The 144,179-nt window shown below is 40.6% G+C and overlaps 1 protein-coding gene and 1 non-coding gene across 3 annotated transcripts; both read left to right on the forward strand.

Moving 5' to 3' along the window:
• Positions 1 to 17,756: 17,756 nt before the first annotated feature.
• LOC122655901 (protein NLP9-like) lies at positions 17,757 to 51,125 on the forward strand. Of its 2 annotated transcripts, XM_043850282.1 has the most exons (5): positions 17,757 to 19,075; positions 20,995 to 21,039; positions 21,173 to 21,916; positions 44,715 to 44,835; positions 49,875 to 51,125. In XM_043850282.1, the coding sequence occupies exons 1-5, from the start codon at positions 18,125 to 18,127 to the stop codon at positions 51,011 to 51,013; spliced, it is 3,000 nt and encodes a 999-aa protein (XP_043706217.1). In that variant the 5' UTR covers positions 17,757 to 18,124; the 3' UTR covers positions 51,014 to 51,125. The 2 variants fall into 2 exon arrangements, with proteins under 2 accessions (XP_043706217.1, XP_043706218.1); XM_043850283.1 differs by lacking the exon at positions 20,995 to 21,039.
• Positions 51,126 to 105,336: 54,211 nt separating this feature from the next.
• LOC122657187 lies at positions 105,337 to 105,443 on the forward strand. Its single transcript, XR_006332256.1, has one exon. It is a non-coding gene; the product is annotated as a small nucleolar RNA R71 (small nucleolar RNA).
• The last annotated feature ends 38,736 nt before the right edge of the window (positions 105,444 to 144,179 follow it).

Genomic DNA, 144,179 nt, shown 5'->3' on the forward strand with positions numbered 1-144,179 from the left:
GCTTTGGCCTTTCTGGTAGACTCTTGCCCCGGTCCTCCAAGTATGGTGAGGATGGGGGCTCCCTTGGTGCCACTTAGCTCTGCTACATCTCTTCTCTTGTCAGTGCGGTCTCTTTCTCTATCTTGGTCCGCTCTCCTTTCTTCCCTCCTTGGTTTACTTTCTCGGTCACGTCCTCGATCTCCTTGGCCCGAACGGCCATCACGTCTCCCCTTCACGTACTTGTTCAGACTCCCTTCTCTCACAAGGTTTTTTATCTCTCTCTTAAGTTGATAGCATTCCTCTATGTCATGCCCATAGTCCTTGTGGAAGAGGCAGTACTTGTTAGGGTTGCGCTTCTCAGGTCCTACCAGCATGGGTCGTGGCCATTTGACTAGGTCACGGTCTTGGATTTGCATGAGGATCTGTGACCTGGTAGTGTTGAGGGGTGTGAACTTTGGGCTGCTTGCCCTCTCACCTCTCTTTGATTGATGATCACTTCTTCCCGATGGGCGATCGCCCTTCTCCTATCGTCGCTCAGTCCTTGATCTTTTATTCTCCTTGTAGTCAACTGGTGCTGACCTCTTGTTGTCTTGGGTCTTGCCTTCAATTGCCTTCGTCTGTGACTATACTATCTCAGCCATGTTGGCGAACTCATTACATCGCTCCAGGAGCTCTTTCATGGCCTTGGTCTCATGATGTGCCAAGTCCTTGATTAGTTCCATGTCTCTGATGCCTCCTGCTAGGGCGGCATGTTGGGTTTGGTCATCCAAGTCTCTGACTTCCAAGGATTCCTTGGTAAACCTGCTGACATACTCCCTGAGGGACTCCCCAAGGTTTTGGATCACATTTAGTAGGTTGACCGTGGTCTTCTTCTACTTAACACTGCTCTAGAAGCGGGTCACAAACTGTTCGCATAGCTCTGCAAACGATCCAATCAACCGTGGTCGTAGTCGGGAGAACCATGAAGTTGCTGCACCCTTGAGGGACTGAGGGACTGCTCGACAGGATGCCACGTCCGATCCACCATATAAAGTCATCATGCCATTAAAGTAGTTGATATGGTCATTAGGGTCGATGGTACCACTGTAGAGTTCAAAGGTAGGTAACCTAAACCTAGACGGTAGTGCAGTGGACATGATCTCTTCTGAGAAGGGGTGCTGTCCAGGTACCGAGTATGTATCTCCCTTGGTTTGCTTCTTCAACCCTTCCAATTTCTCATCCAGCGGGTCTTTCATCCCGACCCCGTTCGCACCCTCTCCTGGAAGTCCCTTCCTGTCTCGACTGTTGGTGAGATGGGAAGGAATCACATCATGATGAATCTTGTCATGAATGCGAGGGACTCTCTTCACGGTAAGTCCGGCTTTGCTCTGGTGCATGTCTTCTGCCAAGTCGTCCATCGAACACCGATCTTCGGATGGACCCTTCAGGGTTGGGCACCACGAATCGGTGCGATGGTGTTCTCCCTCGATCCAACCGTGCTGGGCGGTCCGACGTTCTCCTTGGATGTTGGGAGGGTTCTCCCTGCTGCCTAGTGTGCCTCTCGGACCTGTCACCCCTGGGAGGCGACCTCTTAGGGTTCTGCTACCGTCTACGACTATAGGTCACCGCCTTCTGCCTGAGGTATTCGTGGAAAAATCGTTGATCCTCAAGGATCTGTCATTCCAAGTCTTTGATCTGACCCACCATCGCTGGTGCACGGGGATCAGGTACTGGTTCCACGATGTCTTCTATGGCTGCTTCAGGGTTGAGGTTGGCTGTGTCAACCTGTTGGTTCTCTGGGATCTCCTCCTCATGAGAGAAATGGTCATTGACCCTGCGACGTGAACTCTCTGGAGGAGGTGATCCGTTCCCCTCCCTCGGGGCATTGTTGGTGGAGGGAACGGTCTTCCTACGTGCCATGATTGATCAGTGATGGAAACAAGCTAGTAAAGGTGATGGCTAGCGTCGTTCCCACAGATGGAGCCAATCTGTTGCATCAAGAAATCGCTCAGCGGTCCTTCGAGTGTCGTAACCTGCAAAAGACCCTGGGGTGATAAAGGAGAACTGGTGTGGTTCCGACCTAGGACTCTCTGATGCCTAAGTTAGATCTCTCTGAGCAAATAGATGAATAGTAGTATTCAATATGAGTTCAGATGTCCCCTGATGGGGTTGTGTACCTTGCCTTTTATAGTAGTGTATGGCGGGGTGGAGAGTCCCAGTTGATGTAGAATGTTTACCGTGGGTGATAGAGTCCCTGAGTAGCAGGGCTCCTCCTTAATAGGTTGTCTTCCCGTGAGATGTGGTGTCACGGTAGACCTGGTAGTTGTCTTCCTGTAAGAAGTAGTGTACTTGATAGACTTGGCATCCTTGGTGGATAGACCTCATCTACATGGTAGATGAGGTTCCTAGTAAATGAGTCTGTTCAGACTACGTGACTCGATAGGCGGTGGCCTAGAGTCCTTGGTGATGCGATCCGTGTCTGGTTGATGGCGGTGATGACTGCCGTGTTGGAGGGAGACTGTGCCCCAGGGATGACGTGTTCGGAGAAGGGATCCGCACCCAAGGGGGTTGGCGCCCAAGGGTGGCCGCGCCCATGAGTGTTGGTGGATGGTGCTTCACTGACTCTGTCTTGGCCCACTTTTCTGTGTTGTGCCACATGGCGATCTCTGATTGGTTGGGGTGATTTTGGGTTTATCAGAAGCCAACAGCCTCCTTGGGGAAGAGAAGGGAATAGAAGGAGCAGGAAGAGAAGGTACCTGCAACTATGGCCAAGAAGGTAACCATGATCTCATCTCGCTCTTGCTCTCTATCCCTCACTGTCTCTCTCGCTTCCTCTCTTTGTCTCTCTCCCTCTCACTCTCTCTCTCTCAATCTCTCCGTCTAGCTCTCTCTGTCTCGCTCTCTCCCTCTCACTCTCTCTGTCTCGCTCGCTCTCTCTCTATTAGGAATTTTTTTGGTATGATTTGGGAATTTTGTATGATCTGTAATTTTAGGGATTTTTTTTGTATGATTTGAGATTATGGAATATGAATTTTGAAGAAGCTGTGTGCTTGTCTGCCATGTGAATTCAGGAGGAGATCGCACCGAAGCTTCGTTGATTATTATGAGAAAATCAAACATAATCTCCTATTGCACAATTACAGTGATTCTTAACCAACCACTTTATTGTCCACACGTCTTTCTTCTTACACGTATTCCCATCTTCCTTCCTACCTTCTGTTCTCTCTTTTCAATGTTTCTCTGCTTCTTTATTTCTTCACATCTTCAAAGTTTTTTTTTGTTCCCTCTTTCCATTCTTTTGGGTTTTCTCAGCCTTCTTTGAATCTTTTGAGACTCAACCAGTTTCATAGCTCAAAGAGTTATCAAAACCCACTTCTCTGTCTATTCTGCTTTACTCGAAGTCTCTTTTTTCCCCTTTCTGCTCTATGTGTGTGTTTGAAAGATTATTGAAAATAGTCTATCTGGGTAGCTCCAAGAACTCTTCTACAGATTTTAAGAGTTGAGAAATAGAAGAAAAAATTATCAGAAAAAAAAAAAGAAGACTAGAAGGAAGAGGATGAAAATCCAATGTGATGTGTGTGAGAAGGCACCGGCAACTTTGATATGGTGTGTTGATGAAGCAGCTCTGTGTGCGAAGTGCGACATTGAAGTTCATGAAGCAAACAAGCTTGCAAGCGAACATCAGAGGCTTCTTCTTCAGTGCCTCTCCAACAAGCTCCCTAAATGTGATATCTGCCAAGTAAATATTGCTTTACCTCCATATTTTTTATTTTCTCTAATTTTCCTCACCATTTTTGTTGTTTCCATGTATTGTTTGATTTGGTTCATTTGATATTTTTTTTCTCCCTTCTTTTGATTAACTTGCTTTGGGTATTGAAGTTAATATTCTGAAGATGGTGTTAGGCAACTAGGAACTACTTTCTAATCGTTTGAAGTGTTATTTATACCACTTTTATTCACCAAATGATAGAGATCAGAATGCTTTAAGGTACTCTGTATCAGAGCTGTAAGGCAGAAAATGACAACTTTAGTAGTTCATTAGCTTCGCATCTGTATAGTTTCTGATCGATGGAGATGTTGGTTGTATTTACATTATTCTGTGAGTAGTTTATGATGTAATTGGTATTAAAAAAAAAAAAAAAAGGAAGGGGGAAAAAGAGAAGAGAGAGAGAGAGAGAGAGAGAGACAGAGAGGGAAGAATGAATCAGGATTAGATATCAGAATTATATATGGTAAAAGGAATAATAATGAGCCAATGAAGCACAGTTTGCTATGTTATTCTCTCTGTGGGAGTAGGGATGGGTTTCATCTAAGCACTTTGTGCATTGAAATATTAAAAATGTTTTTAAGGATTGATGGTCACATATCACATGAATAAATGAAAAGAACTGATTTCTAATCTGCAATTGTGCATGCTTATTTTTTCTCTTTATGGTTCATATGGATGGCCTCATTAATGTGAAATATTAAAAATGTTATCATTCAGCACTCTGAGATTAATCATTGACTTATATGGTATTTCTAAAAAAGTTGATGATGCTTTGAAGGTCTTCCATGATGTTGAACTTGTTTGTAGTGCAGTGTCAAAATTGAATCTAATGCTTTTGTATTCGTCACTTCTGTGGACATTGGTCCAGTGTAGGAGAGGCTTGGATGCTATTGACATACTTGAAGAGATGATATTATCAGGGATTCTACCTGATATCCAGACATATTGTGGGTTGATGCAACAATTTGCTCTTGAAGGAGATTTGAGAATGGTACAGAGGCTGTTTGGAGATAAATGGTGTTCTTCCAGTTGCATTACCAGGTCATGCATGGACTATGAGCTCTGCTGATTTGACAGAAGTTTACAATATTTATTCCAGTTGTTTTATGATGCGTGGTGTTTAAGAGTTATTACAATGACAAGTCAAGTGAAGCACTTAAAAGTGGTAAGTTTCCATTTCAATACAAATTGCTGTTGATACTATTCGGTGGCCATTCTTGCCCTGTTTCCTTTTAACCTTATTCTTCTGCCATGTGTATGTGCATATGCACACACAAATTTGCTGGATCAGGAATGAGTCTGGAGATGTTTGTGCCGGTGTATGGGACTGTAAATTATGATCTCTCTAGTTTAATTTTTCTTCTTGTTTTGATTAGGTTCAGTTCCATTTGGGTGTAGATATACTGGCCTTGAATGGCGCTCTTGATTTGATTCGAGATAAATTACATCAAGGTGACAGTTATTGAGTTCATGAGTGAACAGTATTGGCATTGGTGACTTACTTTTAACACAGGAAATTTAAATTTTTTTTTTTTGGTAAAACACAGTAAATTAATTAAGAATACTTTATCCTATGTCCCCTAATCAATGAGTACTTGATGGGTCTTTAGCTCATTGGTAGAGCACTTGGAACATGAGCATGTTCCAAGGGGATGGTGGTTCGAATCCACCAAGGCCCAATTTTTATTCAACTGTTCATAGCATAGTCAGTTATGACATTATTCCACACAAGAACCCAATTTTAATGGCATTTTATAATTTCTTTGGTTATGTTAATGACATATTTTAATTTTATGCTAAGGTTGTTAAGAGAAAAAAGGGTTTTACAAGTATTTTTTGGTGTAATGTAGAAGGAAATGGTAGTATTGTAATTAACATCAAATAGGGAAGAACAGGTTTTACCAAACACCATTATCGTTCTGAACGGCGTTCTTGAGACCGCTACCAAATAGTCATTTTTGGTCTTAGAACGCCGTTCTAGACCAAGAACGCCAAAGAATGTTTCTAGTCAAGAATGGGCGTTCTTTGTTCAGACATTTATCAAACATAGCCTTAGAGTCTTAGACAAAATGGGAAATTTTATAAAGCCCTCTCTACTTTGTCTCATGCGGCCGTTTCTTCTTAACATTTAGATTAAAAAATGAGAAAGTATAAGAAATTTAATTGAGACCGTCGTGTCAATCGGTCCGGTTCTGTTGTGGTTTATATTTTGATAGGGTGAAATCAAAATCAAACTGGATAGAAATCAATCAATTTCAAAATCACTTTGCATTTAGTTCGGTTTTATTGATTTTTATTTGGTTCATTATCCAGTATGGTTTATAGTGTCGGTTTCCGTTTTGGGGGAACCATGATAAAGGTAATCCCAGCTTTTCAAATCCTATATATTTCAATGTTTCTCTATTCTCTCCCTGTCTCCCTCACTCTTCCTGTTTCCCACGCCTAAGTGATAAAGAAAAAAAAAAAAAAACATCCCATTTTCATGCGTCCTTCTTTTTCTTTCCTATTCTTTGTTTTCTTATTTTTTTTTCTTCTCCACTCTTACATGATAAATCAACTCTTTCTTCTAATAGCAAGTATGGTTTTGTGTCTCCCTCACTCTTCCTGTTTACCACGCCTATGTGATAAAGAAAAAAAAAAAAACATTCCATTTTCATGCGTCCTTCTTTTTCTTTCCTATTCTTTGTTTTCTTATTTTTTTTTCTTCTCCACTCTTACATGATAAATCAACTCTTTCTTCTAATAGCAAGTACGGTTTTGTGAATAACATTTTAACATGACCCATCATTTTCAATCCGTACTTGAACATATTTATTATATAGTTAGTCAAATTATGACTTTGTGAATATATTTTAACATGACCCATCATTTTCAATCCGTACTTGAACTATATATATATATATATATATATATATATATATATATATATATATATATATATATAGGTCAAACTATGGTCCAAGGATAAAACCATAGTTCCCTAGGGAAACCAATTATAAACCAATTAGGGTATTACACATCCTGGGTTAGCCCATGGTGTCCCATGAGTGTCCCATTTAAATTTTAGGGTTTCCCATGGTTGCCCGTGGGAACCCTAGTGCATCCCTGTTAGAGTTTTTCCTTCCCTCATGTGTCCCATGCAATTGTGGAATGCAAAAAGGGACGGAGAAAATCATCTCTAATCCATCACATGGCAAGAGGGATCCATTCCATACTCGAATGTGCAGCGGAAATAAATCGATTCGAGTTTCTTTCGCATCCCATGAATATTTAAAAATTAATAACGGGAGGATTTAATAAAGAATTGCTACCCTGGTGAGCCTCAAGTGTTGCTCCTCCAATAGACAATGGTTCTTCCTCCAATGAACGCTCCAAGTAAATAGATCTGAACCTCCAATAGTGCTACCAAGGTTCTTCAAGCCAATCCTAGATGCTCTCAAATTCTTCAGCTCAGATCTAGGTTTTCTCAAACCCTAACTCCCAATTGCAGTAGAGAGAAACTAGAAGAAGAAGGAGAGAGATCACAAGAAGGAAAGAGAAAGATCAGAACGTAGGAGAGAGGGGGCCAGGCAAAAACGTAGAGCACTACCCCCCCCTCTGCGTTTTGGTCCCCTTATATAGAGTTAGGGCTTAATTAAAAACCCTGATAGGATTAGATTAATCCCTGTGAGAGTCTAACTCTCTCTCTCTGTCTCTCTCAGTTTGGCAGTTCTGTTTAAACTTAAAGTGCTTCAAAAAGGTGAAGAAGCAGAATCTAATAGGGAAAATATTAATTAGTTACTTTATTTAATTTATGAATAATTACAATTAGTACCATATTCATTAATTAAATAAAGAATCAATTAAATTAGCAAATTCCAAATAATCCCCTATATGATAACAAATTATCATATACAACCCCCCACTAATCAACACCATCATCATGGAATCTAGGGCATGTACACATGTACTGACAAACCCCAATCCATAGTACATGTCCATATAAGAGCATTTGTACTTCTGATCGGGTCCTGCAAAACTCAATAAAACACTTTGTTCAAATAATCATATATAATCTATTATTTTATGTAAAATAGATTTTTTGCAAAACCATTTCCAAAACGGTATTGGATCCAGATTCCGATCCGACCATACACAGACAGTCTAAATCTTGGTGTTCCCCAATCGGGCAGTGGTGACCATGTTGGATAACTCCTTCACTCACAAAGTGTTCACGTATTCCCAAAACACTAGCTTTGACTCGCTTGAGTCTCAGTCATTGATGAACCAAAGAGTGCGACCACACTTTGCAGCGACAGGGTTCTCTCAGGCAAAGGGTGTCGGTGACACATGACTATCCCTTCCTACATTTGGCAATAATACATGAGGGAATCGACAAAGTAGATTCTTCGCCAATACACACATCAAACATGTGAGTACTCGCATTCGTACCCTAACATCACATGTCTAGGCACACCCAATGCGACGACCATATGATAAGGGTGCCCAGCCCAAACCCTAGTCGTGACTACCATTTTAAGTAAAACTTACAGACACATAATGCTCAAAAAGTTTATATCTCATGTGGTAATATTAAACTAAAATGTATAAAAGTTCAATACAAAGAAGAACCGGGTTGAATCAGACCGGACCGGGTTTGATGGACACACAAGTCCAACAATCTCCCACTTGTACATCAAAGCCAATTCCCCATACATTTTAAACCCATGCCCTCCATGGATTTCTCAAACACTCCTGGAGACAAACCCTTTGTCATGGTATCAAACACATTTTCAGTTGTGTCCACTTTGGAGATACTCATGTCGCCCTGCTGGATAATCTCTCTGATGAGGTGATACTTCCGCTGCACGTGCTTGTTCCTTTGATGAGCCCTAGGCTCCGTAGCTTGTGCAATGACCCCTCTGTTGTCACATAACAGGGGAATAGGGCATTTGACAAGATCAGGGACTACTCCAGAAACATTAGGAACTTCCTAACCCAAACACCTTATTAGCCGCATCACATGATGCAAGGTGTTCTTAAAAAATTGGGATCGGCTGTAGATTTCTATTTTGTACTCCTCTATACAATGGCTCCTCCACTCATTAAACTAGTAATGACTCACAATACCTACTGCATAGCAAACATCCGGCCTCGTACACAACATAGCGTACATAAGACCCCCTACTGCAAAGGCATAGGGAATCCTCTTCATCTCTTCAGTGTCCGTCTGAGACCGAGGACATTAAGATCTGAAAAGACTGACTCTATGTCAGAAAGGAACACTTCCCCGTTTGGAGTTCTCCATGCTAAATCTGGCCCAGACTTTGTCTATATAGGTAGCCTGTGACAAGCCTAGCATCCTTTTCTGGCGATCTCTCATGAGATTGATCCCAAGGATATAGCTAACTTCACCAAGGTCTTTCATCGAAAACATTGTGGATAACCATTGTTTCACTAATGAAAGGAATCCTACATCGTTACCTATCAGCAATATGTCATCTACATACTGCACTCCTACTGATCTTTTTGTAAACGCATGATTCATCCATGTTTTGATCAAAACCAAACGATTTGATTGATTGATCAAACCTGATGTTCCAGCTCCTGGAAGCCTGCTTCAGTCCATAAATGGACCTCTGCAATTTGCACACTTTTCTTTCTTCCTCCAAGGAAGAGAACCCCTCTGGCTGTTCCATGTAGATTTCCTCTTGAACGAACCCATTTAGAAATGCAATCTGCACATCCATCTGCCAGATCTCATAATCAAAGTGTGCAGCGATAGCCAATAAAATCCTGATGGATTTTATCATCGCTACTGGTGAAAAGGTTTCCTCATAGTCTACACCCTCTTTCTAGGTATAGCCCTTTGCCACCAGTCTCACTTTGAATCTTTCGACCTTTCCATCTGCATCCTTCTTCCTCTTGAAGATCCATTTGCATCCAATTGCCTTAACGCCAAGTGGTGGATCGACTAGAGTCCAAACCTTGTTGGAATGCATCAAATCGATATCAGAGTGCATTGCTTCCAGCCACCTAGTGGCATCAACATCCTTAAGAGCCTCAGAGTATGTTATCGGATCATCATCCGATTCAATCGATACCATGTGGAACTCTTCCACTGTTTTCTCTTCGGTTAGAAGAGTAAGCCTGGTGGGTGGTCTAATAGTCCTCCCACTGTGTCGAGGTTCTTTAGGTGTTGGTATTTCAGCGGGTATGTCAATTGGTCTCACTTCTGGAAGTGACGTTTCTGAGCTATCCGATAGCTCTTTAATGACTACTGGTTCGGACCTCTGGGTCATCATTTCTTCCTCCTGAAATGTGACGTATTTACTTACAATGACCTTTTGGTCAATCGGATCATAGAAATAATAGCCTATCGTGCCTTTGGGGTAGCCTAAGAAATAACATCTTGAAGTCCTGGATTCTAACTTGTCTGTCTGTTGCTTTCGCACATATGTTATGCAACCCCATACCCTAAGATGTTGAAGACTGGGTTGCGCCCTTTCCACAACTCAAAGGGTGTCTTGGCTATAGACTTGGATGGAACCCTATTCAAGATATAAATTGCCGTCTCTAAAGAGTACCCTCAGAAAGAGAGAGGCAGCTCACTATAAGTGAGCATCGTCCGGACCATATCCAATAGGGTTCGATTGCGTCGTTCAAATACACTATTTTGTTGTGGTGTGCTTGGATTAGTTAGTTGACTAACTATCCCCTGTGATATGAGATATTCTTTAAATTCATCCGATAGATACTCCCCTCCACGATTTGGTCGTAAGGACTTGAAGCGTTTATCGAGCTGTCTTTCGACCTCGGCTTGGAATTCTTTGAATTTATCAAAGGCTTCCGATTTCCTACGCATCAAGTATATGTAACCATATCTAGAGTAATCATCGTTGAATGTGATAAAGTACTCATACCCATACCTTGCTTGTATGTTCATGGGTCCACACACATTAGTGTGTATCAACTTTAACAGATCTGTGGCTCTAGCACCTTTATTACTAAAGGGTTTCTTGGTCATTTTACCCTGAAGACATGACTCATATGTGGGGAATGGTTCCACCCTTAGACTCTCTAAGGGCCCATCCCTCACCAATCTACTGATTCGGTCCAAGTTAATGTGACCTAATCTTAGATGCCACAGGTATGTTGAGTTCACTGGAGCTGCTTTCTGTTTCAAATCAACATTTGAAGCAACATTCGTTCTAATAGGACAATCTAGAAAATATAAACCACTTTGCATATATCCGGATGCCACAAAGGAATTATTAAAATGAATAATTAACTTAGTATTAAAGGAAAAACTATACCCGTCCAAAACAAGTTTTGAAACTGAAATAATCTTCCTCTTGAAAGAGGATACATAATAGCAATCTTTTAAAACTAAACAAACAGAATTAAAATTCAAAAATAAAAGTTTTCACAGCTATCGCCATGGTCTCAGCTCCAGTACCTATCCGAAGACGTACCTCATTTCTTCCAGGTTCCTTGTCTCCTTGAACCCCTACAAATCATTGCAAATGTGAGCAGTGGAACCACTATCCACCAACCAATAATTGGTCGGTTCAGAAGATAAATTAGACTCATAAAGAACGTGAACATCACATAATGACACATGTACCTTCTTTAGCAGCCACTGTTTCATCCGGCTTCTTGTCTTTCAAAGTCACCAGGTAAGCACGGCAATTCCTTTTTCAGTGACCCTCCTTCTTGCAATAGAAGCACTTGCCTTTGCCTTTATTGCCAGACTTCCCACCCTTAGGTTTCAGGGTCTTACCCTTACTTTCCTTTTTCTTCTTCTTCCCATTTGAAGAAGGCTTTGTCTCAGTTTGCATTGACCTCAGCCTTGTCCTTTTTCAAGGACACTTTCGCCTCTACCAATGCGTTAGTAAGCTCGGTGAGCTCCATCTCCTTGTCATACATTTTTTAGGACATCTTAAAGGTTGCATAGGCAGGGGTGAGTGACGCTAAGATCACATCGGTCTTGTATCGCAGACTGAAATCAATCCCCATAGAATCCAATTTTTCAAACAGATTGATCATTTTCATTACATGATCCATCACTGGAGTCCCCTGGGACATCTTGATGTTGTGGATTTGACTCACCACATCAGAATGGGCATGTGTCAACTACCTGTTGAACAATTCAGCAAGCTTATCCATCTTACCCCTAACAATGCGTATATCCTTGATCGAGTCCAGAACTGACTTTTTCAACGATCCTAGGATATAAAGTGACTCCTTAGAATCCCTCATGAAAAACTCCTACATCTCTTCATTTGCCTCAAAATCATTTGGGTCGGGTTGAGGAGGAACTTGTTCATCAAGAACTGTGTATAATCCTTCAGCAGTCAGGAGCAACTTAATGCTCCGGTACCAATCGACATAGTTTGTACCATTAAGTTTGTATTCGCTAATGAGTGTTAACAGGTTGTAATTAACGGCAGCCATTGTATAATTATCTACACATGCACAAGTAAAACCAACATGCTAATTAACAACCATTGAAATTAATAAATTGAGCACACACACATCAATGGTCTTTCATGATTTGGGTTTTCCTCATAACCCAAAAGTTGAGTTGGATACCTACAACCCTTGCATGCATAACTTACCCTGTCGGGAGTCATTATACACACCGTGGCAGTGTGGACTAAACTGTCCACCTTATGGGCTTCCAATATTTTCGGGCACCTAGGTGTCATGTCCAAATCCTGTCAGCTGACATACATCCAAGTCATATACTTACCTATTGCATTAGTTAGAATCATGGAATCATGAAAGATGACCCACTATCGCAATGCCCTCTCACTATCCATACCCTAACATATCTAGATAGAGGTAAATATAGATAAATGTGTGACAGAGGTTCTGGTAATGTCCTGTTGGCTTATGCGGGATCATGTCACACACTTTCTACATTTATCTTCAATAGGAGGCCATGGACATGTCTACCGATTAAGACTAGTCCATATCATACATGTATTATGAATAAAGAGGAATTAATTAACTCTCACATATCATGGACAGATTTAAATCATCATAATTAATCAACATTAATTAAAAGTGATTATGGGATGGCAGCATTTTTATCAGAAGCAATTAAAGAACCCTCCCAATAAAAATAAAACTAATAACTTGGGTGCATCAATCATACCATGGATACCACACCTCGATCATCTCCTCCGCCCGATCACGTCTTCAAAGTAGGTGATTTGCATCTCCATAAGCTTTGAGCACCACATGTGGATCACCATCAACATGCCCTTTGGAGTCCTAGCTCTTCTAAAATTATAATGGAAACCTCGGAAAAATTCTATACACTTTCCTTTCCATAATAATAAAGAAGCACCGCATGGAGAAACCAACCTACCATTTGGGCTGCCCATGGGGTGGAGTACATTTGTTTATAAAAAAGATAGGGGGAGAGAGAGAAAGAGAGAGAAGCATCACATCCACTCATAACACCATGTATCACATACATAAACAATCCATCCATTTTATTAGAATGTCATTCCCATAATCACATCATAACATAATTTCATGCATGGGCATTAAAGCAAGTAAACCAAAATTAACATGGATTTCTTTCATTATCGAACCACCACATCACATGTGATAACATGTATCCAAGCCCATAAAATTAAAATCGCATTTTCATTGCAAGTGGGTGGAGGGAGGAATCCCTTCACCCATCTTCTTCCTCCAAAAACAAAACAAACATTTAAAATTTTGTTTTGAAAAAAATACCCTTTTTATTTTTATTTTTATTAGAAACTGGAGGGGAATCAAGGGGGGTGCATGCAGCCCACATGCGTAGGCTGTCGGCACTCCCTACGCAGCCCATAGGCCCAAAGCCCACGGGTAGCAGCCCAAGGCCGCAGCCTGCAAGCTTGCTGCCCGCAGGCAGTAGCCCACGGACAATAGCCTGCAGGCCGTAGCCCGCAAGCTTGCTACCCGCAAGCATATGGGCTGCACACATAGGCAAGAACAAGGGGGAGGGCGTGCGCAGAGGCTTGGTAGTGTACGCTCCCCCCCACATACAATCATGATTAAAAAATTTTTTAATTAAAAATTAATAATCACATCTATTTGGATACATGTTTCAATAATTGGAATTAACAAACAAAACCAAATCCATCATCACATGGGTAGGTTGTTACACTAACAACCTTGTAACTACCCATGTGCACATGGGAAGGTTGTTATAACAACCATAATTTAACCACTTATGTGCAACATGCATCCCACTCATGATAATCATATTAAACCATTAATTATCTAATATTAATGGGTGGGAAAGGTGGCTCTGATACCACACTGTAGGTCAAACTACGGTCCAGGGATAAAACTATGGTTCCCTAGGGAAACCAATTATAAACCAATTAGGGTATTGCACGCCTTGGGTTAGCCCATGGTGTCCCATGGGTGCCCCATTTAAATTTTAGGGTTTCCCATGGTTGCCCGTAGGAACCCTAGTGCATCCCTGTTAGGGTTTTTCCTTCCTTCATGTGTCCCATGCAATTATGGAATGCAAAAAGGGACGAAGAAAATCATCTCTAATCCATCACATGGTAAGAGGGATCCATCCCATACTCGAATGCACAGCGAAAATAAATCGATTCAAGTTTCTTTCGCATCCCATGAATATTTAATAATTAATAACGGGAGAAATTAAAAAAGAATTGCTAACCTGGTGAGCTTCAAGTGTTGCTCCTCCAATAGACAATGGTTCTTCCTCCAATGAGCGCTCCAAGTAAACAGATCTGAACCTCCAATGGTGCTACCAAGGTTCTTCAAGCCAATCCCAGATGCTCTCAAATTCTTCAGCACAGATCTAGGGTTTCACAAACCCTAACTCTCAATTGCAATAGAGAGAAAATAGAAGAAGAAGAGAGATCACAAGAGGGAGAGAGAGTGACCAAAATGCAGGAGAGAGGGGGCCAGGCAAAAACGTGGAGCACTGCCCCCTCTCTGCGTTTTGGTCCCCTAATATAGAGCTAGGGTTTAATTAAAAACCCTGATAGGATTAGATTAATCCTTGTGAGAGTCTAACTCTCTCTCTCTCTCTCTCTCTCTCTCTCTCTCTCTCTCTCAGTTTGGCAGTTCTGTTTAAACTTAAAGTGCTTCAAAAAGGTGAAGAAACAGAATCTAATCGAGAAAATATTAATTAGTTATTTTATTTAATATTTATGGATAATTACAATTAGCACCATATCCATTTATTAAATAAAGAACCAATTAAATTAGCAAATTTTAAATAATTCCCTATATGATACCAAATTATCATATACAACCCCCACTAATCAACACCATCATTATGGAATCTATGGCCTATACACATGTGCTGCCAAACCCCAATCCATAGTACATGTCCATATAAGAGCGTCTGTGCATCTGATCGGGTCCTGCAAAACTCGATAAAGCAGTTTGTTCAAATAATCATATATAATCTATTATTTTATGTAAAATAGATCTTTTGCAAAACCATTTCCAAAATGGTACTGGATCCAGATTCCGATCCGACCATACACAGACAGTCTCAATCTTGGTGTTCCCCAATCGGGCAGTGGTGACTATGTTGGATAACTCCTTCACTCACAAAGTGTTCACGCATTCCCAGAACACCGGCTTTGACTCGCTTGAGTCTCAGTCATTGATGAACCAAAGAGTGCGATCACACTTTGCAGCGACAGGGTTCCCTCAGGCAAAGGGTATCGGTGACACATGTCTATCCCTTCCTACATCTGGCAGTAATACATGAGGGAATCGACAAAGTAGATTCTTCGCCAATACACACATCAAACATGTGAGTACTCGTGTTCGTACCCTAACATCACATGTCTAGGCAAACCCAATGCGACGACCATATGATAAGGGTGCCCAGCCCAAATCCTAGTCGTGACTACCATTTTAAGTAAACACTACGGACACATAATGTTCAAAAAGTTTATATCTCATGTGGTAATATTAAACTAAAATGTATAAAAGTTCAATACAAAGAAGAACGGGGTTAAACTGGACCGGAGCGGGTTTGATGGACATACAAGTCCAACAATTTATGTATAATGTATATATGAGAGAGAGAGAAGAAGAATGCTACCTTGGTGCGTGTAGTGCTCTGCCCCTATGCCCAGACATAGGGATGCATGAAATGACAGCCACACCCTATGGAAAGGTGAAAAATCTCAAGGGTGCGGTGATCATTTCACATAGCGCTGTGTCTGGGCGCACGAAATAATGCTTAGTGGTTTTGGCTTGGTATGCTTAAGGAGAGGTAGAGATTTTTAAGATGGAGGCGGGTGATGATAGTGCTTGGGTTTTCAAATACATTGCAATATTGATACAATTTCATGGCGTTCCTCGTGAGCTACTACCTCTCAATTTAAATAGTGTTGCTACACTATGGTATGAGATCTCGCAAGCTTGGGCCTCCAATGCCACTGAACTCAACCACCAACCTCAACCACTAATGTCGTGAATATTGGTTGTCAACAAGGTGGCTCAACCACCAATGTTGTTACTATGGTTCCTCATGACTGTTCCCTTCAACCAGCCTTTGCATTAAATGATTGTAACTCCATTCAAACGGTTACACATTTAAATGCTCATTATGCGATCAACGATTATACCACCCAATTCTCTACTATAACGGTTAATGTTCATCAACCTCCATAGTTGACCAATGGTTACATGCCTTCAATTTCATTAGTTTTAGCATCTATTAGTGGGAATAAATTTCCACAATTTCATCCGTTTCTGCACTTAAGAATTATTCAGGGGCTCATCAAATCCCTACAAGTAAGGAGTTGTTACACTTCCGTAACAGGTCACAGGCAGTTTCTTAGTGGGTATGACCTTTCTTCAATTGGTTATGAATCATAATAGTCTTTAATTTTTTTAATAATCATGCAACACTAACCTTTTCCCCTCCCTAAAAAAAAAAGCAACGCTAATCGTAATGACACAGGTGGTCAATGGTATGTCAAATATTGCAATGGTACAAAAACTTTGTACGAATAATGCCACAACTTGTACGACCGTCCCAGCTCATTTGACATCTAGATTGAAATCATGTATTTTTCATTTTTTATTTCATGCTAGAAAAACAGACTGACTCAATTGTGAGGACGGCCCGGTTCTTATGGGGTACTTTATGGACCGTTGAAATGAAATAAGTGGAGCGGTAAAAGTGTTGTTCCAATTCAACAACTAGGAGAGCCCCTCGTAAGATAAGTACAACAATTTGGATGTTCGAGGAGGTTAGTTTGGTAATTTCATTCCTCAAAACTTTGAGAACATCCAGAGGTTCCGTTTTGTTCTTAGGATCCACGCGCCACTGTTAGTCCCAACTCTTATGAGTATTGTCTATACTCTATGTCTCTAAAATCTGCAAAGTATAACAGACTTCATCTGAGGTAAGTTTCCCTAATCTTTCCATTTTCTACAGATTCAGTAATGGAAAAGCAAGTCATAGGATCCTCTATTGTTCTCGTCAGCTAAAATTTCTATTTCTGGTAAGAAGTTGTTTCTCTCACTAGTCACAAGGGCTTTGGTTTTCAGTAAGGAGTAGCAGAGGTTGTAGGATTTAAGAACATCGATTCATGAATTTATTCGTTTGGTGGGTACTGGGTCTATTGTGAGTTTTCGTGTACAGAGGCTCAATTAGCTTCTTCAGCTGTTTTTTTCCCCTTTGTTCTTGATTGGGGAACTAACCCTGGATTCTTGCTGTCTGGGTTTTGTTTCCAGCAACATAATAGTAGCTGAGCTGCAGAGATTTGGGAGAATTTATGGGATTGACTTGTGGGTTTTGGTATTTCTGGCTCTATAATTTTTCTTATGTCTTTGAAGTACTCGATTTGAATAATTTGAAAAGGATAACGTTTTGGGTTCTATTGGTAAAATACTTTGGTTTGTGGTTGCTGAGTTCCTGTATTCTTTTTCTTTTAGGAGAATTTTCCTGTTTCTTCAGTTTTGAGTGGCACTAGGATTGTTAATTTGATTCCTTGTATATATTTGTTTGTTTAATCCTGGTCAATTGAAGCTTTTACATCTATATTGTGTGCAGGTATTGGAAAGTCTGATTCTATTATGGTCGAAAGTGGTCAGTTTTAGTGGAGGAGGTTGGTTTGTGGTTAATTTGAGTTTAGAAATGAGTAGTAAATGGTTTCCTTTTGTAAAAGTCAGTGGAGGGAAGTTGCTATTGGAGAATCGCCAGCAAAGTAGCTGAATTCTGCAATTTGAATGGTGAAATATAGTTCTCTGATATGGAAGTTAGAGGAAAACATAGGGTTTTCTTCTGCAGAAAGATTATCCTTGGAGAATGCTCAATCCAGTGTTATTGAAATTAGGAACATCCTCTGACGGAAGGATTTAGTTCTTTTACGATAGTAACTGATAATTGAGGTGAAGATGGACTACCCCTTTCTATCTAGAGAGAAAGGAATTAATAATTGGGCTTCTTCACAACCTCAGTCGGATGTTTTCCAGTCACCACAAGGTGGAATGGAAAATATGAATTCAGAGGAACCCATTAGTTTTTCAGAGCTCATGAACTTTGATTCTTTTGCTGAGCTATACAGTAGTCCAACATCTGTGGACCCAGCTCTTCCATACTACGATATGAATCCTCTGCAGTCACCTGGTGGGTTTGCCTCTTTTTCTCCATTGAATTTTACAGCACTGAGCTCTAGTATCTTCCCTGTAACTGATGGGGGTTCTTTCAGTGCTGGAGTTTCCTCAAATTGTGCTGGCAAGATGGAATCTCAACAAACAGACACTCAGTTCAATTTTCCGTTGAAGTCTACTGACGCAGAGGACTCGTGTCGTAAACAAAGCAGTAGTTGTTTTCCCTCAGTCAGCACTCCAGACATGGGCAATGATATTATTCCTAGACCACTGGAGTTATCATCTGCTGATAGGATGTTTAGGGCCCTGGGCTTATTTAAAGAATTATCTGGAGGGGGGATTCTTGCACAATTTTGGGTTCCTATTAAAGTTGGAGATCAGCTTAAATTAAGTACTTTTGATCAGCCCTACTTGTTAGATGAAATGCTTGCAGGGTATCGTGAAGTATCAAGGACATTTACTTTCTCTGCAATAGCGACACCTGATTCTTTTCCTGGGCTTCCTGGGCGAGTTTTTATGTCTAAAACACCTGAGTGGACCTCAGATATATTATATTACAGCAAGTCTGAGTACTTGCGGATAGATCATGCGGTTGAACATCAAGTCCGTGGATCTATTGCATTGCCTGTTTTCAGTCCCCATGAGAAGTCATGTTGTGCGGTGCTTGAACTCATAACTTTGAGAGACAAACCCAATTTTGATCCAGAGATGGAAACTGTCTGCCATGCTCTTGAGGTTTGTTTTGCTTATTTATGCTTTTACATCAGACTATCTTTCTTCTATTTTCTCTCTCTCTCTCTCTCTCTGTTTGTGTATTTGTGTATATGTATGTGCATGTATGGCTGTCAAAAAGAGATTAGGTCCCATGGCCCATGGGTTTATTGGTTTTCTAAATTCTATTTCCTGGCTGAATTGTTTCTTGCATCTTTTTTTCACCAACAGGCCAGATGCTTAGCTGCTTGAGTAATTGTTGAGAATCATGGGATTGTCTTGTTACACCTTACTTTAGGATTTTTACATTTTCCCCTTTTTACCTTTTTACCCCTTTAGGGCTGTAACTCTATTATAAATAAAGGGGACCTCTGTCATTAATGACAAGTCACATCATTCCTCAACCTCTGATTCCAAACTGTAATTGTGATGGTTTCTTTTGTCACTCCCCAGCTAGGAGGCCCAATCTTACATAGGGAGCACCATCTTACAAAGTGGATTCACAAATCATGATGTTTTAATGCCTCTAATGAAAGTATTTAACCAACAATAACAGGAGAATAAAACCCTTCAAATCTCAGTATCAAACAACCTCCATAAAGCTTGAATAATAACAAAAGAAATCAATACTTGAAGGAAAACAGAGCATAGAGAAGAAGAGTATGATCTTTGATTTCCCACCAACAGGCCTAGATCAAAATCCTTCTAATCCCAATAGTTTCTCACTCTTCACTGAGCCTCACAACAACTTACTTTCACAGCAGCAAAAAGATAACGGCCATAGTTTCATTCATAAAATCGTTGGATGGCCAAATAGCCTTACAAGTAGGGCTGTAAATGGATAACCGAAAATCCGAATTCGATCCGCATCCGTATCCATTTAGGGGCATCCATATTCGATTAGAGATATCCGAAAAAAAATCCAAATACTCCGATAAAAATCTGAATCCGAATACTAAATTATAAAAAATTAAGTAAATAACGATCTTGAGGGTTTTTGAAGATTCAACAGGTTCTAGAATATGAGGAAAAGAGAATCATGATCTAAAACTATGGATTGAGAGTGAATTGTATCCACTAGGGGGAGAAAGGTTCGGGTTACACAAGGTAGAGGTGTAAACGGATGGTCGAAAATCCGAATTCGATCCGCATCCGAATCCGTTTAGAGGTATCCGTATTCGACCAGGAAATATCCGAATCCGAGTACATCCGATCCGTATCCGAGCCGAATCCGATCCGTTTACAGGCCTACTTACAAGCTTTTTATTTAAGAGAGACTCCTTAGCTAAGTAAGAACCTTTCTAAATCAGACTTACATAAGTAATAGGAAACTTAAAAGAAAAAGGAAACCCTCTATGCTAGGAAAAAGATCTTTAGTTGATAAAACAGTTTAATTTAAAAAGACTTAAATAAAAACAACCAACTTAGTACCTCATGATGGGGCTGGTGGAATTAAGTAACCCATGATGTGGGCAGGTGGACAGACCCATGGATGGGGTAGAAAAAGCCCACGGCAATTAAAGAATTAAAAGGCCTTTTGAATCATGGCCACTAAATAGTAGCCTGTTTACCTGTCTTCTTCCTACGGGAGAACGTGAGAAACTCCCTTGTATCAAAAATATTCTCATAACTTAATATTTGTTAACCGTTGTAGTATGCATGTTGTATTTAAGTCTTTGGGAAGAGTTCTCTCTAGGGGAGCGTGGCCCCTATCCATGTGCGGGGGCAAATGGGAGCATGCACAGAGGCATCAACAGGGGGTCATTACCGCCTTTCATAGAGGGTGTGGCATTCATTTTGCCCACAGAAAACTTTCTTAAGTCTTTTGTTAGCTGCAAATAAGTCTGGCAATTTTTGCATTTGATTGAAAAAAATGAAGTATTGTACTTATATTTGTGATATAAAGCCAATGTAAGCTATGCTCTAACCTATAGTTTTTACAGGCTGTAAACTTGAGGACCAATGTACCATTTCGAGTTTGTTCTAAGGTACTCATCAACGCCATATTTTAGTTATACTGATTAACATTTTGAAGAAAAAAAAAATGGAGAATCTGCTTCTAAACATTTAGGTGTCATTGATGCTCATTGCTATTATTCTAAAACTGTGTTTATTTTGCAGGTCCTCTCAAAGAGCCAGGAAGCTGCCTTGACTGAGATAGTTGATGTTCTAAGAGCTGTTTGTTATGCACACAGACTACCACTGGCTCTTACATGGATTCCCGGTAGCTACACTGATGGAATTAATGATGATTTTTCTAGAGAAAATATGAGAAAGGGTAATAAGAGCATGACTGAGAAATCTATACTATATGTTGAGGATACAGCATGTTATGTTAATAATACTGAGATGCAAGGATTTGTGCATGCATGTATTGAGCATCACCTTGAGAAGGGTCAAGGTGTTGCTGGAAAAGCACTTGAATCAAATCATCCCTTCTTCTCCCCTGATGTCAAGGGGTATGATATAAGTGAATATCCACTTGTACTTCATGCACGTAAGTTCAAACTGAATGCGGCAGTTGCTATCAGGCTAAGGAGCACCTACACTGGTGCTGATGATTACATATTGGAGTTCTTTCTCCCACTCAACTGTAAAGGGAGTTCAGAGCAACAACTCTTATTGAACAATCTTTCATGTACCATGCAGAGGATTTGTAAGAGTTTGAGAACTGTTTCAGATGCGGAACTAGTTGGGCAAGAAGGCGATAAAAGATCAGGGACAAACTTCCCATCAACAACTTTGCCTGGAGAAAGCTCTCAACCAACATTGCCAGATCTTGCTTTGGATTCTAATGAAAGGGTGGCATTGCAAATATCTAATCCTAGTAATGAAGTTATGGTGGCAGATGTCCCTCATGAACAGGTTATTATCTCATCTGGACTCACTTTTTCAATTAACAAGTTGCATTTCTTCTACAATTTCTTCATTTGAATGATGACATTTAAAATAGTAGGAAATTTTGTGTTCATACCATGGTTGTACTATTGATCTATGTAAATCCACTCATCTTTTTGGAATGTGTAAAAGTTGAGAAGAAAAGATTAGAGATAATAGATTGGCTTGTCAATAGTGACATAGGTCTTTGTTATTTATAGGTTGGATAATGGTTACAAATATAGTATGTTGAGTCACAATACAGTCAATCTAGACGGGTACGTAACCCTTATCCTCAACACTCCCTCTCAAGTTGGTGCATGGATATCCTTCATGCCCAACTTGGATACAACAGGATGAAATAATTTAATGTTAACCTCTTTGTGAATACATTAGCTAGTTGATCTTCTGAAGTGACGAATAGAATACAAATCAGGCCTTCTTCAAGTTTTTCTTTGATGAAGTGTCTATCAATTTCAATGTGTTTGGTCCTATCTTGTTGGACTTGATTATGGGCTATACTGATTGCATCCTTGTTAATGTAGTCCTAGATTGGTAGAGGACCAACTAGGAGCCAGTAAACCAGGATCTATTAAGAAAAGGTGAATCGGCTAGGTCAAAATAGGGTTTTTGTTAAAATTAGGGTTAGGGTTTGATATATAGGTTATGTCAAGTTGAGGTAGGGGAGCCTATCAGTGAAGGTCCTGAGATGTTTTGATGGATGGAAGTGTGTAAATTTGAATGGGTAGCAAGTTAGGGTTAGGGTTTTGGGTTTTGGAAAAGAGGAAAAGATGGATTTCTAGGGTTTGGCTGGACAGAAGTTAACCAAACTTGAATGGTTTTCTTCGGAGGGTATGAGGGATAATCGGTCAGATTTGTAGACTGTTCTGACGGTTGGTTTGGGCTGTGGGAGTTTTAAGGTTTTTGGGAATTGATTTGAGATGGGGGAAATTAGGGTTTGAGTGGTTGGAAGGGGTAGCAAGGGAGATCGAGTTCTCCTTATGGGTAGGGAGTGTTGTTGTTGAAGTTTGATGAATTTATGATGGTTGGTTAGGTCTGGACAGAATTATGGTTGTTGGGAAATTGAAAACAAAATGGGGGGAAAGCTAGGGTTGGAGATGTAGAGGATTAGGAGAAGAAGATTGGGGATGGGGATGATTCCCAACTTGTAGTTGCAAATAGTTATTGGCAGCAGCTTGTTGATAGAGGAATTTGAATGAATTTGAATCTTTGACTGAAACTAGAAAGTAGAACTTGAAGAGAACCACCCGGGCTTCACAACGCAAGGTGTCGATTGGATCGAACACCAATCTCTCCAACGAACCACCCGGGCTTCACACCGCAAGGTGTCGATTAGATTAAACACCAATCCCACCAGCCTTGATCAAACACAAGACAATCTTCAAAGAAGAAGACAAGTTACAACAGCTTGCAAAGCAGAATTAATTTTTGAAAGTGGAGAGTGTGGTGCTCCACGATTTCTATTGCTTATATAATGGCCTAAGGGCCTTACCCCTATTCAGCCTAGGAGTATGAAACTCCTAGCCGGCTAACACTATTCCACCTCCCTTCTAAATTTGTGGGAGTGTGGACCCAAAAGAAAAAATGAAAAATTACATTAATTAAAGTGGTGACTTAAGTAACTTAAATTGAACCACCGTTTCAAACTAGCTTTGGACCGGTGGTTCAATTTAAAACATGAAAATAAACTAAGTATAGAGCTAATCTCGTATGCAACCTATGTACCCCTACTTTAGGCCCATAAAAGTGGCCTATTACATAGAAAACCCATGGGACCAAACTCTAAAGGCCTAACATGTATAGAACCTAACCCTAGACTTATTCCCATTAAAATAAGCCTCTTTTGGTGATGTATCTGCATCAATTATCGTCACAGTGAAGACGCATAGGACCTTCGTGGGTCACTCCTAGATAAGCAAGTAATAACTTGAGCCAAATGAGCTCACACATACCTTGTGCCATTGCTTTGTACTTGGCTTCTGCACTCAATCTGGACACTATGGATTACTTCTTGGTATGCCATGTGACCAGATTCCATCCAAGAAATTTACCATATCCTGAAGTTGAGCGATGATCATCAATAGAGTCTGCCCAATTGGCATCAGTAAAGGATTCCAACTTGAGTTTATTATTGTTGGAAACAAAATATTTTTTAGGGGCAGATTTTATGTACCTCAGGATCCGGTATATGACCTCAAGATGAGCTGTCCTTGGATCATGTAAGAACCGGCTTACAACTCCTACAACATAGGCAACATCTGGCCGAGTATGAGAAAGGTATTATCAGTCTCCCCACAAGACGTTGATAGCTCTCCTTGTCCACTGGATCACTTCCTTGACTGCCTAGTTGATGATTAATCTCAATAGGTGAGTCTGTAGGCTTGCATCCACGCATCCCAGTTTCCTCCAGAAGATCCAGAACATATTTCCTTTGAGAAATGAAGATACCCTTGTTGGATTGGGCTACTTCAATTCCCGGCAAGTATTTGAGAAGTCCTAAATCTTTGGTTTCAAATTCAGTCACCAACTGAGTCTTCAACACACAAAGCTCTGTGTCATCATTGCCAGTTATGATTATATCATCAACATAGACTATATTATTGTAAGGGCAATGATTTTGCCTTCCTTGTGTTTGGTAAATAGGGTATCATCGGCATGACTGTTTATACCTAAATTTTGTATAGCTTCTTGGAACCTGCCAAACCATGCCCGAGGGGATTCTATAGAGAGATTTTTCCAGTCTACACTTACCCAACTGTGGATGATGAGTCGAATCCAAAAGGAACATTCATATATACCTCCTCTTCAAGATCTCCATTGAGGAAAGCATTTTGCACATCTAACTATTGAAGATTCCATCCAAGATTTGCAGCACAGGATAACAATACTCGAACGGAATTCATCTTTGTAACAGGGGCAAAGGTGTCCTAGTAGTCAATGCCATATGTTTGGGTGAAGCCCTTGGCAACTAGTCTTGCCTTGTATCTTTCAACAGTCCCATCTGCTCTTTGTTTTATGGTGAATACCCACTTGCACCCTACTTATTTCTTTCCTTTAAGATGAGGAACAAGCTCTCAGGTATTATTTTTCTTTAAGGACTACATTTCTTTTATCATAGCATTCTTCCATTTTGGATCTGTATAGCTTCTTTCCAACCTTGTGGAATGGACACAGAAGAAAGCGAAGAAATAAAGGCACAGTAGGAGGGAGATAATGATTTATAGCTGTTACCTGCGAAAATCAGAAGATAAGAGAAGAGAAGAGGAGAAGACGAGCTCACAACTGTGAGCATGGTACTAAATCTCATTTCGTTTCGGTGTTTCGGTCTGACCGAAATTTCGTCGAAATATGGTATTTTCCTGTGGGTGTAAAATGCCAAAAATGACCGAGATTTCCGAAATTTTCGAAACGAGATGACCGAAATTACCGAGATTTCCGAAATTTTCAAAACGAGATGACCGAAATTTTCGAAATATTCGAAATATTGCTTTTTTTCATATTGGACTTGTGTTTCGTTTCGGACAGGTCGAGATACTCGAAATATTCGATATCTTGAACGAAATTTCGCGAGTTTTAGTACTATCTGTGAGCAGTCTAATGAATTAATTAATAAAGAGATGTACAAAGATATATAGGGCTACGGGCAAAGTAGGAAAACCAAAAATAAAAGGGAAAATTTCACAGACACCCCCTAAAAGTATCCAATATCTTAGAAACTTACCATACTTGGTCAAAATGTCACAGACACCCCAAACGTTAAGCACAGTTAGTACCCAAAGGTGAAATATCCAATTTACCCCTTAGTTATTTAAATAAAAGGACAAAACTGTCATTTCATCTTCTTCCCTCTATGGCTGCGGCTCCAGCGACCATCACCTGCTTCGGCTACGGCGACCATTACCAGCAGCAAGGAGAAAAAAGTCTGAAACAGGGATTGGTTTCCCTGAGCTAGGGAAAACCAAGAGCCGATCCTCCTTAGATTTTCTCACAAGTCGTCGAAATCGAAACCTCGCCCTACTCTTCCTCTGCAACTCCGATGGAAACATATCCCAGCTCCTCCTCAATTACTTCTGAGATGGACCCGCATCCCAGACTGTCTCACTTTGTTTTTCTTTCTCCCTGCCTTCTCTCTCTCTTACAACGCTTCTGTGCACTGAACGGCCCTGCGGCGCTGCACTGACGCCTTTTTTTCCCCCTCCTTTCGTGTGCGCCGGGTTCTGTGGTAGGCGGTGGCAGCCGTAATCACTAATCAGTGGTTAATGGGAGAGATACGAGAAAGAAGATGAAAAGAAGTAGAAGTTGATGCGAAGGGACGGAACTATATATACGTTTCGCTCATGGTGAATCAAGTTCTTGGATATGAAAGTGGAGATAGATTAATTAATTATCCATCTTCAATCATCAAAACAAGATAAACTTTCTACAATAGAAACTCAAAACTCAGAAAAATCTCTAAAACTGGGCATTCTATGAGTATGATTCAGATTACAGATCTCACATTCTAAAACCATGCAAGGTAGGGTTCATCATTTCGAATCCTTGGAACAGTCATTCAAAATACAAAAAGACCAACGAAACAAGAATCCTTTTGAAGAGTTTAAGATCTAGCAGATTCAGAATCCCCTTAATCATCCATCCCATCAAGAATCCAAAAAGAGAACATTCAAAGTCATAGAACCCCCCCAAAAAAAGCAATATCTAGCAGTTCAAGGATGGTAATTCCAAGCTTTCAGTTTCTTTCCAATTTCAAAAGAAAGATAAGAATCCACACAAGCATACTGCACTTGATCCTTTGTAAGACTACGATCGTCCCAGCGGCTCCTACCAATAAACTCAGGCTTCTTGATTCCATGAAAACCAAGAAATTCGCTCGCCATCGTCTCCATCATATCTGATTCCCACGATGAAACTGTGCAGAGCAACCGCACCAAATACGGTTAGGGTTTTAATTTGTAGAGTTAGGGTTTTTATGGGGTTGGATTGTTGAGAGCATGGTTGTGCGGGGGAGACTGGAGAGGGTGGTGGCGGGGTTGCAGGGGAGCAAGAGAAGGACGGCTGGAGGGGGAGGGGGTGGCGGTGGTGGTGGTGGCGGCGGCGGAAGAGACAGCAAAAGGAGAAGAAGGAGAAGAAGGGGAGAAAAAAGGAATTAAATAAAAACAAGGGCAAAATTGTCTTTTTCTTAAAAACTAACTTCTAACATCATTAATTCATCATTAAGGGTATTATAGGGATTTCATTGTGGTAAGGGTAATTTCGCCATTTAAAAAAAATTAACAGACACTTAATTGTAGAGACTAACGGAGTAGACTAAATTGAAACAAATTCATAAAAATAGGGGGTGTCTGTGACATTTTGACCAAGTATGGTAAGTTTCTGAGATATTGGATACTTTTAGGGGGTGTCTGTAACCACATATAAAACGAGACCCAAAAGGGCTCTCGGTATTAGCGCCAAGTGCTAATCCCGAGACCCATTAATGGGCCCCATAACACCACACTTCTAACACTCCCCCTTAAGCTGGAGCATATATATATATCAATCATACCCAGGTTATTACAAATATAATCGATCCGCCCACTACCTAAAGCCTTTGTAAACACATTTGCAAGCTGCTCTCCAGTTCTAACATGACTTGGAAGAATCAACCCATTCTACATCTTCTCACGAACAAAATGGTAGTCAATCTCAATATGCTTCGTCCTCTCATTAAACACAGGATTGGATGCAATATGAACTGCTGCCTGATTATCACACCACAACTACATGGCAACTGAAGTTTTAAAACCTAACTCAGATAACAACTACTGTATCTACATTAACTCGCATGTCAAGTGTGCCATAGCTCTATATTCTGACTCAGCACTGGAACGGGCTACAACACTTTGTTTCTTGCTTTTTCAAGAAACAAGATTTCCTCCAACAAATTTATAGTACCCTGTAGTCGACCTCCTTTTAGTTGGAGATCCTGCCCAGTCAACATCTGAAAATCCTTCAATTCGGTTGTGACCATGATCTCGATATACTATCCCTCTACTTGGAGCTTTTTTGAGATATCGTAAAATACAGATAACAACATCCCAATGAGAAGTCCGAGGAGAAGAAAGAAACTGGCTCACCATACTAACAGGAAAAACAATATCCATTTGGGTAACTCTTAAATAGTTTAACTTACCCACCAGTCTTCTATACCTCTCAGGATCATCAAGTACATCTCCCCCTTTAGCAGTAAGTTTCATATTGTGATCCATATGAGAGTCAATAGGCTTGGACCCAAGCATGCCTATTTAAGTATATCCAAAATGTACTTTCTCTGTGAAAGAAAAACTCCCTTTTGAGATTAAGCCACTTCAATTCCCAAAAACTACTTTAACTTCCCCAAATCCTTAGTCTGAAATTCCTGTTGAAGATATGACTTTAAATCCACAATACCTACTGAATCATCACCAGTAATGATAATATCATCAACATATACTATCAGAAAAATCCTCCCTGCACTTGATTGTCTGTAGACGAAAGAGTGATCACCACCACATCTAGACAGACCAAACTCAAGAACTTCTTCAGTAAATCGACCAAACCATGCACGAGGAGATTGTTTCAGTTCATACAAGGATTTTTTCAATCTACAAACTAGACCAAACTCCCCCTGAGCAACAAACCCCGGAGGTTGCTCCATATATACCTTTTCTTGCAAAGTACCGTGCAAAAAAGCATTTTTGACATCCAGTTGAAACAAGGGCCAATGATTAGAGGCAGCAAGAGAGATTGGAATATGTACGGAAGCAAGTTTGGCAACAAGAAAAAAGGTATCTAAATGATCGACACCATACACCTGTGCATAACCCTTCGCCACAAGTCTCGCTTTCAAACGAACAAGAGAACCATCAGGGTTTACCTTCAAAGCATATACCCATCCACAGACAATGGCAGTCTTCCCCTGGGGCAGCAGAACAAGTTTCCAAGTTTGATTCACTTCTAAAGCCGACAATTCTTCTCCCATAGCTGTCCTCCAACCAGGACTTGATGATGACTCTGTCACTGAGTACAACTACAAGTACCTTTCGGTTTAGCAATGGGATATCAAGATCAGAAACAATAGGGGCAGCTGGGGGAGTACTCTCATCAGGACCTATAGTGCAAGAAGACGTGACAGAGTCCGTTAGTAAAGGAGGGGCAGCAGCTACCATCGGTTTTGGATTGTAAACATTGGTATCAGGAGGGCATTGACGAGGAGCAATTGGAGCAGGACCCTATGGCAAAGGAGACTGAATAGTATAGTGATGCAGTTAGGAGATGGGTTCAATAGGGATTCCTTTTTTTAATATTTATTTATTTGTTCATATTGTTAGAAACATAGGAAGGTAAAAGTCCAATTTTAAGTTTATTTTCTGTTTTGGATTAATTAGAGTTAAAGTCTAGGTTAATTCCGTTTCAATTAGGATTTCTTTATTTCAGTTTCAGAGTAGGAATAAGATTACTTTCTTTTATTTCTATAAAAGAGCATGTACTCCACGATGGAGATTAGAGAGTTTTGAATGAACGGAATTTATTTGGGTTAAGACGATGGCTGTCATGAGCCTTGCGTGCATCTCTTTCCTCTTCTGAATTCTTCTTCTTCTCCTCTTAATTTTTCTGGTTCTTCTTTTCTGTTTCCTCTTTTCATACTCTGTTCTGGAAGGTAGTAGCAGCCCAGATATTCTGGTTTGATCTCCTCGCTCACCAATCTTTGTTCCTCAAGATTTAGGGTTAAGATTGCCCACCTTAGGGCGACTCAAACCCCAAGTGCTTGTTCCATAAGTCTTCCTCTGCTATGAGACTCGACCCCTTGAAGAACCCTATAACTGTGATGTCGCCAGATGTGATTTAAGAGCTTCAAATCTCACTAGGGTATTGATGCTTGGTATCGTTAGGTTCGTAATCAGCAGAGGATCGAATCTCTTCTCTTCGCCTGAAGTCTCAGATCCAGCGGACAGAGTTTGAAGGAGTTCTCTTCTTTGGAAGCAACTCTGGTTTCTCCGTTACTTCTTGGCTTGAGGTAGAAGATAACCCCCTTTCACGATTCCTTGTGTTTTTATTTTATTTACGCACTTTCCCTAAATACCCTTTCCTTCCATTCCTATTTCTGTTTGTCCCTATTTTCTTTGGTTCCAAGTCTGCCCCTCCCCATATTGTATGTTACCTTTGCCTTTTGTTCTTTTCTCTTATGTTTAAACTTCCATCTAATTATAGAATTACCACCCTCCTTTTGAAAACATTGATTAAATTACTGTTTTGCCATGTTTCTCTTGGATTTGAGTGTTTCTTTGTTTGGATGGGCCCACAAGTAACCCAGTAAGGGTTATTCCAACCCGGCTCTACATTAAATTTGTATTAGAGATGAATTTCTAGCAATTACTACTCATTGACAAGTGGTCACATCATCAACACTGAGTTACACAATTTATATCGGGAATTGGCTGAGAATCAACAGAATAGTGAGGCCAGACTTGAGGCCAGATTTGAAAAGAATGAGGTTAAACTTGACATATTTATGGAAGAGATGTCTACTTTTATGATGAGAATCGCCAAACAAGTTGAAGCAGGAACATCTGCACCACTTCCTCGGTTTCATAACTTACAGATTGAAGGTACACCTCAAAGACAACCTGGTCCAATTATACCCCAGGACATCACTCGACAATTTTCTGATAGGGACTATGGCATCAAAATTGAGGTTCCAGAGTTTAGTGGTGAAAAGGGGCTAGAGAAATTTCTTGACTGGCTTACTAAGGGTGAAAGGATCTTTGCTTATAAATCCTTTCCGAATGAGAAAAAGTGTGAACTTTATCCTCACCAAATTTAATGGGTATGCATGTTTATGGCGGGATGATGTGCTACACTCGAGGTTTATCAGGCGACTTGGACCCGTTACCAATTGGGAGGTCATGAAATAGATTCTGAATGAGAAATTTGTTCCTCCTAATTATGAGACGGAATTGTTTCACAAATTGATCAATATTCAACAAGGGCAGCAAGAATGTGGATACTTACACTCTAGAGTTCCACAAATTATCGTCAAGGTGTCGACCTCAGGAGACAGATCGACAGTGGGTTATGAGATATATCAGCGGGTTAAATACTGAGATTCGATTAGAGTTGGCTAACATTGAATTCAGGTTCATTGATTTGGTTGCAGCTCATGCCAAGACAGCTGAAGAGAAGTATAGTTATTAGGAGAATATCCTCAAGACTCCTTCAGCGTATAAACCCCCACCCCGAATCGAAGAAAAGAAGCCTGAACCCCATAGAGTGGACGAAAAGAAGCTGGAATCTAACAAAGGCAATGACTGGTTGAAGAACATTGTGTGTCGTAATTGTGGCGAAAAGGGTCATTTTGGCAATAAATGTCCCAATAGAACTCGCCCCATAAATATAGTAGAGAAACAACCAATAGAGAAGGATGATTCTGATGGTGAAGGTTTTAAAGCTTACCCACCCGACGATAATGACTTCACTTATGATGATGATGAAGTTGAAGCTCACTCTTCCAGCCTTACATCATTCGCAAAGGGGCTTGTTGATAAAGCTCCCCTCTTCAGGCAAAAGGGTATAATTCTGTACGGTACAGGTTCCACAGATGTTCATACAGTTGTTGACACCGGAGCAGAAGCCAATTTCATGTCTACTGATTTTGTTCGAGCACATAACCTTCCACAGAAGCATCTTTTCAAGAATATTCATGTGCGAGGTTTTGGGCCTATAGCTCGAGAAGAGGCCACTGCAGTAGTTCGAATACACCTACAATTTGGGCCATTACAGTACCATGTGCCTTGCCTAGTCACCTCATTGATTCATTGCGACATTCTTTTAGGGCGACCTTGGCAATGACATGCTGGTATTCACTACAATGGTGCATGAAACACCATCAAAGTAAAGCGAGGGCGTATGTTTCTAATGTTTCCTCATGCATTAAAGGATATGCCGCGGCGACAACAGTTTTCTCCTCCAGCTGTGGATCACTCTCTCCTCCCTACTCATGGAGTTGCAGTTTGATCGTCTACCTCGAGATATGTGCCACCTCACCGTTGTAATAATTACAGAGGCATCTTGGGTTTACGACCTAACTCGACGGAGTCGAGTTCTTTTAAAAGACCGGGAGTGTTGATGCAGTTAGGAGATGGGTCCAATAGGGATTTCTTTTTTTATTTATTTTTTTTATTTATTTTTTTTATTTTGTTCATGTTATTAGAAACGTAGGAAGGTGAGAGTCCAATTTTAAGTTTGTTTTCTGTTTTGGATTAATTGAGTCTAGGTTATTTCCGTTTCAATTAGGATTTCTTTATTTCAGTTTCAGAGTAGGAATAGGATTTCTTTCTTTTATTTCTATAAAAGAGCATGTACTCCACAATGGAGATTAGAGAGTTTTGAATGAATGAAATTTATTTGGGTAAAGATGATGGCTGTCATGAGCCTTGAGTGCATCTCTTCCCTTTTCTGAATTCTTCTTCTCCTCTCAATTTTTCTACTGCTTCTTTTCTGTTTCCTCTTTTCATACTCTATTCTGGAAGGTAGTAGCAGCCCAGATATTCTGGTTCGATCTCCTCCCTCACCAATCTTTGTTCCTCAAGATTTAGGGTTAAGATTCCCCACCTTAGGGTGACTCAAACCCCAAGTGCTTGTTCCGGAAGTCTTCCTCTGCTATGAAACTTGACCCCTCGAAGAACCCTGCAACTGAGATGTCGCCAGATGTGATTTCAGAGCTTCAAATCTTACTAGGGTATTGATGCTTGGTACCGTTAGGTTTGTAATCAGCAGAGGATCGAATTTCTTTTCTTCGCCTGAAGTCTCAAATCCAGCCGACAGAGATTGAAGGAGTTCTCTTCTTTGGAAGCAATTCTGGTTTCTCCGTCACTTCTTGGCTTGAGGTCGAAGACAACCCCCTTTCATGATTCCTTGTGTTTTTATTTTATTTACCCACTTTCCCTAAATACCTTCCTTCCATTCCTATTTCTGTTTGTGCATATTTTCTTTTAGTTCCAAGTCTGCCCCTCCCCATATTGTATGTTACCTTGCCCTTTTGTTCTTTTTCTCTTATGTTTAAACTTCCATCTAATTACAGAATTGCCACCCTCCTTTTAGAAACATTGATTTAATTACTGTTTTGCCATTTTTCTCTTGGATTTGAGTGCTCCTTTGTTTTGGTGGGCCCACAAGCAGCCCAGTAAGGGTTATTCCAACCCGGGTCTGCATTATATAGACAAGAAAACCATCATTTAACTCGGATGCATCAATGGTTCAGCATGATATGGAGTAGATTCAAAGAAAGACACATCAGCCGTGACAAAATATTTACATAAAACAGGAGAGTAACATCGATACCCTTTCTGGGTACGTGAGTAACCAAGAAAAATGCATTTGAGAGCTTAAGGATCCAATTTAGACAGTCCTGGCCGATGATAACGAGTGAAACATACACATAAAAAAATACGAGGAGGTAATGTAAAATAACGATTCAGTAGGAAACAACAAGGAATGAGGGATTCCTCCCTTCAAAGCGGAAGATGACATGCGATTAATTAGATAACATGCTATCATCACAGCATCAGCCCAAAAGATTTTAGGAACTTTCATCTCAAACAACATAGAACGAGTAACTTTCATTAAATGCTGATTCTTCCTTTCAGCCACACCATTCTGTTGACGTGTGTCAGAACAGGAAGACTGATCGATTATAGCATGCTGAACCATAAATGCTAAAAAAGGAGCAGAAAAATACTCTTTTGCATTGTCACTACGCAAAATTTACACACACACACACATACCATTTTGAGTATGAACTTAAAAAACAAAGGCACAAAAATAACTCAGAACGATTTTTCATTAAATATAACCATGTAACCCTTGAATAGTCATCAACAAATGTAACAAAATATTTGAAACCCAAGTTGGAAGTACTAGGACAAGGACCCCATACATCTGAATGAACTAAAGAAAATGGACAAGTTGAACGCTTATTGACTCTAAGGGGATACCTCACACGATGAAGTTTCCCAACTTGACACGACTCACATTCAAGACTAGAAAGAGACATAAAACTAGGATCTAATTTTTTAAGACTCTCCAACGATGGATGACCAAGCCGACGGTGAATTTGGTGAGGAGAAGCAATCCTAGAGCAAGCAATAGATTGAGAACCTTCAAGTAAATATAGCACCCCTGACTCCCGTCCTCTACCAATCGTCTTCCTCGTAGCAAGATCTTGAAATACACACGAATCAGGATAAAATATCATAGAACAGTTGAAGGCTTTGGTCAATTTACTAAAGACATAAGATTAAAAGGGAAATTGGGAAGGTAGAGAATAGAAGACAAGGATAGAGACGAACTTGGATGAACAATGCCATTGCCTTTAACCTTTGCTAAAGACCCATCATCTAAAGTAACACTGGAAGATGACGAGTACAGAAGAAGAAAAGATACCTGACATCCAGACATGTGATTGGATGCCCCTGAATCAATAATCTAGGGACGAGAGGTAGCAGAAAGACATGCAGTTGCGTTACCTGTCCTCATCAGAGTAGCAGTGGAAGAAGTAGGCTCTGAAATCTGGAACTGATGGTACTGTGCAAACTCTTCCTTTGACATTACCATTGCCTTACCCTCAGAGGGTTGAGACTAACGGACTGAATCACTACTAGTGGTAGAATTAGCAAACTGCTGTTGTGCTGGTTTCTCATGGAGCTTCCAACAAAACCTTTGAATGTGGCCAGGTTGGCCACAATGATGACAAGTCTGTACAGTACCCGAACCGTCAAAAGAAGTAACAAACTGGCCAAAACCTTGCTGATTTTGACTCCTCCTTGTGCCACGGCCACTGCCACGGCCACCACCACGGCTTCCACCGTCTCCACATCCACTTACACCAGCCCCTGTTTGTGTTACCTTGGCAGAACTCGCAACTGTTGGTGTAGCATCACGAGAACTCTCACGAGATACTCAAAGAACTTGAGAAAAGGTATCCGTGAGTGAGGCAATAGTTTCATCACCAAGAATCTGTGATCTAACCAAATCAAATTCGTGTCCAAGTCCTCCCAAAAAACCCATAACTGCCAATTGCTCTCTCTGGTTCTACATTTGTTTCACATCGGAAGAAATAGGAAGGAGTGAGTTTACTCTTCATACATTCTCTTGAAGTCAGCAAAATATCGAGTGATAGAACGTCCCTTCCCCTCAGCCCGACAGAATTCCTAAGACAACTCCTAAATTCGAGACAAGTTGTTTTGGCTAGAATAGAAAACTCCCAAATAATCCCATAGTTCCTTCACAGTATCGATGTGAGTAACCAAATCCACTATATGATTTTCCATCGAATTCAACATCTGTCCAAGGATTCTGGCATCAATAGTATCCCAAGACGGATTATCAGCAGGTTTGGTTCTTGTCAGATGTGCCTGCTAATCACAACCTGTCAAAACAAGGTTCACAATTTTTCTCCATTGCTGGAAATTTGTGATACCCTTAAGCTTCTTTTCTGTGATTCAATTGGAGGATGAGGACACAACCTCCGTAACCACAGCATTTTTTTTATCATAATCACCACCCATACTGTTCCCTTGGAGATGACACCAATTGAATCACCAAAAAATCGAGAGACAACCAATCAGCAACATGCGGCCACCAAACTGATCGAATATATCACCAATTCACCATACACACCAATCGAATCACCACAAATTGAAAAGAAGTACCAAACCAGCAACCTGCTGCTATCAACTCTTCACACAACATCATAAATATCGAAAAATACCAAACCAGCAACCTGCTGTCATCAACCCTTCACAAATAGCACTATAAACACCTTCCGACATCTGCTTTTGTGTTGTAGAATAAGTAGATTTAAACCATCACCGTTGTTATCTAATCCGCAGCCAAAGAACAAATGAAAAGGAGGGGTGAAACCACCCTTGTTCTTAAGATCGCAGACCTCTGGTTAGGTCAACCAGAAATCGTAGAAAAGGAAAAGGAAAAAAAAGGAGAAAAGAAGAAAGAGGGAAAGGGGAATCTCGCAAGCTGTGCACCGGTCTTCGTGGATTTGCTCTGATATGTTACTTGCGAAAATCAGAGAAGAGAAGAGAAGAGAAGAAGAGCTCATAGCCGTGAGCAGTCTAATGAATTAATTAATAAAGAGATGTACAAAGATATATATATATATATATATATATATATATATATATATATATATATATATATATATATATATAGGGCTAGGGGCAAAGTAGGAAAACCAAAAATAAGAAGACCACACATAAAACGAGACCCAAAAGGGCTCTTGGTATTAGTGCCAGGCGCTTATCCCGAGACCCATTAATGGGCCCCACAACACCACACTTCAAACAATAGGAAATGAAGTTAAAAATAGGATGTTCAGTGCAGGCTCTAACTCATTTCCTAATAGCAATAGGAAGGTCGTTAGAAGAAGTAGGAGATTCATTACCTGGTGTTTAGGTTGGTGGAGCCAGTTCAGGAAATGTAGACGGGCATGGTATGTTGGGGACATCCTTTTCTTTCCTTCAAAAATAGGTGATCAGATCCTTTTGCTTAGGGGCAATCTCATCTATCTGCTCCCCCTGAAGTGAAACAGTATGAATGATAAAGGGACTCGATGGATTCTTCTAAAGTCTCCCCCTTAAGAGAAGACTGGTAATAAGGCTCATCCTCATGACAGGTAACATCCATGGTGACAAAAAGCTTCCGAGAGGGAGAATGATAACACTTATAACCCTTTTGGGAAGTAGAATACCCAAGGAAGATACAACGGAAGGCCCGTGGGTCAAGTTTGGACCGAGAGGGAGAAGAGTTGTGATCGAAGCAAACACAACAAAAAACACGGGGAGCAAGATGAGAAGCAATGGAGGGATCAAGAAGTTGGCTTACAGGCGTTTTGAAGTCGAGAACACTAGAGAGAATTTGATTGATGAAAAACACAGCAATAAGAACGACATCTCCCCAATAAAACTTTGGAACATGAGTGGTAAACATCAGAGAATGGGTGACTGCCAAAAGGTGGCGGTTTTTCTGTCCGGGAATACCATTTTGCTCAGGGGTTCGCATGGAACTAAATCTTGGTTTCATAGTTAACCGAGACGACTTGAAGCGGGAGTTTAAAAAATGCAATGTTTCGACTTGTTTTGACTAGTTTCGACCTTGTTTCAACCATATTTCGGTAATTTCACGAGTTTCGACTTGAACACCTATATAAATTCACTTATTCCCATCCAAACTTGAGGAAACTTGGTTCAAAACCATGACAAACACTTATTTATGCCAAATATCATTTAAGTAACTTAAGATTTTATTTATATATAAGCAAATACCCCTATTTGAATCCAATAAAAATAGTTAAAAAATCAAACTCTATGAGGATAAAAAGTCAAACCTCCAATTCAAGAACAAAAACTGGATTTTCGGCAGTAGGTGCAATTTTTAACTTTTAAATGCTGCGGTTTTTCTCAAATCTAAAATTTTCATAAATCTTAATATGATAAAACATGGCTAAAACCAAAAGAGTGGTAAAATATTCATTTGTTTTGATGTCGAAAAATTTATTTCCATTCAGAGCGATTTTAAACAACATTTGCGCATACCAAAATAAGTTTGATTGGAACATAACTCCTTACATATAAATCAGATTTAATCCCCCAACATAACTTTGATAGAAGAGTTAGGTTGAGGTCTTTGAGCCAACGAATACCCAATCCACCTTCTGCTGTTGGACGACTCATAGAACTTCATCTCACCATGATCCCCTTGGAAATTTTAGAATCCCCGCTCCGCATAAAGTTCTTCATGCACTTCTTCATCAGATTAATCAAAGAAGGCCATAAATATACACAGAAATTTGTTCTGAGATACTTGCCAAAACAGATATCACCAATTCAACTTGACTAGCCATTGATAGGAGGGTTCCCTTTCCAACCTAATAATCTAGCTTTGAACTTGAACCAAAGGTAAAAAGGTAAAATTAAGTCTTTTTTCACTCTGCCTTTAAAAATCTCCACCCTAAGATACCGGGTAGGGAAGAAGCACTCCGTGAAACCTAAGATCTTGATTCTTCTTCTTTGAGCTAGAGAAATCTTGCCATAAAAATCTTTCTTTTCTCCAAACTTATAAGTTGGCCCAAAAATGATTGATACTCATCCAAAAATTTTCTCAAAAGCTTGATACAACTGATATTGGCATTCATGAAAATAAAAATGTCGTCAACAAATAAAAGATGGGAGGGGACATTTACATTCCGCGGTCTAGAGAGGGAAGAAAGCTTTCCTTCATTTCTGATTCTAGCAATGCCTCTACAATGCACTTCCTTGGCGATGATAAATAAAAGAGGAGCTAATGGATCCCCTTGTCAAAAAAATATTAGAGGATAAAAGCAACTTATGAACTCGGCTTATCCATTCTTCACTAAATCCAAAGTGTCGTAAGCTTTTTGAACATCAAGGTTAAGGCCAATAGCACCACCATGAGATTTATTGAACATTAGGTTAGCAAGTTTTGATGCCATGCCAATATTAGAAAAAATCACCTTCCCTCTCTAGAGCTCATCGTGTTCCTCTAATATCAACTTTAGAAGTAGCATGGAAAGTAGATTTACCATTACTTTTGGAATTAATTTAATTCCTAAGGCAAATAGGTATAAACTGACCAATTTTCTTAGCACCTTTTATTTTTGGTCATGACCCCTTCTCTAAAAAATTTTTACAGACATCCTTATCAACAATCTCCCAACAGGATCGATAGAATGCACTCGGGAACCCATCTGGGCCTGGAGCACTAGTGGGGTCCAATTCAAACACCTCACCTTTAATTTCTTCTTCTGATGGCGAGGCCAAGCAAGTCATTTCCCCCAAATCTTAAGATGAATCTTTAGCCGCTTTAACTTTTCAACTACAACGTATATAAGAGAACCACACATTGGAACCAACTACGATAGCATAACTATCTGACAAAATTCTTCATGCTCTGACCAAAAGCATTGCATCTTAAAAGGAGAATTTTTAGCTTGAGGGACGCTTTCACAAATTGCCACCAAGGAACAGTGGTCTGAAGTCTGAACAACTTCTACGAAGAACGCGCCGGTAGCAATCATGAAACTTGTGCAACCAGGCAGCATTGCTGAAGCTTTGATCTAGAACTGCATTTATATTCCCATTCCTTCTGTTGTTGCACCAAGTAACTATGCACCCATGGGATGGCAAAGAGACCAGTGAACTCGAGGCAAGCATGGCAGGTAATTCGCTAGCCGACCTGAGGTTGAAAGCTCCAGGGCCCCTTTTTCATGAGAGAAAAGAGTTGCATTGAAGTCGCCCAAAACCAGACATGGAATTGAAGTAATTGTCATTGAACATTGATCCGTCCAAAGCTGCTTGTGCTGACTTTTAAAACAACTAGCATGCACAAAAAGATAAGAATACCGTCTCCCACAACATCAATATACATAGAAATATGTTGATCTGATGAAAGAACCAGCACAGGACTTGTGATATCTTTCTTCCATACCTCCTACAAGTTTGGTATCTTGTCTAGTCGATTATTATGAATAAGATCCATACTAAAACCAATAGATTTAAAGAAAATTTTTTGGAAACTTACTTGGAGGGATCGTGGGCTTTGTCAAGCAAATTACATCTGAATTTGATTCCTGAACAATACATCTCAAAGCTGATTTTGCCTTGCTATTGACGCCTCTATGGATATTCCAGAAGAGGATCTTCATCATGAAGACATGAACTAATGTTTCTGAGCATTTCGAGGACCATCTGTTCCCCTCCTTCTGAGATGACCTTTTTTGTTTCTTCTTCCTCGAACAATAACAAAAGGATCTCCTAGATTAGCATGCTGTGCCATTTGGTCAACCAGAGCTCTCTAGGAAATGAACCACTGCTGTGCAGCCTCTGTCATTACTTGAAAGTTGAAACTATAACTGGCGAAGATTGAGTGTCATTCTCTATTACAGTGTCCTCGACATCTGTAGATTGACCTGAATCCTGAAAGTCCGCTTCCTCATCTGGTAAACCCCGACTCGGATGAACATCATCATTATCACGTTCCAACAACCTCAACACTAGTCGACCATTATCACCAATGCTCATTCTGATCATCACAGTGTTTCGCTCCTCACCGCTGCTGGTAGAGGTGGATGTGTGGCAGCGAACTCCCAAATCCTCTGTATCCCTTCAAATCAACACATTGTTCATTCTCATGCATGCCAGCAGTTGCCTTGTAACGATCACCTTGAAGAGAAGAATGTGTTTGCAAACTAGAACTTCTATTTTCACCTTTAGGAACTGATGCAGATGCCAAGTTGTTTGGCAAGAAATATACCAAGGGCACTCATGGGAGAAGGGTTGGTTCACTTCACCAATCGGTGGACCAACCCGTTGGGCCATAGGTCCAACCAACCTTGTGTTGGGCCAGTCCAATATGGCTGGGAGTTGCTGGGTCTCCCAAACCCAGATTGTGGGGGCAATTTTGTCATTATCTTTTTAAGTCTTTAAGCTGCACCGATGGAGACAACTTAAAGGGTGGGGACCACGAGCTGTGAAGTTCGGCTGCACCTCTTTAGCCATCCAAGTGGGTTCCACAAGGAGATGTGAAAACTTTAGAACATCCAATTTAGTTTCTATTCTTATGCAATATTTAGTTTCTAAATATTAGTTTCTAATTATGTTGAGTTTCTATTTCAGTTGTTACTTGAGGTGCAAGTATGGTCCTCTATATATTGTAAAGGCTTTTGGAAGCCTCCCCACGATTTTTAGTAGATGAATGAAAATTGCATTTGAGCACTGAATTCTCCTTGCCAAGTGGAGTGACAATGAAGGGCTGAAGGAGCCTGGCTGAGAGAGCCTAATTCACCCATCCCCTACTTTCTATTTTCCTCTCTTCTCTATCTTCTCTTCCTTGCCATCGATCTCTTGTGCTGCTGTGTTAGTGTGGTTAGTATAACCATTGTGAAGATCATCCGAAGGCTGCTGCTGCTGTACCCCAGTGCCCAAAGTATTGTTGCTGTTGCTGCTGCTGCTGTACCCATTGATTGAAGACCTCTGCTGCTCCTCAAGCGGAGTTGTCTCTCTTGCAACATCAGAGTGGAATATCTCCACATTCTTTCATCAAAACCTGCAGAGTTTTGGAGCATCACCTCACAAGTAATCTCACCATCACCCCCTCCATTCAATCCCCAGTTCTACCCCATTTCATTGGCTGGAATCCTCCATATTCACAAACCTTCTATTTTCTTTCCACCTTCATAACTTCACTTCCATACATCAAAACTTCATCAAAATTGCAGCAAAACCTTCCCTCAATAGGCCCTACACTGATCCAAACTTGAGCCCCAACTGGTGGCTGGTTTGGCCTGGAGAATTTTAGTTTCTATTTTTGTGTTGCTGCCATGTCTCCCAATTCAACCATCAGTTTCAAGTGAGACTTTCAGCAGAGCTTCTACTCCATACAAGCATCAACCGATCCAAGCTTGGTTGAGTTCTAGTGGCTGGTTTGGTTTGATTTACTAAACCTTCTATTTCTGCCCTTGTTTCTATTTTGGAATTGTGGGTTTACTTGGGACTAAATTAACCTAATTTAGTCTTACATTAGGAACGCTTGAGACCATAGAAACATTCCTGACTCTGGTGCCCGGCATTGCCCCTCGCCCCAGATTGAATGCATGAGAACCTTGACGACCATCATTGGTTCGGTATCTGGATTCCTGCTCCTCCTCCATGTAGATTGCCCCTGCGATCTCCCCTTCCTCCAAGGGGTCATCTGAAGACTTCTGTTTCAAGGGACATTGTTCCCTTGAATGACCATACTTATTACAGATAGCACACCTAGATGGAGGAGATTCATATTGAATCCCTTGTTTGAAGAAGAATTTCTCTGAAGACCCAATCTGCTCACGTTCAACCAGAATTTCCTCAACCTTAGGTTTCGAAATATCCAATTCCACGCACACTTTGGCATAATGTCCATACATAGAACCTCTTGTTCCACGATCAATTGACATTGGCCTTCCCACCACCTTTGCCAGAGAGAAAAGGATTGTGTCATGCCAGTATTCTTGTGGCTGATCTGGGAATCTAATCCAAACTAGTTGACGAGAGTTGGCCTGATGATTAACGTTGAAATCCTTCCTCCACCGTTGAAGTCTAAGAAGTTGACCAGAGATGCGGTATGGACCTCGCTGCCAAACTGCCACCATGTCTGATTCAGATGATAAGCGAAAAAGAATAAAACCTTTTCCAAGAGAGAGCATTTCAAAAGGCGTCTGTGTCTTCCAGTTCTCAGATGTGTACTTCCTAACAGACAAAACAGATACCTCTCATAAGTTTAACCACCCTATCAGAGCAAACCTGTGTTTCAGATCTGTTGTTCATAAGCCACCAGTGGGATCTTCACTCTGGTAAGATCACCATCAATGATTGGATCCGGATGAACATCCACATTGGGAATGTGCGAGCCTTCACCACAGAGGTGAAAGACACCCTAGATTTCTGTGCAGAATCCGATCCATCAACAGAACTTTTCAGTCCACCACCTTGGTTGCTACCGCAGCCATGATCTGTAATGCCACTATGGACCATAGGTGCACCACCACTCCAACCACCATCATCAACTTTGCCTTGAACCATATTGCCATCATGGACAGTATGTTCACCTTCACCACGGCCATTACAAAACCCGCGATCAGAACCGCCCCCCAACCTGGCCTGTTTCGTACAATCTGCCCCCCCCCCCACCATGGAAAAAATCCGTGATGAGAGACGGAATGATACCTGCTGGTGGCTCCCCTTGAACATGCCTATTATCAGGATCATCTTCCCCTTTGTGAACACTGCGTAAACCATTTTCTCCACTCAAAACCCTAGCAGAGCCAAACCCTAACATCTTTCTTCCAATCGTCTTAAAACACAGGTTGTCAAACCTATACATCAACCTAATCTCCTTATACATATCCTTAATTATGCTGACATATTTATTGAAAATATTTTTTGCTCTAACACTTGCCAAATTAACTCTCTATGGACTCTATCATAAGCTTTTTCTATGTCAATAATGACCATATGAAGATCCTTTTCTTACATTCTCTAAATTTTTTCATAGTCTCCTAAGCGAATAAATAGCTTACATGGTTGATCTTCTTGGAATAAAATCAAATTGGTTATTCAAAATATTAGTTTCTTGTCTCTGGCGAGTTTCAATTACTCTCTCCCACAGTTTCTTTGTATGCAAAGTTTTATTCCTCTATGGTTATTATAGATTTGAGTGACACTTTCATTTTTTATAAAACAGTACCACAATGCTTCTCCTCCATTCATTTGACTTTTTTCTTGTACTTATATTCTTATTAAACAACTAAGTTAGCTAAGTTATTCCACTAATTCCTAAGCTCATCCACACCTCTATTGAAATCATAGTTGTCATGGCGTCGCCATGGCGCTGGAGAAGCCTGCATGGCGACCTACGCCATGGCGTCCTTTGATTTCTTCTTCCTATCTCTCTTTCCCTCTTCGATTTCTGCCTTCCCTCTTCGATTTCTTCTTTATTTCTTCTTTCCCTCTTCGATCTCTTCTTTATTTCTTCTTTCCCTCTTCGATTTCTTCTTCTTGTCTCTCTTTCCCTCTTCGATTTCTTCTTCCTGTCTCTCTGTCTCTGTTTTGCAACTAAGAAGTTGCCAGATCTGATTCCAGGAATTAAATACTCCTTGCTTAGTTGATTTCTGTGATGAGTTCTTGCTGGAATTGATAGAACATGATGTGGCGATGCTTTGCTTGAAGGTTTAGACTGGACCGAGAAGAGTTGAAGGAGTTATCTCCTTCGTACTTTGCCTTTTTTTGTCCCAGGTTGAAGATAACCATAAATCCGATCGTGGGTTATTACAAACCCTTATTTTTTCCTTTTTCCTAAAGTACCCTTCTCTTCTTTTATTCCCCTTTGTCCATACTTTACACATCCCTCCAAGTTTACCCTTAGTCATTAAATCAAAACCCTTTTATGCCCTTTCTTAGATTCTGCTTAATTACAAGATTGCCATCCTTAAAACTTGAGAAACAATAGAGAAAAAATAAAACATGGCTTGAGTATACATCTATTAAACCATTAAAAATAGAGAAAATAAAAAATAAAACATGGTCGACATGCTCGCCATGTCGATATATCGACGTGACACCCCTCCACCAACTTGGATCGCCGTGATGCCGTAACAACTATGATTGAAATACTTTTTAGACCTACTGTTTTACTTATTTTCATTTTCTTTAGAGCTTCCTTTACTTCAGACACCTAATTTGAGATAGGCCACAAAATCTATCTAGTGTTCTATCTAGGGAATGACCTGTCTATCCTATGGTCAGATTACTAAAGCATCACTGCCTGATGGAAGAAACTATGTAGGTGGACTTCAATCTCAACATGCACCTTTTCCTAATGACCTGTGTATCTCAATAGGATTTCATGGTGACATATCAGTGTTCACTCGAATAAGATCAGATTTCGATATTTCGCTGGAAAAAATGATGAAAAGATAATATAAAAGCACATAAAATATCTTATGAAGATAAAGCAATACTATATTAGGAGCATTAACCAGATTTTTATTTGTGATTTCTTTTTGGAAATATAGAAATAACTCATCATTGGATATTGAGAAATTCCCTTTTGAATTGTTCCTTTGGTTTCAAATGTTCTTGGTGCTATATTCTGACCCCCTTTTTGTTAATAAACCACTTTACAGACTAGTGGCCCCAAGCAACAGCTGGAGAAAAAGCGAAGTACTGCCGAGAAGAATATCAGCTTAAGTGTTCTTCAACAATACTTCTCTGGGAATCTGAAGGATGCTGCAAAAAGCATTGGTGGTAAGATTCTGTACTTTACAAGTTCCTGACACTTTGCCTGTCTGGACCCTTAGTTTATTATTGTAGATTGAAAATGCTTTATTAAAGATAGAAGAGTGATTACAAAAAGACCAAAATGTCTACAAATGTCAGGCACTTGTCACCAAGGATGGAGATGGGTTTAAAACCAAAATATGGTAGCAAAAGAAGCAATTGACCCTGCTACAATAGAATACAATATTATAAAACAGAAGCATGAGGCTTTCTGAAAAATGAAGCCAATACTGATTACCATATTCTCTTATATTTTTTGTTAGTGAATTTTACTGATAAAGAGAAATTACAGAGACTATCATATCTGGAACATGACCAGTAAGAAACATTTATTAAGTGGGGCCCACATGGCTCCTTTTAGAGGACCAGCCCATTCCATGTCAAAGGGTAGACTCTACTAGATAAGGCTGTTCCTTCGAGTTTAAGGTATTTTGGTAACTTTGTCCCTAGGACATATTTAGGGGTATTTATAAAGTATAAGACTATTTGTATAATTTGGTTGAGTGCGTATTTTCATAATTTACTTGGGTATTTTTGTAATTTTTGGTCAAGAGATATTTTTGTAAATTTTGTGTTCTGTAGTTTACTAAAGTTTCTAGTTACTTGAAAAGTAAGTTTAAGATACTTATTGTATAAGTGATAGTTACTTATGGTACAACTAACTAGTTCCTTAGGGTCTAGGCAGCCAAGACTTGTGGGACTCCATGTCTAGTGATAGTTACCTATGGTACAACTAACTAGTTCCTAAGGGCCTAGGCAGCCAAGACTTGTGGGACTACTTGTCTACATTTGGAATGAGGAAGTTTATTTTTTGTTGATGGATGTGTGTTCCATGGAGCCTTGATGTTCTTCAAGGAGTGCTAGTGTTAACAAGTATGTAGAAGGCTAGAAGAATAGATGTCAAGGCGTTGCCTAGTCGCGTAGGCATTTTTTCAGAGGTAAAGCATGCTCACGCTTTGTTGCTGGGCTGAGGGTCTTTGTTTATTTTTAATAAGTCATTTTTCTAACTGTTTTATAGGGATGTGTGTTTACACTTTTGGTACACTTCGATGCATGGAATCCTACATGTTGGTTGAATCGTGGGTTAGAGAGAGGAAAGAAAATAATAGAATAGCTTGATTTAATGAGAGAAAGGCCCCCTCTATTTATAATAGAGGGGAAGTTACAACTTACATAAGCTAGGCGATGTGGGACTAAACCCACACAGTTAACTAAAAACTTAATAACATAAAATACCCCCAAAAGGACCAGAATACCCCCACGGTATTCTGGAGTACATATTCCAACACTCCCCCTCAAGTTGGATTGTACAAATAAGAGAAGAAGGAAAATCCAGCTTGAACTAAATAAAAAAAGAACTCCATAATGATGCTAACACTCCCCCTCAAGTTGGCGCATACAAGGTACTAATGCCCAACTTGAATAAAATGGGAAAAACTAAGGTGCAGCAGAATCCAACTTGACATATGAATGTAGCCTTCAAATAAACCTTCAGGAACTTGAAAAAATAGATCTTCAAAACTTGGATAGACATGATCAGCAAACCGGGATTGGAATGTCTTCCAAAAAGGCAGCTTTCATCGATTTTCAATAGCTATCTAGTGATGAATCTCAGATTGTCATAGTGACAGAATGTTGAAGTTGAATAACTGGAGCAACAAGCAGCGAAAACAAACTGGATCAGGCAGCGGAAAAAACTGTATCAACCCAACTGAAAATCCTCAAATAGGCAACAACCAAATGTCTTCAATATTCTTCAATACTTCAATCTCCCCCTTACGACAAACTCAACCCAATAACAAAGTAGATACCCATTCGCAATGGTGAAAACTCTGATCTTCTATGTTTTGCACCAAGTGTTCCTGCAAGTTCTGTTTCTACAATGTCTGCGGGTGTACTGTACATAATCCCCCCCTCACATGTAGTACACGTGGACATAACAGAGATGATGTAAGAGATGGGACAAAAACATAATATTCCAGAATTTTCCAAGAGGTGCTAAGGGTAATGGAAAAGGAAGAAATGGCAAATTAGAGAATACCATTAACTTCCAAAGGGGTTATGGGTATATACCAAAGGGATTATGAAGGGAATTAGAAGTATTGAAAGGGAATGGTGTTGGTAAAAAGGATGGCATGGCTGTAATTTGGTGGAAATCCACTTTTAAAGGCACTCCAAGCCAAAGGGCAAACTGGTAATAAACCAGATTTTTCAAGGGTCAATTGGGTAGTCAAATAGGGGAATGTATCAAAAGATAATGGTAGTTCCGTAAATAACCAGAATTTTGCAAGGGGCCCTTGGTAAATAAAAAAGTAATGGGTCATGTAAAAGCTGTGATGGCTAATTAGAAAATAGGCAAAGTTATGGTGGCTGGGTCAAAGATAAGGCAGAAAATAGGTAAGGAATTGGGCCTATGTAAAAGAGAGGTTAGTTCAAATAGATGGGCCAGAATCAAATTAAAAACCCAACCAATATAAAAGCCCAACAAGAGCTTGAGTAAAGAGGATGAGCCCGGACAGATTTTAGAGAAAGAGATGCCCAATAATGGGCTAGTTCGAAATACAGGCCCAACCAAAAAAAAGAAAAGGCCCATTTGAAAAAGCCAATAAGAGGGTGGCCCGGCCCATTTTAGAAAGGAAATTAGAGGGTGTAATGACACAAGATGGGGGATAAAAAAAGAAAGGAAGGCGGTGTGATTCACGCAATGTTGAAAGGAGGACTTGAGAATATTAAAAACAAATAGGGACATGTGTGACATGTGACATGAGAGACAGAACTGACATGGGAACTAAAATAAAGATGGAAAAAGGAAGGCTGATTGCGAGTCGCGCAACCTTGAAGAGGGACTTGCGTGAAGCCAGGGAAAAAGGGAGGCGGAAGTGGGCAGTGACCAGAGAGAAAAAACAGAGAAAAAAAAAGGTTTTATACAAACCCACGTGCAGGTGTTGTCTTCAACCTTCGATCAACAACATCTCAAGCAACCACGTTTTCAAGCTCTGGACGAAACCAGCAAAGGCGGAAAAATGGATCTGTTCGATTCGATCCAGCAGAGAAATCCTTCAGTCAGGCATCCCATCAAATCAATAACTTCGAGACCCCATCGTCTCCTTCACGAAACCAGAGGCGGTATACAACCAGAGCACCAAACACCGCAACCAACCCAGCATGTGGGCACTGGGCAGCGAAGCAGAAATCCAGAAAGCAGATCACGCAACCTATACTGCATTGAAGGAGGAAGAACCCTAGTCGAAAGCAAGAAAATCTTCAGAAATTTGCCAGGGCATCAGAATCGATACCAAAGGAATAAATCAGCAGGTTCAATAACTCTCAACAGGTAGCAATTGAGAATATCCTTCGAAATACACCATCAAATTAAGAAGAAGATTAAGAGAACCAGAGTTCGATTGCACAGCAGCAAAAGATCAAACAAAAAACTGAATATCTATAAACATGCAACAGCGGTGACGGTGGCTGCTCACCACACCAGAGACCTTACACGACTCTCAAACCGGCAAGACGATAATAACCCAGGGTAATTTCAGACCATGAGCTCTGATACCATGTTGGTTGAATCGTGGGTTAGAGAGAGGAAAGAAAATAATAGAATAGCTTGATTTAATGAGAGATAGGCCCCCGGGGAAGTTACAACTTACATAAGCTAGGCGATGTGGGACTAAACCCACACAGCTAACTAAACACTTAATAACATAAAATACCCCCAAAAGGACCAGAATACCCCCACGGGATTCTGGAGTACATATTCCAACACTACATTAAAAAAAAAAAAAGAAAAAAAAGTTGGAACATGCTTTCTGTGTGTGTATACTTAGTTTGAGGCCAGATTAGTTGGAACATGCTTTTTGAAGTGGTTGAAGTGCACTTTTGGATTTCGATTCTTTAAAGTTTTAATTCTCAATGATGTTTTATTCTAGCTTTTGCTGAAGTTTTCTGCATGGACACTGATAAATCAATATCCTTTGTTGTCTAAAATCTTCTGTATCTAGCCTATAATTGAAGTACCAATTTACATTTTCATTGACCTTATCTATTTTTAACTTACCAATCTCGTTATGTCCACACAAGTAGGAAAAATGCTTAGGAAGCTCATGCTCGTGGTCACTATCTTAATTGTTTTGCTTGCTTTCTTTTATTTCCCTTCCATTTATGAACCGTTCTTAGGTCATAGTATTTTACTGATAGAAATGTGCCTATTTAAGTTGGGGGCAGTATGTTCTTTTTTCACTTTTAGGGTAGCACACTAACATATGACAGCTATATACATGGCTAAAGAAGTTTTGCTGGGACTCACTATTTTTTGTTTCTTTTTTAAACAGTGGAATACTTAATAACGGTACTTGGGCTCCCTTGGTTTCCAGCAAACCTATAATCCCTAGGGTTCGTTCCATATTTGATTCAGACTTAATCTTGTTTTGTTGCTGTTTTCGTTGTTAAATTACTCCAGTTACGTGGGTTGTCACATCCAGACCAAGAACTGGCGTAGAAGATTTCAGTGGGGTTTCCGTGTCACCTTAGACTCGGCTCTAGAGTCCATGCTTGATTAAATGCATTAATGAAATCAAGGCAAGCATAAATCAATGCTGCCCACCCCAATAACATTTTCTCATATCTTGTTATGTTTTGTTTTAATATATTCTAACATCTGAATTAATAATTGTGCATCTGTGTATATATCTATATTTGTATGTGTTATTTATGGATATTATCATGTACATGTTTTAGTATTTGTTTTGGTGGAGTTAGGTATCAAATAATAAATATTATGAGCTTGGATCTAACATGGTGTCATGGACGTTGTGGTTTATTTGGGTCATCAATCTTGCTTATTATTTGTATGGTTATGATAGTGATGTTTTTCAGAATTGAGATGTTACATCCTATCAATTTTTTTCAGAATTTTCAAATTAGTTATAAAGTTTATTTTTGGAGAGAGCATCCAAAATATTGGTAATGACATTCATTAATTCCTGAATATTTTGTTTTTGTAGTTTGCCCTACTACATTGAAAAGGATATGCAGACAACATGGGATCTCCAGATGGCCATCTCGAAAGATAAACAAGGTGAATCGTTCACTGAGAAAAATACAGACTGTGATTGACTCTGTTCAAGGCGTTGAAGGTGGAATAAAATTTGATCCCATAACTGGGGAACTCGTTGCAGCAACATCTGTCATCCAAGATTTGGAGGCAAGAAACTACATGTTTTCCCATAATAAAATTCAGGCTACTAGAAATCTAGAGTCAACAGCCCAAGATTTGACATCAATATCTCCAGCCCCATATGTGGAGTGTGAGAGTTCTGCAGTTAAGTTGGAAGATGATGGATGTTCTGGGGATACCCACCAAATGGGGCCTATAGGGAGCATACTCCAGTGTGATAAATACAAGGGAGAAAAAAAGAGAGACAGTACCCACCTGATTGGTTCTAGCGATAAGCCTAAATTTTCTGCATCAGATCCAGGATTGCTACCGTTAGAGAAACTTGAAACATTGCCATGGGCATATACTAAAGAAGTTTCTCGGGATTCATATTTTTCAAAGGAGAGAGGCAACTTGTGGCAATCAAGTAAGAATTGTTTGGATTTAGAAAGGTCTGAACATCATATCACATCTCTAAGTTCGAGCTCTATGCCAGCAACTAATGAAATAGGTATGAGCTATGATGATGGGATGGCTGAACATAACCAACACTCTTCTTCAGGAATGACAGATTCATCAAATGGTTCAGGCTCAATGATGCATGCTACTTCTTCAAGCTCTTTAAGCTTTCATATGAATGAGCGTTCAAAAGGAGAAAGGTCCATCAGGGAAAATGGAGTTGCCATCACAGTGAAGGCTACTTATAAAGATGACACAGTGAGATTCAAGTTTGACCCTTGCGTAGGGTGTTTCCAATTGTTCGATGAAGTTGCAAAACGGTTCAAATTGCCAATAGGGGGATTCCAACTCAAATACCTTGACGATGAGGAGGAGTGGGTCATGTTGGTGGGTGACTCCGATTTGCAGGAATGTCTTGAGATAATGGACTCTATTGGATCTCGTAATGTCAAGCTCATGGTACGTGATTTGTCATCTGCTGAGGGCAGCTCTGCCAGTAGCAATTGCTTTTTCATGGGAAACTCATGAAGACCTTGGGACAAGAAACAACTTGGTACTCTATGATCTGGTTTGTTTTGTTGCATACTAATGAATGATGGACCAAACTGCATGTTTATTCTCCATGGCCTTGCTTTGCTCGCATATAGAGGTCTGAATGTGCTTCAATCTTATATGGAGAGTAAATCTTTCGAGTGGCTTCGAGAGTTGCAGCTGTTGTAAGGATCTGATGCAATCCTTTGTGGATTCGTTCTCCTTTTTGTGTATATTAATACATTTTACAGTTGACAAGATTCAGCATGTAAGGTTTTTAGATGTAAAGTCTGTAAATGATAATGTTGTAATCTTCTTGAAATATTTTCTTTAATACCCTTCCATTCTCATCCTCTACAGTTATATTTTTTTGAAGTTTCAGTTATATGCATTACTAGAAAGGCAAAGATGTATTTACTAATAGGGTTGCATGAAGTATTAAACCCGTTAGTTGAACGAAAAGCTTTGGATGGGGTATCTCTTGCATTCAAATTTACTAGATAGACACAAAAGATTTAAAGTTACTTAAAATTGTAACTGAAGTGTCTCCTCGAGATAATAGTTTTTTCACATTTGAACAATAATATAGATTGATGCGTTCAACAACTTGAATCATCTATTCCAGATTCCACACACTTTGCCTTCACCAAGTTAGGGTTTCTCAAACCCTATGAGAGAGAGAGAGAACTCGCAGTCAATGATACCATACGTCCGTTCTCCCTTTGTTCTCTTTTATAGGAAAATCCCAAGCCGGGTTTCGTGGTTTAACAAGAATTAATTTCCCAATTAACCTACCAACTGGTTTCTCTTCATTTTCTTTCAATGGCTGATGGTTTTTATGTTGAACCTTCTAAGTCTCATGAAATGCCTTATGGGTTCAATTTTTGAGCATTCTACTTGGCTTTTTTAATTTGGAGCATATCTTCCTAATTAGAAGCAATTTGAGGAAAGTTTTGCATATTCGTATGGATTAGGAACGATTGGATTTACCTCTTTAATCCGAAGCACTCACTTTACCCCCCTTTGACCTTGTTCCTCCTACTTTAAGAATGGATTATTTTATTTCTGTTTGGTTTGAATGTTTCTTTGTTTGTTTCATTTGTCGTCTCCTAACTCTCATCATACATGTGAAATAATAGATGATGATGAGAATAACTGTCGGGAAATACAAGGATTGGGTGAGGGAAAAAATAACTATAAAAAATACAAGGGATCGGGTAAAGTAAAAATAATCGAAGGAGAGGGAGAGGCAAAGGAGAACAATAGTAGTGGAGGGAAGCAGGGAGGAAAAGGGTTTATCATACCTGAGAGAAAAGCGAATAAATTACCAGCAACCAACAAACTGCTAACATGCCACAAGTGTTTACTCAAACAAAACTCCATTTCATTTTATAATCTAACAACCCACTTAGACTCTTCTAAAAGACTAAACTGAAATATGGAGCTCTATTCTGAATTCTAATTAGGAAACTCCTAAACCAAATCCTATCCCAAACAAGTAGAAATAAAATAAAAAATTACTACATTAACCAAAAATAAACAAATAAACATACTCTTACCAACCCTTATTAGATCAAAAGACCGGTTTCGGTCCAGTTTGCCTTGGCTTGGGTTTCTAGACCGGGGTCATGCCGGTCCAAGCATGATAGCGCTACTGCATCACATATAGTTGTTGTTGAAGAAAAATAGGGTAGAGCCAAGAAGCTGGATCTGTTGTATGTGCCACTAGCTGCATTGTGAGAATCAGATTTGCAACCTCTGCACAATTATTCAAAATTGTTTCTTTTGTGGCTTGTGACGGGATTTAGATCTCTATCTGTCTGATCATGAGACATAGTGGCTACTTTATTTAAATTTTATAAACATATGCTAAGGTTGCGTTTGGTAACGGTCTGAACAAAGAACGTCCGTTCTTAACTAGAAACGTTCTTTGGCGTTTCTAGTCTGGAACGGCGTATGGTGATCGAAAATGACCATTTGGTAATGGTCTCAAGAACATGTTCAGAACGAAAATGGTGTTTGGTAAAACCTGTTTTTCCAAATTTGATATTAATTACAATAATGTCATTTCCTTCTAAATTATACCAAAAAATACTTGTAAAACCCTTTTCTCTCTTTCCAATCTTGGCATAAGATTAAAATATTTCATTAACATAACCAAAATAATTATAAAAATGTCAAATTTCAAAAATACCATTAATATTGGGTTCTTGTGTGGATTGGTGTCATAACTAACTATACTATGAACAGTTGAATAAAAAGGGTCTTGGTGGATTCGAACCACCATCCCTTTGGAACATGCTCATGTTCCAAGTGCTCTACCAATTTGAGCTAAAGACCCATTAAGTAGAGATCCAAAAATAGAAATACAACAAAAAAAGTCACAGTAGCATGAATCTTCCCATGAGGAATGAAATGAGCAAAGGTCTAATGCAAAAATCAGCAAAGAGTCGCATTGAAATGAATATTTGCATGAGAAAGTTAACAAGCAAGATTTCTAAATAGGAATTCAGCAGGTGAATTATGATCCCATCAAAAAGGGAAATCAATAGAGTCAACATGAATGCATCTAACTTGAAAAAAAAAAAGGAATATGAAAATTCAGGAGGGAAGTTATGAATACATCCATTCACAAGAAGTAAAAGAGATCTCATCTTCCATATCTTCCCCAAAGCTATGCAGGTTTGAAGGCAGCAATTGTTCAAAGCGAACGACCCTTGATTGATCTGTTATCATATATAGTTAGGGTAGAGAGACTAGAAAGGGAGAAAATAAAAAGACCAGCATAACTAGAAAGAGAGAAGGAAAAGAGATGAAACTCCAGATTCCCATCTTCCCTTTGAAAATTTACCTGGGACTTCAGAGTTCAGACACTCCACATAGAGTGAGTGCACGTTTCACACCACCACAGTCTAATGGATTTCTTCCTCATCATTTCCCTCCACTTCGTGCTATTATTGCAACAGCAATGTGAAACATAACTTGGAAGGGACTCAACAGGCCACATGACAGCCTTATGAAGCCCTATTTGGCAGCCAATAAATGGGTATTGGGGATTGCTTCTGTACCACTACAGGCCGATCCTCTAGAAATGGAAAAAATAAAGATTGTCTTATAAAAACAGGGCATAACCTGTTTGTGTCAATGACAGGTCTTAAGGGAGTTTAAATTTTGGTTGGGAGGTAGACCCATTGTTCTCTTCCGTATGGCTATGCAGGTTTGCATTTTCCTTCCTAATCTAACACTGAAATTTCATAGCTGCTATATATATTGCCTTCACCATGGACTGATTTACCACAAGAAATATATTACATCTTTAATCATATGATATGACAGACAAATTAATAAAACATTACCCTGAGGAACGGAGGGAACCCAAACACATTTTCCCTAGCAAATTGTCCAAAACCATGGAAACCCAAAATCCTTGGTAAGCTTTAAACAGAAAAAGAAGAGAGAACTTTGTTCTTTCCCTCAATTCATCATCACAAGTAGGAAGAGAAATTAACAAGATTAGCTTTACCTTTCCAGTTTCTCCTGAACTTTCGCCATCAACATCATCATTAGATACCACTCTTCTTCTACCTTCCTTAACCACCATGTTTCCAAGGCCAAGAGATCTTTTCAATGTAGCATCCATCATATATTTTGCAAGAGATCTCTTTCTTTTGCTCCTCTAACTATTGTTGTTTAGAGCTCTTCATTATTAGTCTTACTTATAATGGTTGGCTTAGGGCCTCTCTATCGTTTTTGACTTTTAATTTTTCAACATATTCAAAACCCAATCGAGTTATCTTTCTCCGTTACACATCCACCTACAAAGAATCACAACCCATCTAGGACACAAAACACCTTAAGTGTTTTGTTAAATAGCGAAATAGAGAAAGAACCCTAAAAAATTTGAAGCACGGATAACATATTGAGGCACGGATTATCTACTAAACAAAGAACCCTAAAAATTTTAAACATGAAGAATTTCTAAATCAATACATTACACTGAGAGAATGTTACATTATCCAAAAGCCCTAAAATTTCTCAATTTCTTTTGAAATCCATACCTTTGATCCGACTTCTTCGACCTAACACCAGAGGGTCTACAGTAGGGTAGAGAGAGAGAGAACAAGACAGAGAGAGTGAGAGGGAGAGAGAGAGAGAGAATGAGATAGCAAGATAGAGAGCGAGAGAGAGAGAGGGAGAGAGCGAGAGAGAGATGAGATCGTGTTTTGTTGTTCTTACCTTGAAGGCCGGAGTTGCAGGTAGAGGTCTCCTTCTCTGCTCCTTCTCTTCTCCTTCTCTTCCCAATGTTTGATCGCAAGGTTGTATCCCCAAACCAAGACCTTCATGATTTTTGGTCGATTTTTGCTTTCGCCTAGTCGTTCTCGTTCTTTAGGCAAAGATTCTCTTCGGTTCGTTCTAAAAGAACATAAAAATGAACTGGCAAACCCAAATAAATTTTCATGTTTTTTGTTCTTAGAGAACGGAAGAAAGAACCGTGTTTGGACCGTTACCAAACGCACCCCAAGTATATTGTTTTAGTCTATATTGCTAATGAAAAAGATTTCAAATAGCGCTCCTGCTTATGAATTACTTACTAAATTATTCCTCTCTCTCTCACTTTTTGTGTGTGTGTGTGTGTATTAAGTTTGAGGTCAGATAAGTTGGAAGATGCTTTCTAAAGTGGTTAAATTGCACTTTTGGATTTCAATTCTTTAAAGTTTTAATTCTCAGGGATGTTTTATACTAGTTTTTGCTGGAGTTTTTTGTATGGACATTGATAAATCAATATCCTTTGTTGTCTAAAATCTTCCGTATCTAGCATATAATTGAAGTACCAATTTACATTTTCATCAACCTTCTTGATTTTTACCTTACCAATCTCCTTATGTCCACACAAGAACTAGGAAACATGCTTAGGAAGCTCATGCTCGTGGTTACTGTCTTAATGGTTTTGCTTGCTTTATTTTATTTTCCTTCCATTTATGAACCATTCTTAGGTCATAGTATTTTACTGATAGAAATGTGCCTATTTAAGTTAGGGGTAGTATTATTTTTCTCTTATGTTTTTAGGATAGTACACTAACATATGACAACTATATACATGGATAAGGAAGTTTTGTTGGGACTCACTATTTTTTGTTTCTTTTTTAAACATTGGAATATGATCAAGGGTACTTGGGCTCTCTTGGTTTGAAGCAAGCCTATGATCCCTAGGGTTCATTCCATCTTTAATTCATAAACTTAATCTTATTGTGTTGTGGTTTTCGTTGTTGAATTCTTCCAGTTGTGTGTGTTGTCGCAACCAGAGCACAACTGGCATAGGGGATTTCAGTGTCACCTTAGACTTGGCTCCAGAGTCTATGCTTTGATTAAATGCCCTAATAAAACCAAGGCAAGCATAGTCAGTGTTGTCCACCCTATTAACATTGTCTCATACCTTGTTATGTTATGTTTTAATATATTCTAACATCCGAATTAGTAATTATGTATTTGTGTGTTGATAAACCAAAAATACATGGGCCAATCCTGAGACGCCACGTGTCCTAACATGAGGGAGAAGCTGGCCCAGGCCGGGCTATATCAAGACCCATTCGAGGAATAGACCCCAAAAGGTCATCTAGGGACCAAGTCTTCCACGCCAGCCAACGAGGTCCAACTATGACGTTGTTGGGGAATTCTAACCCCACCTTTATAAGTGTTTTGATGATAACAAACATGTAGACATGGTCTTGTGAGTATGTTTATGTCAATAGGCCAATAAGTCACAAAACTGGAAGGCACAAAGTAAAAGACATTCAAGAGACCATTGAAATTCAAGACCTTGAAGACATGACAAAGCTTGTCAAGCATAGAAGATATTAAAAGAACTTTTGAAGATTGAAGAACGTCACGTGAAGCTAGAAAGCTAAAGATGCTCGTGTGCACATACTTAGGCACTCACACATAAAGCATACGTGTAATTGCATTTGTATGAAATTAATGAAATAAGCATGTGCATCATTTAAGGACCTTAGGAGGTTATAACTGAACCCCCTATGACCTTAGAATATGTTAAAATTAGTTGGAGAAAGTCCCGGACCAATCCCCACAGTCAACCTGTCAGAATCATGCCCTGACTGTGATCCGGTCTGAGTATCCGATCGACCGGATCTCAGGATGTGCATCGACCGTGCTTTACAGCAGTCTCATGGGTACGTTCCCATAAATGATCCAGTCGATCGGATCAAGTGGGATGATGATCCGGTCGATTGGACATTGACCGGATGCCATTTTAGCCTTCAAACGGCTAGTTTCTCCAACGGCTATGATCCGATCGATCGGATCAATCTTCAGGTCAATCAGATTGATAAAAAATAGATCCATTAGAGTACATTTTGCACATGTTCTAAAGGTCATTAATGAGCCTATAAATAAAGAACATGTCAGTCCTTTTCACCTATCCACTACAGTCCAAAATCTAACTTTTGAGAAGGATGAAAAATGATTAATTGCTCTCATCATTGAAGTCTTTTCTACATCTACTTTAATTAAGGTTTGACTTCAAGGCTTAAAGGATCTTTCCAAGCTTACTCTCTAAAGAATAATTCTTATAGAAGGTCTTCATTGTGCAAGCATTTTATTTGCATCATTCGGCACTTGCAAGGAGTACACATCACACTCCTTGCTTAGGTAATTCTACCTTTATTCTCTGTGTGATTAGTTTATGCTTTTAAGATTATAAAGCATTGTTTGCATTAGCCTAGACTGTACTTAGGTTGTGCAAGGATCCTCTTATCCTTAAAAGATCCAGATACTCTTGTCCTTAAAAGATTGGGATCCTCTTATCCCGTAGAAAAAGATTGTAAAGGTGTTCTTTCTACCTACTATACTGAAAGGAAGTAACTAGTGAAATTCTCTCAAGGTTGAGAGAAGTGGACGTAGGCTAAGTTTAGCCGAACCACTATAAATTTTGTGTGTCCTTTATTTGCGCATTTTATCTCTATCTATCTTGTTTATATTCAAGAAAATTTTAAAAAGGACAACGTTTCACTACTGATAACCTATTCATCCCCCCTCTAGGTTATCCAACGTTTGGTATCAGAGAGGGAGCTCATTTTACTTGAGACTTAAAGATCTATGGGATCGCATTACACCAATCCTCTTGAGGGACTGAATGTCTCTAGACCTCCCTTGTTCAATGGAGATAATTTTTTATATTGGAAGATTAGATTCAGGAACTTTACATGTGCCTATAATCTTGAGGTTTGGCATGTAATTGAACATGAACCCTATTCCTTTACTAAGATTGTAGAAGGTGAAAGTGTTCTTAAGGAAACCTTTGAATTAACTCCTGCTGAAAATGAAAAAATTCAATATAATTTCAAGACTATCACCTTCCTACAATATGCCTTGACTAATTTCGAATTTAATAAAATAGCCATGTGTGAAACGGCTAAAGAGATTTGGGATACACTTGTGGTTTCATATGAAGGGACTTCACAAGTGAAGGAATCCAAAATTGATAAACTAGTACATGAATATGAATTGTTTAAAATGTTAGAAAATGAAAGTATTTCAAGTATATTTTTACGTTTTACTAACATTACCAATAAGTTGAAAGGCTTGGGTAAAACATACACCCAGTCCGAAAATATAAGAAAAATTCTTAGGTCACTTCCCCCTAGGTGGAGACCGAAAGTCACAGCAATAAAAGAAGCAAAGGATCTAGACAAAGTGAGCCTAGATGAATTGCTAGGATCTTTACTCACTCACGAGGTCGAGCTAAATGAAGACGAAAGATGGTCAGAAGTAAAAGAACCAAAGAAGAAGTCTATAGCTCTCAAGACCACCAATGCATCTGATGAAGAGAGCAATGAAGAAGAGGACGTCACACTTTCAGAAAAAGAAATATCGCTTATTACAAAGAATTTCTAGAAATTCCTCAAAAAGAAAGGAGACAAATACTTCAATAAGGGACAAGCAATCAGTTTCTGATACAATTGACGGGTGCACCTCAGAAAGAGACAGCGATAGCAGCCACTCTTCACTACCAGGTCTGCTACAGACTCCAAAATCATGCCATGAACCTTAATACTGGATTCTCTAGTAATGATGCAGCCCTGTTAGTTCAGATTGGAGAGGACCGGATTCCTACTATCACTTATGTCCCTCGCCAGATCGATAGAGCAGCCCTGCTCAAACTCATTCCTGAGTCATGGATCACGGCTTACGAGTCTACTCATAATATCCCAGCTGCTACTCCACCTCTGACGGCTACAAACCCTATCTACAAGCCTCTTGAAGATGGCCGCACACTTGTCACATATCCAAAGCCTGCAGACATATGCTCTTTGATTCCTACGGCATCCCCAGTCTGGCTGGACGACATCGATGATCTCGAAGAAGATCCTCCACCTCCTCCCCCTCTAAAGTCAAAGAAGAAAAAGTGCCAGCCAGATTCTCTATGGCTCCGCTACCAAGCCGGCTGTCCAAATGTTGGACCACTTGGAGAAGATCGTGGCGAGATACCAATTTATAGTGGACTATGGCAATCACAAACCCTATTCTTTGGGTTGCTATTCTCCGCCACCACTCAATCTCCTCCACCGGTCACCCCTCATCGTAAACCGAGTTACCTCCGGCTCCGCCTTCCCCTCCAACGGATCCCCGTTGATGTTGTGGACTCGAGATCCGGCAGCCCATTCCTTATTTTATGGCTTCTAGTTCGAGAAGGGATCGCAGGAATTTCCCTCCGCTGCGACTATGAAGATGCTGATCGCGCCGCCACATATGGAAAGTCACTCCCCTAATGTCCTTGACAACATGGGCGAGATGGCTGCCAATTCCCACAGTTGAAGCACGACTTAAGCGGCGGCGAGAAAAATGCTTTGGTCCGAGAACCAATATACGAACAAGCTTCTTTCCTACCAAGAGCACCATACTCTTGCACTCCGCAGAATGAATCCGACATCCGTTACCTCAAAACACGGATTGAATCTCTCCACCAAGAGCTAATGACTATAGCTATGACGGTGAAAGATTCCTCATATGCCTCCTTTCTCATCTCTCGGTCGGGAAAAGGAAAAGAAACTGTTGGAAGAACAACTCAGGATGGCCTAGACTCAACCATTTCCATCCAGCCCTACTCTCTTCCCTGAATCATTCACAACCCCGATGTACCATAAGTATTCAACTCCACATAGTTTTTCCACTGCCATGTTTAAGGAGTTACAGGATCAACAGAGACATCTAGCTTCTCTCAAAGCCAGATCCCCGAAACCGAAGCTATCCCATACATCTTACCCTGTCTCTTCTCAACCTGTTTTCCAACCAACTCCTATTTCCCTGCAAAAACCCATGGTTCAACCTACTTTCCAACCTTTACCTGACCAAGATACAGGACCTCCTAGTTTTGTTCCTTGGGTTCCTCCCAGATCAAAACCTGATATCCCTGATTCAGCTTGTCCTGTTATTCCTCTTCCAGAGAATACTAACACCCTCAGTACATTCCTCACTCAGTTAACCCTGACTCCTCCCAAGGCCATACCTGTTTTGTCCATAGCCAAAGTTGCCTCTGTTACCTCCTTCTCGGACATAGACTCGTCCACTACCCGAGTCCTCTACGCCTACCAAACCCATCCCCGGTGCCGGATGCCTCCTAGGCTCCAATCGAACCCATTGTCCATAGGTGGATGAAGTTGATCTCGCACCACAACAGACCATCCCGAGCCGCCCTGCTGCTCCTCATATTCCCCCTCAGGCACCTATTCCTAGTCCTTTTGCCAATCAGGACCCCAAGCAGCTTTTCACCTTTGATGGTCTCTCTTTTCATAAATGGCCTGAGCGGATTTCGGAGTTTCATGCTTGGCTCACTGCAGAAATGTTAGTTCTTGGAGCCACGACGATGCTTGTTATTACCAAGTTCTTGGCCGTACCCATGGAACCCTCGGGGAATGGTTCATGGCCCTTGGTGGTTATCGGCAACTCCAGTGGACTCGATTCCTATTGATGTCTTCATCGCCCAATTGTACAATGAGATGATTGGACCCATTGAGAACAACAGACTCAAGGCCCGAGAAGAGTACTTCCAGATGAAGTGTTGCTCTTTTCAGAAGAATGATCTTGCTAAGCACTATACACGGATGTTGGACCGATTCTACATCCTTGGAGGACTGGATGACCAAAATATGAAGCAAGTGTTCCTCAATTCTTTCCTCGAACCTTTGGGAAAAGAGGCCATAAAATCCTTGCACCATTTTGGTCTCCAAATTGATCAAGCTCCTATCGGTCGTCTCTATCAAGAGATTCTTAGTGCTCTGCAGAAGTTGTGTGATCAACAAGTATTCTTCAAGCAATGGGAAAAGACCACGCATAGACTCACTGATGCGTGTGACACATCTCATCTTAAGATCAAGTGCAAAGACAAAGACTGTTCTTGTCCACCCAAGAAGAAGTCCCACTTTACCAAGCTCAGTTCTCGTCCAGAAAGGATCCCCAGGAAAAATGGAAATCACAGATCTCATCGGTTCAAACGTAAGCATCATAGGTCTCAGCAACAGCCCTATAAGTTCTTCAAACGAAAGAAATTTCGGCAGAAGACCTCTACCAAATGCTACGCATGTGGAAAAATTGGCCACTTTGCTCATAATTGTCCTGACAAAGCTAAGCAAGCCAAATTGATACATATGCTTGCCCCCTTTTCCATCACTGATGATCCAGATGCAGATGTTGAATCCCTCTACTCTGTCGATGATGACTTCTCCCTGGACTTACCGTTTGTCCTTGAAAATTGGGAAGCAGAAGGAGAAGACTTGGATGATACCTCTTCCTCACCCGACTCTGAGTCCGATGGATTTGACCCCATCTACCCGATAGCCTCTCCTTTGTCCTCTCTTAACCCTCCTAAGTCACCAGCTTTTGCCATCACTAAGATCCCACTTCCTCAAGCTAGCCTCTCCATATCTCCTACCATATGGGACCGTCCTATCAAAGTTATTGGCTACTTTGATACAGGTTGTTCCACAACCATATTAGCTCCCCATATCCTTCCCCCTGATTGTTGGAAACCTCACAAGCAGTTCTTCACTGCAGCCGATGGTCAAACCTTTTCGGTCAACCTCATCTCCAAACACCCTATCCGTTTCCAAATATTTCCCTCTCTTACCTTATATCATACAGTCCTAGGATCCTCTCTTCCGATCGTGATGCCCTTATTGGTTTTGACATCCTTTGTCGGTTACCCCACCTCCGATGGAGTATCCATGGTCTCACCACAAGAAGCATTTCATCCCTTGGACAATGTTCCTAATTTGCTACTAATCACTCCTATTGCGGATGTTAAAGCACAATTGTTCCTCCGTTGTGGTGCTTGAGAATCATGCGAGACTTCCTTACCAAGTGTGATCATCCCTCGGGCGAAGGAAGTTCTTCATCCGTCTCCCTTTCAAAAGAATGAGGATGCAAATCCTACCAAAGCCGCCACTACGGTATGAAGCTCGAACATCTCACGATTGCACAACAAGAAGTTGCCCTCCTAGAAGCATAAGGCCTAATAGAGAAGACATCTCCCCCTTGGGCTTGTGAAGCCTTCTATGTGAATAAAAGAGCTGAACAGAAGCGTGGCAAACTCAGACTTGTGATTAATTATCAGCCCCTCAATGCATTTCTGGCTGACGATAAATTCCCATTACCTACAAGACCTGCCCTTCTACTTCAACTTTCCAAGGCGACGATATTCAGTAAGTTTGATCTCAAAGCAGGATTTTGGCAGCTCGAAATTCATCCAGATGATAGGTCCAAAACTGGATTCTATATTCCCGGTGGTCACTTCCAGTGGATAGTTCTCCCCTTTGGTCTCAAGGTGGCTCCTTCCCTGTTCCAACAAGCTATGCTACAGGTCTATACTCCCATTCAAGAACATGCTTTGATCTATATAGATGACATACTCCTCTTCTCCGCTATAGAGGAAGATCATGCTCTTCTACTTCAGCAGTTCTTAGACATCACCATAGCCTATGGTATAATGCTCTCACCCACAAAAATGGAAGTTGCAGTCGACACTATTGACTTTCTCGGTGTTACTATATCTAAAGGACAATTCTAGCTACAGCCACATATTGGCTGTTCCCTCCTCGACTTCTCAGATGGCCCTTTCACTCAGCAAGAGTTGCAGCAGTTCCTCGGCATCATCAATTATATGACCGAGTTCTTACCACACCAGGTCCGGTTCACGCATCATCTTCACCGACTCCTCGGAAAGGATGCACCACCTGGTCCTCTGTTCATACCCAGCGGTCAAAGATCGGAAGCCCTGGCCGATCATTACCAACTCTGATCCCATCTACAGGACTTCGTATTCTACGATCGATGCCGATACCCAATGGGGTGCGGTTCTACTTGAAGAATCTCCAGACAAGTTACGACGTGTATGCGGATACCGTAGTGGCATGTTCAAACCAGTCGAACAACACTATCACTCCACATTCAAAGAGATTCTTGCAGTCCGTCGTGGAATTGAGAAATTCCAGTTATTCCTTATTGGCCATACATTCCAGATCGAGATGGATATGACCGCTTTCCCAAAGATGTTACAATTCAAGCAAAAGCAGCTCCCTGAATCTCAGCTACTACGATGGGCACAGTGGTTCTCACAATGGTCTTTCATGGTTCATCACATCAAAGGCAAAGATAATGTCCTTGCAGATTTCCTCTCTAGGACCAGGAAGAATCTACCATTATCTTCTTCCATCCCTGCCTTTTGCATGCCCCTCACCCTTGGAGCTTCCTCATCTTCTTCAGCTCCACCACAACCTGATCCACCGACCCACTCCTTGACCTCTTCTTACGGCCCTTCCATCTCTCTTGATAATATTTCCTTTGTACTCTCGGGACCAATAGCATCTCTACCTACCAGTCCGTTCTTATCTCTATGGTCCACAATAATGGCCTTAGTATGATTGGGTAGTCTGTCACCCAGGTTTCCCTTTCCTTACTCCTTTCACCATCAACCTGGCTCTCTTCGATAAAGAATGTGTCGTATTCTTACGGCACCTTCTTGCTGTTCACACATTGCTCTCACCTTCAACCGTCATACTCTCTATCACTATCTCGAGTACAGTCTCCACCATTTTCTCTAATCCTATTGGCACTATTTACTTTTGTCTCCAAAGACCTCGAGTGTCTAGCCCATTTTCTCCCCCTCTTTGCTCCCATACCTCAATGGCTTTTGTCCCTCTCTGCTCTTGATGACGACCCTTCGTCACCTATATTTTCCATCGACCACCTGATTTCATCCATCATCACTTGGTCACACCTCCCATCCTGGATCACAATCTTATTGCCTATGATCCGACCTTCTCTCTCCATGGCACCGATCGAAGACCTCTTTGTTCATCGTAATGACTTGAGGCTCACAAAGCGATGGTACGCCTTCATGACCACCATGTGCTCCTACAACCATATTGATCCTGCAACCCTACCAGCCTTGCCTTCTCCGCAGCACCGTACATGACTTGGGACGTCCAACAATGAATTATAGCACCTGTCATTTAGCGAATCATGGCGAACACCGAGTTCGAAGTAGACCATGCTAATGGACATGTTCATCCCTTACACCAGCTGATACCGACTTCAACACAGATTAGTGCCTGTCATTATCGGTTTTTTCGTTTTATCTTTTACTATTCCAGTCTGTCCTGTACTTACTTTTGTCAACGGAGTTGGTTTGTAAAGTCTTAAAGTAAGTAAAGTCTTATAGTAACTATGGTTTGTATTTAAAGTCTTAAAGTAACTATGGTTTGTCTTAAAGTCTTAAAGTAACTATGGTTTGTATTTAAAGTCTTAAAGTAACCTTGGTTAGTAACCTTGGTTTAGTTTGTTTGTATTTAGATGTTTCTCTATTTAAGCAGCTCGTCTGCTCTGTTGTAATCAAGTTCCGCAATGAATATGAAAACTCTGAATATGGTATCAAGAAAGATACTGTTTGCTATGAGTACAGAAAGCCCGGACACTTCAGACCTGAGTGCCCAAAAAGATAAGATAAGAAGAAAGCGTATGCCGCTGAAATCTCATGGGACTCAAGTGAAGAAGAAGTAGTGGGAGATTTTGATGAAGAGGTCACAAATCTAGCCCTCATGGCAACAAAAGAGGACATAGAGGTAAGTTCAGCCTATCTCACTTCTAATTCTAAATATAGTGATTCTATTGAAGAAATAGATACGGATGACATCGATGAGAATGATATTGAAAAGGGATTTGAAGCTCTCTATGAGGCTAGCTGTAAACTTGAAGCTTCAAACTCCTTTTTAGAGAAAGAAGTGATAGAGCTAAATAATAAAATAGATGGCCTTCGCATTTACATTGCCCAACTTGAAAGAGAAAGGAGGAGTTGACGTCGGCCTTACTTACCTTCACCAAGGGCCAAAGATCATTGGATAGTCTTCTTGGTACACCTCAAAAATCACCACAAGACAAGAAGGGATTAGGATAGAATGAGAAAATCCCATACCATGCCAAAGGTAAAGAAAAAGTGGTAGAGGGAAGAACATATCAAGGTCAAACGTCAACTTCTCATGCTCCCTCTTCAAGAAATCAAAGGTACAACAATCAAAGGTATAAAAATCAACACCATCATGCATTTCAATATACTTCTCCAAGAAGGAATAGGCCTCAAAAGGAATATATACCCCAAAGACCTCAAAGGCCTCAAAGACCTCAAAGGCCCAAAAGACCTCAAAGATTCCAAAGATAATTTCATAGACCTCAAGCTCCATACACAATGGAAAGAAGCTATAGACCTCAACCAAACCATAGGCCATTTATGAAGTATAACTCATATAGACCTTATGATCATCAAAGATTTCAAAGAGGTAGAAGGACTCAAAACTCCTTTGATTGGCAAAGATCACAAAGACAGAAAAGGGCACCATCTTCATTTGACATTTGTGACCCTAGGTACCAATGACCTAAGAACTATGTTTCAGACACAAACTATAGTCCTAAATACAAGATAGTTTGGGTACCTAAGGAATCTTTCAACTTTAACAACGGTGGACCCAATAGATTGTGGGGACCAATGCACGTGTAAACTTTATTTTGTAGGTATGCTTGAAGAGCAAAGGACAAGTTGAATGGTACATCGACAGTGGATGCTCCAAGCATATGATGACAAATACAAAGTTAATCACAAAGTTGAGAAAGTATGATGGAGGATGGGTGACCTTTGGAGATAATGGCAAAGGAAAGATAATTGGCATTGGAAACATCAATATAGGAGGTACTACCATTTCAAACGTCTATCTGGTAAACAAACTTGCCTACAACCTACTGAGTGTAAGTCAACTATGTAGTGTTGGATATAAAGTAAGTTTTGATGTTTCACATTGCTTAGTTATGGATATAAATAACAAAGTAGTATTGAAAGGAACTAGAAATAACAATATATATACTTGCATCATTGATGAAGCTAGTTCTAGCAATACTTGCTTAGTTTCCTATGAAGATTCAAGTGTTTGGCATAGAAAACTTGGACATATAAATATCAAGTTGATTCAATCAATAGCTTCCAAGGATCTTGTCCGAAACTTACCTAAACTAAAGTTTGACAAAAATCATTTTTGTGATGCATGCCAAAAGGGTAAACAAGTTAAAGTTTCTCACAAATCTAAGAACATTGTTTCAACTACTAGACCACTTGAACTTCTCCATTTAGATCTTTTTGGCCCTATCCCTACTCCAAGCTTAAGTGGAAAAGTATACACTTTTGTCATTGTTGATGATTATTCTAGATATACTTGGACTTCTTTTCTTAGACATAAAAATGAGGCTTTTGATGAATTTTTAAAACTGTGTAAGAAAATCTAAAACTAAAAGGGCTATTTGGTCACTACAATAAGAAGTGACCATTGTGGTGAGTTTGACAACTCAAACCAGTTTGAGAAATATTGTGATGATGAAGGCATCACTCATAATTTTTCTGCTCCTAGAACACCCCAATCCAATGGAGTTGTTGAAAGGAAAAATAGATCTCTTCAAGAGACTGTCCGGACTATGCTTAATAAATATTCTCTACCTAAATATTTTTGGGCTGAAGCTATGAATACTGCATGTTATGTTTTAAATCGTGTTTTGATTCAAAAAATCTTATCTAAAACACCCTATGAGTTATATTTTGAAAAGAAACCCAAAGTTGATTATTTTTAAATATTTGGATGTAAATGCTTCATTTTGAATACTAAAGACTCCAAAGGTAAATTTGATGAAAAAGCAGATGAATGCATTTTTCTTGGGTACTCTAGCAATAGCCGTGCTTATAGAGTATTCAACAAAAATACCTTAGTTGTAAAAGAATCTATGAACATTAGATTTGATATTTCTCCTCCAAAAGAAAAGTATAAACCTCTAGTTGATGAGGATGAGGATGAAATTTCTAAAAGGGTAGAGACTACTTCTTTAAATGAAGATTCCCCTATAGAAACATCTAAAGAAAACTCTTTCAAACTTCCTAAAGAAGTTAGACCAGTAAGAAATCATCCATTAGAACAAGTCATTGGTGACTTAGAATCAGGTGTTCAAACTAGGTCTAAACTTCAAAACACTTATAATTTTACTGCATTCCTATCTATGATAGAACCTAAGAACATAAAAGAAGCTCTATTGGATAGTGATTGAATTTTGGCCATACAAGAAGAACTCCATCAATTTGATAGAAATGATGTTTGGGAGCTTGTGCCAAAACCCAAAAACAAATCTATAATTGGAACAAAATGGGTGTTCAGAAATAAATTAGATGAAAATGGTATTGTAGTCAGAAATAAGGCTAAACTAGTGGCTCAAGGATATAATCAGCAAGAGGGAATCGATTTTGATGAAACTTATGCTCCTATTGCTAGGTTAGAAGCCATTAGAATGCTGCTAGCATTTGCCTGCTATAAAAACTTTAAACTTTTTCAAATGGATGTGAAAAGTGCTTTCTTGAATGGATTTATTGAAGAAGAAGTGTATGTCTCTCAACCTCCAGGTTTTGAAAACTCTTCTCATCCTGATCATGTCTTTAGATTAAAGAAAGCTTTGTATGGACTTAAACAGGCACTAAGAGTATGGTATGACAGATTGAAGACATTTCTGATTGAAAATGCTTATACCATTGGTAAGATAGATACTACATTGTTTGTTAAACGTAAGGGCTCAAATTTAATTATAGTGTAAATATATGTAGATGATATTATATTTGGTGCTACTGATGAATCTTTATGTATTGAATTTAGTAGTTGCATGAAAAGTGAGTTTGAAATGAGTTTAATGGGTGAACTCAACTTCTTTTTAGGTCTTCAAATCAAACAAACTAAAAAATGAAATTTTTATCAATCAATCAAAATATATCAAAGAGCTACAAAAGAAATTTGATAATAATTCCCAAGAGGCCTCTAACACTCCTATGAGTACCTCAATAACTCTCTCAAAAGATGAGAATAGAACCCCAGTTGATCCTACTCGTTATAGAGGTATGATTGAAGTCTGTTATACTTAACTGCTAGCAGACCAGATATCATGTTTAGTGTTTGTGCATGTGCAAGATTTCAGGCTAGTCCTATGCAATCACATTTAAGTGCAGTTAAAAGAATTCTTAAATATTTAAAAGGAACCATTGATATAGGGTTGTGGTATCCAATGCACAATGATTTTGAATTACTTAGCTTTTCTGACGTTGACTTTGCTGGTTGTCATATTGATAGCAAGAGTACGAGTGGTACCTGCCACTTTCTTGGATCTTGCCTCGTCTCTTGGTTCAGCAAGAAACAAAATTGTGTGGCACTCTCAACCACCTCAACTGAATACATTACAGCCGGCAGGTGCTGTGCCCAAATCCTTTGGATGCGTTAGACTCTTTAAGATTATGGACTCCAATTCAACCCCTCCAAAATTCTTTATGATAGCACTAGCGCTATCAATCTGAGCAAAAACCCTATTCTTTAATCTAGAGCAAAGCATATAGATATTTGACATCATTTTCTTCGAGACAGTGTCTAGAAGGGTGAAGTTGTTCTCGAACACATTGAGACCGAAAAGCAAGTCGCTGACATCTTCACCAAACCCTTGTCCGAAGAATGATTTTGCACTCTTCGACGAGAGTTAGGTATGTGCAATCCTTTTGATTGAGTCAAAATCCTTGAGTTTTGCCCAGATAGGTCTTACGATCAATTTCTGGGCCGGACCAGTTTAAAATTCAGGTTTTAGGTCATCCGGTCGACCGGATCGCGGACAGAATGGTTTTTTAAATCATTCCGTGGGTCATAATGCTCATTTCTTTTTCAATCAAACCCTTATCCTCCCTCTCCAAAATTTTTTCTTTTGAGTTCCTAGGGGAAAATTTAGCAAAACCCTTGTAGATTTTTGCAGTTTTGGTGATCCAAACTCATCTTCCCCATCAAATCTCTTGGTATTCCCTTCTTCTTCTCTAAAATCTCTTCAAAACCCCTATTTCTCCAAAACCCTTGCTCTCAATGGCTTCCAAAGGAGAATCCTCAAAAAAGAGAAAGACGGTTGTTTCAAAGAAGGATGCATATGATGGAACTTTGTTCATCTCTAAGGAGGCTTCGATTTGGTGGAAGCAATTTCAACTTAAGAAACTAATTAGGGAAAGGCTTGTAAGTATCACTGACCTCAACAACATTCTTCCTTGTGAGATTAATACTTTCTTTGAGATGCTGGGTTGGGATTCCATACTTTATCCCCAAGAGAAAGCCTATCCTAGACTTGTGCAACTGTTTTATTGCAATCTCCAAGTGGTTAGTGTTGAAGAGGACTATACCATCACATCTCTTGTTAAAGGAAAACATATCTCCTTTGACACTGTGGAACTAACCCAAATAATTGGAGTTGATGACTTTGGAGACCGCAAGTATCTCTGAACCAAAACTTCTCCTGAAGGGTTTATGAATGTGGATGAGGTTTATGGTGCAATTTTTAAGAACTATATGGGGGAAGCCAAGGGTCTCACAGCTATACACCTTGGAGACAATCCTAGAGTGGTAAATCTGATTTTGACCTACAATATCCTCCCTTTTGGTGGGCATAGAGATGTTGTTACCCGTTTCCAAGCCTATCTCATATGGTGCATTGCCAATACCCATCAAATCTGTCTTCCGTTTGAGATTATGAAAACAATGGAATTGGCTGCTGAGAGGGACTCCAAGGCAAGTCTTCCCTATAGTCGTCTCCTAACTGTTATCGTCCAGTATTTAGAAGTTGACCTCTCTGATGAAATTCCAACTTTAAATCCTACTGTAATTGATACTTCTACCTTGAAGAAGATGGCTATTCCTACTAGTGCATCTGATGCTCCTCCTCCTCCTCCTCCTCCTGGCCGTCAAGCTAGGCGCAAGTAAGCCTCTTCATCCATTATTGATAGTGATGCTTCTGATGATGATGATAGTGAGGATGAAGAATATGTGACTATGGATGAATTTGCTGAGTACCAGGAGAAGCTTGACTCCCGCCTTCAGGGATTTGATGATCAGTTTGCTGTACTTCGTGGAGACAATAAGGAGATCATGGCTCAGCTTCAGATGATCACTCAACATTTCCACATTTCTACCCCTCCTGTAGATGATTAGTGCTTTTCTTTATGATTTCTTTTAAAAAGACATTTTAGACACTTTGGATTGTAATATTTTAAACAATTGCTTTTACATTTGGGATGACTTTTACCTGCTGCACTTTTCTAGGGGGAGAGTGCTTTTGATTTGGACTATTTGATTTAGAACTTTAAAACTACATTATTTCTTTGATTTGGACTTTTATTATGTGGTTGACTTGTTTTGCATTAGTTGCAATCCTTTGTTTTTATATATGACTCACTATTGCAGGGGGAGCCTTCTCTATACCTTTTTGTTGTTGACAAAGGGAGAGAAGATATAATGATTATGATTTATTATATAATGATTTGGATATGGCTTGGATGCATTTGACTTATGATTATATGATTATGATGTATGATGTATGATTTGACTGCTTTAAAGTTTTGGATACTATGCTATATATCGCTACCAAATCATATGTTTGTCATCATCAAAAAGGGGGAGATTGTTGGGGAATTCTAACCCCACCTCCATAAGTGTTTTGATGATAACAAACATGTAGACATGGTCTTGTGAGTATGTTTATGTCAATAGGCTAATAAGTCACAAAACTGGAAGGCATAAAGTAAAAGACATTCAAGAGACCATTGAAATTCAAGACCTTGAAGACGTGACAAAGCTTGTCAAGCATAGAAGATATCAAAAGAACTTTTGAAGATTGAAGAACGTCACGTGAAGCTAGAAAGCTAAAGATGCTCGTGTGTACATACTTAGGCACTCACACATAAAGCATATGTGCAATTGCATTTGCATGAAATTAATGAAATAAGCATGTGCATCATTTAAGGACCTTAAGAGGTTATAACTGAACCCCCTATGACATTAGAATATGTTAAAATTGGTTGGAGAAAGTCCCGGACCAATCCCCACAGTCAACCTGTTAGAATCATGCCCTGATTGTGATCCGGTCTGAGTATCCGGTCGATCGGATCTCAGGGTGTGCATCGACCGGGCTTCACAGCAGCCTCATGGGTACGTTCCCATAAATGATTCGGTCGACCGGATCAAGTGGGACGATGATCCGGTCGACTGGGCATCGATCGGTTGCCATTTCAGCTTTCAAATGGCTAGTTTTTAACGGCTAGTTTCTTCAATGGCTATCATCCGATCGACTGGATCAATCTTCAGGTCGACCGGATTGGTAAAAAATAGATTCGTTAGAGCATATTTTGCACATGTTCTAAAGGCCATTAATAAGCCTATAAATAGAGAACATGTCAGTCCTTTTCACCTATCCACTATAATCCAAAATCTAACTTTTGAGAAGGGTACAAAGTGATTAATTGCTTTCATCATTGAAGTCTTATCTACAACTACTTCAATTAAGGTTTAACTTCAAGGCTTAAGGGATCTTCCCAAGCTTACTCTCTAAAGAATAATTCTTATAGAAGGTCTTCATTGTGTAAGCATTTTATTTGCATTATTCGGCACTTGCAAGGAGTACACATCACACTCCTTGCCTAGGTAATTCTACCTTTATTCTCTTTGTGATTAGTTTATGCTTTTAAGATTATAAAACATTGTTTACATTAGCCTAGACTGTACTTAGGTTGTGCAAGGATCCTTTTATCCTTAAAAGATTTGGATACTCTTGTCCTTAAAAGATTAGGATCCTCTTATCCCATAGAAAAAGATTGTAAATGTGTTCTTCCCACCTACTGTACTGAAAGGAAGTAACTAGTGAAATTCTCTCAAGGTTGAGAGGAGTAGACGTAGGCTAAGTTTAGCCGAACCACTATAAATTTTGTATGTTCTCTATTTACGTATTTTATCTCTATCTATCTTGTTTATATTCAAGAAAATTTTAAAAAGGACAACATTTCACTAGTGATAACCTATTCACCCCCCTCTAGGTTATCCAATAGACGTCACCACCAAAGTCCACGTCATCTTATCACTAAAAGGCCGGAGCATGGATATGTACCAGAGGGGCGTTATCCTAAAGAGATATAATTCTACTCGAACTCAAACATCAAGGGCCAATTGCCCAACATGTGAAGAACACACTTAGGGAACCTCTTCCGTACTAGGACTCTACGTCTCACAAGGAACACTTCCAAATACGACTCTACTACGTGATGATCTACCCTGCATAGCGCACTCATCACCCACCAGGACTCTCCACACCGCCACACTCAACTATAAATACTCAGGTATTCTACCCCATTAATCATCTTGAATTCCAGTAATTCATCTGTTGCTAAGAGAGATCTAACTTAGGCATCGGAGAGTTCTAGGCAGGAGCCACACCGGTTCTCCTTTGTCACTAACGTTCTTTTATGGGTTGCGACACTCGAAGGACCTATAAGCGATTTCCTGATGCAACAGATTGACGCCGTTTGTGGGAACGATGCTAGCCAATGTTTCTACTAGCTCGCTTCCCTAAGTACTCAATGGCACCACAGAAGAAAGTCGCTCCCTCTACCAATGCTACGAGGGAGAGGAATGAGACACCACAACCGGAGAGCTCTCGACAGAGAGCCGATCATCATGGACTTCAAAAGATGGGGAATTCGAAGAATGAGCACGCTGATGCAGTAGAGATAAACCTCAATGAGGAGATACCCAGGGAAACAATAGCTGACCCAAATGTGCCCGTGACAATGGGTCAGATTAATGACTTGCAGAGACAGATTCTCCAGGATCAAAGCCTTTTTCGGGATTATCTGAGGTAGCGGGAGACTTCCTGCAGGAGGGTGGCGCCACTGCCGAGGACAGAATCAATTCCTCGATAGGAGTGAAACTCTAGGAGGTCGCCCCATGAAGGTGAAAGAGCGAAGAGAGCTACGAGGCCCGCAGGTTCAGCCCATCCGCAAGGAGATCCTTCATATCATCTTGTGAGAATCACGGATCTGTCGATCTGATCTGAACATGGGGCATCCCAGATGCATAGATCGGTGGAACCTAATCAGAATGATTCGATCAGAAGATCTGTATTCCAGGGGCGATTAGGAGAAAATCATTCACCAAGGCCAAGTCGGACGCATCGTGAAGAGAGTCCCTCACGTTCACATTAGGGCTCATCACATCGTAATGTCTCAGCATCATGTCAAAACTCACCAAGGGAAGAAACAACAGGAAGGGGTCGAGAATAGGTTTGCAATGAGCGCGCGACCAGGCGTGATGGATGGTCACGTGATGAAGAGTTTGATAAAAAAAACTTTGAAAGCTGGACGAGAAGCTGGAGGGATTGAAGAAGCAGACAAAGGGTGAAACACAGTCTATATCAGGCCAACACCCATTCTCGACAGAAATCATGAGTGCACCTCTCCCCTCCCGATTCAGGCTACCAACTTTCAAACTTTACAGCGGTACCATGGACCCCAATGATCACATCAACTACTTCAACGGGATGATGGCCCTATATCGGGGATCAGATGTTGTCTCTTGCCGAGCATTCCTAGCATCCCTCAAGGGTGCAGCCACTTTGTGGTTTTCAAGGCTTATGCCTCGATCTATAAACACCTTCGCAGAACTCTACGAGTAGTTTATCGCCCGCTTCCAAAGCAGCGTCAAGCAGAAGAAAACCATGATTAATGAACATGACACAGAATCCAAGGGAGTCCCTCAGGGAATATGTCACCAGATTTACGAAGGAATCCCTGGAGGTCAGAGACCTGGATGACCAGACTTAGCATGCAGCCCTGGCCAGGGGCATCAGAGACTGGGACCTTATCAAGGACCTGGTTCAGCACGAGACCAAGCTAATGAAAGAACTATTGGAGTGGTACAATGAGGTCGCCAACATGGCCAAAGTATTACGAGCCCGAAAGAAGGTGATCGAAGCAAAACCTCAGGAGAGTAAGTGTTGGGGGTTGTTTCACGATGGCTGACACGTCAGCAGATAGGATGACATGGATTGACCATGTCAAAGTTAGTTGAGGGACTATCTCCCACAGGTTAACGCTTCCTATTCCTAAGGAGAAAGAGATAAAGGCCACTATCTCCATATTGGCGTGGGCCAAGGGCAGTGATCAAGGAATGCTGTAGTAATGGGCCATGTGGTGAGCAGGAAAATAGGACATGAAGGCCACTATGGGAGGAGGCAGCCGCCACTACCAGGAGATTGGAAGCTGTTATAAAGGCCAAGGACTGTCGCGTAGAAGGACACAGACTACAACTACAACTGTTGGCATTTATTCCTTTAGTACTTGCTAGCTTTCCATTTTAGTTTTTATCTTCATTTGGGGGGTTGTACTTACTGTCAGTGGATCAGCCATTGAGAGGAAGGATCAGGGATTCATCCATCTCCAATGGTGTGGTATGATCTGTAATTGGTTTGTGTACTTTCCATTGTTTAATCAGCTATTTAATTCTATGTTTGTCTTTGTGCACCACATAGATCCTTGTTATTCATTTTTGTATGCTTTTAGTGCATCCCATTGAGGCCATTACCTTCAACATCTAACCCAAAGGTCCTTAGAGTTAACTCAGGCATGAGGGAACCCAACATTCCTTGGTTGAAAGTCAGATAGGCAACAACCCTAGCCCGTTTGAGCCTGCGTCAAAGGTTTTGGCACGCCCTGCACCCATTCTAGGCCGCGCCATTTTGTGAGAGTGTTGGACATCTTCACCACCAACACATTTTGGCACGCCCAGTGGGATCCTCATAGACTTACGTATCACAATGGGACCAAAGAAGAAAGCAACAAAGACCCACAACAGGAAAGAAGTGGTTGTCGAAGACGACATGGTTAACCCTTTCGCTGCCAGAGACGACCAGGAGACTGAAGGTTCTGACTCCCAGGACATGGGTAGTAGCGAGGAGTTATCGCATTAATTTGTAGTTGCCATGCATAACGCCCTTGAGCCTATGACTGCGGATATGAGACACCTGGTGACTGCCATCAGGCCGGTTATGGAGGATATTCACCACCTGATCCAGACGCAGAACCAGGCCGCTGAAAACCAGCAGGCTCGCTTTGACAGCTTCATTAGCAGTCAAGACACTCGTCTCAACCAACTCATAATGGTCCTGACAACTCAGAGGCAAAATGCCTCGCCAGGGCCGGTCCAATCCCTAGGGTTTATACTCCCCGAAGCAGCGGCCTCTCAGACTCCTGGACCCAATTTGGACACGGGCCAGATAGGCCGCAGACAACAATCCACTTTTGTCGGGAGTTCTAGCCAGGCCCCGAGGCCAGGTGACCAGCAAACTAAATACGGGAATCCACTATATCAGGCAGGAATTGGGACTACTATAGGTCCTACCTTCTCACCCACTAATCCTGCGACTACGAACGGGACCTAGGTCGGATCGGCCTATATGGCCCTACTGGGGGCAAACCCAGCCTATCGGACAGCAGCCGTCATTGTCCCGACGACTAACACGGCTCCCCCGACAGTCATCAACTCCTTTGGGATGGTACGGGCACAACAGGGCCCTAGGACAGACACCAACCTACCAGGGGCAAACACACGTTCGAATCTCCTAGCAACAGGGGCAAATGTTGTCCCTTTGGGAAGATACCGAAGCCAAAACCCGACCGGGACTAGTAACCCAGGCCGAAGGGGAGTAGCGTTCGACGTCAGACTAGAAGACGTCCCCAATCAGCCACGAGTGAGGTGGCCTACAATAGGCCCGTGGGGCCCGGGACCCAACCGGGCCATAAACCCAGAACCATCGATGGGAAACAGGCTAGCACTTGACTACGAAGAGCTAACTCGTTTGATACAAAATAGCATACCCCGCCTACAGATCGGTCGCACGACTTGTCTATAGGAAGCCCTACCTAGATTACCTGGACAACATTGATCTTGGGAAAAATTGGAAGATACTGGAATTTACCAAGTTTTCGGGTGAGGAAAATATGTCTATTATCGAACATATCGCTCGGTTCACTATCCAGTGTGGAAACTTAGGGGCAAACGATGCTATCAAACTCAGGCTCTTCCCCAATTCATTGACAAGCTCGGCCTTTACATGGTACTTTCATCGGCCAGCTAACTCGGTACAAAATTGACAGGGGATGGAAGAATTATTCCATACATAGTTCTACAAGACTGAGCCAGAGACTACCATCGGGGATTTGGCCCAAATGTGCCAAGAGCCGAGGGAAGCGGTGGACAAATTTGTCAACCATTTCAAGTTAGCTAAATATAAGTGCCCTACCATCTTACATGAGAGCGAGTACGCAAAGATGGCTCTTGGCGGATTACACCTTGAGCTTAGAAAATGATTCGCCGGCCAGAACTTTACGGATCTCGGCTAGCTGGTGGTCCAGGTAGTGCCTTACGAGGCAATACTAAAAGAAGAGGAACAACGGAAAGCACCCTCCATCGGGACCTACAATAAGGATGCCACCGTAAGCAGCTATCCGCTTCTAGGAGCGAGCGAGCATAAAATGGTCGGCTTCATGGACTGTGAGGTCGATGCGACAGAAATAGCTGAGGGAAAACCCTACGTTTGCAAGGCCTTAACAAAGCAGGCCGAAACTGATCGACAGTCCGACCAGGCGAAATCGACCCCTCAGTGGACTTTCTACTCTGGGGTAAAGTATTCCTTTGATATTTCGAAGGCCGAACTTGTCACACCCTAAACCACCCCCTGGGAGGATTTAGGCAAGTGACCAGATATCCTACGACATCCGCCAATCCCCAAGGATCAAGAAGTAGTACTTACACGTCACAAACCACACAATGAGGGTAAAAAGATAATAAAAGGATATCAGAGTGCAACAAAAGATCGAACTACCCACAGATGATTTATATCATCGATAATACAATCCCAAATACCTATGTTATACCATATACATATCCATTTATGTTCAATAAGTACATTATCTTGGTAATACACTTCTTGAAAGAAAGAAACTTAAATGATAACAAAATCATCTCTAAGCAATGAGATGAGGAAGATCTACAATTCCATCGACAGCTTCCTCGTCCATTGGTAAACCCGTACCTGCAAAATCAACTAAAAGAGAATATAAAAGAGTGTGAGCTCTACTCCGTGAATGAAATATAAACCATGCATGCACATGCAAGCATAACCAAATGAGTCCTACATGAGGTGCAGTTCATTTTATTTATTAGCCACCTAACATCACAACTAAGGCAGGTTAGTGCTACTACAATCCCCAATACATGTATCCCTGGTGCGGGCTTGGTTACCCCTTCCCGCGATACACCCATTGAGTTGTCAGAGAAAACCAGTCGGCTGCAGCATCCCTTCCTAAGGTCAGTCCGACCGGCCCTCTGTGATTAATCCTGTGAGGTAACCACTTCTTGTATTTTATTTTTGTGGTTTTTGGATTATATTGTGGCATAAAGACAAAATTCACCCTTTCGGTGCTTCCCAAGCATATTGCTCGAGGCATCCCTACAATGTTGCTGAGGCATCCCAGCAATGTTGCCGAGGCTTCCCGGTGTATTCGCCTGAGGTTATACGGTAGTCCTCACAGGCATCCAACACCTTAACACCTGTTGGCAAGGGTGCGTAGCACGGGTGATGAAACTCTAGCCCCATGTCTATATGGCATCGTATGAGTCGGGTGGTGTCAACCGCATCCCATTCTACGGGCTACCACAGACCTCATTTCTAAGTCGGCTACAACATCTAATCTAACAATTCCACAAATAAGCATTATCATCCATTTCCATTGTCCATCAGATAAGATTCAGAATTCAAATAAGAATATGAAACAATTTAAAGTAATTAAAGATAGTAAATATTGTTGTTGTTGTTGTCATAACCCATCGGTCATGTTACATATACACTCATGGTGTAATCCCACTCACCTTGGTTTGATCCTACTGGTTCAGTTGTTTTTTAGTTCCAGCCGGTATCTGGCAGTGCACCCCAAGCACGAGGTCAAACCCTAAAGTATAAATAAAAAATATGTCATTTAATATTTTAAACTATTTTTGGATGTCCTAGTGTTGATCTAGGCTCACTGGTTTGACTCGGTGCACAATCAGACATCACTTGGAATTCTCTGGGCCTTGCACTGGGCTTTAGGCCTATGTCCTAGTGCATCATCCGGAGAATGTGGCTTAGGGTCAATATGATATTTTACCACTGTAGTACATGGTTCTAGGTCACAATAGGCTTACAACACAGTCCCTAGGTCAGCAGTGCTGCAGGACCAACACAGACAGGGTTTCCAAGCCTTGCGGGGCCCACTTGGGTACCCAAGGTTTTCATAATTATGGACAGATGTAAGGAGGGGTATTTGGGTAATTTTCTACCTCCTTACACTATTTATAGTCCATATGTGGAGGTCCCCAAACTCAGATTTGCAAAACAGTCCACTTTAATTCTCTGGGTGATGTGTGCATCGCCCAGTGCATCATCCAGAGAATGCTTAGAACGTGAACAGGCTCATTTTCTTGGGTTTTGCACCATAGGCAGTGCCTTGATCGACCCTACATGCATGTTAGGTCATTATGGACCTCATGGGGAGTGGTTTACATTGGTCCACTCGGATCTTGGCCTGGGCCCACCACTTGGCTGCCAAAAGCTACCCAAACAGCCCAGTAAATAGTAACCCAGTTGAGTTCCAGCTTCAGGCCAAGGTTTTGGCTGCATGCAAGGGCAGATTTACATGTATAATCATGGTAGTAGGCTGTCTCTACAAAGATCCAGGCAAGGGCTAGCCTGTATGCACAGATCCAAGCCCAAACTGCCAGATCTGGGTGTAATAAGGCAGTGTAGCCAGGCACAGGGACTGATTTCAGTCCTAAGCAAACAACAACAGTAAAAATATATGAAAAACCCTCAGATCTTCCATGCATCATACTTGCATGTTGGATCTGAGGCAGCTTATGGCAGCCCCCAGCTGTTCTGGGCTGCCCATGGCCAGAAATGCTACTAAAACTCAGAGATTCATGGAGAAGAACAGTAACAACAGCATAACAGTAGGTATAGGTATAGTTTTATAACTAAACTGGGTTGAGGATGGCTATTGGAGCTGAGTCTTGGAGGCAGGTACAGCTTCTCCTCCTCTCTTCTTCTTTTCCCTTCTTTCTTCTTCCTCTCCTTCTCTTTTCTCTCTTTTCTCTCTTCTCTTCTCTCCTACTATTTCAGCAGGGAACTAGAGCTCTAATCCAATGGTTCCAATGGTTTTGGGTTTGGTTTTCCCATTTGGAAGCCAGGAGCTGTTATGATAGCACAGAGAACAGCTATCCAGGCCGAACTCGAGCTCAAGGATTCGGTCTGGGTTGCATGCAAGGCCTCTTTTACGTATAATATCATGGTAGGACACTGATCCTACACTAAACTAAGCAAGGATCAGCTTGCATGTAAAGATCCATTCCCAGACTGCCTATTCTGGGTGCAACTGGGCTGTGCAGTCAGGCACAGAGACTGGCTTCAGTCTCAGTAGTAAAACAACAGTAAAAACTGATATATTATGCTTAGATCTTACTTGCAATGGCTTTGCATGTCAGATCTGATACATCCTAAGGCAACCCCAAAGTATTTTGAGCATTACTAGCTAGATACACCACCAACAGAGCAGAGATCAAGACACTAACACAGTGAATAGAAACATGCAGAGGTAAGGATGATTATTTGGAGGCTGTGTGAGGCTGGATCAGTGCTCTGAAGCAGCACCAGTCTCCCTTCTCCTTCTCTCTTCCTTTCCTTCTCTTCTTCTTCCTTTTCCTTCTCTTTCTCTCTTTCTCTCTTTCAGCTACAGCAACCAAAAATGAAATGAGGGGCTGGCCCTCCTATTTATAGGATTGGCCCCACTAAGGTCTATTTGGCCTTAGGCTCCCCTCTCCTAAAATGCATTTTTAACTAAATTTTGGGCCATTCTGGCTGCACAGGTGGGGTCCACATGGTTCCAGGGGTGGGTAATGGCTCCTAAAATTACCATCTACCCCTAGAGGGTGTTCATAGTCTGTATGGGGTGGTCCCCACATGTCTGGAGTCCAAAAAACTCATTTCAGCCACTCTGGACGATTCTCTGGGCCTTTGGGCCAATCGCCCAGTGCATCGCCCAAAGAATACAACATTACTGTACAGGCCTTGGGTTTGCACAGGTGCATGACCTATGGCTTGGGCATTGCACCAACACCTCATCCAGGGTCTGACACACATCTGAACAGGTGTGGGCCCCACAAATATGGATAGGAGAGAGAGTACCTGGGGTTGATGTAGTACATCATGCTGTGGGCAGTGCAGCTGCATGGGTCTGCAATCCATCTTCTGAAAGATATATAGGAGGACATCCTCGGGGGTTCTCCATTGAATTCAACTACTAGAGTGATGCTCCACAATGTGTTTAGGTGACTGGTCAGAGGTCCCTGTCCTTCATCCAAAATTTTAGTCAGTCAAGTGCAGGCTTGACACATATGGTTGTGCTTGTATGGTGACATTTCATTCATGGGTTCGGTGGAGCTCACACTCTATTATATATGTTTCTGTTAGATGATCCTGTAGGTGGATGTTACTGGACCCGGATGGAGGTCATACCGCTGGTATGAGTATTTTCAGTGGTAGCTGAGGAAGACTCGTGAGGGGTGCAGTTGACTCTGTTTGGACTGTGGGACTCCTTTTTGTTTTTGTTGGAGATTCCATCTTTTGTACAACTTTGTTTTTTGGGCTCGGGTTACCTTGCCCTGTTTATATTCTTTTGTATAAAGCTGTGTTAGATAGAGTTAGGAGTTGCTGATGTTCAGGGAGTGAGAGAGTGAATGAACTAAAAACACTGTTGATGTATATATTTTCCTTCCTTTGTTTTCCTTTTTAAGTTTAATGTAAATATAGCTTTCCGCAGCACTCTGTATTTTACATTTTGTTATATTGTGGATGTGTGTGTTTATGAATGGATTAACTGCTTCTAGATCCTTGGGGTTTGGCGGATTGCTGCAGTGCAATTCGGGTCACCTACCTAATCCTCCCAGGGGTGGTTTGGGGTGTGACAGCCTTGGATCTTGCATGCATGAGCATTGCATGCAAGATCTGACCATCAAATGGCTGATCTGATGTTGCTATTGCAGTAGAAATCAAAGTCAATCTCTGAGAATAGTTGCACTGTAGACTTGCACCCAGATCATACTGTATGGGCTTGAATCTCTACATGCAATGAGATTCTTTCACACCTTAGCATAAGACCAGACTTGTCCCATGTAAATATATGTAAATCAAGCCTTGCATGCAGCCAAAGCTGGATCCAAAGCCTGCGCTCAGCCTGGACAGCCATTCTCTATGCTGTCAGAGCTCACCCCAGCTTCCAAAAGGGTGAGCCAAGGTTGAATCCATTTGGACCAATGCATTTAGCTCCATTTGGGGTCCATGACCATCCCACTCGCTCCCTTGATCGAAACCATGGCTGGCCCTATTGTAGAATCCAAGAATTGGAGCTGAAACTCGTATTAAATAGGCTCTAGGCTATGCATTGGGCGATTGACCCAAACGCCAGTGAAACGCCTAGAGATGGCATTTAGGCTCAGATGCAAAAACTGCTCTTTGGACCTTCACCAATGGACCTAGGACAACATGGGGAGGATGTAAATGACCAAAATATCCTTCCCCATTGGTCCTTGTTGTCATCCATACCTTGGATGCTCAAGTGGGCCCCACAGGGCTAGGTAACCATGCTTAGAACTAGTTTTAGCTGGGCTGTAAACCTTTGCATTGGTTTATGAGGTTGATAGGGCCACACATAGGCAGACCATGCTATGAAAATATTGAGACAAGTGAATCCTACATCTCTAGATGATGTACCGGGAGATAGACCCAAAAGCCCAATGCAAGACCTAGAGAATTCTAGGTAATACCTGTATAAATACAAAGTCAGTCTAATTAAGCCTAAATCAATTATAGGACACTAACGTAATCTTAAATATTGTTTGACACACTTTTATGATCCGATAAACTAGGTTTTGATCCCGAGCTCGAGGTGCACTGTCAATTACCAACCGGGGCCGAGCCAACAGCTGAGCCAGTAGGACTAGAGCAAGGTGAGTGAGATTACACCGTGTGTGTAAATGTTACATGACTAACGAGTCATGAAAGTTACAATGATTCTATTTAATCTGTTCACTTATTTCAATTACGGTATATTCTATTAAATAAGGAATGCTTGTCTGGTGAATACTGAGAATGAACAATGACTGCTTGTATGTGAACTGCTAGACTAGATGCTGTAGCCAGCTTGAAAATGAGGCCTGTGTTAGCCTGTAAAATGGGATGTAGTTGACACCACCCGACTCATACTATGCCATATAGAATGCATTGGGCTAGATTATCATCACCTGTGCTACGCACCCTTGCCAACAGGGGTTAAGGTGTTGGATGCCTGTGGGAGTGCCCATATGAAAGAGAAAAAGGAAAAGAGAAAGGAAAAGAAATGTTTTGCACCAAAAAGGTGATTATGTGGCTATAAGCCATCAAAAGAAATATGTTATGATGAAATGAGGATGGGTGCCTCACAGGTTAATTCCAGAGGGATGGTCGGTGATGAGCACATTTATGTGTGAAATCTTAGGGCATAAAGCATATATTTTAGCACATTGGACAGAGTTACTCACTGCTTTTTTGTGCTTTTCAGGTTTTAGGTGATTTCTTGTGAAAATGGAGGAGATGATGCTATGAAAATGTTTTTAAGCGATTTAGAGGTGTTAATGGCTTGGATGTGTAGCCCATCGAGTCAGCTTCGCAACGGTTTAAACGGCACATGATTCCGAGTTGAAACGAAGAAGTTACGGCCGTTTCCGTAACGAAGCGCGAAAATGGTCTATAGGGGTTTATTTGCAATTATTGATAGTCGGCCGGAGACAAAGTGAAGCAAAAGTTCGGATTCTAGGGGCCTTAACGCAATAACCAAAAGTTATATTTCCTGTACCCGAAAGATTCCATTTGGAGGGCTCTGGATAGTCCAACTTCAACTTGAGATATCTTGGGCTCCCGAACTCCAAATTGGACGAAATTTGGATCTATTTTGGGTGATTTTTCGCAAGGAACACAATGGTGAGGCCTATATAAACACCCCATGCTCCACGTTTCTTGAAGGACAGAATGGGTATTTTATTTATTCTTGAAGGAATCCTAGTCATCACCCTTACTCTCTCTCTCCTCCAACTTCTCAAGGGCACTTCTGGAATTCTACTTGGGATAGATTTATTTTGAAAGATATTCTCTCACCTATGAAAAGTTGAAAAGTCAAAGCATCTTTGATTTTATTGCTTGGAGAAGATATCGACAAAGAAAAGGAAGCACTTGTTATAATTGGAAGTTTACTTTTCTAGAAATAGAAGTTCTATGTAAACAATTTTCTCTTCTTCTTCTTTCTATTTTTTTTCTTTTTTTTTAGGATTCAAGGCATTGTAAAAGAGGAAGGAGAAGAGAATATTCTCTTTTCTTAGGGAATATTTCTCCTACACTTCCCTCTTCTCTCTTCTCCTCTCTTCCCCTTATAAATACCCCTTGCCCTCTGGGTTGTAAGAAGTGAGTTTTTTTGTTCAGTTTTTAGTTAGTTTCTAGTTCAATTTTAATTCAGTTTTTTTTAGTGTAATTTTTACTTCATTCACTTAGTGAAATTTTCTCTTCTTTTCCTATTTTTGGCTTAAGTTTTTAATTCAGTTTTTTTTAGTGTAATTTTTACTTCATTCACTTAGTGAAATTTTCTCTTCTTTTCCTATTTTTGGCTTAAGTTCTTAGTTTTGATATCAAGTTCTTAGTTTTGATTTCATAAGTCTAGTTTAATGGTTGTAATAGTTGTAGTTTAAAGCTTCCTAGTCTAAGTTCCTATGTTGATGACAAGACATGGAGATTTAGAAGAGGAAGCCATGGTGAGTTTATTCAAGTATTCAAGCACATCAAGGTATCTCATTCTCTAAATCCTTAATCTCATTCTCCCTCTCCTCTATCTCTCTCTATCTTCTTCTTTTTCTCCCTCTATTTCTTTTATTTTTTTTATATGGTTGTGGTTTGTGGATGCACTTTTATTCCCTTATTCCTTTTTATATGGTTATTATGTGTGGCTGTACTTTTATTCCTTTCAATTTACGTTAGTCTGATAGGTTAGATACTCATGTGTTAGGACGCCAATTTAATCCCTTAATTTTGTTAGATGCTTATGAGTTAGGATGCGTTAATTTTCATTAATTTAATTATTTTAATTTAACACTTTAATTTGGTTCACTTTGCATTACTTTTAAGTTAGTTAAATAGAGTGGCGTATATCTCCTCGTGTTCGACCCGTAGCTATGATTGACCCGTATGCTTGCGGTATTATTTTAACTCAAACAAGTTTTTGGCGCCGCTGCCGGGGAGATTATTGACCACTTTATTTTTTTGATTTTTAAGTAATTCGAAGTGCTTTAATTTCTTCTCTTTCTCCTCTTTCTTTTTTAAAAAAAAAAAAAAATTTTGAAAACCTCTTCTTGTTTTTCTTCTGTTTCAAATAGTGTGCGCCCAATCTAAAGTCCTTCATATGCCCAAACCCAGCCAATCTTGGTGCCCCTTGATTCGTTGGGTGGTTTGGATTGGCATGTGACTTATCTTTGGAGGTGACCACTCTTGATAACAGAAAAGCGACATAGTGAGAACGTTGGAAACATAAACGTATAGTAGTCTTCCACTCTACATCAGAATCCATTTGGAGTCTCCCGTAGGTGGCTCGTGAAGACTATACGGATTCCCTTACTGTCAACCTATATGGCAACCTTACGGCTTTGGAACCATTGTTTCGATTTCTGAGGGATAGATGCACTATCTACCTTGGGCTCCCTCTTGTTTTTAGTATTTTTTTTTTCTAGTCTTTTATTTTTCTTTAAATTTTTTTTTTATGGGAGACCTCAATTTGGGATAGGTGGTTAATTTAGAATAATGGGAGATACACTTCCTTATAAGACTTTGGGGGAAAGATGGACCTATGCTAAGGCAACCATGATTTTGGAGGAAATATTTAAATAGGTTAGGGAAGCCAAAAGTAGGGAGATAGAGAACAATTTTGCACCACCCCAGTACAATTTTGCTCCCCAACCCAATTATGGGCTTTCGGGAAATTTTGATTGGTCACATCCCCAGACTATCCATGTTATGGAAGGATGCCCTAATCTTTATGGGGGTAGCAATGGTGATGAGAATGTGAGTCATCAATTTCAATACAATTCTTTTGGCACTTACAATCACGGGTGGAGTGATCATCCCTATTTCTCATGGGATCAATGGAATAACCAAGTTGGACCACCCAATTTCCAATATCATGGTCAGTATGGTCCTCCAATGCCCAACCTTCCATTGAATCTCAATGGGCCACCTCTCCTTGAACCATACCACCAACCCCCTAAATTTCAGAACATGGGTGAGGAGGCCAGACTGAGTGAGCTTGAAAAATACATAGACCTTCTCACAACAAGCCAAAATACTATGGAGAAGCAACTCTCTCAACTGATAATCATGGTGCAAGAGGAGGAAACAGGTACATTACCTAGTTAGCCTGAACCACCCCATCCCCAGTTTAATGATATTGAAAGTCCACCACCCCAATTTGAGGTTAATGAGAGTCACTCCCAACAAGATGCTTTTCATGACAATTTATTTGTTGAGATTGAGTCTCCTAAAGATATTAGTGAAGCGAGGTTTGATGAGCTACCTGGGGTAGTCCACCTTTTGCCTGAAATTTCTGATTTTAGTGAGCCTAGTGAATTTATTGATTTAGAATCAGATTTTCATGATAACATAGAAAGCCAGGAAATTCGATCTCCCCCTCTCTCTTTGGAAAACTTAGATAATTTTCATTTTGAGGATTTCATTGTCTCACATATTGATTTGTCCAAACCTCCTAGGTTTGATGATTTTATTGCGGAGGACAATGTTAGTCATAATGTCTTTCAAGCATATTTCCATGATCCTTATTTGGCAAACCAAGTTATGCAAAGAGCGGATAGTTGTATTGCTAGGATTGATTTGAGTAAACCTCCAATTTTTTATGATTATTTAGATGAGGTTATTCATAATCCTTTTTATGCTTATTGTAATCCCTTTTTGATTGGTTTTTCAAAGAATGATAGGTGTTCTACATTATAAACGGGAGAGGAGGGATGGATTTATGGCCTGAGTTTTAATGCCTTCATTTTCCACTGTCCCATGAGGATAGATTTTTCTATTGGATATTTCTCAGTTGTGCTTAACTTCCATATTATTTCTCGCTTTACTAAAATTCATGGTCGAGTGTTTTCTGGGTTTGAAGCTATTTCTCCATTTACTGGCCATGAATTGAGATTTCTTTTGCTGCTCCTAGCACTTTTTGTAGAGCTCATGACTCTTCATGATCCTCGTTGTTGATTATATCTGGTAAGCCCCTTCATCTCCTCCTTTGTCGTTATTCTTTCTTTTATGCATGCATTGAGGACACTGCATGAATTAAGTGTGGGGGGATGTTGGGCTTAATTGGTGAATTTTGATTGTGACAATAGTTTGGTTTTCTGCATATGTCTCTTTGATTGCAAAGCGAGAGAAAGAGGGAATTAGGTGTCCTAGCATGCGAAATAATAAAAAATCCCTTTTCAAGGATGGTAATTGGTTTGTATCCGGTGAGAGAGATTGAATTGGAAAATATGAGCGTTATTTCATTTGATGGCTAGATTCCTCTATGTGTTTTATGGACCCTTTGATCTTTTGGCTAGTAGTTGAGACCAATTTGTTTGTGGCAAGGAAAGGCATGAAAGTGGAAGTGAATAAAAAAAAAAAAAAGAAAAAAAACAAAGAACAGAAAAGAAAGTGGAATTCCTTGGGACTAGACAGGGCACTGTGCCTCATGAAGCAGGGTGACTTGATCGAAATTCCTTGAAAGGAAACTCAAAAAACTCTTGCATCAATGTCTCAAAGTCTCTATGGATATATGCAAAAAGCGAAGCTACCAAGTATTTGGGTGTCTGGTGTATGCTCCACCATGTCATTCAGAGAACAGTAGTGGAGTAGAAATAGAGTTTGTGGTTGAGAAAAAAAAAAAAAAAACTTTTGCCTTAATGCCTAAAAAAAAGAAAGAAAGTATGGTCAACAATACTCAATGCCTAAGTCTTTGGTTCCATCGATGCTATGGGGGGGTTTACTTGAAAGTGAGTAGTGTTCAGAAAATATGAGGAGATCCCTTGAACTTGTTGCATGCTTGTTACTTGAATTGATGTGGGGTGATAAAATTCAAGTGTGGGGGAACGTTTGGCTCCTTAATCTTTAGTTGAGTATTTCTTTGAGATTGTATGCCCTATCTTACTTATGCTATAAGAAAAATTTACATCATTCTTTTTTATTTATTGAATTTTGGGTGTATATTCACTGCAAACACCCACGAGACACAACTCGTCCACTAGGGGTAACCTAGGGGTTGAAAGGCTTGTTGCACATGCTAAGTGCAACCGTGATTCCTACGAAAGTGAGTTAGGATTTTTTTTGCATTCTAGGTTAGTTTATCTTTTGCTTTACTTGAGGACAAGTAACGTTCAAGTGTGGGGGAATCTGATGAACACATTCATGTATGAAATCTTAGGGCGTAAAACATACATTTTATCACATTGGACAGAGTTACTCACTGCTTTCTTGTGCTTTTCAGGTTTTAGGTGATTTCTTGTGAAAATGGAGGAGATGATGCTATGAAAATGTTTTTAAGTAGTTTAAAGGTGTTAATGGCTTGGATACGTAGCCCATCGAGTCAGCTTTGCAACGGTTTAAACAGCACATGATTCCGAGTTGAAACGAAGAAGTTACGGCCGTTTCCGTAACGAAGTACGAAAATGGTCTGTAGGGGTTTATTTGCAATTATTGACAGTCGGAAGGAGACAAAGTGAAGCAAAAGTTCGAATTCTAGGGGCCTTAACGCAATAACCAAAAATTATATTTCCTGTACCCGAAAGATTCCATTTGGAGGGCTCTGGACAGTCCAACTTCAACTTGAGATATCTTGGGCTCCCGAACTCCAAATTGGACGAAATTTGGGTCTATTTTGGGTGATTTTTTGCAAGGAACACAATGGTGAGGCCTATATAAACACCCCATGCTCCACGTTTCCTGAAGGACAGAATGGGTATTTTATTTATTCTTGAAGGAATCCTAGTCATCACCCTTACTCTCTCTCTCCTCCAACTTCTCAAGGGCACTTCTGGAATTCTACTTGGGATAGATTTATTTTGAAAGATATTCTCTCACCTATGAAAAGTTGAAAAGTCAAAGCATCTTTGATTTTATTGCTTGGAGAAGATATCTACAAAGAAAAGGAAGCACTTGTTATAATTGGAAGTTTACTTTTCTAGAAATAGAAGTTCTATGTAAACAATTTTCTCTTCTTCTTCTTTCTTTATTTTTTTCTTTTTTTCTTAGGATTCAAGGCATTGTAAAAGAGGAAGGAGAAGAGAATATTCTCTTTTCTTAGGGAATATTTCTCCTACACTTCCCTCTTCTCTCTTCTCCTCTCTTCCCCTTATAAATACCCCTTGCCTTCTGGGTTGTAAGAAGTGAGTTTTTTTGTTCAGTTTTTAGGTAGTTTCTAGTTCAATTTTAATTCAGTTTTTTTTAGTGTAATTTTTACTTCATTCACTTAGTGAAATTTTCTCTTCTTTTCCTATTTTTGGCTTAAGTTTTTAATTCAATTTTTTTTAGTGTAATTTTTATTTCATTCACTTAGTGAAATTTTCTCTTCTTTTCCTATTTTTGGCTTAAGTTTTTAATTCAATTTTTTAGTGTAATTTTTACTTCATTCACTTAGTGAAATTTTCTCTTCTTTTCCTATTTTTGGCTTAAGTTCTTAGTTTTGATTTCATAAGTCTAGTTTAATGGTTGTAATAGTTGTAGTTTAAAGCTTCCTAGTCTAAGTTCCTATGTTGATGACAAGACATGGAGATTTAGAAGAGGAAGCCATGGTGAGTTTATTCAAGTATTCAAGCACATCAAGGTATCTCATTCTCTAAACCTTTAATCTCATTCTCCCTCTCCTCTATCTCTCTCTATCTTCTTCTTCTTCTCCCTCTATTTCTTTTATTTTTTTTATATGATTGTGGTTTGTGGATGCACTTTTATTCCCTTATTCCTTTTTATGTGGTTATTATGTGTGGCTGTATTTTTATTCCTTTCAATTTGCGTTAGTCTGATAGGTTAGATGCTCATGTGTTAGAACGTCAATTTAATCCCTTAATTTTGTTAGATGCTTATGAGTTAGGATGCGTTAATTTTCATTAATTTAATTATTTTAATTTAACACTTTAATTTGGTTCACTTTGCATTACTTTTAAGTTAGTTAAATAGAGTGGCGTATATCTCCTCGTGTTCGACCCATAGCTACGATTAACCCGTACGCTTGCGGTATTATTTTAACTCAGGCTGACCTTGGTGACTGATGCAAGAGCTGATCGATCATCTCCTACAACTCAATGGGTGTATCGCGGGAAGGGGTTAAAAGCCTGCACCAGGGATACATGTATTGGGGATTGTAGTAGCACTTACCCACCTTAGTTGTGATGTTAGGTGGCTAATAAATAAAATGAACTGCATTTCATGTAGGACTCATTTGGTTGTGCTTGCATGGTTATGTTTCAATCACGGGCTTGGTGGAGCTCACACTCTTTTGTATATGCTTTTGTAAGATGATCTTGTATGTGGATGTCTCTGTGGCGGGGAGGCTCATCTCGCAGAGACGGGCCATGGTTACTATGAAAATTTGGTGTGGACCCGGACGGAGGTCATACCTTTGGTGCGAGTCTTTTCGGTGATAGTTGATGAGGATCCGTGATGGGTGGGCGGCTGACTCTATTCCTGACTGTGGGATTCTTTTTGGTTACACTAGGGATCCCTCTTTTGTATAGCTTTGTTTTGGGGCTCGGGTTGCCTTATCCTGTTTATATTCTTTTGGAAAGCTTGGTCGGATAGAGTTGGGACAGCTGTTGTTCAGAGAGAGAGAGAGAGAACTAAAACAATGAAGGTTGTATTTATGCTTTCCTTTTGTTTCCTTAAAGCTTAATGTAAATATTAGACTTCCACAGCACTCTGTGTTTTACATCTTGCATTATTGTGGATGTGTGTGTGTTTGTGAATGGATTAATAACTTCTAGATCCTTGGGGTTTGGTGGATTGCTACTGTGTAATTCGGGTCACCTACCTAATCCTCCCAGGGGTGGTTTGGGGTGTGACAAATATTCTTGGAGAGTAGGTCACACGATCTCAGAGTAATCAAACTAATGCCCTAGTACACCACAACACACTAATGAATACCCTCGTCGACGATTCTAAACTCGTACAGTAAATATCAAGGGCTGTGGCTTCACCGTAAATTACCCATATCTACCTATGAGGTCCAACGACTAACCACGGGGCTGTGTGTTCCCATGAAGTATTGTGTGTGTATGATAGTGGTGGTGGAAGCGGGTATCATCCGATCTCAGAGTACTTAGTATGATGTGCCTCACTTCCCGAGGGTAGAGGCACAGCAGGGAGTACCCTCGTCGTTTGATTTCACTTCGAACACGATGCATGATGCAGTTAGTACACAAAAGGGGTTAGCCGATATCAATCAATAATGCAAAAGGAAGAATATTCTTGCATTCAACAGTAGCATCTAGTATTGAAAGCTTGACCATCACTCCCCAATGAAGTCGCCACTGTGGGGATCCGTTCTTGAAACCAGTACCGCGCCACCATTTGGGAGCTCTTTGTGGTTCAGATGGGGTTGGGTTATGCTCCTCGGTTGGAGAGAGAGGAGGAATGCGTCTTCTCGAAGTTCATGATTTATCAGGGGATGGGGATCATACAATTAAATGAAATGGAGTCGCCACCTAGGATTAGGGCCTAGAACCCATTGGTGTAGCCCTGTGGGCTACAGGACTTCGTTTGGTCTGGTCAGAGATTCGGGGTAAGTGGTCAGGTTACACGAATGGGAAGGTATTAGGCACCCACCTTGCTTGGGTAAACCAGTCTTTCTACTAGATGCTGGTTTTCAAATAATCTTTCTTCATAAATGTTAAACCTGCACCCGAGATCATATTATAATAATATTATTCTTGTGCCACATAGATGGAGCTGGCATCTATGCTGGTGAGCTATTCGCAATGGTCGTTAAGCCAAGTTATAAGATCTTTGATCAGTTCACAGGCATGGCGGTTGAGGAAAGATTTCTTAATTGGGATTGGGGGAAATTCGTGGAAGACGTCTTCATGGACTGCCCTCCAAGAACAAGTCCCAAGAGCAAGGAGTACCGAAGAGAGCATCCAGTGTCTTGTCACATTGACACGATGAGACCTGGTGAAGTAAACGTCGAACTAAGGAAACTCTTCGGGATTCCAAAAATCAATCCTTGATGGGGCAAAGGAACTATTTTTGGTATGTTCTAAACTTGTTTACGCGGGTACTTACTTCCTTTATAACCCTCAAAAGGTGGACCAAAGCCCAGGGTTTATTGCCTTTGGTTTACCCTATTTCTGCAGGACTGGACCCTGAACTGGACTCATAGGGGTGAGTCTACACTTGCTGTAAGGTTTATTTTGGGTAAAGTGTTGTGGGATGCACTTGTCCCATGTCTCAGTTTTTGTTGTGGTGTCCCCGGACATGGTGGACCCCACCCTCTTCTTTTATATTTTGTGTTAGGCCTTAAAAGTGTGCCTAGGGACCCACTTAAGATCAAAATTGGGTTTTGGGGTCATGAGGTCAAATCGAACATGCCCTTACTTAAAGCCAACTATAAATAGGGGTCATGACCATTTAATAGTCATAACTTCTCTAACCTACCTAGAATCGTTGGAGTAAAGAGAGGAAAGAAAGGAGAGGAAGGAGGAAAGAGAATGAAGAGGTTTAGAGGAAGGCTAGGGCTCGTGGAGTTCAACCCTAGGCTTATCTTGCTATTTTGGCTCAGGTAGGCTCTTGAGTCTCTATCTCTCTCTCTCTTCCTCTCTTCTTTATTTCTTTTGGGTTTGGGGAAAAAGCCGTTGAGGTTGGGGGTTTTGACCTAGGGTTCCACTTGGAACCCAAGGAAGCTTATGAACCTGGAATCTTACCTCATGGGGGGCTTGATGCTCACCTTTAAGCAGTCTCTTGTACTTCTATTGGATCTCTCTCATGGATTTAGGATTCTTGATGGAAAAACCCTAGACTTGGGTCATTTTGTGTGATTTATTCTTTAAACCCAACAACCCCTTGATAAGGGTAGGGTATTATGACCATAGGTGACTTAAAGACCCTTTCCCCAAGTCCTTGTGGACTAAAACCTAAGTGAAATCGAGTTGGGAAGCTCAAACCTTAGGAAATTCAGATTCAGCAGGGAGGTGGACCCATGCCAGAAACTACAATAAGAGTCCACCCTTTCTCTATTTGCAGGTGGACTTAGACCAGAATCCACCCAAGAGTTCGGTCCTGGGTTTTTTGGAGCATTTTACCCTGGTTGGACCCAGGCACTGTGCCTCCACTCCAGAGTCCACCTGGACTCTATTATCCTACCTTAAGGCTTTACCTTTGAGACCCCTCCTACCTTACCTAACTTGCTTTATCACGCTTCTTTAAGAAATATTACTCGTACGGTGAGGATTACCTTATGTTGATTGGCGACGAACCGTAATAAACGGATCGTGAACTAATAGGTGAGTGGGGTTGGGATTTGACTTGATTTTGGGAATGTTTATATATATTGTGTATGATTTGAATGCGAACTAGCATGCATCCCTTATAATTGCATATTTATAACTATGATTTGCGGATACATTAGTGATGTGGATTGTGTAGTTGTGGTGGATCTATTAGAAATGCTTGGTTTGGGATACGGTGTCGGGTATGCCGGCATCGAATCTCCATGAAATGTTACTCCTTGTCTATCATGTGTCGTGTCATGCTGGTACCCGGGTACTAGATGGTATAGGACATCAATGTACCCAGAATACCTCTCGATACGATAGCTTCATGTAGTATTATTGCGGTTAGGGTTTTCGATCCCCTTGCTACGACCCTTACCAACAGGGGTTTAGGTGTTGGATAATCGAGGCTCCCTGTGTGCCTAAGGAGTGAGTCGAGGCCAAATCAGGGTTGACCATTGGTTATCAAGGTTTGCCTCCGGGTGGCGAGTGGCTTCTATTGGCACTAGCCCCATTGTAACAATTAAGGTTACATTTCGATGATAAGACAAGTGATCCGCGATGTTACCCGAGTTGTTGCAGTAGCAAGTACCTAGTGACTTAGACATGCTTGCTAGGTGGTTAACTGGTTAATAATTTCATGCATCATGGACTATATGTTATTGCTTGTGTGTTCCCCATCCCCTCACTGGGCTCAGTGGAGCTTACCCCCTTTGTGTACACCTTGTTAGATATGGCTGCAAATGATGGATTTGTGGCGAACCTGGAGGTTCACTCATCTGATTATGATTTTGTTGGCGTGGGGGACCTAGAGCCATTGACAGAGGAACACGGTGACGGGTGTCCATGTGATGACTGACTGTGCCTATGGGGCATTTTGATTTAGAGACTTACTCCTGATTCTTTTGAGTTTACACCGTGCATTGTATAAGCTATGTTTTGATAGTTATTTAATGGTCATTTGAATTATCACTAGATTACTGTATAATCTAGCACTAGGTAGATGAACATTATGTAACTATTACTTAAGCGCTTCCGTAGTTCTGTTTTAGCTTGGAAATGTAATATTCCTTTGTTTTTGCTTCCTAGTATTCTTGTGATGATTATATTAGCTTTTGATTGTGATTCAATACATTGAAATCGAGATCCTGGCGGTGTGGGGTGACACGTGTCATCCTAATCATACCCCCTTTTATTGTATTTATTCCTTTCTAGGATGGGAGCGTTATAATAAATGTCCTATTTCCACAAGAATAGCTAAAATGATGCACAAACTGCTTAATTAAATTAACTACTGTACATTACATGGGCATAATTTAAAAGTCTACATCGTTACCAAATTAAAATGTGATGAAAGGATTAAATACCTGTATACTCTAAACCAAGGTAATTATATGGGACGGATCGTGTCCCTTAGCTCAACTGGAGGCAAAAGACTGACTTTGTCCTTCGTAGGATAGAGTAACGGAGTTAGGAAGTGATTGCCTGGATATCAGGCAGAATAACGGCGTCAGAAAATCTTTGGAGAGTAATCACTAGTATGTCGGGCAGCGTAACGGAGTATGGTATCGAGTACTAGGACCTCAGACAGAATAACTACGTCAGAAAGCTTCGAAAAGTAGGCTTCTCGGATATCGGGCAGAGTAACGGCGCACGGGTGTCGGGTACTAGGACCTCGGACAGAATAACGGTGTCGGAAGGCTTTGGAAACTACGCATTAGGACGTCGGACAAGGTGACTAGGCCATGGGAGGTTTCAGGGTTTTGGGCAGAAACGGGTTAGGAAAGGCGGGTCAGGGGGACTCGGACTCCAGACAGAGGGACGAGGCTCGAAAGCTCAAAATCAGATTGGGGCAGGGCCTCAAAACTAGGAAAAAGAGGAAAAAAGGAAAACTGGAGCTCTTGGATCCCCCTTCTCCTGAACTTGGAACTTGCTGAAATGAGGGGTGAGGGGTATTTATAGGAAAAAATTCTGTCTAGCGGCGCCGTCGGACCAAAAAAATCATGTTTTGGGTCCCTCATGGCGCTATAGGACGAAGAGTTGGCTGGGTGCGGCGCCATAGCTGTGCGGTGCCGTAGCAGAGCACGGCGCTGCCGTACAGTGCCACGACCGTGCACGGTGCTGCCAAGTCGTGGCTTCAGGCGGGGACGTCGTGTGGGGTTGTACTGAGGATGCGGGGGACCGTGGGTGGAAAGGAGGTGGAACAGGGTGTTCGAGTTACTCTGAAGGAAAAAAAAAGCTTAAAGGGCATTGCCAGTCTTTCGCGTCCGGTTGTCGTCATCGCTAGGGGGTGATAAAATTCAGCATCTACATAGACAACATGGGATTCCCAGATGACCATCTCGAAAGATAAACAAGGTAAATCTTTCACTGAGAAAAATACATACTGTGATTGACTCTGTGCAAGGCGTTGAAGGTGGAATAAAATTTAATCCCATAACTGGGGAACTTGTCGCGGCAGCATCTGCCATCCAAGATTTGGAAGCATGAAACTACATGTTTTCCCACAATAAAATTCAGGCGCCAGAAACCCAGAATCAACAGCCCAAGAATTTTTTTTGGTAACAACAGCCCAAGATTTGACATCAATATCCCCAATCCCATATGTGGAGTGTGAGAGTTCTGAAGTGAACTTGAAATAAGATGAATGTTATGGGGATGCCTACCAAATGGGGCCTATGGGGAACATGCTCCTGTTTGCTAAATACAAGGGAGAAAAAGAGCAAGATAGTTCCTACTTGATTGGTTTTCGTGATAAGCCTAAATTTTCTGCATCAAATCCAGGATTGCTACCGCTAGTGAAACTTGAAACAATGCCATGGGCATATACTAAAGAAGTGTCTTGGGATTCTTATTTTTCAAAGGAGAGAGGCAACACGTGGCAATCAAGTAAGAATTGTTTGGATTTTGAAAGGTTTGGCCATCATATCACATCTCTAAGTTTGAGCTCTATGCCAGCAGCTAATGAAATGGGTATGAACTATGATGATGGGTTGGCTGAACATAACCAGCCCTCTTCTTCTGGAATGGTAGATTCATCTGATGTTTCAGGCTCAATGATGCATGTTACTTCTTCCTGCTCTGTAAGCTTCCATATGAATGATCATTCAAAACGGAAAAGTTCCATCAGGGAAAATGGAGTTGCCTTCACAGTGAAAAGTACTTATAAAGATGACACAGTGAGATTCAAGTTTGACCCTTGCGCAGGGTGTTTCCAATTGTTTGAGGAAGTTGCAAAATGATTAATATTGCCAATAGGGAGATTCTAGCTCAAATACCTTGACGATGAGGAGGAGTGGGTCATGTTAGTGAGTGACGCTAATTTGCAGGAGTGTCTTGAGATAATGGACTCTATTGGATCTCGTAATAACAAGCTCATGGTACGTGATTTGTCATCTGCTGAGCACACCTCTTCCAGTAGCAATTGCTTGTTCATGGGAGGCTCATGAAGATCTAGGGACGAGAAACAGGATCTGGTTTGTTTTGTTGCATACTAATGATTGATGGACTGAACTGCAAGTTAATTCTCCTAGCCTTCCTTTGCTCGCATATCGAGGTCTGTATATGCTTCGATGTTATATAGAGAGTAAATCTTTCAAGTGGCTTCGAGAGTTGCAGTTGTTGTAAGGATCTAATTCAATCCTTTGTGGATCCGTCTCGTTCTTGTGTATATTATTACCTTTAACAGTTGATAAGATTGAGCATGTAGGGTTTTTAGATGTAAAGTCTGTAAATGATAATGTTGTAACCTTCCTGAAATATCTTCTTCAATACTGTTCCATTCTCATCCTCTATAGCTATAGTTCTCTAATAGCTATAGGGCTGCATGATGGATTAAACCCGATAGTGCAACGAAAAGCTTCGAATGGGGTATCTCTTGCATTCGAATTTACCAGATAAAAATTTATTGCAAGAAAAGATTTAAGGTTTCTTAGAATTGCAATTGAAGTTTCTCCTCCAATAACAGTTCTTCCACATTCGAGTAATAGTAGAGATTGATGCGTTCAACAACTTGAATCGTTTATCTCAGATTCCACACACTTTGCCTTCACCAAGTTAGGGTTTCTCAAACCCTAAGAAAGTTTCTCCTCCAAATTATAGTTCTTCTACATTCGAGCAATAATAAAGATTGATGCATTCAACAACTTGAATCGTTTATCTCAGAATCCACACACTTTGCCTTCACCAAGTTAGGGTTGTTCAAACCGAGAGAGAGAGAGAGAGAGAGAGAGAACTCGCGGCCAACGATACTGTGCGTCCTCTCTCCCTTTGCTCTCTTTTATCGGAAAACCCCTAACCGGGTTTCCTTGTTTAACAAGAACTAGTTTCCCTTCATTTTCTTTCAATGGCTGATTGTTTTTCTATTGGCCCTTCTTTGTTTTATGAAATGCTTTTATGGGTTTAATTTTTTAGCATACTAGTTGGCCTTTTTTATTTGGGGCATATCTCCCTAATTGGAAGGAATTTGGGGAAAGTTTTGCATATCCATATGGATTAGGAACGATTTGGGAGTACCTCTTTACTCTGTAAGATTTAAAATTTTATTTCATTTGAAGGATTCGCTTTGCCCCTTTGTTGTTGTTCCTCCTACTTTGAGAATGGTTTATTTTATTTCTGTTTGGTTTGAATATCTCTTTGCAAGTTTCATTTGCGGTCTCCTAACTCTCATCATACATGTGAAATAATAGAAGAGGGTGGGAATAACTGTCGGGAAATACAAAGGAATGGGTGAGGGAAAAAAATAACTGTTAGAAAATACAAGGGATTGGGTGAGGTAAAAATAATCGAAGGAGAGGCAGAGACAAAGGAGAACAATAGAAGTAGCGTAGGGAAGCAGGGAGGAAAAGAGTGTATCATACTTGAGAGAAATGGGAAGAAATTACCGCCAACAGACTGCTAACAAGCCACTTAGGCTTTTACACAAACAAAACTCCATTTCATTTCATAATATAACAGGCCACTTAGACTCTTCTAAATGTTTAAACTGAAAAATGGAGCTTTATTCTAATTTCTAACTAGGATACTCCTAAAACAATTCCTATACCAAACAAGATAAAATAAAATGAAAAGCTATTAGATTAACAGCAAAACAAACAAATAAACTCTGCTCTAACCTGTAGGTCGATGCTACGGTCCATGGGATCATGGTAGTTCACCTTGGAAAACCAATAATAATATAAGTTCCGAGTTCCCAATTTTAGGGAATTCCAGGGTTGTCCCTAGGGAACCCTAGGGTTGCCCTAGGGCACCCTAATCTGGCTTGGGCATCCTATTTTTAATTTTAGGGTTTTTCCATGGTCGCCCATGGTGCCCTACTGGAACCCTATTAGGGTTTGGTATGACAAGCCAATGCCGAGTCCGTCTCTTTGACGTCCCATGAAATTATTGGCATCCATGTCATAGAGAAAAATCATCCCTATTCCATCTCATGGATAAAGGGATTCATCCCACACCCGAATGCACAGTGGAAAACAACCGATTCGGGTCACTTTCACATCCCATGAATAATCCATACAATTAAATCAACGGGAATTAACATAGAATTGCTAACCTGAAGAGTCTCAAGTGTTGCTCCTCCAATAGACAATGGTTCTTCCTCCGATGAGTACTCCAAGTAAATAGATCTGAACCTCCAATGATGCAGCTAAGGTTCTTCAAGCTAATCCTAGATGCTCTTCAGTTCTTCAAGCATAAATCTAGGTTTCCAAAATCCTAACTCTCAAACAAAGTAGAGAGCAAGAAGAAGGAGAAGAAGATATCACAAGAGAGAGAGGGGAACCAAAAATCATCCAAGAGGGGGGGGGGGGCAGCCAAAAACGTGGAGCACTGGCCCCCTCCTGCGTTTTTTGTTATTTTATAATGCTAGGGTTTTGGAAACCCTAGATGGGAAAAAATCCCAGTGAGAGTCTGACTCTCTCTCTCTCTCATTGTTAGCTTTCCTATTTAAACTCAAAGTGCTTCTAATTGGTGAAGAAGCAGAATCTAATAGGGAATGATATAATTAATTAATTATTTTAATTTATAGATAATTACAATTAGCACCATATCCATTAATTAAATAAAGAACCAACTATTTTAGCAATTTCTAAATAACTCCCTACATGATAATAAATTATCATGTACAACCCCTCCACTAATCAACACCATCATTATGGAATCTAGGGCATGTACACTTGTACTGCCAAATCCCATTCCATAGTATATGTCCATATAAGAGTGTCTGTGTATCTGATCGGGTCCCGCAAAACTCGATAAAACACTTTAATCAAATAACAATATATAATCTATTATTTTATGTAAAATAGGTTTTGGAAAAATCATTTCCAAAACGGCACTGGATCCAGATTCTGATCCGACCATATATAGACAACTTCAATCTCGGTGTTCCCTAATCGGGCAATGGTGACCATGTTGATTAACTCCTTCACTCACAAAGTGTTTGCGCATTCCCAGAACATCGGCTTTGACTCACTTGAGTCTCAGTCATTGATGAACCAAAGAATGCGGTCACACTTCGCAATGACAGGGTCCCCTCAGGTATAGGGCATCAGTGACACATGTCTATCCCTTCCTACATCTGACAGTAATACATGAGGGAATCGACAAAGTAGACTCTTCGTCAATACACACATCAAACTTGTGAGTACTCGCATTCGTACCCTGACATCACATGTCTAGGCATACCCAATGCGATGACCATATGATAAGGGTGCCCAGCCCAAACCCTAGTCGTGACTACCATTTTAAGTAATACTTATGGACACATAATGCTCAAAAAGTTTATATCACATGTGATAATATTAAGTCAAAATGTATAAAGGTTCAATACAAAGTAAAACCGGATTGAACCGGACTGAACCGGGTTTGATGGACACATAAATCCAACAATCTTTCACTTGTACATTAAAGCCAATTTCCCATATATTTTAAACCCATGCCCTCCATGTGTTTTTCAAACACTCCAGGAGACAAACCCTTTGTCATGGCATCTGACACATTTTCAGTTGTATCCACATCGGAGACACTCACGTCGCCCTGCTGGATAATCTCTCTGATGAGGTGATACTTCCACTGCACATGTGTTCGAGTTAAAAAAAGTACCGCAAGCATACGGGTCCATCTTAGCTATGGGTCGAACACAAGGAGATAAGTCACTCTATCTTACTCATTTAAAGTAATGCAAAGTGAACCAGATTAAGAAGATTGAACTAAATTAATGATTAAACTAAATTAACGGTCCTACACATGCATCTACCGAATTGACGTCCTAACCATTCATCTAAATACAGAAAATATTGAATTATAAATAGAATGAACCTAAAAACTAAGGACTTATTTGCCTAGGATAAAACCCAAAGTTGAGAATGAGAAACAATTTAAAATGCTAAAATGAAATATAATAAAAAGAAGAGAAGAAGACAATTACCTTGGGGAAGAGGTTGTACTCCCCACACGATCTTGCAAGTTGGAGAAGCTTGAATGATGAAGATGCTAATTAATTAATTAATTACAAATCCATATAGGCTATCCTAGTTAATTACATCAACATTAAAACTAACCTAAGAAGAACAAGTAAAGAAGATGAAATAAAACTTGCATTAAACTTGAAAGCTATTACAATGAAGAACAAAAATTAAAAGACTAAAAGATGAGCTCAACACTTGAGCAAGGGGGTAGGGAAAAAAAAAAGCCTAAGAGAATTCGTGGGAGCGTGAGAGAGAGACTAAAAAATAAAAATTGAAAGCTAAGCATTCCTCCACGTTTTTACAAAAAGGGTATATAAAGGTGTGCAAGAGGATTTAGGGTTTACACAAAGTATAGGTGAGATGGAGGGCTAGGATTAGATCAAGGGAAGGAAGGTGAGCACGGTTAGAGAGTGGAAATTGTGAGAGAGATGGAATTGTGAGAGAGAGAGAGAGAGACAGAGAGAGAGGCAGTGAGAGTTGAGAGAGAGTAAAAGAAGTTAGGAAAGAGGGAGAGAAAGTAGGAGAGCATGTGAAAGGGATTAGAAGGGAGTTGGGATTTGAGAGGATCGTGTGGGGTTTGGAGAGAGAGAAGAGAGATAGAACCCGAGAGGAATTGGGAATTAGAGGGATATGAGAGAGAGAGAAATGTGTGAAAGAGTGAAATAATATTTTAGGGATGGGGAGAGAGGGATCACGTGGAAAGATTTGGGAAAAACAAAATAAAAAAATAAAAAATAAATAAAATGGAAAAGTGAATTGGAAAGTGGATGAAATCCTCTTTTTGAAAATATCTCTCCATCCTGGCCCCGGATGGACCCAATCCGAGAATTAAAGTTGCTCCAATTAATGTTCTGGACGATATGAGCCCAATATCGGAAATCTTTTGAAAATTTCCCAAATTTTTGAAATTATAGTTATGCCCTTGGATCTTTAGTGAAACTTCTTCCCATCTTGCCCTTAATCATATGTGAATCGATCCATGGGTAGACTGGTGCCTAGATTGCAACAAATCCTTCCTTGGTTCTGGGCTCGGGCTTGCACTTCAGCTCATTTTCTGGCCCATTGTTCTTTTTTTTGCCCCAAAAAGAATAATCGCTTATATGATGGTCTAAACGAATGCGTACTTGACATGCAAGTGGTCCACCTTGCTTAGAATTCCGTCATCTTTGCAACCATAAAAAGAAATTGGACCACTTTACGTGTAACTTGGGAGATATGGTGCCCAATAGTCCAACATAGCATAAAATGACCTAAAACCTGAAAAACACGGAAAAATACCCAAGTAGCTCCATAAAATGTGAGTAAAATGCATGCTTATGACCCTAAGATTTCACACATTAATGTGCTCATCAAATTCTCCCACACTTAGACTTTGTTTGTCCTCAAGTAAACAAAACAAAAACTATCCTAAAATGCAAAAATCCTAACTCACTTTCGTAGGAATCACGGTTGAACTTAGCACGTGCAACAAGCCTTTAAACCCCTAGGTTACCCTTAGTGAACGAGTTTTGCCTCGTGGGTGTTTGCAGTGAATGTACACCCAAAATTCAATAAGTCCAAAAAATGTTGCAAATTTCAATTATGGCATAAGTAGGATAGTGCACACAATCTCTAAAAATGCTCAACCAAAGATCAAGGAGCCAAAGATTCCCCCAAACTTGAATTTTATTACCCCACATCAATTCAAGCAACAAGCATGCATCAAGATTAAGGGATCTCCTCATATATTCTGAACACTACTCACCTTTAGGTAAACCACTCATAGCATCGATGGAACCAAAGACTCAGGCTTTGAGCATTTTTTATCATACTTTCTTTTCAGGCATTTAAGGCAATAACTTTTCTTTCTCTTCAAACAGTGAACTCTATTTCTACTCCACTACTATTCCCTGAATGACATGGTGGAACATACACCAGACACCCAAGTACTTGGTAGCTTTGCTTTTTGCATATATCGATAAAAACATTGAGACATTGATGCTAGATTTTTTTTTTTAGAAGTTTCCTTCCAAGGAATTTCGAAAAGTCACCTCGCTTCCTGAGGCACCAGTGCTCTGTCTAGTTCAAAGGAATTCCACTTTCCTTTCTTGTTTCTTCTTTTTTTGTTTTTTCTATTCACTTTCATGCCTTGTCACAAACAAATTGGTCTCAGCTTCCAGCCAAAAGATCAAAGGGTCCATAAAACACACAAAGGAATCTAGCCATCAAATGAAATGGTGCTCATAGTTTCTAACTCTGTCTCCATCACCGGATACGTACTAATTATCGTCCTCGAAAAGGGATTTTTTTTATTATTTTGCATGCTAGGACACCTAATTCCCTCTTTCTCTCGCTTCGCAATCAAAGAAACGTATGCACAAAACCAAAACTACCACTACAATCAAAATTCACCAAATAAGTTGACACACCCGCCCACACTTAGATCATGCAGTGTCCTTAATGCATGCAGAAAATAAAGAATAAGGACAAGGGAGGGGATGAGGGGGCTTACTAGATATAATCAACAAAGAGGATCATGAAGAGTCATGAGCTCTACAAAAGGTACTAGGAGCATCAACAGAAATCTCAATCCATGGCCGGTAAATGTAAAAAGAGCTTCAGAACCAGAAAATACTCGACCATGAATTTTAGTAAAGCGAGAAATAACATGAAAGTTAAGCACAAATGATAAATACCCAACAGGAAAATCTATCCACATGGGACAGTGGAAAATGAAGGCAGTGAAAAATAGTCCATGTAGACAAATCCTCCCATTCCCTCCCATGATCAATGCAGAATGCATGTCGTTATCGTAAAAATCAACCAAGAATGGATTGCAGTAAGCATCAAAAGGATCATGAATATCAGTAACCTCACCAAGATAATCATAAAAAATGGGAGGTTTACTCAAATCAATCCTAGCAATAAAGCTATCCGCCCTTTGCATAACTTGGTTTGCCAAATAAGGATCATGATAATATGCTTGAAAAGCATCATGACTAACATTGTCCTCCTCAATAAAATCGTCAAACCTAGGAGGTTTGGACAAATCAATATGTGGGACAAAACAATCCTCAGTATGACAATCAAACACCTGAGATGGATCTAGATGGTCTATGCTATCATGAAAATCTGATTCAAAATCAATAGAAACATTAGGCCTAATAAAATCAGAAATATCATGCAACCTATGAACTTCCTCAGTAATGTAGGGCTGCTTTCCTAATCGAAAGACATGAAACTCATGAGAAGAACTACCAAAAGAAAGCTTCATGAGACCACTCCTGCAATTAATCAGAGCATTACTAGTAGCAAGAAATGGCCTACCCAGGATGATAGGGATTTGATCTCTAATACAAGCAACAAGTTGGGTGTCTAGAACAATGAAATCCACAGGATACAAAAATTCACCCACCTTAACTAGAACATCCACTACCATACCCTTAGGAGTCTTAACCAATCTGTCAGCTAGCTGAAGCGTAATAGTGGTTGGTTTAAGGTCTCCTAACCCTAACTGTTGGTACACTGAATAAGGTAATAAATTCACACTTGCTCCTAAATCAAGGAGATCGTGGTCAATCTTAGTGTTACCAATAAAACAAGAGATAGTGGGGCATCCAGGGTCTTTATACTTAGCAGCCAAAGAATGTTGAGAAAATACCGAACTAACAATGGCAGCTAAGAATGCTTTCTTAGGAACATTGGTTTTCTTCTTCTGAGTATATAAATCTTTAAGAACTTTGGCATAAATAGGCACTTGAGAAATGGCATAAATCAAAGGAATATTCACATACACATGCCTAAACACATCTAGAATCTTATCCACATCAGCGGTTTTCCTACTGGCTTTGAGTCTATTGGGGAAGGGGGCTTTAGGAATATAGGCTCTCTCAGGTTGCACATCCAACTTCTCTTTATTGACATCTTCAAGTTCATCAAATGAACCTGATGTCTACGATTCGGCTCTGGTTGGCTAGGCAATTTTCCTTTTTCCCTCTCATACAAGATTGTGACAAACTAGATGAGTTGCTTCTCCACATTATTATGGCTTGTCATGAGAAGGGCCATGCTTTTCTCCAGCACACTTATTCTTGCTGCCTCTCCTGTATTGGTAAACCCAGGGGGTTGCTGATAAGATGCAAAGAGAGGTGGCCTAGCAGAATTCATTGGAGGTCCTAAATGAGGATGAAGGGGAAGGGGATGAGGAGACATACTTGGGTTTTGTGGTGAATAATTAGGCCATTGGAGACCAAGTTGGCCTTGATGGTGAAAGTTAGATAGGCCTACTTGGTTCCCTTGATTCCAGGAGAAATTAGGGAGATTTCTCCATCCTGGTTTGTAAGTGTTGAAATATGGATTATTTTGGTAAAGAGCACTTACATTCTCAGTGTTGGAATTACCCGCAAAGGTGTTGGGGCATTCCTCCATAAAATGACCTGGTGTATGGCACCAAATGCACATGAAGACATGGTTGACTTGGTTAATTGGGACAGGCTCCTTAGGGACTATGGATTCCAACCTTTTGATAAGGCTATCAAGTTTGGCTTCTTTGGCTGGTACACCCTCAATGAAGTAACCCTTAGTGGTCCTTTCAGACTCTTGGGTGGATTCCCATTCCTTAGTCTTATCAGCCAAGTTGGTCAAAAATGTCCAAGCCTCATTCTCATCAGTAAAAGAGATAAATCCGGTAGGACACATAGACTCTAAAAGTTGCTTGGTCTGAAAGTCAATGCCCTCATAAATGATTTGGCAAATTTGTCACAAGTCAATACCGTGGTGAGGACATTCTAATAGGAGATCCTTGAACCTTTTCATGAATTTAGAGAAGGACTCATGTGGTTTCTACCTAAATTGAAGAATTTCATTCTTGAGTTTATTGGTTTTGTGAAGAGGGAAAAATTTTCACAAGAAGACAATTGTAAATTGATCCCGTGTAGTAATGGAATTTTTGGCAGTCCATAGAGCCACTTCTTGGCATGGTCCTTCAGAGCAAAGGTTATGAACCATAGTCTAACTGCATCATCAGATAAATTTTGGACTTTAATCAGAACACAAACCTCCTCAAATTCCCTAAGGAAGAGATAGGCATCTTCATTGGTCATCCCATGGAAATGGGGCAACATACTAATGAAGTTGATCTTGAGTTCATAATTATTCCCTGTAGCAACTGGTAGATTGATGTAGGAAGGTTGTGCAGCCCTAGTAGGATAGAACCTATCCTTAAGAGTCCTAGGTTGAGGTTGGTCAACCATAGTCAAAGGTGGTGGAGGTGGTATTTTAACAAGTCGGTTGGTTGAGTCACGGGTCCACACTTTAGCCACCTAAACCGATTTAGAAGTCTCCTTTTTTTATTTTAATTATAAAGAAAAACAAAAATACTAGAAAAAATACTAAAAACACGAGGGAGTTCAAGATAGTTGGTATATCTGCCCCTCAAAGGTTGAAACAATGATTCCAAAGTTGTAAGGTTGCCATATAGGTTAATAGTAAGGGAATCCGTATAGTCTTCACTAGCCACCTACGTGCGACTCCAAGTGGATTCTGATGTAGAGTGGAGAACTACTATACGTTTTTGTTTCCAAACAAAGGCACTCACTATGTTGCTTTCCTATTATCAAAGTTTGTCACCTCCAAACATAGGTCACATACCAATCCAAACCACCAAAACGAATCAAGGGCAGTGTCATAGGTGATGAAATCCCATGAGGTACACCAAGATTGGTTTGTTGGGTAACCTAGAGGGGGGTGAATAGGTTACCACTAGTGGATTTTGCCTCTTTTTCGATTGGTTGCACACTTATATTAAATATAAAAAGCAGAAGTAAATGAGGCACAAGATTTATAGTGGTTCGGCTAACTTAGCCTACATCCCTCCTCTCAACCTTGAGAGAATTCCACTAGTATTTCCCTTTCAATACAATAGGTGGGAAAATGACACCTTTACAACTCTTTTAACAGGATAAGAGGATCCTTACAATCTTAGTTCCAGGACAAGAGTATCCTTTCAATCTCTTAAGGATGAGAGGGTCCTTGTACTAATCTAAGTACAGTCTAGATTAATACAACAATGCTTTATCAAATCAAAAGCATAAACAAGTAAATACAATAGAAGTTTGGTATAAATACCTATCAAAGAGTAGTGACACTTTTACCCTTTGAGTGATGGTGCTCAATGATATGAATGAGAGTGATGCACCTTGAGTCTCCTAGATGACTCTCCTTGATGGCATGAGTTGGAGAGAGTGGAGAGTTAAGAGCTTGGTAATATCTCTTTGAAGAGTTTAGATTGAATAATTTAGCTCAATAACAAATTCTCACTTTTGTACTTTCTCAAATGTACTATGCACTTTTTCTATCAAAAGATGTATTTTGTTCCTTGTTTGGATGTGTTTTATAAAGCCAAAAGTTGGAGTTTGTTTGTTCTCCAACGGATATAAAAGCTGTCATATTTTTAGACTGTCGGTCGACCTATAAAAGTTGTCGGTCGACCATCAAAAACTAGCCGTTGAAAACTAGCCGTTAAGCCCAAGTTTGGGGCTGTAGGTCGATTGTCGGTCGACCTATGGATCGACCTACAAGTGTCGGTCGATCGATAGATCTGTCGGTTGCAACCGAACTCGGAAACAGTCTGTATTTTTATATTCTGTAGGTCGACCGGCTGAAGTGCAGAGGTCGACGCAGAGCATGATTATCCTATTTTTTGATTGTCTGTCAAGGGGATTTTTGGTCCAGCTTGCTTGGGGACTTCATAGGTTTTGTCTAACACTTTAATGGCCATGTTTCTGAGTCTAGGGCATGGGAATGAGTTCCTCCTGCCTTACATGTGAATGCAATGTGTGTGTAATGTGATATGCACATGTAATGAAATGTGTTCTAATGCACTTGAATCTTCTTGGAAGTCTTTGTCTTGTTAATTCTGGCTTCCTTTAGAAGATGTTCCTCAATCTTCAAATTTCTTCTTTTCCTTAACTCTTCTTGGAGCTCGTGATCAAGTCTTTCCTGGATGCTTGATGCTTCCAACGCGACTATGAAGCTGTTAAAGATTGAATATTAGTATTAATCTTAATGTTTGTTATCATCAAAATTAGTTTATGGAGGAATGTGTTTTCCAACATGGTTGGTTTAGGCATATGAAAAATTTTGGATTGAGCGCACATTCTTTGAAACAGAAGAGAAACAAGATGAAGTTTTTTTTTTTTTTTTTTTTTTTTTTTTTTTTTTAAGAAAAGGAAAAAGAAAATAAAACACTTCGATTTACTTAAAAATAAGAAAAACAAAGTGGATAATTATCTCCCCGGCAACGGTGCCAAAAACTTGTTTGAGTTAAAAAAAATACCGCAAGTGTACGGGCCAATCGTAACTACGAGTCGAACACAAGGAGATAAGCTACTCTATCTTACTCATTTAAAGTAACGCAAAGTGAACCAGATTAAGAAGATTGAACTAAATTAATGATTAAACTAAATTAACGGTCCTACACATGCATCTACCGAATTGACGTCCTAACCCTTCATCTAGATATGGGAAATATTGAATTATAAATAGAATGAATCTTAAAACTAAGGACCTTATTTGCCTAGGAAAATGCCCAAAGTTGAGAATGAGAAACAATTTAAAATGCTAAAATGAAATAAAATAAAAAGAAGAGAAAAAGACAATTACCTCAGGGGAGTGCGACCCACACGATCTTGCAAGTTGGAGAAGCTTGAGTGATGAAGATGCTAATTAATTAATTAATTGCAAATCTATATAGACTATCCTAGTTAATTACATCACTATTAAAACTAACATAAGAAGAACAAGTAAAGAATATGAAATAAAACTTACATCAAACTTGAAAGCTATTACAATGAAGAACAAAAATTAAAAGACTAAAAGATGAGCTCAACACATGAGCAAAGGGGTCGGGAAAAGAAAGATCCTAAGAGAATTCGTGGGAGAGTGAGAGAGAGACCAACAAATAAAAATTGAAAGCTAAGCGTTGCTCCATGTTTTTACAAAAGGGTATATAAAGGTGTGCAAGAGGATTTAGGGTTTACACAAAGTATAGGTGAGATGGAGGGCTAGGATTAGATCAAGGGAAGGAAGGTGAGAACGGCTAGAGATTGGAAATTGTGGGAGATTGAGAAAATAATAATAAAATAAAATAAAATAAATAAGTGAGATAAGAGGTAGGAGGGAGAGCACGGTTAGAGAGTGGAATTGTGAGAGAGAGAGAGAGTCCGTGAGAATTGAGAGAGAGTGAAAGAAGTTAGGAAAGAGGGAGAGAAAGTAGGAGAGCATGTGAAAGGGATTAGAAGGGAGTTAGGATTTGAGAGGATTGTGTGAGGTTTGGAGAGAGAGAAGAAAGATAGAACCCGAGAGGAATTGGGAATTAGAGGGATATGAGAGAGAGAGAGAGAGAGAGAGAGAGAGAGAGAGAGAAATGTGTGAACGAGTGAAATCAGATTGAGAGAGGGATCACGTGGAAAGATTTGGAAAAAACAAAATAAAAAAAAATAAAAAAAAAAAAGTGAATTGGAAAGTGGATGAAATCCTCTTTGAAAATACCTCTCCATCCTGGCCCCGGATGGACCCAATCCGAGAATTAAAGTTGCTCCAATTAATGTTCTGGATGATATGAGCCCAATATCGGATATCCTCTGAAAATTTCTCAATTTTTTAAAATTATAGTTATGCCCTTGGATCTTCAGTGAAGCTTCTTCCCATCTCGCCCTTGATCACATGTGAATCGATCCATGGGTAGACTAGTGCCTAGATTGTATCAAATCCTTCCTTGGTTCTGGGCTCGGGCTTGCACTTCAACTCATTTTCTCTGGTCCAAAAAGAATAATCGCTTGTATGATGGTCTAAACGAATGCGTACTTGACATTCCGTTCTCTTCACAACCATGAAAAGAAATTGGACCACTTTACGTGTAACTTGGGAGATATTGCACCTGATAGTCAAACATAGCATAAAATGACCTAAAACCTGAAAAACACAGAAAAATACCCGAGTAGCTCCGTAAAATGTGAGTAAAATGCATGCTTATGACCCTAAGATTTCACATTAATATGCTCATCAATGTGCTTGTTCCTTTGATGAGCCCTAGGCTCCTTAGCTTGTGCAATGACCCCTCTATTGTCACATAACAGGGGAATAGGGCCCTTGACAAGGTCAGGGACAACCTCCAAATCTGATAGGAATTTCCTCAACCAAACACCTTCTTTTGCTACATCACAGGCTAGAAGGTATTTTGCTTCGGTAGTGGAATCGATTGTAGATTTTTGTTTTGCACTCTGCCACACAATGACACCTCCACTCATTAGATACACCATCCTAGACGTGGATTTTCTGTCATCCTTGTCAGTTTGGAAATTTGAGTCTGTGTAACCTAGAACTGACAACTGATTAGATCCAAAAACCAAGAAATAGTCCTTAGTCCTTCTCAAGTACTTGAGGATATCCTTGACAGCACTCCAATGCTCTCGTCCAGGGTTAGATTGGTAACAACTTATGATACCTACTGCATAGTAAATGTCTGGCCTCGTACACAACATAGCATACATAAGACTCCCTACTACAGAGGCATAGGGAATCCTCTTCATCTCTTCAATGTTCGTCTGACACTGCGGACATTGAGATCCGGAAAGACTGACTCCATGTCGGAAAGGGACACTTCCCTATTTGGAGTTCTCCATGCTAAATCTGGCCAAGACTTTGTCTATATAGGTAGCCTATGATAAGCCTAGCATCCTTTTCTGGAGATCTCTCACGAATTTGATCCCAAGGATATAGCTAGCTTCACCAAGGTCTTTCATCGAGAATGTTGTGGACAACCACTATTTCACCAATGAAAGAAACCCTACATCGTTATCCATCAGCAATATGTTATCTACGAATAAAATAAGAAAACATACTTCACTCCCACTGATCTTCTTGTAAATGCATGGTTCATCCATGTTTTGATTAAAACCAAAGGATTTGATTGATTGATCAAACCTGATGTTCCAGCTTCTGGAAGCCTGCTTCAGTCCATAGATGGACCTTTGTAATTTGCATACCTTTCTTTCTTCCTCCAAGGAAGAGAACCCCGCTGGTTGTCGCATGTAGATTTCTTCTTAAAGAAATCCATTCAGAAATGCAATTTGCACATCCATCTACCAAATCTCATAATCAAAGTATACGGCGAGAGCCAATAAAATCTTGATGGACTTCATCATCTCCACTGGTGAAAAGGTTTCCTTATAGTCTATACCATTTTTCTGGGTATAGCCCTTTGCCACTAGTCTCGCTTTGAATCTTTTGACCTTTCCATTGGCACCCTTCTTCCTTTTGAAGATCCATTTACATCCAATCGGCATAACTCCAAGTGGTAGATCGACCAGAGTCCAGACCTTATTGGAATGCATCAAATCGATTTCAGAGCGCATAGCCTCCAGCCACCTAGTGGCATCAACATCCTTTAGAGCTTCAGAGTATATTATCGGATCATCATCCAATTCAACCGAAACCATGTGGAACTCTTTCATTGTTTACTCTTCTTCGGTAAGAAAAGTAAGCCTGGTGGGTGGTCTAATAGTCCTCCCACTGCATCGAGGTTCTTAAGGTGTTTGTATTTTAGCGGGTATGTCAATTGGTCTCACTTCTGGAAGTGAAGTTCCTGAGTTATCCAATAACTCTTTAATGACTACATGTTCAGACCTCCTGGTCAACATTTATTCTTTCAGAAATGTGACGTGTTTATTTACAATGACCTTTTGATCAACCAGGTCATAGAAGTTGTAACCTATCGTGTCCTTAGGATAGCCTAAGAAAAAGCATCTTGAAGTCTTGGATTACAACTTGTCTGTCTGTTGCTTTCGCACATGTGCTATGCAACCTCATTCCCTAAGGTATTGAATGCTGGGCTTACACCCTTTCCATAACTCAAAAGGTGTCTTACGTATTCAAGATATAAATAGCCTATTCAAGATATAAATAGCCATTTCTAAAGCGTACCCCCAAAAAGAGAGAGGTAGCTTAGTATAAGTGAGCATCAACCAGACCATATCCAATAGAGTCCCATTACGTCGTTCAGATACACCATTTTGTTATGGTGTTCCAGGATTAGTTAATTGACTAACTATCCCTTATGATATGAGATGTTCATTAAATTCATCCGATAGATACTCCCCTCCACGATCTGATCGTAAGGACTTGACATATTTATCTTTCGACCTCACCTTGGAACTCTTTGAATTTATCAAAGGCTTTCGATTTTCTATGCATCAAGTATATATAACCATATCTAGAGTAATCATCTGTAAAAGTTATGAAATACTCAAATTCATACCTTGCTTGTATATTTATGGGCCCACATACTTCAGTATGTATTAACTCTAACAGATCTGTGGCTCTAGTACCTTTATTGCTAAAGGGTTTCTTTGGTCATTTTGCCCTGAAGGCATGACTCACAGGTAGGGAAGGGTTCCACCCTCAGACACTCTAAGGGCCCATCCCTTGCCAATCTACTGATTCGGTCCAAATTAATGTGACCTAATCTTAGATGCCATAGATATGTCGAGTTCACTGGAGCTGCTTTCTGTTTCAAATCAACATTCGAAACAATATTCATTCTAATAGGGCAATCTAGGAAATACAATCCACTTTGTATGTATACAGATGCCATAAAAGAATTATTAAAATGAATAATCAATTTAGAATTAAAGAATAAACTATACCCGTCCAAAACGAGTTTTGAAACTGAAATAATCTTCCTCTTAAAAGAGGGTACATAGTAACAATCCTTTAAAACTAAATTAACAGAACTAAAATTCAAAATAAAAGTTTTCACAGCCATCGCAATGGTTTCAGCTCCAATGCCCATCCGAAGACGCACCTCATTTCTTTTCAAATTCCTTGTCTCCTTTAACCCCTACAAATCATTGCTATGTGAACAGTGGAACCACTATCCACCAACCAAGAATTGGTCGGTTCAAAGGACAAATTAGACTCATAAAGAATGTAAACATCATATGTACCTTCTTTAGCAACCTTAGTATCATCTAGCTTTTTGTCTTTCATAGTAGCCAGAATGCACGATAGTTTCATTTCCAGTGACCCTCCTTTTTGTAAAAGAAGCACTTGCCTTTAGCTTTCTTATTGCTAGAGTTCCCACCCTTGGGTTTCAGGGCCTTAGCCTTATTTTCCTTTTTTTTCTTCTTCCCATTTGAAGAAGGCTTCACATCAATAGCATAGACCTCAGCCTTATCCTTTTTGAAGGTAGCCTCCGCTTCTACCAGTGCATTAGCAAGCTCGGTGAGCTCCAGTTCCTTATCTGACATATTGTAGGACATCTTAAAGGATGCATAGGCAGAGGTGAGTGATGCTAAGATCAGATCAGTTTTATATCGTAGCTCAAACCTGGTCTCCATGGATTCCAGTTTCTTGAATAGATTAATCATTTTCATGACATGGTCCATCACTGGAGTCCCCTAGGACATCTTATAGTTATGGATCTGACTCACTACATCAGAGTGTGCATGTATCAGCTGCCTGTTGAACAATTCAGCAAGCTTATCCATTTTACCGCTTAAGGTACGTATATCCTTGACTGAGTCCAATATTGACTTCTCCAATGATCCTAGGATATAAAGCGATGTCTTGGAGTCCCTCTTAAGGAAATCCTGCATCTCCTTATAAGCCTCAAAATCATTCGGGTCGGGTTGAGGAGAAACTTGTTCATCAAGAATTATGTAAAGTCCTTCTATAGTCAGGAGCAATATAATGCTCTGGTACCAATCGACATAATTTGTTCCATTTAATTTGTATTCACTAATGACTATTAACAGGTTGGAATTAACGGCAGCCATTGAGTAGTAATCTACACATGTACAAGTAAAAATACATGCATATTAATAACCATTGATAAAATTAAGCATACACATCAATGGTCTTTCATGATTTAGATCTCCCTCATGACCCAATAAATAAATTGGATACCTACAACCCTTGCATGCATAACTTACCCTGTCGGGAGTCATTATACACACTGTGGTAGTGTGGACTAATCTGTCTGCCTCATGGACTTCTAATATTTTTCGATCACCTGGGTGTCATGCCTAGATCCTATCGGCTGACATACATCCAAGTCATGTATTTACCTATTGTATTAGTTAGAATCATGGAATCATGAAGGATGGCCCACTGTCGCAGTGCCCTCTCACCACCCATATCCTAACGTATCTAGATAGAGGTAAATATAGATAACCATGTGATAACGAGCCTGGCAATGTCCTGTCAGCGTATGCGGGGTCATATCAAATAATCTCTTCATTTACCTTCAATAGGAGGCCATGGACATGTCTACTAACTTAGACTAGTCCATATCATACATGTATTATAATCAAAGAGGGATAAAGCAACTCTCACATACATATCATGGATGGAATCAAATAACATAATTAATCAACATTAATTAAAAGTGATTATGGGATCGTGGCATTTTTATTAGAAGCAATTAAAGAACATTCCCAATAAAAATAAAACTAATTACTTTATTTTAATTATGGGTACATCAATCATGCCATGGATGCCATGCCACGATCATCTCCTCCGCCCGATCATGTCTTCAAAGTTGGTGACTTGCATCTCCATAAGCTTTGAGCGTCATATGTGGATCATCATCAACATGCCTTGGGAGTCCTAACTCCTCTAAAAGTACAATGGAAACCTAGGAAAAATATTCTATACATTTTCCTTTCCATAATAAAGAAACTCCGCATAAAAAAACTAACCCACCATTTTGGACTGCCCATGGGGTGGAGTACATTTGTTTATAAAAAAGAAAGGGCGAGAGAGAGAAAGAGAGAGAAGCATCACATCCACCCATAATCCCAATGCATCACATACATCAAATTACCATCCATTTAATTAGATAACCAATCCCATAATCACATCATAATATAACATTATGCATGGGCATCATTAAAGTAAGCAAGCATAACACTGGATTTCTTCAATTATTGAACCACCACATCACATGTGATAACATGTATCCAAGCCCATTGCCAATTAAAATCTCATTTTAATTCCAAGTGGGTGGAGAGAAGAATCTCTTCACCCATTTTCATCCTCCTAAAAACAAAACAAATAAAAATTATGTTTTGCAAAATCCTTTTTTTAATTAAAACTAGGAGGGAAAAAACTGTAGAAAAATTCTGCTCAAATCAAACGCACACAAGGGCACAAGCCGCGGGCAGCACCCACTGGTTGCGTGCAGCCCACGTAGGGCAGGCCACGCGCACGTGCATGGTGCTGCTTGTGGCTTGCTGCAAGCGGCTGCTGTGCGCACCAGGAGCATAGGCCGTGCGCACGCAGCTTGTGCGCTGGCTGCTGTCTGCGTGCCTTACTGGCCACGGGTAGGTGGCATGGGCAGTGGCATTAGGTGTGGGGATGGTTGGCAGCGTGTACTCCATCCCCACATCCATCATTGAAAAAAAAATTTAAATAAATAAAATTTTCCTTTCCCTTTTTATGGATACAATTTTTCAATAATTGGAATAACAAAATCAATCAAATCCATGGTAATATAACCAACCACATGGGCAAGTTGCTAGACTCTAACAACCCTGTAATTACCCATGTGCACATGGGAATGTTGTTACAACAACCATATAACCACCCATATGCATCTTCAACAAACTCAATAAAGAATTTGACAACTTGCATCCCATACATGATAATTACATTAAAACATTAATTATATGATATCCATGGGTGAGAAAGGTGGCTCTGATACCACACTGTAGGTCGATACTATAGTCCATGGGACCATGGTGGTTAACCTTGGTAAACTAATAAATAAATTTTTCCGAGTTCCCTATTTTAGGAAACTCCAGGTTTGTCCCTAAGGACCCTAGGGTTGCCCTAGGGCACCCTAATCTGGCTTGGGCATCCTATTTTCAATTTTAGGATTTTTCATAGTCACCCATGGTTCCCTACTAGAACCCTATTAGGGTATGGTACGACAAACCAATGCCTAGTCTGTCTCTTTGACATCCCATAAAATTATTGGGATCCATGTCATAGAGAAAAATCATCCCTATTCCATCTCATGGATAGACGGATCCATCCCACACTAGAATGCGCAGCGGAAAACAATCAATTTGGGTCACTTTCACATCCCATGAATAATCAATACAATTAAATCAACAGGAATTAACATAGAATTGCTAACCGGATGAGCCTCAAGTGTTGCTCCTCCAATAGGACAATAGTTCTTCCTCCAATGAGCACTCGAAGCAAACAGATCTGAACCTCCAATGGTGCAGCCAAGGTTCTTCAAGCCAATCCTAGATGCTTTTCAGTTCTTCAAGCATAAATATGAGTTTTCAAAACCCTAACTCTCAAACAAAGTAGAGAGCAAGAAGAAGGAGAAGAAGAGATCACAAGAGAGAGAAGGGAACCAAAAAAATCCAAGAGGGGAGGTAGCCAAAAACGTGGAGCACTGCTGCCCCCTTTGCATTTTTGATTATTATATAATACCAAGGTTTCCAAAACCCTAGATGAGAAAAAGTCCCAGTGAGAGTCAGACTCTCTCTCTCCCTTGTTGGCTTTCCTGTTTAAACTCCAAGTGCTTCTAATTGGTGAAGAAGCAGAATCTAATCGGGAATGATATAATTAATTAATTATTTTAATTTATGGATAATTACAATCAGCACCATATCCATTAATTAAATAAAGAACCAATTTTAGCAAATTCTAAATAAATCCCTACATGATAATAAATTATAACCCCCCACTAATCAACACCATCATTATGGAATCTAGGGCATGTACACTTGTACTGCCAAACCCCATTCCATAGTACATGTCCGTATAAGAGTGTCTGTGTATCTGATTGGGTCACACAAAACTCAATAAAATACTTTATTCAAATAATTACATATAATCTATTATTTTATGTAAAATAGGTTTTATAAAAACCATTTCCAAAATAGCACTGGATCCAGATTCTGATCCGACCATACACAGACAACTTTAATCTCGGTGTTCCCCAATCGAGCAGTGGTGACCATGTTGAGTAACTCCTTCACTCACAAAGTGTTCATGCATTCCCAAAACATTGGCTTTAACTCACTTGAGTCTCAGTCATTGATGAACCAAAAAATGCGGTCACACTTTGCAGCGACAGGGTTCCTTCAAGTAAAGGGTCTCGATGACACATGTCTATCCCTTCCTACATCAGGTAGTAATACATGGGGGAATCGACAAAATAGATTCTTCACCAATACACACATCGATCATGCGAGTACTCACATTCATACCCTGAAATCACATGTCTAGGCATACCCAATGCGATGACCATATGATAAGGGTGGCCAGCCCAAACCCTAGTCATGATTACTATTTTAAGTAATACTTACGGACACATAATGCTCAAAAAGTTTATATCGCATGTGATAATATTAAACCAAAATGTATAAAGGTTCAATACAAAGTAAAATTGAATTGAACTTGACCGAACTGGGTTTGATGGACACATAAAACCCACAGTAAAGTCGATGCACATGTGCCATTTGCCATTGGATTTTGCGACCATAACCATATTTGCTAGCTAGGTTGGGAATTCAATCTCTTGAATAAAACCCGAATCCTTTAACTTTTGAACTTCAATCTCAATTGCTATGAGTCGCTCAAGGGCAAAATTTCTTCTTTTTTACTAAATTGATTTGTGAGCTAGGTCGATGTTGAGCCGATGTTCAGCAATATTCCTTGGAATGCCTGGCATATCAGCTATCGACCAGGTAAAGACATCTACATTTGCCTTAAAAAAGGCTACTATCTCCTCCTTTTGCTTCGTCTTCATCCAGGTTATGATCTGTATAGTTCAATCTGGATGGTCTTCACTAATTAGGACGGCTATTACTTCTTCAATTGGCTCTCCCCTTTGCTCTGTGAGTTCATCTCTTTGGTCAGGTACCTCTACCCCCAAAGCCATTCCTCTGCAGTTGTTCTTGTTCTTCATAAATGTCACGTAGTATTCCCTGGATTTTTTCTGATCAGTTCAGCATTCCCCAACACCGTTAGGGGTTGGGAACTTCATCTTCAGATGTTTCATTGATACTACAGCTTCAAGTGCATTTAGAGCGGGTCATCCTAGAAGCTGAGACTGACTTCACAACCATGAAGTTTACCATGATGGCCACCTTATTTGGATATTCTCCTATTGTCATAGGGATTTTTATACCTCCTTAAATCCTCGCTGCAGCTTCAAAAAATCCGTGCAAGTTTGTTCCATCAGGCATCAAACTTTCATCGCCCAGGCCGAACTGCTGAGAAGCTTGATAGGAAAGTAAATCAATCGAAGCTCCTATATCGACCAAAATTCTATAGATGGGTCAGTCATGGATGACCATTTGTTATACGATTGCATCGTCATGGGGCCAGCTAACACCTTCCATATCCTCATCGGTGAAAGTAATGTCCTGTTCGGTTCTTGCTATCATCTTGGTCATCTCAGCTACGCCAACGAATTTGGCATGTGCCTTTGCCTTCCTCAACTGACTCTTGGCCAGGCCCACCTAAAATCGTCAAAATAGGTGCCCCATAGGTCGACTTGGTCCTGGCACATCCTTTGTTGACTCTACCCATTCCTCATGTCTTTCTTTTCTCTATCGATCCTTCTTTCATCTTTCTTATCGTCTCTTCTGTCTTCTCTCCTTCTATCTCGAACTCCTTCCCTATGGTTAGGTTGATTATCTCTTTTTTCATCAACAAATCGGGCCAGGTGCCCTTCCTTGATTAAATTCTCGATCTCTCTCTTCAGCTGTCTATAGTTCTTCGTATCATGTCTCGTATCTTTGTGGAAGTGACAATAGTTGTGGGGGTTCCTGTCCTTAGCCTTCGAGAACATTGGTCCAGGCCAATTAAGGAGACCTCTATTCTCGATCTGCATCAGGATGGTAGATCGTCTAGTATTTAGCGGAGTGTATTCAAGACTGGGCGCCCTATCAATTTGGGGCCTCTTGTCTTCCCTCATGTCTGCCTTTCTTTCTTCTTTGTCTGCACTCATCTTCCTCTCCTGGACCCCATTTGCCTCGTTCCGAGCAGCAATCACTTCCGCCATATTAGCAAATTGGTAACATCGATTGAACAGTTCTGTCATGTTACTTGCCTTGTGTAGGATCAGAGACTTGATCAGCTCTATGTCTGTTATACCAATGTGGAGGGCATTGAATGCGATAGAATCATCTAGGTCAGGTATATCTAATGATTCTCTATTGAATCACAAAACAAAATCTCTGATCAACTCATCTTTTCTTTGCTTTATAGCCAAAAGGTTCACTATAGTTTTCTTCTATCGAATAGTACTCTAGAACCTGGTGACAAATGCTCGAACAAGTGAGGCAAAATTATTAATTGACCTAGGCTTCAAATGAGAGAACCAATAGGTTGCTACTCCCTTCAAGGATGCAACAAAAAAACCTACAAGATATCGTGTCCAACCCTCCATAGACCATCATCACAAAACTGAAATAATTGACATGATCAATCGAGTCAGTGGATCCATCATACAGTACAAAGGTTGGCATTTTGAACCCCTTAGGGAGGTCGGCTTCCATGATTCCTTCCAAGAAGGGGTGTTGATTGGACACTGTCAAGATGTCTTCAGCTGCTCCTTTACCCAAACTCTGGACTCTCTCATCAAGATCCTTCAATCGCTATCCTAACACATCTTCCTCGGGATGGAGTGGGAAGCCATTCACCACTCAAGATGGTTCTCGAAAGGAATCGTGTCTACTTCTAACAAGTGACGGACTCCATCCGCCCCGATCCATGCTCCTCCGGGAATGTCTTGAAATGGTTCTTTCTCGTTCCCATCTTGGACTTCTTTCAGGTCGGGTTGGACGTGACTGGGATCTCATCCTGCTATTTCTGGGATTGTAATGATGCACCTCCTGATTGATTCGAGGTGGTGATCGCCTCCATACATTTGCCGTGCTAGCCCTTGTGAATTCACCTAGAGGGCGGGTGAATAGGTGAAGGTAGGGAATAAAAAAATTATTACAGAAATAAATAAGTTATCAATGAAAAGACAAGCAATTAAAGACAACCCAAGAGGTTTATAGTGGTTTGGCTAATACTTGCCTACGTCCACTCCTCTCACCTTAGAGAGAATTTCACTAAAATGAATCTTGAGTATGAGCAAGAGAACTCAACAACAACTAATCATGATTTTTGAGCAAGAGGACTCAACCTACTCTTGATTCCGAGCAAGAGGACTCAAACAACCATATAAAATAAAATGGTACTAAGATTAGGATTACCTCAACCTTAGATATATGAAGCTACTTTTCACCTTTGAAGCTTGAAGCTAATTGAGGTGAAGTAGCAAGAGAGGGAATGTATTTGAATGAATGCTTTGATGAAGAGTGCACACTTTAATGCTTTGATGCAGAGTGCACACTTTAATGCTTTGAATGATCAAGTACCAATGTCTTTTTGATGCCTTTGATTAACTTTGATTAATTGTAATTAGCTTAATTAAGCTTACCTATTTATAGGCAAAGATGCTCAAAGTATCTAAGACTTAATGCTAAATTCGGATACTAATCTGTCCTAATCCGGTATGCCGTTTTCCAATTTGGTATGCCGGATCATGGAATATATCCGTTACCCAACGGCTTAAATCATAACAGTCAAATGCCAATTCGGCATGCTGGATCATGATTTGGTATGTTGGATTGTGATTTGGTATGCCAGATCATTATTCGGCATATTCCATTTGGTCACTGTGAGTAGAACCCTGAGATTGTTGTTTGCAGTCAAAAGAGGATTCGGCATGCCGGATCTGGATTCGGTATGCTGGATTGCTGATTTTGCTGAAAATGGCTAAGTCCTTATTTGGACAAGTTGGGGCCAATTACTTAGGTTTTGTCCATGTAAGAAGTGTCTAAAAATACCTCCTAGGGTCATACTACATGTATGAATGCGTGGTGTGTGCATTACATTTGAAAATGGACCTCAACTTAAATACAACTCGATATAACATTAGACAAATTCTTTAAAGCTTGTTTCCCATGAACTTGTCTTCACTTCAAGAGTCTTTGAAAGCTTGCTTTGTCTTGGGTTGTGGTCTTCAAACAATCTTTGAAATCTTTGTCTTGGTGCATCAATTTTTTTAAGTGTTCCCCCTTACTTGATACTCTTCTCTTGTGAAGTCTCTCTATACATCTTAACACAAGTTAGTACAAGACTTATTTGTTATCATCAAAGCCATAATGGACGATGTGTGAGGACTTTACCTCAACAATCTCCCCCTTTTTGATGATGACAAATAAAAGATATCAAGAGACAAATATCAAAACAATGTTAAAATATCAAAACAATAATTGCATTAATATCAAAAGAAAATTACATTTCATAGCATATCATAATCGCATAAACCAAATATAAACCCAATTTTCTCTCCCCCTTTGGCATTATCAAAAAGAAATGAGGGGGGGAACAAAGCAAAATCACTCCGGAGGAGCATTCGGGTCTTGAGAGGACATCCTCGAAAATGGAGGGATAGAGAGAATAAATCCTTGAGGAGCAACACCGTGAGATGGTCCGGCTTGAGGAGTAGCTCCCGGTGTATCAAATGGGAGATGTCCAAGATTGAGAGCCAAAGAACGAATTGCCATGAGTATGCTTTCTTGTTTAGAATTGAGAGAATCAAAACCGGTCTTCATATCTTGGCAGAGGGAGGAAACATCTTCTTGGATATGTTGTTGTCCCATTTCAAGTTCCACCAATCGGGTGTTTGCTTCATCCAAATACTCATCAATATTGGAAACCCAATCTTGAAAAGTGTCTGGTACAAACCTTTGTGGACGTTGTTAACGGCTTGCTGGTACATCCTCTTCACCGCCTGATTATTCAAGAGGCTCCGGAATATTGATATTATGAAATAAAATTCTAGAGATAGGTTGTGAAGTTTCGGCTGATTCCACTTCATGAGAAAGATCAATATTGAAGGAGTTGAAGATGTGGGAGAGAAGGAGGCCATAAGGAAGATTGGTCTTCTGAGATGGCTTAGCAATGTGTTTCATGTATCTCATCAAAAAGTAGGGAAGGCAAGTCGGAGTGCCAGTGAAAACACAATATGTGAGGTAAGCTTGTGGGGTCAAGCATTTTCTCCAGTCTCCTCCTCTTGGAATAAAATTATGTTGAATAATATAAGTTATGACATGAGGAACCATCTTGAGTCGACCGATTGGAACGGATGATTTATTGCCTTGATATTCAGTGAGAATATTTGAATAAATATCTTCATGATTGACTAAGTCTCTGAAATTGGTGTACTTCGGATTCCAATAAATACAAGGTCCGGTAGTAGGAATATGAAGCAATGCGGCAAGTTCATCAATGGTAAGCTTAATGGTGACGCCATTGACAAATGAAGAGAGCTTCAAATCTTGTTCTATGCCACTGAATCGGAGGTTATTGTAGAAGTAGCGAACAAGAGTGGGGTAACAAGCTTCCGGAGGGTGAAGTAAAGATTTCCAGCCTAGCTCTTGAAACAGTTCTTGAAGATGAATACCTTCGAAGGATGCAGTGTCGACGGAGCGGCCTTCTTCAATCTTCCTTGATGCAAATAAGGGCCATGTTTCAAGAAATTCTTGGGAGGGAAAGTGTTGAATGGGCTGTTGAGTAGGATGAGAAGCTCCTTGAGATCGAGAAGAGGCTCCCCGAATAGGAGCAAATCGTTCTCCTCGTCGCCCACGCTTGGAGGGTTGATCTTCGCCCCCCATTGGTTCTTTTCACCTTTGACTCATATTGAAGAAATGAGAGAGAGTGATGGAAGTGAAGAGTTTGAAGTAGTTCACAATCACTTAGGCTCAATGGAGAATGAATAGTGAAAGAAAATGCCAAAAAGAGTGAAAAAGTGGGGTATTTATAGGCTTAAAAGAACTCTCCAACGGCTAGAAAATAGTCATTAGAACTGATTTGGTATGCCAAATCAAGATCCGGTATACCATTTCCTGGCCAACGACTATAAATGGCTAAAATTTGAACTGATTTGGTATACCGAATCATAATTCGATGTGCCGAATCAATAAAAATAGTAAATTCATATCTGAAAGTAAAAGCCTCTGGAAGTGATCCGGTATACCGAATCTGGATTCGGTATGCCAAATCTATTGTTTCAGCAGCAATTGACCAGAAATTGATTTTAATTGAAAAACATATACAAACAAAATATTTAATCAAAAGGATTGCATAACCCTAGGTCTCTTCTAAGAGAGCAGAACCTTTCTTCACTTAAGGGTTTTGTGAAGATGTCCGCGAGTTGCTTCTCGGTCTCAATATAGTCAAGTCGGATTTCACCTTTTTGAGCTGTATCACATAGGAAGTGACGACGAATATCAATATGCTTTGCTCGAGAGTGTAAAATCGGATTTTTACTTAAGTTTATTGCACTCGTGTTATCACATTGGATAGAGGAAGTGTCAAACTTAACTCCATAGTCTTGGAGAGTTTGCCTCATCCATAGCACTTGTGCACAATATCGATCGACTGCGATGTATTTGGCCTCTGTGGTAGATAGAGCAACAAAATTTTGCTTCTTACTAAACCATGCAACCAAACATGAACCTAAAAAGTAACAAGATCCACTTGGACTCTTCCGATCAACATGACATCCGACAAAGTTGGCGTCGGAGAAGCTAATTAGGTCAAAGTCATTGTCCATAGGGTACCAGAGGCCAATGCTTGAGGTTCCTTTTAAGTACTTAAAGATTCTCTTTACAGTACTCAAATGGGATTGTATAGGTTTGGCTTGAAACCTAGCACAAGCACAGACACTAAACATTATGTCTGGTCTACTAGTCGTTAAGTAGAATAAACTACCTATCATACCTCTATATTTGGTAGGGTCAACAGAGGTTCCATCTTCATCTTTGGGCAAAGTTACAGAAGTGCTCATTGGAGTACTAGAAGATTTCTGTCCATTTATGTCAAACTTCTTTAAAAGTTCCTTAAGGTACTTAGTTTGACTGATGAAAATCCCATTAGGGGTCTGTTTTATTTGAAGTCCTAGAAAGAAATTTAATTCTCCCATTAGACTCATCTCAAATTCAGTACTCATACTTTTACTAAAATCATGACAAGGAGATTCATTGGTTGAACCAAAAATGATATCATCAACATAAATTTGAACAAGAATTAGGTCATTCTTCTCATGTTTAATGAACAAAGTGGTATCTATCTTACCTATTGAAAAACCATTATTAACAAGAAACTTACTTAATCTGTCGTACCAAGCTCTTGGGGCTTGTTTCAAGCCATATATGACCTTCTTTAGTTTATAGACATGGTCAGGGTACTTTGAGTCTTCAAATCCAAGGGGTTGAATGACATACACTTCTTCATTGATGAAACCATTTAAGAATTTGATGTAACCTGAAATTCTTATGACATGCAAAAGCAAGTAGCATTCTAATAGATTCAAGTCTAGCTACAGGTGTATATGTCTCATCAAAGTCAATGCCTTCCTGTTGGTTATAGCCTTGGGCAACCAATCTAGCCTTGTTTCTAGTTATGTTACCATCTTCATCAAATTTATTCCTAAATACCCATCTAGTCCCAATAATTTTTGTGATAGAGGGTTTTGGCACTAAGTCCCAAACTTGATTTCTTTCAAACTGATTTAGCTCTTCTTGCATAGTGATTATCCAATTACTATCCAAAAGGGCTTTCTTTATGTTCTTGGGTTCAATTGTAGAGATGAAGGCTACATTGGAACAAATATTTTAGATTTTACTCCTAGTTTGTATGTCTTTCTCTAGGTTTTTAATGACAAGGTTAAGAGGATGATCTTTAACAGTCTTTATCTGTTTTGGAAGTTGATGTACTTGAGCATTAGGTTTTTCTAAAGAAACATTTTCAACTCTTTTCCTAATTTCAAGTACTTCATCTTCATCATCTTCTTCTAAGTCTTTATACTTATCCTTGGCCATAGATTCATCAAACTTCACATTCATAGACTCTTTCACAACTAGAGTTCTTTTATTGAATACTTTATAAGCTCTACTATTTGGGGAGTAGCCTAGAAATATACCATTATCGGCCTTTTCTTCAAACTTTCCTAAGTTGTCTTTAGTATTAAGAATAAAGCAAGCACAACCAAAAACTTTAAAATAGTCAACTTTAGGAAGTTTATTATGAAAGAGTTCATAAGGGGTCTTCAAAAGTATAGGTCTTATCAAAACTCGGTTTAACACATAACATGCTGTATGAACAGCTTCGGCCCAAAGATACTTTTGCAAAGAATACTCATTGAGCATTGTCCTTGCAGTCTTTTGAATGGTTCTATTTTTTCTTTCTACCACACCATTCAATTACGGTGTTCTAGGAGCCAAAAAGTTATGGGTTATGCCTTGTTTTCGACAGAAATCACCAAATTCATCTATGTTATCAAATTCACCACCATGGTCACTTTTTATAGAAGTGATCAAGTAACTGTTTTGATTTTGTATTCTCTTGCAAAGAGATACAAACTCCTCAAATGCATCATTTTTATGCTTGAGAAAGAGGGTTCAAGTGAATCGGGAGTAGTCATCTACAATAACAAAAGTATACTTCTTCCCTCCTAGGCTTGTTGTTTGGATAGGTCCAAACAAGTGAAGGTGAAGTAATTGCAAGGGTCTTGAAGTAGCAATAGAATTAATGGCCTTGTGAGAAACTTTGGTAAGTTTACTTCTTTGACATGCTTCCCAGGTGTGTTACTTATCAAAATTCAACTTAAGTAAATTTCTCACCAAATTCTTAGAGGAAAAGAATCTAATTATCTTAGGATTAATATGTCCCAATTTTCTATGCCACAAAGTAGCATCATCAGATTTTGAAATAAGGTATGCATCATGAGAATTTACACTAAATATGCAAGTATAAACATTATTTTTTCTACATCCTTTAAGAATTATATTATCATTAGAATCTTTGATCTCACATTTAGAGGCATTGAAATTAACAAAGTAAATATTATTACATAGTTGATTTACGCTAAATAAATTATACTTAAGATTATCAACTAGGCTAACATTGAAAATTACTGTATCTCTAAATTTTATTGATCCATTTCCAATAATTCTTCCTTTGCTGTTGTCTCCAAAGGATACCCATCCTCCTTTTTGCTTCTTGAGCTCTGAAAATAGCTTTGGATTGGATGTCATGTGCTTTGAGAAGCCACTATCGATGTACCATTCCATGTTGCTCATATACACCTACAAAACAAAGACACTTAATAAAACTTTGATCCCCATTGTATGTTGGATCCGTCATTGTTAGTATCATACATTTCTCTTGGTCTCTAAACCATTTAGTTACCATTTGCCTTTTGCTTTCCATACCAATTTATGTATGATTGGGGGTTCTAAGGTCTTTGATTTTGGGGTACTCTATGTGGACTTTGATTTTTGGGTGGTCTTTGCACCTTAGGTGGAGTTCTAGTTGATCTTTGCACCATTGGATGACTCCTCCTATTTTGACCATTGTAAGATCTTCTAGGATGGTGGAAAAATTAGTTCATGAGATAACATTCCCAGATAGTATGTCCCTTCTTGTTGCAATTATTACATAAAACGATTTGAGGAATATAAGGAGTCTTCCCTTTAGGATTTGGTTTGCTAAATTGAGGACTTTTCTTTTTAGAGTAACATTCCTCAATACAGTGTTCTTTCTTCCTACAATAATTACAAAATTTCTTCTTTACTTTCTTACTTGTCATTTTACTTGTACTTGGCTCTTTGGCTTGATTTGAACTTTTGTTCACATCATAGCCTACCTCTTCCTTGTTGAGAGGTGCTTTGGAGGCATTTCCAAGTAAGATGTCAAGAATCTTTTTCCCGTTAGTAAAGGATTCTAATGCTTTACACAGTTTCTCTTTTTCTTCTTCCAAGATGTTAACTTGAGAAGTTAAAGTTGTGTTTTGGTCTTTAAGGGTATTTATCTCTTTTAAGAAATTTTTTTTGGTAGTAGCTAATTCCATGCTACTTTGGTAGAGGTCTTCAAAGGCTTCTTTCAATTCTAAAAAATCTTTATCTTTATGAGATGGGGAAGTAGGGGTTATCTCATTTTGAGTTTCTTCATCTTCGATAGCCATGAGTGCTAGATTGGTTTGTTCTTCTCCTTCTTGAGATGTTTCATCATCCTCTTCTTCATCACTTGAATCAAAGGAGTGTTCAGCTTTGTAGGCTTTCTTGTATTTCTTTATTTTTGGACAGTCTTCCCTGTAGTGTCCTGGTTTTCTACACTCATAGCACATAATATCTTTTGAAGCAGAGTCATTATTTTCTTTAAGAGCATTCTTACCTTTTTGGTCTTTTGAAAAGCTCTTCTTGTTGAATGTGACTTTACATTTGTTTTTCAAGAATCTTAAAAATTTCTTGGATAAATAAGCGATCTCATCATCAGACAGTTCTTCTTCATCATCGCTAATTTCATATGATTTGAATGCCACAACTTTCTTCTTCGGTTCTTTTGGTTCATCTTCCTTGGTGTCCTGTTTGAGTTCCATCTCATGAGTTTGGAGTGATCCCAACAGCTCATCTAGACTTAGCTTGTCGATGTCCTTAGATTCTTTAATTGCTGTAGTCTTGAGTCTCCATTCCTTTAAGAGAGATCTTAATATCTTTCAAACATTTTCACCATTGGAGTAGACCTTCCCTAAACCTTTCAGCTTATTTACAATGTTAGTAAACTGGGTAAACATAGCATATATGTCCTCATCATTTTTCATTTTAAATAACTCATACTCATTTACAAGCATGTCAATCTTAGATTGTTTGACTTTCGAAGTACCTTCATAGGTAATAACTAGCTTGTCAAACATCTCTTTAGCGGAGTCTCACATACAAGTCCTATTATATTCCTTTTCTCCTAAGGCACATTGGATGTAACTTATTGCTACATAATTGAGTTGAATCTTTGTTTTTTTAGCTTTAATCCACTCTTCTTTGGGTTTGTATATATTGTTTGGTCCATTCTTAATGACTTCCCATGCATCAATGTTATTGGCACAAACGAAGTTCTTAAAGCGATTCTTCCAATAGAAAAATCCTTCACCTTCAAAGAAGGGTGGACGGATAATATTGTATCCTTCAACCTTACGATTGATAGAGGATCCCATAGTCTTAAACTTTTAGTTGGATTGAAAAATAATCACGGTCTTGAGTTCCCGCTCTGATACCAAATGTGAATTCACCTAGAGGGGGTGAATAGGTGAAGGTAGGGAATAAAAAAATTATTATGAAAATAAATAAGTTATCAATGAAAAGACAAGCAATTAACAAAGATAACACAAGAGATTTATAGTGGTTCGGCCAATACTTGCCTACGTCCACTCCTCTCACTTTAGGGAGAATTTCACTAAAATGAATCTTGAGTATGAGCAAGAGAACTCATACAAATCTTGAGAAATGAGTAAGAAAACTCAACAACAACTAATCTTGATTTTTGAGCAAGAGGACTCAACCTACTTTTGATTTTGAGCAATGAGCAAGAGGATTCAACCTACTCTTGATTCCAAGCAAGAGGACTCAAACAGCCATATAAAATAAAATGGTACTAAGATTAGGATTACCTCAACCTTAGATGTATGAAACTACTTTTCACCTTTGAAGCTTGAAGCTAATTGAGGTGGAGTAGCAAGAGAGGGAATGTACTTGAATGAATGCTTTAATAAAGAGTGCACACTTTAATGCTTTGAATGATCAAGTACCAATGTCTTTTTGATGCCTTTGATTAAATTTGATTAATTATAATTAGCTTAATTGAGCTTACCTATTTATAGGCAAAGATGCTCAAAGCATCTAAGACTTAATGCTAAATTCGGATACTAATCTGTCCTAATCGGGTATGCCGTTTCCCAATTCGGTATGCCGAATCATGGAATATATCCATTGCCCAATGACTTAAATCATAATAGTCAAATGCCAATTCGGTATGCTGGATCATGATTCGGCATGCTGGATTGTGATTCAGTATGTCGAATCATTATTCGGCACATTCCGTTTGGTCACTGTGAGTAGAACCCTGATATTGCTGTTTGCAGTCAAAAGAGGATTCGACATGCTGGATCTGGATTCAGTATGTCGGATTAGCTGATTTTGCTGAAAATGGCTAAGTCCTTATTTGGACAAGTTGGGGACAATTGCTTAGGTTTAGTCCATGTAAGAAGTGTCTAAAAATACCTCCTAGGGTCATACTAGATGTACGAATTTGTGGTGTGTACATTACATTTGAATATAGACCTCAGCTTAAATACAACTCGATACAACATTAGAAAAATTCTTTAAAGCTTGTTTCCCATGAACTTGTCTTCACTTCAAGAGTCTTTGAAAGCTTGCTTTGTCTTGGGTTGTGGTCTTCAAACAATCTTTGAAATCTTTATCTTGGTGCATCAATTTTTTTAAGTGTTCCCCCTTACTTGATGCTCTTCTCTTGTGAAGTCTCTCTATACATCTTAACACAAGTTAGTACAAGACTTATTTGTTATCATCAAAACTATAATGGATGATGTGTGAGGACTTTACCTCAACAGCCCTACTCTCAAATCGGTCAATCAGCTGACCCACTCTTTCGGGTGTAGGTCGGGGCTGTTGCTGCTGATTTGCTTCAAATTGCATCAAACATGCCCTTAACAATGCATTATTCTCTAACATTTGGAGCCGCAGATCATGCACCTGTGCATTGGTTGCGGGTGCGTTCTGGTCGAGATATTGCATCCTTGGAATGATAGGTCTTGGTCTTGGTCTTAGTCTGGGTCTACCACCCCGGATTCCTGGGATTGGTAATGAGGAGGAGGCGAGAGATTTTCCTTGATCAGTGTCTCTGTAGGTTGCTGCACTTGTGGTGCCACACTTGATGGTAGAAGTAAGGCTCTGGCCACCTACCGTGTAACCGCACCTCCATCCGCTCGACTCCCGCCTCGACGAGAATTCCCCATTGCATGGTTGTTTCTTGGTCGAGAATTGTTTGTTTTGTCTATAACCATGGTTGATGGCTTTTATGCAAAGCTTCCCACAAAGGGCGCCAATCTGTTGTTGTGAAATCCGAGCTGGTATTCACTTGGCCGAGCTTATCTGCATAGGTAAACAACATAAGGCAAAAGAGTGTCGGCCGAGCTGGTTAATACACTCTAATGCCTAAGTCAGATCTCTGCAACAGATAAAATTCTCAAATCCAAAGAATAGGAAAATGAGAGAGAGAGAGAGAGAGAGAGAGAGTCTCCCTTACCTGAGGTAGGCGTTACTATTTATAGGTTCGGGATACTAGATCGGTATGAGAATTACCCATTTGGAGATAATAATTAGTATCTCATGTAACCCTAGGTGTCATCTGAATGATATGACATCTGTCGGGTTGGGAGACATGAGGAAAGCGTGACTTTAACCAGACTGGGCTTATGGTTAGAATAATTAACTTTTTGGGTTTAGGTATTCATTACCCAAGTCCCGAGTCCGATCTGAGTAGACTAGGTCGATCTTCTACTCGGGTTCGTTCACACTGCCTGGTCAGAGGACCTGGTTTGTATGTTATTTGGTTTATTTATGTCTCTTATGGTTTGGTTTGGGTTTTGGGGTCGGTTTGGCAGTCGCCCGGTCTGCTATGTGTCACTTAATGATTGGTTGATTCCAATTATGGTTCATCATGACCAATTATTCAAAGTGGACAAGCATCTAACAAAATTTTTCTCATAAAATGATTAGATCGAGAATTTGTAATTTTCAAATATGAATTTTATTACAACTTTATATTTTTCCCATTTTTCTACCAAATTAGACCTTTATGGTCCTTTACAAGTTACAACATTGACATCAAATGAATTCGAAAAAATAAGGGGGTACTAGCGCCCATTGAAGATTAGGGGTGTCAAAACCTAGCGCAAACCAGTAGGATGGATAAAAAAAAAACCAAGATTGAACTAAACCGATCCTTATCGAACTGGTCTTAGGCTGAGATATGAATATACGATGGGAATGGATGAAAACTGGACCACACTGAATCGGCTGATATCTAGACTAAAAACTGAACCAAAAGAAACCGATAAAAAAATCATTGAGTATAAGGTTATGAATAGGTGAATTTATTATCCATTAATTTCAATGTCAGTGAGAAGATTTCTGGTTGTAAGGGGAATTGTTATAAATTAATTCCTGTTTGATGTTGTATTGTTCTTCATCCCTGTCTTCATTCTCTTTCTTGTTTTTCTCCAATATGTAATTGATGATGAAAAATATAAATGATGAAGAAAGAAGGAATAAAATATTAAAATTTATTGCTTGTAATTTATGTGAGAGGATAACAATGACTTTGTACTTGCACGAAATTAAGGAAGAGAGGAGAGTGAGGAGGAGGCAAAGGGGACAACACTCACGTTATTCAGTTTTGGTTTACTTATGGTTTGTTTTGATCTTGATTTTATCGGTCGGTTTTGATTCCAATTTAATAATGACACCATTAATATGACCCAAAAAAGAACCTGATTTTTAATCAGGCTTGTTTCAAGTTGCAATATTTATAGGCTGGGCTAAGAATTCTAATCCATATGTGTACTAAGGCTGAGGGTTGGGCATGCCGTCGAGGAGGGTAGGGGATCATTTTCAAAGGTGAAAGCGATTAGGCACAGGACGCCTTTGTGGGGTCTCTTGCCTCCTCCTCTAATCACTTTAATCCCGAGATCCCTAATTCAGTTTGGAATCACATTTGGTCTTGCAGAACTCTTCCTAAAATCAGGAATTTTTTAGGGTGTGTGTGTGCTAAGGGAATTGCTACTGGGGAAGGTTTGTTTAAGAGAAAGATTCAAATTGATCCCGGATGCCAAAGATGTGGAGCCCCCATGGAATCCATTGATCACATTATCCTGGAGTGTCCCTTCATGAAAGCTGTTTGGTATGGGTGTAGACTCTCTTTCTCCCCTCCTGATCAAGATCCAAAGTTATTTAGATTCATCCAAGCATGAGGCGATATTAACCCATCTGATAAAAAGCTTCGTATTGAGATTTCTAGCCTGGCCTCTTTTATCTGTTGGACTCTCTAGATAACCCGCAATGAGTTCTTGTTTCATGGCATAGATCTCTCTCCCACAGAGGTCATTCAGAGTGCCGAGAATCAATTCCAAGAGTTTTTTCAGGCAGTCTTTGTTAGGAGTGACCCAAAATGCCCTACCCAGATCCCGACTCGGGCGAGGGAGCGATGCGCGCTGGCTAGTGTGCAATAATGAATTAAAGTTGCACCTTCCCTCATAAGGCGTCTTTTGGGGGATTGACAAGCACTTAATCCTAAAATTAGTATCAGAGCAGGTGGTCTCAAGTTCGAGTCTCCCCGGTGCCATGGGTGCTCTGTTATTGGGCATACATTTTGGGGCGGGATTATTGGGAGTGACCCAAAATGCCCTGCTTAGATCCCGGCTCAGGCAAGGGAGCGATGTGTGCTGACTGGTGTGCAATAAGGAATTTAAGTTGCACCTTCCCTCACAAGGTGTCTTTTGGGGGATTGGCAAGCGCTTAATCCTACAGTCTTCCCTACCCAAGCCAATGATCTAACCTCCCCTTCTTATATCAATGAAAAGGAAGAACCTTGGATCCCCCCTAAGGCAGAATGCTTTAAAGCTTAATCTAGATGCCTCTAGCTGGAGATAAAGGAGGCCTTGGGTGCATTATCCATGACTTCAAAGGATCCCCTTTGGTTGTTGTGTCCATCCCTGCCTCCTTCTCTTCGGCTCTCCTTGGTGAAGCACTTTCCTTACGCTCAGGTCTTCTCTATTGCATAGCTAAAGGTTTTGATGAAGTTGAGGCTGAATCTGAATGTAAAAATATAATATCCTTCCTCTCAGAAAATTCCCCCTATTGTGTGTGAAAACCTTTGCCACCCAGTTCACCCACGGATGAGCTTGTAAAAATCAAGTTAGCGCAAGAGAGCCAGTGTGACTTTGGCCAAGGGCTCTTCGGCACTCAAGTCAGGTCTCCAAAACAACAGTGGTTCAACTTAGTGAAAAGTGAGTTGAGCATTTGAACTCCATACCTGAGTATTTATAGGATGAGAATCGAGCAATGGAGAAGAGTCCTTGAATGGTAAGAGTTTTATTTTTGTTAGGAGTCTATCTAGCAGAGTTGTATTTGGATGTGGACTCTTTAGTTGGTAAGAGTCCTCATCCGAACGTGATATGGTTCCGCCTTTGGAGGGTGATCTGATCCGGTTGAGTGGGCGTATCCCATGAATGTCGGGATGTTTGACGTGGCTTCGTGATCCAATTAACTAGAGCTCGGCTAGGGCTCACCCTCGGGGGTCGGCTACTGCGTGGTTGGTCTTAGCAGATGGAGATGTTGACCTTGTCGCCCGACCATAAGGGGCACGGTTCCACTGCCGACCCGGGAGGGATCGGCCATGCTGTCATTCACGATAGACTCGACTATGTTGCCGACCCTGGCATACTCGGCCAAGTTATCGACCTCGACGAACTCAACTATGCCGTTGAGCTCACGATACTCGGCCTTATCCTCAGTTGTTGTGGACTTGAGTGTCTTACGACCACCTTTTCCCCCCACCCAAAGGGTTCGGCTCGGTCTCGGTCATGCCATATGTCAGTCGTTGGTTGGTCATCGTTTTATGGCTCATCACTTACCCCCCCACTCATCAAGGCTCAGTTCGACCTTGGTGAGTATGCTCTTATGACAATTGAGTTTTCTTCGTACTGGCTGAGGCCGAGGTCCCTGACGTGACATTAAATGTTGTCAGTGCCACATCTGGTAGTGCCTCATTTCCCATGTGACATGTTACTTGGCATCATCATTACGCTCGGATCGCGTTGATATGGGCCATTGGATCTATGCAGTTTTTTCCTAGGCCATTGTATCTTGACATTTTGGCTACTCCTTAGCCATTATAAATAGAGGGGTATCGTTCCTCATTGGTCTTGCTTAAATTTTCAGAGCACTCGGCTAATTTAGAGTTCTCGGTCTCCCAAACTCCTCAGCTCATCTTGTGCTCAGCCTCATCAGTTTTCCTTATTTTCTTCTCTTTTTGGTGTCGGAGCATGTCCGTGCTCGATTTTTCCTTCATCCCTCACCGACACCTTCATCCTTGGCCTCGGCTTCAGTAAGTTCCCTACTCTTCTTAATTATGTCGATTGGTAGTGGGTCCAATGAGGAGGTTCTCATCGAGCTACACAATGTCGTGAGCCTGAGCCGAGAGTTCTTAGAATTGTCCCCTATTGTGGACCTTTTAGGCTCAAATTTGGACGAACCCGAGATGGTGGATCCCCGTCCCTCTGGTGGCACCGAGGTTCCACTACCTCACCAGCCTGCCTAATTGGCTCAACCCACCTCGGAGGACCGCGATGGGGATGCTGGCTCATCCTCTGATGACGATGAGTCTTCAAAAGATGAAGAGGAGTCGGCAGGATAGTCTGTCGAGGTCCTCGACCCCGTCAAAGCCAGTGTCAGAGCTGTGGAGAGTACAGTCTTTGAGTCCGAGGTGGAGGAGCTTCGAGTTAGCTATGGGATCCCAGAAACCATCCGGCTTCAAGCTCCAAGGCCTCATGAAATGGCGTGCTTCATCTACCCCGAAGATGTGGCCCTCTACGAGATAGCCTTGAAGTATGGCTTTCGTTTCCCGGTCCTTCATCTAGTGGATGAGTTCTTGGATCACTGGCACTTGTCGCCGGGCCAGCTAACTCAGAACAAGTGGCTGGTCATGTATGGTGTCCACATATTCTTCGGCCGAGAGGCAACGACGGCCCTCTTCTCCCAGCTTTACTACTTGAAGTAGTTCAGAACTGGGGGTGGTACTACTTCTCCCACCGAACCCAAAAGAACTCGGCGGTGAATGCTTTCAAGTTCTTGGAGCGAGTCCCGACCTCCAACAAGTATTGGAAGCCTCGGTTCTTCTTCTCCTCTATCCCTGGTTCTCCATTTAGGACCAAGTTAAAGGACATAAAGCTAAAGTATGTCAACTGAGTGCCGACCCTAAACAAGTACGACCAGACCTCGTACAACATGATTCTTTGGGGTTGGCCATTCAACGTCCTGTAGATTCTAGAGGAGAAGTTTCTTTGACTCTGGAGGCTGACCCTTGGTAAGTTATCAAGGCTGACCTCTCATCTTAGTGTTTATTGTTCTCATTCATATGCCTGACCTCCCTCCTCTTTTTTGCAGTGGCTGGTGATCTTCCATAGCTCGACGTGGCTCGGATGAAGGCCGAGCTCATGGAGGAGAAGAAGGCGAAGAAGGCCAAGTGCAAGGCCTTGGCCGGCAAGTCAAAGGCCAAGGGCACGGTGGGGCCGAGCCAAAAGAATGTCGTGATCAACATCGAGGCCGACCCCCCAAAGGCCCCGGCCTTTAATCCAAAGAAGAGGGATCAGGAGGAGCCCAACTCTTCACTGAAAAAGAGGCCGAAAGGGGGGAAGATCTCGGTCAACCTCAAGGGCCACATTCCCACTGAGGTTCCCCTCGACGTCACCGATGGGCTCTCCCTCGGGAGGGCCTCGGCCACCAACCTCCTTATCTGCCCCCTCTTGCAGCTGTTCCCAGGGGACTAGGCTCTGTAGTCAGGGGCCCATGCTCAAGAGTAGTTGGACGTGGCTCGGCTTTCTATTGACTGCACCTTCCTCATCGATTTGAGCAATACCAAGCTCTCGGGTTTGCTCTTTTAGGATATGGTCATTGTAAGTGATTATTCATCAAACTTTTACTCTCTTTTTTTTCTAATTGATCACCTCTCCTTTTCTTTTCGCATGGCTTCTCCAAGGCCACCTAGGCCGCTCTCTGTTTTGCCCAGCTGGCTACGAACAACATCTTGCTAGAGGAGCAGGCCGAGAAGGCTGGGGAGGCTGCCAAGAGGGCCATCCGGGAGTGCCGAGAGGAGGAGGGGAAGAGGAAGAAGGTCAAGTCCGACCTGGAGGCGGCGAGGGCTGAGCTGAAGGCCCTGAGGGAGAGGTCGGCCAAGGAGGTCGAAGACTTGAAGGCAGAGTTAGGCGGCCAGAAGGAGAAGACTGAGGCCGACCTACAAAAGGCTTGAAGATCGGTCATGTATGACTACCTGTAGTCAGAGGAGTTCTAAGAGGTGCTCCATCAGCTGAGAAAGCCCACCTATACCTCGGGGTTTAGCGACGGCCGGACCGAGGTGTTGAGCGAGCTGCGGGAGTCCTATCCGAACTTGGATCTCTTGCAATTAGATGAGGACGCTGCCACGTGGTCGAGACCACCGAGGTCGAGGACGGGGTCTAGGTGGAGCAGATCCTAAATCCTTCTGGACTCACCCCTTGGATCTTTGACCTTCCTGTTGAGGACCTCCCCAAGGACACGCCAACTTCCTGAAGGCTGCTTTTTTATATTTTTTGTTTTTCTTTTGAATGTACTGTGGACCCGCCGAGGTCTTTTTCTCTCTGTTTTGTATATTTCTGCCGATTCTTTGACTTTTCATTAATGAAATTTCTTTCTTTTTTCTAAGTATTGGATGTCGACTTTTATTCTCGGTATGTAGTATAGGGGGACCCAATCCCCGACGTCGCTAGGCTGATCCTCGTACTTGGTGATTTTCTACTTAGAGGTTGTGTTAGGACTTTTAGTTATACGAATGCACCAATCCCAAGGCCAATCATTGAGGTTGACCCTGGTCTGATCTCGAGGCCAATCGTTGAGGGCGACCCGAGGCCGATCCTGAGGCCGGCCTATTTACCTTAGAATTCTTTCATGATTCCTTTCTTAATTCTTGAATATTAATTGGATTTGACCCTGAGGGCAGGTTTCACATCTTTGGGGTCGGCCGATTCATGAGGGTTGACCTTATGACTTTAGCATTGTCGACCGGGTCGGTCTTCAGTGTCGGCCCATCTACAAGGATTGGTCTTATGACATTAGCTTTGCCAACCTATGACGATCGGTCTTCGATGTCAGCCAATCTATGAGGATTGGTCTTATGACATTATCTTTGCTGACCTATGATAGTCAGCCTTCGGTGTCGGCCAATCTATGAAGATTGGTCTTATGACATTAAGCAATAACAATTTGGAGTATACCAGGAGCTTGGGTGAGATTTTCTCTTTATTGATGTCAAAAATTTTCAAAATGAGAACAACAAACTTTGCTAAAATGAACTCGAACCATATTCTAACAACCTTCTATTGATAAAACTTCTTTAGGTTCTTAGAATTTCAAGGTCGGGGTATCTTCTTGCTCCCCGGAGTCTTCAATCGATACATTACCAGTCAGATCTACTTAGAGACTATGTACGGTCCTTCCCAATTTGGGGCGAGCTTCCCTTGTTGCTTTGGTTGAGATGTGCTAGCCTTTCTAAGGACTGAGTCTCCTTGACGAAATAGTCGTTCCCTCACTTTTGAGTTGTAATACTTTGCCGTTCTCTGTTGGTACGCCATGTTTCTTAGTAACACATTTTCTCTTACTTCGTCAAGGAAGTCTAGGTATGCCCTCAGACCATCTTCATATGTCCTCTCACTGAAGTTAAGTATTCTGTAGGATGAGGCTTTCACCTTTACCGGAGTGACTGCTTCGGTCCCATACGTCAATCTAAACGGGCTTGCCCCGGTAGGAGTTCTCACGGTAGTTTTATATGCCCATAGAACACTTGGTAGCTCTTCCACCCATCTCCCTTTGGCCTCATCTAGCCTTCTCTTCACTCCTGCTAGCAACATTCTGTTGGACACTTCAACTTGACCGTTGGCTGTTGGATGAGCCACTGCCACCGGGAAAAAGTCTATATAGAAATTCTAGTAAAATTCCTAAAAGTTCAAGTCGTCGAACTACTTACTATTGTCGGTGATTAGTATCTTGGGAAGATAGAACTGAAAGATGACCTTGTCTTAAAAAAATTTCTCCATATTTTTCTTGGTGATGGTTGCCAATGGCTCGGCCTCAATCCACTTAGTGAAATAGTCAATGGCGACGACCAGATACTTTCTATTTCCCGAGGCCGGGATAAAATCTCCAAGTATGTCCATCCCCCACATGGCGAAGGGGATCGAACTCAGCATCGGGGGTGAGATATGTTATGGGCTTATGTGGTACTGGGGCAAATAATTGGTATTTCTTGCAAGTCTTCACATATTTTATGGTTTCTTCTTACATTCTTGGCCAATAGAACCCTTGTCGAAGCACCTTGTATGCTAGTGCTTGGCCCCCCTTATGACTTCTGCATATTCCTTCGTGTACTTCGGCCAAAGCATACTCGGCACCTTTCGGTCACAGACATCTAAGTAGTGGAGCTGAGACGGTCCTCTTGTACAAAATTCCATCGACCATGGTGTACTTTGCAGCTCAGATTTTGACTTTCCTCGGCTCCTCTTGACCCTCCGAGAGTTGATCATTCTCTAAATAATTGACGATCGGGTCCTCTTTGATGTGGTTGAACTTCTTGTCATTTCATGATGGCTCATCCAGGGTTTCAATACAGACCGAACTACTTAGACTTGGCACTTCGGCCTCAGCCAGCCGTGACAGGGAGTCGGCCGCAAAATTTTATTCTCGTGATACCCGGGTCATCTCCAAATGTTTGAACTCGGCAATTTGTCCTTGGACTCGTCCCAGGTAAGCTATCATCCTTTCATCTTTTGCCTCATACTCGCCGTTAACCTGGTTGACCATGAGCTGCGAGTCGCTCCTTGCTTTCAGTCATGTGATGCCTATGGCCTTGGCGACCCGAAGCCTAGCTAGTAAGGCCTCGTATTCGGCCACATTATTGGAGGCCAAGAATCTGAACCTCAACGCATATTTGATGTGGAATCCCTCCGGGCTGACCAACATCAGCTCTACACCGCTTCCAACTGCATTACTTAACCTATCAACATTCATAATCCAGGCTTGCTCCATCTCATCTTCCATGATCGACCTTTCATCTCCTTGGACCTTGGGGTCCGCTATGGTTCATTCAGAAATGAAGTTGGCCAGGGCTTATCCTTTTACAATCGTGAAGGGTCGATAGTCGATGTTGTATTCGCTCAGCTCCACCGCCCATGTGATCAGCCAACCCGACACATCGGGCTTGTGTAATTTCTTCTTGAGGGGTTGGTTGGTTAAAACCGTGATTGAGTGGGCTTGGAAGTATGGCCTTAGCTTCCTCGCCGCTGTTACAAGTGCAAACATGACTTTCTCAAACTTGGAGTATCATGTTTTCGTATCAATTACATGACTGACATAGTATATCAGCTTTTACATCTTGTCCTCTTCTTTCAGTAGTACGGCGCTGACCTCCACAGGAGTTAAGGCTAAGTAGAGTTGGAGTTCTTCCTTCAACTCAGGTCAGGAGAGGAGAGGTGCATTCTCCAGGTACTATTTTAGCTCCTTAAAAGCTTGTTGGCACTCGCTCGTCTATACAAAATCCTTCGGGTTCCGAAGGTTGTTCAATGTCTTGAAGAAAGGTAGGCACTTGTTGCCCGACCTTGACATAAACCTCGCCAATGCCAACACTCTTCCATTTAGCCTCTGCACCTCCCGGACCGTCTTGGGAGGGGTCATCTCTTGGATGGCTCTGATCTTTGCTGGGTTAGCCTCTATGCCTCGAACGGAGACCATAAAGCCGAAGAATTTTCTCGAGGTCACCCCAAAGGCACACTTGGCGGGGTTCAGCTTCCTTCAATTCTTCTCCAACACCCCGAATGCTTCTTCTAGGTCGGCCAAATGGTGTTCAGCCTTCAAGCTCTTGACTAGAATGTTATCTACATATGCCTCTATATTTTGGTCAATCTGATCTCGGAACATATGGTTGACCATCCTCTGGTACGTAGCCCCCGCGTTCTTCAACCCAAAGGGCATTACTTTGTTGCAAAAGTTCTCTTGATCGGTTCAAAAGGCTGTGTACTCCTCATCTTCTTCATGCATGAGGATTTTACTGTAGCCAGAGTACGCGTCCTTGAAGCTGAGCATCTCATGACTAGCGGTGGCATCGATCAACAAGTCGATTCAAGGTAGGGGTACTCATCCTTTGGACATGCCTTGTTGAGGTCGGTGTAATCAACCCACATTCTCCACTTCCCATTCGGTTTAGGAACCATGACGACGTTCGCCAACCACGTTGGGAACTTCTCTTCCCTGATGAAGTCGGATTGTCGAAGCTTTTTCACCTCATCTTTGATCGTGGTCTGCCAATCAAGGGTGTAGTTCCTCCTCTTCTGCTGAATCGGTTTTCGGGTCAGATCAATATAGAATCGGTGCTCGGCTACATCCCTCGGTATCCTGGTCATGTCTACGGTCGACTAGGCAAAGACATCTATGTTCCTTCTTAGGCAATCCCTGAGTTCTTCTCTTTGCTCCGCGTTCAGCAACGAGCCTAGTTGGACTGTCATGGTAGGGTCATCCTCATTGAGAGGGAATGGAATAAGATCTTCCATCGGTTTCCCCCGTTACTCGGTCAACTCATCTCGTTGGTCCTCTGGGAGTTTTTCTACACACATAACCTGTTAAACCCTGCTCCTGACTGACTGGAATCTTGACTGAAGGATAAGAACCCCTGACATGGCATGTAAGCACACTGTAGAGTATCACTCCAGTGATTGAATTTGATGAAGAAACCCTGAGAATGTCTTCCTACATACCTGTCAGAAGATGGATTACTGATCCTTGCAGTTGCACTGCCCACAACATTATGTACTGCCTAGATTCCAGGTACTCTCTCTCCTCTCCATAAATGTGGGTCCCACCCCTGAAAACAGGTGTAAAAGGCCTTGAGTGACATGTGGGTTCAAGGCCCTGACCCTGGGTCAAACCCCAGTGGCACAGAGAATCAGCCTTGCTGAAATCTCTGGGCGATGCACTGGGCGATGCAGACATCCCCTAGAGACATCGCCCAAAGTGGAAAAATGTTGTATTTTAATGATTTGATCTGTGGGGACCACCCGTATTGGACATGGGCACCCTCTATAGGTTGAGGGGAGTCTGAGGGACCACCTCATACCCTTGGATCACTGTGGACCCCACCTGAGTGTCCAAAATGGCTGAGAATTCAGTCAAAAATGCATTTTCAAAAGAAGCCTTGACAGCCAAACAGGCCCTAGTTAGGGGCTGGCCTATAAATAGGTGTACCTTAGCTCATTTAGAGCCCTTGGTACTGTAGGAATTGTGGGGAGAAGGAGAAGAAAAAAAAGAGAGAAAAGAGAAGGAGAAGAAGAAGGAAAGAGAAGGAGAAGGAGGAGGTCTCACCTTGCATCTGCATCCATTCCCAGCTTGATTCAGGTATAAATCTAAACTTATACCACTGTTGTGATGCTGCTACTGATTCTCCTCCATGGATTTCTATGTTGTTGAAGTTGTTCTGGTCATTGGCACCCCAGAATAGCTGGGGGCTGCCATGGATCATCTCAGATCTAACATGCAAACATGATGCATGAAGGGTCTGAACATTTTTTGGTGTTTTTCATATTTGTTTTACATCTGAGACTGAAACCTGGGCTGTGCCAGACTGCACTACCCTATTATACCAAGAACAGGCAGTCTGGGCTCATATCTATGTGCCCTGGCTGCATGCAACCAAGCCTAGAGTTGTAACAACCTTGGATCACAATAATATACATGAATCCAGCCTTGCATGCAGCCAAATCCATTGTCTGCAGTTGGGACTATGCTGAGTTACTATTTATTAGACTGTCTGGGCAGCTCCTGGCAGCCAAGTGGTGGGCCCAGGTGAAAATCCATTGGATCCAGTGCAAAGTACACCCCTAGGGGTCCATGATGACCTAACATGCATGGGGAGAAGATCCATGCACTACCCATGATCAAAATCCTTGGAATCTTAGCCTGTTCCCGGTTTTGCAATCTCTGGGCGATGCAGACATACCTAGAGACATCGCCCAGTGAATGAAATTTTGCTGGATTGCTGAACTGACTTGGGGATCTTCACCCATGGGCCACAAATCAGTGTAGGGAGGTAAAAAATGACCAAAATGCCCCTCCCCACATCTGTCCACATGTATGAATGCCTTGGGTAACCAAGTGGGCCCCGTAGGACTTGGAAACCCTGTCTGATATGGCCCTGTAGCACTGTCAAGTTGGGGACTATACTGTGAAGCTTAAATAACCTAGAAACATGTACTACTATGGTAAATGACCATTCTGCCCCTAGGCCACAAACTCTGGATGATGCACCGGGACATAGTCCTAAGGCCCAGTGCAAGGCCCAGAGATTTCCAAGTGATGTTCAAATGTGCACCGAGTCAACCTAGTGAGCCTAGATTAACCCTAGAACATCCAAAAATAGTTTGAAATATTAAATGACATATTTATGATTTACATCTAGGGTTTGATCCCGCGCTCGAGGCCTACAGCCAGACTGCAGTCGGAACTGAAACTACAACTGAATTCTTAGAACCAGATCCAAGTGAGTGAAATATTATTGTGTATGTACATGTAACAGTATTATTATACCGGCAATTAAATTCTTCAATTATATTGCTTGTTACTTAATTAAATTCAATTTCTCAAATATTACAAATCGTGTGACTGTTGATCAATTCTACGTGAATATATCATAATGCCTGTGAATGTTAGACTAGATGCTGTAGTTGGTTTGGAAATGAGGCCAGTGGTAGCCCGTAGTATGGGATACGGTTGACACCGCCCGACTCATATGATGCCATATAGACATGGGGCTAGAGTTTCATCACCCATGCTACGCACCCTTGCCAACAAGGGTTGAGATGTTGGATAACTGTGAGGACTACCATAAAACCTCAGGCCTTTATGCCGGGAAGCCTCAGCACAACTGGGATGCCCCAGGCCAAATATGCCAGGAAGCCTCGGGCTACAAGCTTGGGAAGCAGCAATAGGTGAATCATGGCTATATGCCACATAAAGTTTTTACTCAAATTGCATGTTGGGAAGTGATGAGCACATTTATGTGTGAAATCTTAGGATATAAAGCATTTATTTTACCACATTGAACAGTGCTACTCGGGTACTTTTTGTCATTTTTCAGGTTTAGGGGGATTTTGGTCAAAGTGGAGAATACATGTCTAATTGAACCGCCCAATGCCAGCTTACAAGGTTGAAGACTTCAGTCGGGTTAGCTTTCCAATGCGCAACATCAGAAGTCACTTGGTTAGAGCCGATTCGAGTTTAGAAGAAGAAGAAGAGAGAAAAATCAAGCATAGGGGCATAATGGTAATTTTGGAGAATCAAGAATCTTTCAAAAGATATCGGATATTGGGCTCATATTGTCTAAAATTTAAAATGGTGTAACTTTAATTCTCGGGTTAGTTCCATCTGGACCTAGGATAAAAAGATATAGCCCAAAAACGATTCTTAGTGAGGTTGGAATTTAGGATAAAAAAATATAATAAAAAAAATGAGAAAAATATCTTTTCTCTCTAATCTCTCTCCTAACTCTCTCGGATTCTCTCTCGGATTGTATTTCTTTTATTTTGGTAAATTCGGTTGCTATATCTTCTCTCTCCCACTTCTTCTTAAATTCCCTCTTCTCTCCTATCTCCTTCCCATCTCCCTTTCACGAGCTCTCTCTCCCCCATATAAAACCCATCTTGACCGCACTCCAGCCGCTCTCTCCCTTCAGTCCTTCGTTTTTTTCTTTTTCAGTTTTAATTTTCTATTCTAGAATGATAATAGCAGCAGTAGTGCCGTTCCTCTTCGTTATACCCGATCTCTCATCCTCTTCTTTTTATTTTTAGTTTTTAGATCTTATGTAATTAGGTTATCATATGTAATTTTATTATTTTTTAGAATCATTGTTAGGATAAATTTTATTTCCCCATCCCTTCGATCATATGTGTAATCTTCATTATACACTTTGGTAATTTGTTCTTCAATATTGGATGCGACTTCAAGTGATGGGATTCAAGTGACGGAATCATCTTCATTGGAGTTATTCGAATCAGCTAAGTTCTTCTTCTTATAAATTTTAGTTTTAATAATTTATGTGTCTTTTTCTCCATCAATCTTTCCTTCCCTCTTCATTGCTTTCATGGCTAGCTAAACCTCTCCTTTTGGGAGTGGGTGAAACCATGAGAGAAGGAAGAATTGATGGCTAGCATTGTCTATGTGATTAATGGACATGATCAATATTGGACTTACGATGGATGACCGCCCACAGCTTGTATGTCATTCCAAGGGGAACTATATACATGTTCGTTAGCCGTATCCATTGTGACACCATTATGTTCATGTATTTCTTTTTTTTTGTTTACATTGTATGTTGTATGAGCACTGTTTTCATAGGATATGTTAGTCGTATATGAGTCGTGCCACATATCTTATAGACTTAGGCCGTATGCATGCTTTTCCCTAATATGCTAGTCATTGATCTGCCCTAATTCTCATGGTGGAACTCATTCCCAAGTGACTTTCTTATTTTTAATTCATCCATTACCTTACTGGTTGCCCTAGTTTCTATTTTTAATTTGTTATCTTTGGTAATTTAGTTGCTTCTATATTTGCTAGTTTCCATAATTGGTAGTTTCTATATATAGGTTGTTTCCATATTTGGTAAGTTGTACACTTCGCGTTAATTAAAAGTAAAAATTTATTCAAGGTTGACCTCCTCGTGTTCGACCCGTAGCTACGATTGACCCGTACCCTTGCGATTATTATTTTAAACTCAAACAAGTTTTTGGCGCCGTTACCGGGGAGGTGACGCTTG

This window comes from Telopea speciosissima, chromosome 3, assembly GCF_018873765.1.
Source record: "Telopea speciosissima isolate NSW1024214 ecotype Mountain lineage chromosome 3, Tspe_v1, whole genome shotgun sequence".
Classification (NCBI taxonomy): domain Eukaryota; kingdom Viridiplantae; phylum Streptophyta; class Magnoliopsida; order Proteales; family Proteaceae; genus Telopea; species Telopea speciosissima.

Excerpts from the sequence above, each read along its gene's own strand:
- LOC122655901 (XM_043850282.1), top strand. The coding sequence starts at position 18,125 with ATGGACTACCCCTTTCTATCTAGAGAGAAAGGAATTAATAATTGGGCT. Across the intron at positions 21,040-21,172 it reads CATTTCGAGTTTGTTCTAAG|GTCCTCTCAAAGAGCCAGGA; the intron begins GTACTCATCAAC and ends TTTATTTTGCAG. Across the intron at positions 44,836-49,874 it reads TGCTGCAAAAAGCATTGGTG|TTTGCCCTACTACATTGAAA; the intron begins GTAAGATTCTGT and ends TTGTTTTTGTAG.